Source organism: Lynx canadensis, chromosome A3 (assembly GCF_007474595.2).
Source record: "Lynx canadensis isolate LIC74 chromosome A3, mLynCan4.pri.v2, whole genome shotgun sequence".
Classification (NCBI taxonomy): Eukaryota; Metazoa; Chordata; class Mammalia; order Carnivora; family Felidae; genus Lynx; species Lynx canadensis.
Window position 1 is genome coordinate 4,040,902 of NC_044305.1, and position 140,739 is coordinate 4,181,640.

Consider the following 140,739-nt stretch of genomic DNA (forward strand, 5'->3'; position numbering starts at 1 on the left):
ATGCTCACCTCCCAAATAGGCTACTTATACCCAAATCCTCATCTTGGCCTCAACTCTGGGGGAACCCACACCGGCACAAGAAGCTGGAACATCACGGAGACAGTAGAGAAGTTGAATGTCTATTCAGAGAGAAAAGACGTGGCCATGTGGACAGCAAAACCTGCTGAGAACCACAAATTAAAAATTATGAAAACCTAGGACATTCCATGTATGAACACGGTTGACCAGGCCTCCCCACTGTTATATGTTTAAGCCACGCTCTGACCGATAGGTCACACTTAACGTCGGGGTATGTGTGTGTTTGTGTGTGTGTGTTTTCATAGCCACTGTTTATGGAACATTCTCATGCATATAACCTCATCAATCCTTATAGCAGCTCTGAGAAGCTTGCCCGCTGTTTATACCCAGACACTCCCCAAAAGATCTGAGTTGACTTACGATTAGAGGCACGGAGGGTGCCAACCCATACGCCAAAGAGCAACGTAAAAACACGAGAAGGGGAGGAGTGAGGCCGGCAGCAGATGTCAAAGTACAACTACGGCTCTGGAAAACTAGATCAGTGCAACACAAAGGACTTTCTCTAGTCTTCCTGGAAACCACGGCAAAAGGAGAAACACAATTCTAATTGCCATAGAGCTCTCATTGTCTACAGAAGAAAAAATATATATGTTTGCCAAGAAAAGCAGACTTCGTCCAATGCTTAACTTTAAAGAGACTTTTATCCCAAGGGCTCTGAATAAGGGGCAAAGAACAACCAAACGGATGGTTTTCCTGACAGCGGTTTCTCAGAAAATGGCCATTTCTTCTATCGACCGTGGATGAAAGTGCAGAGCATGATACTAAATCGTGGTCTCAGCCTGCACCTTTCTGGTGATCTGGCCCTGAGGAGGGCCGGGGCTCTCGGATCGGATTGGATAGAGGAGCAGCCAGTATGTCCCTGGAGATCGGCTTAGCTGGGCTCCAGGTGGGCGGTGGAGCCTCGGTGAGCTCCGTCTGTGCCCCCCTTGCCCCCGTCTGGGCTGCTTCTTCAGAGTATACCTCATGCTCCAGACCAGGGGTTCTCAGATGTGATGGGTCTATCCAACCTGTTCTTTGCTCAGAGGAAACGGGATAGAGTTTCCAACTTCTTTTGCCAAATACACATGCACACACACACACACACACACACACACACTCCAAATGCCCCATATGCTCTATTGTCACCGTTATTTCTTTAAAAGGGGGACAGTTTGATGACAAGAATTCAGATATCTCTTTAAATTGAATAAATCCAGTTTAATGGAAAACCCATGACCTTGAACTCTTGTTTTGCCTTGTTTCACCGTGGACGTGAGAACTTGGTCTTGGGCCAACATTTACAAGGCCGTGACCCCGTGCCTGGCTAAAGACGACAAGGCTGGCAATTGAGATCATGTCAAAGCCTGATGTGTTCCCGGGTCCACAGGGGGTATGGCCCCGGTGACCTCTCTCGGTAGCCCTGTCTTTGTGAAATCCTCTCCCCTTGAGACCTGTAATTTGCTTCTAACCCACAGCACACGGCCAAGATGGTGGGAGTTCACTCCCCTGCTTGGGTTACATTATGGAAGGCCCATCCTCACAGACCAGAGAGAAAGACCCCCTTGCCTCCTTGATAGAGCGAGCAACCATGTGGGGGAAGCCCGCGTGGCAGGTGGTTTCGTTTCTTAGGGCGACCATGACAAAATACCTCTACCAACAGAAATTTAGTGATGTCCAAATATCCCCTGCTCATAAGGACACGGTCATTTTGAATTAGGGCCCAGGCTATGTGGGACCTGGTCTTAACTTAATCGTCCGCAGTTGCCTATTTCCAGGTAAGGTCCCATTCATAGTTACTGGAGGACTGAGATTTGGGGGACACAATTCAACCCGTATCTGCAAGGGGGCATCTTCGAGGACCTGAGGGCACCCTCCAGCCGGCAGCCAACAAAAGGCTGGGGCCTCAGTTCTACCACCACGAGGAAATGGGTTCTGAATTCTGCCAAACACCATGCGAGCGTGCAAGGAGAGCCCAAACTCCAGAGGAAAACACAGCCCCACCAACTACTTGATACGCAGCCACGCAAGACCCCAGGCAGAGGGCCCGGTGAGCCATGCCCAGACCCCCGACCTGCAGCAACTGTGAGACTACAAATGCGGGTATGGTATTGAGCCCTTGGACACGCGGTAATTTGCTACACAGCAAGGACAGCTAACACAAGGGGAGTGTCTGGCATCCTTGGGAGGAGAGCCACCATGTCGGATGCCCATGGGGAGTCCATCTAAAGCCTTCCTTCTGGGATGTGGGTCGACGTGTCAGCAACCGTAACAAGTGGGTGGGCCACAACTGTCTCCGCTTCACCCCCTTCCCAAACCCTGGGGTGGAGAGAACGCAGATCTCACACTTACCCACGGTGCTTCTGACCTTAATGACAAGCAGAGAAACTTTCGGAGTAGAAGTTTGATCAGTGTCTGGTGGGCGGAGTTCAGTTCCGGTCCAGAAGGGGTTTGGGCAAACGAGGATCTAGAGTGTGCACGGCAGGAACAGCATTCTCCTCTTGAGAGTAAGGGGAGGCTTGTATCTCCAAAGACGTTGGCACATCGCTGGAGCATCTTCTGGACCAGTCGATGGAAAGAAGTTGAGTCTAATCAGGGACACCGAGGAAAGCAGACGAGGGCTGTGGCATTTCAGGTCACGGCCGATCCGCCCCAGACACGAGGTATGATTTCACTGCCTCTGAGGTTTCCAAACTGCTGCTTAGCACCGTGATCCCTTCACCCTAAGCCTCCAAAACCCCGGGGAAATAACAATAACCAAAGAGACAAAAAAGAAACTAAGCCGACAGTACATCAAATAAAACTATAACAGAAGGTTTGTGATAAGTCCCAGAGAGAAGCGGAGGCCAGGAGGAAGCCAAAACCCCTTGACTAATCGTAGCTGCCACATGCCCTCGGTAAGGCGGCTGTCCCAGAGCACGTGTCCACCCAGCAGTTTAGAACGCTCTGCCGTTCAGAACCAAATCTCCGCATCGCGCGTAGAGCCTGGCAGCCCAGGGTCTGGGCCAGGCAGCGTTTCACCTCTGCCCCGTTGGGACGGCGAGACGCCGGAGGCCTGCCAAGGAAGGGGCCGGCCAGGGCTGGGATGCTCTTGGGAAGGACACTGGGGGCTTCCATCGGGTTCCACATGAGGAAGCGCGCGGGGAGCGGCGGCAGGGGGTTGGGGAGAGGCACACCTTCCCGCCTCTGTAGTCTCCAGGGCCCCGAGGCCCGGCCTGCTGCTCTACCCAGGGGGCTTTGCAGCCTTGTTCCTTTACTATAATGGGCTCCTGAAGAAAACACATACAAGTATAATGCTCTCCGTTAGGACCAAGTTAGACATTATCCAGCAGAACGTTGTAATAAAGACAGGGATTATTTCCATGCTAAAGAAAACTTCAAAAGGTTACATTCACAGCCGCAGGTACTTCCTGTAGGGTGTGATTGGCAGGTCGGTTTTCACTTTTAATCAAGTTGGAATAGGAGATGCAGAGAAGAGGGGGCCGAAGAGAAGTTGCAGAGAAGTAACAGAGAGGCACGGGACTAGAGCGAAACGGAGCGGGCCGTTTCTCCGTGGCGCCGACATTGACGTCTGTTGCATGTGGCCATCCTGTGCCTTGTAGGATGTTGGGTGGCACCCCGGTCCTCTGTCTGCCAGCTGCCGGACGCCACCTCCCCAGAGCTGTGACGACCAAAAATGTCTCCAGATGCTGCCAGATGTCCCCTGGGGGGGGGGGCGGAATTGGGATTGGCTGAGAATCAACCGTCTCTGTTATTTACCAGCCGTCTGACCCCCAGCAAACCCTTCCCCTTCCCATCTCGCTTTTCTCGTTGGAAAGAGAGCCTCATCACGGCCCTGGGCTTTGGGCCTTCAAGAAGGTCAAACAAGATCACGATGGGAAATCACTTTCAAAGATGTGAAGTTCTATATCCACAGAGGTTGGGGGGCGGGGTCTGTCACCTGCCCCCTGGAAAGTTTTCCGTATCTAGACTTTTTCATTTTTTTTTTAAAGTTTATTTATTTTTGAGATAGAGAGAGACAGAGCATGAATGGGGGAGGGTCAGAAAGAGAAGGAGACACAGAATCCGAAACAGGCTCCAGGCTCCGAGCTGTCAGCACAGAGCCCAACGCGGGGCTCGAACTCATGGACCCCAAGATCATGACCTGAGCCGAAGTCGGACGCTCAACCGACTGAGCCACCCAGTCGCCCCTAGACTTTTTCATTTTTATCCTAGAAGCAAACATGAGTTTCTAGAGGAGATCACAGTCATTACTTAGAGCAATAAATGTCCAGATTCCCACGCCCAATGCCCCGAGGAACCCAAGGAGAACCAGATGTCCCTGTGTATGTCTGGGGGTCTGTACTGCAGGACAGGAGCCCCCAAATCGTAAATCTGGTAGGACTTTTTAGACAGAGGCATCACACTGACCCCCTCCCCTCTGAGAGAGAACCTCTGCTCCCTAACGTCTTATGATCCTTTGGAATATAAATAATTCCTTTAGAAATAGGAAGAAGGAAGTCCTTACCCCAAAATATAAGTACTTGGCCCTGGGGGTGAAAGGTTTTTTCCCAGCTTTTTAGAGATATCATTGATATAGAACGTTGTCTAAATTTAAGGTGTACAACACAATGTTTTGACACACATACGCATCATGAAACGGATGTCACAATAAGCTTGGTTAACACACTAATCACCTCACACAGCTGCATAAAAAAGGCGTGTACGGTGAGAACATTTAGGATGTCCTGTCTCAGCAACTTTCAAACACACAAGATGATACTGTTCACTACGGTCCCCACGCCACACGTCGGATCTCCAGGACTTCATCGTCTTATAACTAGAAGTTTGTCCTCCTTGACCAACATCACTCTGTTGTCCCCACCCCCCAGGCTCTGACAACCACCAACTGATTCTCTGTTTCTGTGAGTTTGACTTGTTCAGATCCCACATATAAATCACACAGTATTTGTCTTCCTCTGCCTGACTTCTTTCACTTAGCATGATGCCCTCAAGGCTCATCCATGTTGTCGCAAACGGTAAGATTTCTTCCTTTTTTACGGCTGAGTAATATTCTATTGTGTCTATATACCACACCTTCCTTACCCACTCATCCATCAGCAGACACCTAGATTGTTTCTGCGCCATAAATGTTGGAGTTACAAATGCACTTATCCCATTCCAGGGAAAAATCTCTTTTGCTGTCACGTTCAGTTTGCCACTGGTTTGTTGAGGATTTTTGTGTCTATATTTGTCCAGGGTACTAGCCTGTTGTTTTCTTTGCTTGCTGTGTCCTTCTCTGGTTTTGTTATCAGGGGAATGCTAGGCTCATCAAATGAGTTTAAAAGGGTTCCCTCCTCTTTTAAGTTTTGGGAGGGTTTGAGAAGAGTTAGTGTTAATTCTTCTTTAAACGTTTGGTAGAATTCGCCAGCAAAGCCATCTGGTCCTGGACTTTCTCTTATTGGGAGATGTCATTCTTGGCAGGCTTTAATGTTTCTAGGAACTTACCCATTTCTTTCTAGGTGGTCCCATTTGCTGTCATAGAATTGTCCCAAGTGTCTTCCAATCCTTTACGTTTCTGTGGCATCCATTGTAGTGTCTCCTCTCTCATTGATAATGTCATTTATTTACTCCTCTCCTTGTTTATTGTTGGCCTAGCTAACCATTTGTCAACCTCATTTCCATGCTCAAAAAACCAACTCATGGTTTCATTGTTTTTTTTTTCTATTGTCTCTCTAGTCACTATTTATTTCTGCTCAAATATTTACTATTTCTTTCCTTCTGCTAACTTTGAGCTTCCTTTGCTCTTCTTTTTCTCATTCCTTGAGGTATAAAGTTGCTTATTTGAGATCTTCCTTTTTTTCTTCATGTAGGCACGTACGGCCATAGACTGTCCCCTTAGAGGTGCTTTTTGGCATCCCATAGGTTTTGGTGTGTCGTGTTTCCATTTTCCTTCATCTCAAGATCTCCTCTCTGATCTCCCTCTTGGTTTCTTCTTTGACCCATTGGTTGTTCAAGTGTTAATTTCCATGTATTTGTGAATGTTCCAGTTTTCCTCCCATTATTGATTTCTAGTTTCATACCACCATGATCAGAAAAGACACTTGATATCTTGATATCTTGGTGGTACTCGATCACCCTTCTTAAGTTTGTTAAGACATGTTTTGTGGCCCAACATAGGATTTATCCTGGAGAATATGCCAGGTGTGCTTGAGAAGCATGTATATTCTGATGAGGATGGACAGGATGTCCTGTATGTGTCTGGTAGGGCCATCTGGTCTATGGTGTTGATTTCAATGCCTTTTTAATGGGGGACAGTGGCTCCAGGTTGAACACCCTTTCACTTCCAAAGCTTATTTGTCAGTCCAGATGCCAGTAATATTTGCTCAGATAGCTCTGTGTACAAACATGAAAATACTTCTTGATGATGACACCTACACCAAAAATATAGACATCTTCTTTGGTGCCTCCCTCTCCTTCATCCCTCCATTCAACTGGGTCCATGGTCTGTTCATCCAACCTCAAAGCATCTTTTGTATCTGCCTATCGTACCTTACCCCCGGACACTTCCTTAGTTGGGCTTCCGCCTTTTCCCCTGCACCAACCACCTACAATGACATCCTACCATCTTGTTGACCCCTCTCCCCTTGTTTAATCCATTAGCCACCAAGGATCACGTTCACCATTTTCTGAGACTCCCCACTGCCCTCATCGACGTTGACCTGCCATGCAGGAAACGTACCAACGGTACTACTCGAGGTGGTTTTACATGGCACGCAGATAAAGAATGTTTTTTCATGGTTGTGTTTTTCTTTAAACCGCTTGTCACTTCCATGACAGGTAATCCTGATCTTCCATTCGCGGCTGTGCTGTGACACTTCCTTTTGAAAATAAATGCCAAAAGGTGAGCTTGCTTAGATAGACATTCTAAACAAATAATCACATGGAAATTTTGTAATTTCTACAAATACGGCAAAATACGTAGACGACTGAAGTTTGGTGATCATCAACCTACAGTCAAGGGCAGAAACACTTGGAAAGTCCTTCATGATCTAGTGCTTTCCTTCTTCCCTGACCTCATCTCCTGCCACTCCCGGCTCATTGCCATTCATCAGCTTCCCACACACTCTTCACTTCACATAAGGGGCTACTTAGGGTGCTCTTCTATTCAAGAAGGTCTCTGCCTCCCTGCTTTATTATAATGGGCTCCTGAAAAGAATGGATGTGAATAGTATGTATCACTACCAAAAACTGTCTTGTAAATGTCTGCATTTATCTGTTTACCATCTTCCCCACTAGAATGTAAGTGCTATGTCAGCAGACACCAAGTCAGTCTTCTTCAGGGGTACTGAATCCCCAGTACCTGGAAACATGCCTGGCACAGAAGAGGTACTCATGACATGTGGAATCCTCTTGGACTTGTAGTTCACAAACTTGCCAAGCCACTTCCCATTGGTATGGCAGTTGCAAGTGTCATTTGCTCCGCCTAGCATGCCCCCACTTTACCCTTCTGGCAAATTCCTGCTCATTCTTCAAGATCTTTTTCCGACATCACCTCTCCTGTGAAACTTCACAGTTAGCTGAGGGACTTCCCTAACACCTTGAATATACCTAATGGTGATAAAAACAACGGCCAAGATTTGCCAAACAGGAATGATGCACACTAAGCGTTCAGTTAAGTGTTTTACGTGCAGTAACTCATTTAACCCTCACAGTTGAAATTGGAGCTGTAACTATCCCCACGTTACAGGTGAGAATACTGTGACTCCGAGAGGTGAAATCGCAGGCCCAGGACCACAAAGATATTAATGATACAACCAGGAACTGAAGCTTCAGGTCAGATCAGGCCTTGGTTTTCACAGTTACCCACAGAGGTAACTGTTTTTCCATACCACCAACCACCTTGGCCAATACAGTGCCATAGGGTAATCACTGGTTTACTTCTCTGGGTTCACTTTTCTGTTGTATACGGTTCCCTTTTCTGTTCCCTGTACAACAGAAATCCCCCCCGAGTCAGGAGCCTTGTGTTACTCCTATCCGCCACCTTACCGCTAAGGTAGGGGCTGGTGCACACGAGACAGTCAATTAATGCTTGTGGGGCAATTAATTTTTGGATGATGACATCTCCTTGAGATTTCTTTTCTCATTTCCAAAACCAATATCAGCTTACAACTGAACCAAAACCAAAAACGTTCAGCAAGTACATTTATAACCACATGAGCAGAGAGTTCTCAAAGTTGTTTGCCGTTCCTGATTTCATCCAAGGACGTCAAACGCTGAGAATGTAAATGGCGTCTGGGTCGAAGTCAGACAGGAGGATTCACTGGACTGAGGATGACAGACAAACAAGCAAAAACAACAACAAAATATCATCTGTCCCCGAGCACGGCATCCAAAATCAGACAGGAAAGGATTAAGTTTTACAGTTGACTTACCCGCCCAGAAATTCAGCCCCTAGCTGAACAGAAAGAAGAAACCAGGCTATTTACTCCTAAATATTTTTTAAAGACCAGATTTTCATCCTATAAAGTATGGCAAGAAAAGATAACAAGTTGATTTTCCACTCTGGTAACTGAATTTGGAAGGAGGGAAACATTTATTTTTATCGGTTTCCCATTCGCTCACAATCATGCTTTGGAAGCTGATGGTAGGAGCTTTATAGATACCCAGTCACGAGGCAACAGCGTGTCCCTGGTCACCATCAAAACGCCACGTGAAAATTACAGTTATTCCGTCTGCAGAATTGATATCACCTTGCCTCTAGAGAGCTCTAGGCAGTACTCAAATTACATTTAAACACCAAATTAAAATTTTCACTATAAAAAATAAGGGGATAAACAAGAGAGAATCATATTATAATATTATATTGGTAAAAATATGTCTGGGAGAGGGAAGTGGATTTTCCATGTCGCCATTACGCTCAATGCCATGTCCTTTCCATGGAGCTACAGGAAGCATAGTGTTCATTCAGCATCTATCTTCATCAGTGCCCTGGTCTCTCACTAACATTGATGAAGGACCCATGGGTACCAGCCACTCTCCAAGTCAAGTCACTAGGGACTAAGTTCCTGCACAAGTTTTTCTAATAGTGACTGATGCAGGCCTCCAATTTCCCATTTTCCAAAGGACATTCGAAATGGGAATAGAAAAAGGCATCTGGCCAAGTTGAGAATAGGCCAGCCACTGACTTCCCTTTTCATCCAGATGTTCTGGTTCGTGGGGCCAACGCCTTGCTGGACAGTCGTGCTGGAGAGGGGGTTCCCTCGTCCTTCTCAAGACCACCCTCCCCCTCCCTCCTTCTTGCAGCACCTCTTTCCTTCCCCAAAGGCAGAGGCTGCAGAACTCTCCCAAGCTATTGAGGTTTTTTAAGCAGTACCAGAAAAGATTGAAGGACACGTTTAAAAGAGAATTTGGTCTCAGGGCTGATTTATGTAAAATAATAAATGGTGCCACTTGGCTGTTTATAGAGTTAGAGATAAAATTAGATTCTCGATAATCCTTTCTTGTGCACATGGGGTAACTCTGATGGATTACTGCCTTCATATGACTTAGAATAACAGTGGCTCATGGAAATTTACAAGGGGCTCCTTGAGAACACATTTCACAGCCACATCCAATAATTCAGAAGGGTATCTTGGGTCCCCAAAATGACTCAAATTTAATTTGGGAATGATACTTGAAAAGAGTAAGCTGATTAAAAGTATGAAGTAGTTAACGATTTTAAAAAGTTACTTCACTCTCCACAGCCAGGCAGAAAGCATTTCTATCCAATTTTCCCCCGGTCTCACCTCCACTGACACATTCTTAGTCTGGCCACTCTTTGAAAAATGAGCAAAAGGGGAGCAAGGAATGATTCTGGGGATTGGACAGTTGAACATTTCCTCAACTGGCCAAGAAAAAAAGGTATTTGGATTTCAGAGCGTTCATGCCCTTGACCTTGACAGTTTTACTTTTTTTTATAAGAAGATGGAAATCAGGCAGGCCTGAGTGTCAATATCTACATAGGCCTTAAGGTCCTCTTGACGTGGATATTAGTTACCCTCTGGCAACAGCCACCGGTGTTGAGCCCATTCATGTGTGTGACAAATACTGATTAGGTACCTGCTCTTTCCTTGGTACTTTCCTAGTGCTAGAGGTATAAATGGAGATCAACAGCAGTCCATGCTCAAAATCAGCCCATAAAGGAGAATGCAAAGTGCTCTTATGGGGGACAAGTAGAGGGGATGAGTAAGTTTATAGCTACACTGAGATCCGAAGGGAGAATAAGCTTGCCAGACCAAATTCTTGGTGTAGAAGTGGTGGGAGGGTGTCGGTAGTACTAATGGAGGGTGAATTTCAGGCAGAAAACCAGGGAGATGTAGATGGCTGAACTGTAAAGTGGGAGGGGGGGAAGCATGGTCAGTGAGACTGAAGGGGCAAGGAGGAGCCAGTTGATAAAAATCCTGCCAGCCGGTCATATGAGGGAACTTGAACTTCGTGGAAACGATGCCAGGTGACTCTATCAGATGTACGCTTTAGAAAGAGCACCCTCTGGAATGCAGATTGGTTGCTGTCATGCGGCTCAGGCTGAAAAGTGAAGGCCGTTCCAATCGTCCAGGTAACCTAGACCAGGATGGGAGACAAGTGGGGAGGCTCCCGTGCTCCCTAAAAGGCACAGTCCACAGAACTGCTGATTGACTGGACAAAGAGATGGAAGGAAATGGAGAGCGAAGAAGATGCCCGGGGCTTGGCCCCAACGAGTGGAGGAGGGATTTACTGAGGCCAGCACACAAGAGAGGCAGGTGTCGGCGTCCGTCCCGAGACCAGATGTTCACAGGACAGAGCTAGGTGAAGTTGTTCCAGCAGGAGCCTACTGCAAGTGATGGGAGTCCCTGGCCCTCCCTCCAGCACTGGGAGAGGAGGCTAAACTATTAGACAGGTAACTTCTAAGGCAACTCTTTTTCAAAAACTACAAGTCTCCTGGAAATAACAAAGCTTCCAGAAAAAAATCCACGTAAGGCAGCAGCTGCCTGTGCGTGCGTGGTGAGAGTAAGGAGGCGGGGCCTCACGCTCGGGGGTGGGACTTCCGTTGAGACCGGAAAAAGCCTTCCTCTAACTGGAGATGGGCTACATGGCGCCTGCTGGCTCCCCTGAGTCTCTGATGGGGGACGGACGTGGCCTTGTCTGCTTCCCAGAATTTGGAGCGACTACAATGAACGTTAAGAGGTTCTACACAGCCTCCTTCCTCTGTGGCCCTGAATCTGAGGGAGGGGAGGCAGTGTGTGAATGTGTTGGCAGCTGTGCAGATCCCTGGAGTCTCATGCCAACGCCCCCTCCAACTCTTCTGCTCACCCTGGAGTTTATCAGCCCTCAAGGGCCCCCTGCTTCTTCCCCGGAAAGCTCCTGGCTTCGTGCTTGCTTTCCAGTCTCTAGGCCAACACTGAACACCAAAAACTCAATGTGAGCCATATAAGCAATTCTAGATCTTCTAATAAATACATCTTTTAGCGTGAAATTTTTAATGGGATATTCGTGTTACCAATGTATTTTTTTTTTATGTATGCCACTGGGTCCAAAAGTTTTTTTTAACTATCAAGATATTTACTTAGAGGTACACGTTATTGTCTGCCATCGTATGCTCTATGTACAATTTTTGCTATGACTCTTATCCTGGAGTATTTATTTGCATTTTATTTCTTGTGTGTGCATGTGAAATCTTCAAAACCAAATGTGCATATCACACCTAAGCACATCTCAGTTTGCACTAACCACACCCCAAGGGCTCAAAAGCCACATGGGGCTAGAGGATGCCGTGATGGACAGCCCAGTGCTAGACCATCCTGTGCAGTGGAAAGTGCTGGGTGAGTGTGCAGATTCCCAGGCTTTGCTCCTGGTACCAGCACCTACGACCTCAGGCTCCTTACTTAACGTCTCCTGCCTCAGTTTCTTGCTGTGAAATGGGAATCGTGATGCTAGACTCTGAATGTCTGTGTTCCCCCTAAATTCATATGTTGAAACCTAAGCCCCCAGGACCTTTAGGGAGTGATAGGGTCTTGAAGGTGGAGTCCTCAAGAAGGGGATTTGTGCCCCTAGAAAAGAGGCTCCAATCTGCAAAACGTGGATGGAACTAGAGGGCCTTATGCTAAGCGAAATTAGTCGGAGAAAGACAAATATCCTATGACTTCACTCATATGTGGAATTTAAGATATAAAACAAATGAACGTAGGGGAAGGGAAGCAAAAACAAGATAAAAACAGTGAGGGGGACAAAACATAAAAGACGCTTCAATATGGAGAAGAAGCTAGGTAAGGGTTGCTGGAGGGGTTGTGAGTGGGAGGACGGCTAAATGGGCAAGGGACACCGAGGAAGACACTTGTTGGGATGAGCACTATTGCACTAGATGCTAACCAACTTGCGTGTAAATTTAAAAATAAATTAATTGATTTTAAAGAAGGAAAAGAAAAGAAAAGAGGTTCCAGAGAGCTCCCTTGTCCCTCCCCAGCCGGTGAGGACACCGTGAGAAGCCTGAAGTCTGCAACCCAGAAGAGGGCTTTCACCAGAACGCAACCATGCTGACACCTTGATCTTGAACTTCCCAGCCTCTCGGACTGGGAGATAAATCTCTGCTGTTTATAAGCCATCCACTTTGTGGTGCTCTCAGTTTGTTACAGTGGCCCAAATGGACAGAGACAGAGGATAACCGGTAGGGCTGTTGAGAGAAATAAATTAGGAATTATATGTAAAGTGCTTGGAACAGAGTCTGCCGTAGTGTGCTCTATGTAAATTTCTGCCAGTACTCATATCCCAAGTCACACAGCTTCCAAAAAGGTTGATCTGACAAAGCTGGAAAACCATCCACTGGATTTCCACTTAGAAGTTCCTGGTGACCTACCAAGAGCACCTGATTTGAACGTGATGAAAACCAAAGCCCGTCTGCTCAGTAGGAGTGTGGGCGCGGTGAGGAAGTGAAGATCTCCCATTTCACTTCACGCCCACGGTTCCCTTCAAACCCAAATCGGAAGCACCCTGTGGGCACCTGCCGAATCTGCACCTACCCTGAATGGCACACTTGCAGCTCTCCCAAGTGCCCATCACCATAGGGTCCAAATGCAACTGGTGAATGCCAGAGAAGCCATGAGCAGACTTGAGAGCACCAAGAAAGAGAAAAGGCAAACAAAGGGACCTTCAGGCATGGCCACATTTACATAAGAGGAGGAAAAAGGGATGGGGGAGGAGAGGGGGGAGGAGAGAAAGAGGAAGTAGAGGGATGACTGAATAAGGAGGTATCATTCCCACTGCTAAGCCCTGGCTCTCCGTGGCCTATGGCTTCTGTGCCCAGTGCATCTAAGAAAAGATTTGATAATCTTAGAAATGACTACCTTGTCATTGTAAATAATTTTAAATTTACATAAACGTGCAAGAACAGTGCAAGGAGCTCCCAGTAGCCTTCACCCAATGTCACAAGTTGCTATCAGTTTGCTGTGTTCACTTTATCGTTCTCCATCCGCCTAAAACATTTGAGATTAAAGTGTGTACATCATATCCCTCTACCCCGAACACCTCCGTGTACGTTTTCTGAGAAAAAGGACATTCTCGGGGGCGCCTGGGTGGCGCAGTCGGTTAAGCGTCCGACTTCAGCCAGGTCACCATCTCGCGGTCCGGGAGTTCGAGCCCCACGTCGGGCTCTGGGCTGATGGCTCAGAGCCTGGAGCCTGTTTCCGATTCTGTGTCTCCCTCTCTCTCTGCCCCTCGCCCGTTCATGCTCTGTCTCTCTCTGTCCCAAAAATAAATAAACGTTGAAAAAAAAAATTTAAAAAAAAAAAAAAAAGAAAAAGGACATTCTCTAATATAATGACAATGCAGTGATTACATTCAGAAACTTTCACGTCGATAAAATACTCTCATCTAATCTACAGGTAGAAGGGGGGTGAAAGACACAGTGGAGGTCAAGGGCAAATGAGGAGTGACGTGTTGCTCCCTATTTCACAAGCAACTTTTTCTTGGCCTGGGATCCAATCCAAAGTCATGCCTTGCATGTAGTTGTCCATATATATTTTTTTAATAAATAAATAAATGAATAAATAACATTTCAACTTAATTTTAAAAAAAGAAAAAAGAAAGGAGACCAGATACCCTAACTCCTTACCATGTCTGTGAAACTCACAAGGCAAGGCGTTCTCCTTGAGCTTGGAAGGCTTCACGTTCCTCGGCACTGGCTGGACGTCCGGGTTGTGACTTCAGCTGTGGTTGTTGTGGTCCTAGACGGCACTCTTTGACTGCCCTCTGCCTTGACCCTTGTGAATGTGTTGCAAGTAACACGGTAAAGGGAACCAAAACAACTTTAAAAATAAAGACTGCGTCTACTGCCTCACAGTCAACACAGGTCTAGGAGTGTTCCAAAGCCAGGTCATCCGAGGTGGGTAGAGAGTAGTGCATTGACTGCCAGAGACAAAGCCAGTCCCCAACGCTGGGCGTGAAGCCTCAAGAGAGGCAGTGAGGATGAAAGCAAACAAGAGGTGAACACCACCTGTCTCCTCTCTGCATTGTCTGAAGCCGTGAGAACGCTACAGGAACGTCCCAGAACCAAGCCACCCAAAGCCTAACGGAGTGGGGAGACACCAAGGGCCACCAAAAGGCATGAGGTCCAACTGACAGTCAGCAGGAAAGCAACAAGAGTTGGAAACGGTGGACTCTAGGGGCAGGGACAAGTGAGAATATCCATCTTTGCCCATGAGCTTGGCTTACCCAAGCAAGGCTCTGGAGGTCACTCAAGACAAGTCTCCCCCCAAAAATGAGGGTTTTCACAGGTCAAAGATGGACCAAAATTAAGAAAAAATGAAACAAGAGTGACTGTAAAGAGATGGAAATTCTTTCTTTCTTCTTTCTTTCTTTCTTTCTTTCTTCTTTCTTCTTTTTTAATACAATTACAGGGTAACAGCGGCTTGGTAAGTGGTGTGCATCCAACGTTGGACAGACATGACCTCAGCACGTCTTTGTGACAGTCATGCAAAGGAGCAAAGAGCAAAACTGAAGCCCGTGGACATCAAGGAATTTCAAGGTCACAGAGTGTAAATATGAGACAAAGCTAATCTAGGTCCCCCAAGCTCCAAAACACACTCTTCCGTTTTCTACAAAGAGTTGCTCATGGAGTAAACCTGAACTGAAACACAACTCATGTCAAAAGGAGTTGGCGTTTCACTTGACTGTAGGCTTTTAAAGCCTATGTAGATTGACGGCTACATCAGTTAAAACACAGGGTCCCAAATTTAGGGGGCATAACCATCCCACCGTACTTCTAGGATCCGCTGGAGCGAGAAAGAACTCAGTTTAGTCAGTTTCAGGGTCTCTCTAAAGTTTCTGAGTTGAGGGGCACCTGGGTGGCTGAGTCGACTGGGCTTCCGGCTTCGGCTCAGGTCGTGAGTGATCTCGCGGTCCGTGAGTTCGAGCCCCGTGTCAGGCTCTGTGCTGACAGCTCAGAGCCTGAAGCCTACTTCGGATTCTGTGTCTCCCTCTCTCTCTGCCCCTTCCCCGTTCACACTCTGTCTCCCTCTCAAAACAAAATAAAAACATTAAAAAAATTAAATTAAAAAAAAAAACACACACAACACAAGTTTCTTAGTTGAATCCTGAAACCGGGAATCTTAACCAACTAGAACGGCCCCCGGGGAAATCTTAGAAACGAGGCGCCCCCTGGTGGTCCTCTTGACCAGGGACAATGGCCCGTTCCAGAGCATTCTACCCACCTACTGAATTGCCCCCAAGCAATTGATATTATCTCTTTTTATTAAATTACGTTTTGATCATTGAAATTATTTTCATCTTAACCCTGATGATCAGTATCTTTCATTTCAGAGAATCTTATTATATACTTATTACAAGTGCAACCCAAGTTCAGCAACTAGTAGTATGACCTGTGGAATTAAAATTTCAGTTCTTCACCATGAGTTTCTCATAAGAGAAAAAAAAAATTTTTTTAAGCAGGAGAATGCAATCCCACCTCCCACACAGTATAGGACTTCTCACATTTTATTTCCATTAACGTTGTCACGAAACCTTCGACGGGAACATCTCCTTCAGAGAAAAGAATACGTTCCTACGGAGGTTAATCACTTCCTATCACTCTCAGGCATTATCTTAGCAGCCTTAAGGTAGTCTTCAGCTCCAGATAGTATCTCATTATTTATCTTATCCATTGTATCTACTAATTATTCTCTGCCTCATTTACTTTTATGAAAATAACTTGCAGAGTATTTAGTTCTGATGAGTGATTTTGCTTATTTGCTTTTGAGCATTGATCAGCCACAAGGTCTAAAATAAACATGTAATCTATTTTGAATGTAGAAAAGTAAAGAGAAGCAAAATTAATTAATTTGCCAATTCACTACCATCAGTGAATCTTAAAGTACATATGGATTATCACGATTCTGAATGATTTCACGAGCTACGGGTCAGCAAACATTTGTGTAAAGGGCCAGAGAAGAAATATCCTAGATTTCACAGGCCAGATGGTCTCTGCCACAGCTTCTAGACCTGGCTGTTGTAACACAAAAGCTTCCCAAGACACAATGTAAACAAATACATGGGGCTGTATTCCAATAAAACTTTATTTACAAAACCAAGTGGTGGGCCAGATTTGGCTTGCAGGCCATAATTTGCTCACCCCTCCTGTAGCGAGCAGTTTCTTTTCCATCAGCGCCTTCCATTCCCAAAAACATTGTAGAATATACATGCTAAGAATGTCTAGTAGTAACATGGAATTCACTATTCTATTCCTACCCTAGTATTTACTTGGTGCTTTCTTGATTATTTACTAAAAATACTTGTAAAAAATGAATTAAGTCTTGAAATTATGGTTGCATCTGAATAAGTCACATCAGTCACATACCTTGTCATATGGTACGTAAGTCACCTTTATAACTGATTAACAAAAATTTACCCATTTCTGTGGTTGATATCTGGCTAGCCTCTGAACACACATTAAAATGATGAAAATATCATTCTCTTTTACTCAGGGGAATTCTTACTCTCCCAGGCGTAGCCTGGTCACTATTTCAAAGTTTTAGACAAGTACATGTTTTTTTGTATTTTCATCCTAATGTCTGTCTTGTTCTGTATAAAACCCTCTAAAGAATTGTACAGATTTTATTAGAAGGCTTATAAGCTTTCTGGCTAATAAATGCATACATTATTCACATTTAATGTAATTAGTGTTTTGAAGGAAGTGCTGTAAAATCAGATTGTGTTTTTATGCTATTTAAAATTTGTTTTTTATCCGTTTCATGACACCAGAAATCGAGGGTCTTATTTTTCAATGCAGCTTATGTAGCTGATGTTGTTTTAAAATTGGCTAGAGGATGAGACCCCCCCAAAAAAATCAAGATTTGTGTCTTTTGATTTCCCTTTTTTAGCATCAGGTTAATGGATTTTCACTGAATCTTCATTTATGTGGAATATTTTCGTTTTGAACCCTGCTTTTCCCTCCCAATAAATCGGAATGTCTCTATTTTGAACTCAGGCACTACAAAGTGACCCGCTTTCTTTTCGAATCTGGCAAGAGGAGCAGGGAAGTGATTTATGCATCGAGCAGATTCCTTTCTGATGCAACGGTGCAGTCACTCTGCCCCCAGGAAAGTTCCATCTTGCTGCTCTTGGACCAGACAGTGGTCAACTGTGGTACAACGACAGCCACTGGGGATCTAGAAGACACCAGCATAGAGTACCCTGTTCCAAGGGTTCTTGTTTTCAACATCAGTGATACCTCGCTGGAAGGACTTTGGAAATGAAGTGAATAGGAGAAAAAGGTAATTTGCCCCATCCGTTACAAGGCAGGCCCATACATCTGCTGTAGGTCAGAATTTTATTTTCAACATGTACCTGTAACTTATAAAGCTGATTGTGCACCCCATGAATGTCCTACAGCGGGAAAGGAGTTCTGGAACCTCCCATGTTTTCATCGCTACATAGCAACTAGTCTTTGACACGTAGAGTTAAAGGGGGGTGATTGGTGGGTCAATTCAGTATTCCGAGGACAACATAAAAGGGAGGTTAAAATCTAATAAGAAGCTGGCATTTGCCATAGGTCCCTTTACGTCTCGGTACCCAGAATCAGTTTCATAACCGGCAACAGCCACAGGTGCCACCAAGAGACACAATAATGTCTGCCACGGGAGGCACGGACCAAACTCTGCCATTTGGTTTATTCTGCTTCTCGGCCATCAGAGCAAAGATTTTTTCCACTTCCTTTTGAAATGCCTTACGAACGTGCAGTGAGATGAAATGATATATTGCCTGGAAAGGAACACTAAAAATTGTAGCTGTTTCATTTGGGTTTGTTTTTTTTTTTTAATAGTATGAGACCTGTTGGCCGCATGTTGTGTGGGTGCAAATGCACACGCTCCTGCTGGGCTGGGTGCTTCTTCAGGCCACCATCTCTGCCAACACTAGCCTGGAAAGCCTTCCGGGGCCTCGGCCCCTCTTCTCTCAAGACAGGCATTGGTTTGGGCTGAGATGTGGCACCCTCTAGCCAGTCTCCAGCATTGCAGGTGAAGCGATGAACGGTGCATTTTTTGAAAAACATTGAGTCTTAAGTTCTTGAAACAAGGAAATACGCTCCCAGCTTCGATATCGTCCTGTGTCCCCTGGTCTACACCCAACCTTCGTGAGGTTCGTCATGTCCTATATCATCTCTCCCATTATTTACTTCACGTTTCCCCGTAGTGGACTTCACTGATTTTACCGAAATGGACTTATTTTGAAAGGAAACTGCCATGGATGGAAAATCCAGTAGTATCCACCCGGGACAGAAAGTTGCCGTGGGAGATGCCTAAGTGACTGCGGGGTGCACGTGCCCATCGAGTCTACTCTGAAGTTTTCCTACCCATTTCATCTCCCGTCTTGCCCCAGATCACGTTGCCTGAGCTTTGACGAAGATGGACACATCCTACAGTGATGATTAGAAGCCACCATTTAAGCTGTGCTCTCTGGGGTCCTCATCACTTTCCTCTCCCTCCTCACCCTTGGCAAGCAGATGTAGCCTCCAGGTGTTACTATCTATGCCCTCAAGCAAGTTATTTAAAACTCTTGGACTTCAATTTTCTCATCTGTAAAGTGGGGACAGTAATGGTTGACAGATCCATGGACCATTCCAAGAAGCGAATCACTTGGTGCATATAGACTGCTCAGAACAGGGCCTGGAATTTGGTAGATGTTCGATGTTAGCTAGCATCCCCCTGCCGTCTTGTAATGTGCAAGCCTGTGTGGCCAGTGCTCGACCCTGGGGGAGGCTCTAACGTGCATTTCGGGATTCCTTCAGACTCCTCCTCCTAAAGCCAATATCCAACACATATTTACCAAGTGCCTGCTGGGTGCCATTACTGTTCCAGGCACTGGGCATCCCACTTATGACCCAAGAGTAAGACCAAAGCCTTCAGTCCGCCAGCCCCTGGGCACCTCCCTGGAATAGAGTAGATACTCCTCAAATCCTTGTTAAGTGAAGTGGCTGGATATCAGCCTCTGCTAATGGAAAAGAAAAGCAGACATGATCACAGGGGAATCTTCATGATAACAATTAGTAACATCTAGACCAATAAGTGTCGATACAGGCGGAAGCTCCGAGAGTTGTAGCAACTCTGTATGCGAGGAAAAATTGAAATTTTCAAAATGCACTGAAAGAGCTCTTTCTGTCACAGAATAGTTTAGTCTTTCTTTTTACAATGCAATTGCTAGTCGTGTGATTTCCCCGTTTCGCGTTTGCATTTTTATCAAATTTTCTTAAAGCATGAAAATGTAGATATTTTCATTTGGGTAGCTTTCTTTTAACCGCGATGCAAAACAGTGGTAGAAAAATGGTAAAGTGTCATATTTTATTTCACCCTGGTTAAATTGATCACAGTTTTATATGCTTTACGAATAACAGAACAAGCTCTCTTAATGATGTTAAGTCAATTACATTTTTATTAAAAGAATATTTAAATGCAGCACGTGGGTTTATTTTCTTGATGTGCTATTTCTTATAAGCATATTTCTTCTGAGTGCTTTCAAAAGGCATGTAACTCTATTGTGTTACTATAATTGCCTCAATATTATCTCAACTAAAAGGTTTAAGTCTTCGAGCAGAAGTACGGTGCAGCACTTTGGAGATCCTGACTTGTTTGTTCAGCAGGATATATCCCTCTTTTCACTGTGTTATTATGTGTCACGAGACATAATTTGCTCAGTAATACAAATGAGCTGATGGAAAAAATCATGCCCGTCATTACTGTGTTTTATGGAGGCGCTCTGTGAATCCTGGCCCTAATCCTAATGTTTGACTCCTATTTTTGTTATATTACCTGCATTTTTTTTTTAATTTTTTTTCAACGTTTATTTATTTTTGGGACAGCGAGAGACAGAGCATGAACGGGGGAGGGGCAGAGAGAGAGGGAGACACAGAATCGGAAACAGGCTCCAGGCTCTGAGCCATCAGCCCAGAGCCTGACGCGGGGTTCGAACTCACGGACCGCGAGATCGTGACATGGCTGAAGTCGGACGCTTAACCGACTGCGCCACCCAGGCGCCCCTGCATTTTTTTTAAGTAGGCTCCACTCCCAGCGTGGACCCCAATGAGGGGCTTGACCTGAACTCACGACCCTGAGATCAAGACCTGAGCTGAGATCAAGAGTCAGACGTTTAACCGACTGAGCCACTCAGTCGGTTTTAATGGTTTAAGTGGTCTTTTCTTTTTTTTAACTAAGAAGCTCTGTGCCCAACATGGAGCTCGAATTTATGACCCCCAGATCAAGAGTCTCATACTGTACTGCCTGAGCCAGCCAGGCGCCCCCACACATTTTTTTCTTAATCCAAAGTATTTCGTGGTAATTATGAGATATTTGGAAATACAGATAAGAATTAAATCAACCATAATCCCACCACATAATCCTCTAAATCCACCACCAAGAATCATCGCTGTCAGTGTTTTTGTGTATCATCATATATTATATATATAAATTATATATATATATATATTAGCAAGTACAGTTAATTCCTATACCCACTGTTTTCTTACCCACTTTTCATTTATTTTTTCTGACTAGATATATGGTGAACATTCTCACTTATCATGAGATACTCTTCTCCATCGCCTTTTTTTTGTTCTTACTGAGGAAAAATTCACATAACATAAAGTTAACGGTTAACCGTTTTAAAGTGAGCGATTTGATGGCATTCAGTGCAATCACGGTGTGGTGCAACCATCATTTCTGTCCAGTTCCAGACCATTTCCATCACCCCAGAGGAAACCTAAACCTTTGATCAATCACCCCCATTCCCTCTTTCTGTCAACCCCTGGTAACCATTAGTCTGTTCTCTGTCTCTATGGATTTACCTCTTCCGAATATTTCATGTCAATAGGATGGTTCAACATGTGACCTCTTGGGGTGCCTGGGGGGGCTCAGTCGGTTGAGCGTCCGACCTCGGCTCAAGTTACGATCTCGCAGTTCGTGGATTCAAGCCCCGTGTCGGGCTCCGTGCTGCTGACGGCTGGGAGCCTGGAGCCTACTTCGGGTTCTGTGTCTCCCTCTCTCTCTGCCTCTCCCCCACTCGTGCTCTGTCTCTCTCTCTCTCTCGAAAATAAAATAAACATTAAAATTTAAAAATATATATATGTGATCTTTTGTGCCTGGCTGCTTGCGCTGAGAATCATGTCTTTGAGGTTCGTGCACGTCATATTGAGGGTCGACCTTTCATTCCCCTTGACAGCTGAACAGTGCCCCACTGGAGGGCTAGACCACAACTCTGTGTGTCCATTCTTCTGACTGTGGACCCTTGGGTTGTTTCCCCCCTTCTGGCGATTGTGAGTCGTGCTGGACAGGCGTATTCTAGAACAGAATTACTGGGCTGTAGGTTAATTCTGTGTTTAACTTTTTAAAGAACCACCAAAATGTTCTTCACCGCAGCAGACGCATTTTACATTCCCCACCAGCAATATTTGAGGATTCCAATTTCTCCAGTCCTTCCCCAATCTCGCTCTTTTCTGACGATTTAGTGATGGCCCATCTCGTGAGTGTAAAGTGGTCTGTCACGTGACTCGGGTCTCTACAGGCCTCCCAGCTTCCCAGCCTGCATATCGTGTGTGTGATTTATTTTCCTAGGTCTCTGATGGTGGACACGTAATAATTTTCTGCTTTTATAAACTATGCTGGAATGAACATCCTCCTGGCATGATCTTCACACAAATTTATTTATTATTATGTGTTGAAGAGACATCCCTCCACGGGGATTCATTGGACAACACGACAGCTGAGGATTGGGACACGTATCGACAAATTGCCTTCAAGAAATTTTGATCCAGGAGTGCCCGGGTGGCTCAGTCGGTTAAGCGTCCGACTTCAGCTCAGATCGTGATCTCACGGTTCATGAGTTCAAGCCCCGTGTCGGGCTCTGTGCTGACGGCTCGGAGCCTGGAGCCTGCTTCGGATTCTGGGTCTCCCTCTCTCTTGCCCCCACCCCACCCCCCGCTTGCACTCTCTCTCTCTCTCTTTCAAAAATAAAAACAAACATTTTAAAAAAAGAAAGAAATCTTGATCCAAATTTACACTTCCTGTCATATCTGACCTTTTCTTTTATAAGTTACTCATTCTTGCCAAACTATGTAAAAGGCGTTTAAAAAAAAACAAAAAACAAAAAACAAAAAAAACTTGCTGCCTGCATTAAAACCTGCTGGCACTGAGCCTATATAAATCTTTGCCATTTATTTGCACTTGTGGGTTTCGCTCTACCGTTTGGCTAAAAAGGACAACCAACATTGTACTTTAAAAGCACCTGAGCTTAGGGCTGCCCGGCCGGCTCAGTCGGTTAAGCACCCAACTCTTGATTTCGGCTTAGGTCATGATCTCACAGCTGGTGAGATCGAGCCCCATGTCAGGCTCTGTGCTGACAGTAAGGAGCCTGCTTGGGATTCTCTCCCTCTCTCTCTGCCCCTCCCCTACCCTCTCTCTCTCTCCCTCTCTCAAAATAAATAATCTTTTAAATAAATAAATAAATAAATGTATCTGAGCTTAGGGGCGTTGGGCTGGCTCAGTTAGAAGAGGGTGCGACTCTTGATCTCAGGGGGTCATGAGTTCAAGCCCCACATTGGTGTAGAGATCAAAGAAACTTAAAAAAAAAAAAAAGTCTGAGCTTAAATGTACATGAAAAGCCCATTATCCAGGCAGCCCAACTGATAAATAGTCAAATGTAAGTATTGGGGTGTCCCAGTTTAACAACGTGGCTTGTGCAGCGGCTCATTGCTTTGATTACACGCTAAGTCCGGGCATTTCGTTCGTTCAATCAGATGCCCCTCCCCGAAAACGTATTGGTTGTTCCTCTTCTGAGACACCTGCTCTTCCCTCTTCTGTGTGACCATCAGCTGTCAGGTTGCTTTACTCTTTTGTTAAGGGGATGGTCCATGTTGCCATCTGGGCCGTAAAGTGCCTTTTGGGGGATGGTCTAACTTCCCTCTGTGGGACATAAAGTAAAATTTCTCATGGTGTTGATGACTCACTTCACTATGTGCCAAGGAAATACCATCCAGGCACCTTGAAAGTCCTAGATAGAATTAGAATTTGAAGAAAAATACAATTTTAATTTTTTAAGTATTTGCTTGGGTTATTTCTAGGATAGTATGAACAAATTACCCAGCGGGAATTTGCATGTACCCACCTCCAGAAAAACTTAACCGTGATTTCGTGATTTTTTTTCCCAGCCTGTTATTTTATCATAATAGTGTTCAATCTTTTGGGAACATGACTTAAAGTTGATGCAGCATAAATAAGGTAAGGCCCTAATTTTAAAGGAAAGGGACGTCGTACTTCCAGGAGCGTGCACAAATACAGGGTCAGGTGAGCAATTTAGAAACGTTAAAATAACTAATTCATGAAGACTGGGAGAAAGTGAAAGGTATCGAAGAGGGAATTTTTAGCCTAGATGCATGGCACAGACAATCATTACGGTCATAATGAACGAATCATTTCTGCCCCAGGGAGAGAATTTTTATTTAGTGTAAGAAAACAAAATGATTTATAACTCATGCTCCCAATATATGAACACGCTTTGGGACATATCTACTTAGCGTGTCACAGATGGTCTTTATCTCCGGATGTGAACCAGGCAGAGACATCATATACGAGAGCGTTTATTACACAGCTCATCAGTTTCAACTACTGGGACCTAATTAATAACTCTCTAGTTAATAACTAATTTTCTGATTTCTATTCTAAAACAGCTCTGTCTTTATTGGCTTGAAATAAGGAACAACTTTTACTCTTTAGAGTTTGGTTTTATTAAATGTTTAAAGTTCCTTGCATGTTGTGTCATTAAGTAGAATTTGTCACTTATACTGAAGACTTACTTCAGCTGTTTCTACTCGCACAAAACGTTTTGATTTTTTTAGATAAATTTATTCAGAAAACGCGCATGTGCTTTTTCTTTTCTTTCCAAATTTTATTTTTTTAACATTTATTTATTATTGAGAGACGGAGAGACACAGAGCATGAGCAGGGAAGGGGTAGAGAAAGGTAGAATCTGAAGCAGGCTCCAGGCTTCAAGCTGTCAGCACAGAGCCCAACGTGGGGCTCGAACCCACGAACCATGAGATCGTGACCTGAGCCGAAGTCGGTTGCCCAACCTACTGAGCCACCCAGGCGCCCCTCAAATTTTATTTTAAATCCTAGTTAACATAGAGTGCAATGCTGGCTTCAGGAGTAGAATTTCGTGATTCATCGCTTACATACGACACCCAGTGCTCATCGCCAGCGCCCTCCTTAATGCCCATCCCCCATCTAGCTCATCCCCCACCCATCTCCCCTCCATCAACCTTCGGTTTGTTCTATCTTTAAGAGTCTCTTGTGGTTTATAAGCACATATGTTTTTGAAGAGCTGATTACTCAGCTCGCTTTAAACAGCATCATTGACAAAATCAAAATTTCTTCCTTAACCTAGTGGGTATATATCTCCTCTTCCCCTCCCCCTCTTCCCCCCCTCCTCCTCCTCCTGCTCCTCCTCTGCCTCCACCTTCCTCCCTCTCTTCCTCCCTCTGCTCCCTCCACTCTGATAACACCCTTCATATTTCGGTGAAATTCTCCACGGTGAGGTCCCCGTCTTCCAGGAGGCAAGAAGGTAGATGTGCTCTCTCCCCACTTTCCAGCAGCCAGGATACAGGCACACACCTAGTCCCAGCCAACTGCTCACTCCTGTCCATGGCCTTGAATTTTGAGGGAGTGGCCCCAACCCACCAACGGATTATTAACCATGGAGGCGGCAGTTAGGAGCCAGGGGGTGGCAATGGCAGGTGCACAGACAGACAGGTGTTCGTGGGGGAGGCCCAGCCAGACGGTCCTTGCACTGGGATCTCGGGGTTCTTGGCTTCCTGCTCCTGCACGTCTCGTTAGCTTTCCAAGACGATTTTGCCAGCCTTCTCCTTGGCTCCGCGAACTCCCGATGTCCTTCCCAGAAATCCCTCTCCTTTCGAGTTAATCAGAATCGATTTCTGCAGTTGGTAATCAGAATTCTTGATTGATACAGTGAACGTCTCCGCTTCAACTTGAGATACAAATCCTGGGCTGATCACTGATTGAGTCTATTCATAGAGAACAAATTTGAAATTCAAATTCAACAAATATTTGTTGAGGAACCGTTCTGTTTAAGGTATTATTCTGAGGAACGAAGAAAGGGTAAAGACACTGTCCATTTTTTTTCTTTGAACCCCAAATCCAGGGGCAGGCAGATCACAGAGTCCCACAGTTGAGGTAGAAACCAGAACCTATCAGCCTGTAGGAAAGGGAACATCATTCTCACTTGACTCTACGGAGGAGATCAGGCTGGACCCCACTTCTGTAGGTACATCAGAAACTATCGCCACATTTTCTTGTCTGGGACGGGGATTTGCTGTGAGCTCGTGGGGCGTGTGAACAAGAAACACTCTCTTGAAATGATAGCGTGGTAAATCCGGAGACGCTTGAGCGGACACCCCAGTCTCACTTGGAAGTCGGTGGGAACACGATAACACCTGCCACGTGCTGGATACCGTGGTTCTGCGTTACCCCTTCTTCCCGGAAGTGCCCCTGGCCCCGGGTTCTCGGCCCCCCTGAGTGGAGACCAGAGGTGCTGAGACCGGCTGCCCAGCGTCATGGTACGAAGAGCCAAACCTTCCGCTGAAAGATAAGGTGAAGCCACGGAAGTCTCGGGGGGTCCATTCCAAACGCGCATGTGATCGGTTTCAACGTAGATCTTTCTCACGATGGGCTGACGGTCGCGTGGGCCGTTCTTGTGCCGTTAACTCTCATTCCCTGCTAGCATTGACGTTATTTTGAAAGTTCTCAGGATCTCCCAAAATCTAAGTACTCTCCCGCCAGGCTTTACTAGCTCCAGAACATAAGATAAAATAAAACTCAAAGGCATAAAGGAAAGAATAAGATACGTGAAACAGGCCAAGTTTGACTTAGTTATGACCGCCCTGTACGTTGGGACCGTGTACATGGATCCTTCCTGCTGACCACATTGTGTTTGAGCTCTGTGAAAAAGAAGCCATTTCTTTCCCTGACTCCCCCTGGCAAAGGCTAGAAACATTTTGGAATGATTTGTAAATTGTTGCCGCATGTTACATGGGCCAAGAGGAGATACGTGATATTCCCTTATTGAAAATTTTGATATTCTGTATTTAAAATTCACTTGCTCAGAAAAACTTAGGTTGCTTTTATATGAGTAAAAAAGCGAAATTTAAATGTTTGCTTTAAAGAAGTGCCCTTTCCCCCCCACCCAGCATGGCTTGCGAATCCGGACACGGGGCAGAACGACAGAGGGAGCGTACCTTGGGGTCACCAAGACCCCCCACTTTACAGATGGCAAGGCGAAGGCCCGGGTGAAGGGACCTGCTGGCTGGCAGACGGAGAGGCCCAGCAGGCAGCAAGGCAGCCTGACCCCAGATCCCAAAGCCGTCACCCTTGTGATAGTCACAAGGGTGCTGGAGCTGGCTTCCAGTTTGTGTCCCCCTACTGCGTTTAAAGGATAAAGGGACAAATTGAGACTGCCCATTGCCCCCGTGACATTTTACACGGTGTAAGTGGAAAAAACATAGGGGCGGGTATTCCTGCTCTTTTCTTCAACTTGGCCCCCTGGTTCTCCCTCGCTCTTTCATGGCACTGCCAGTAGCAGGAGCCAGAACCCTGCGTCATCCTGGCTGCTTCCCTCGCCCCCAGGGCGGCCGTGTACGGGTGTTCAAGCTGTGCACCGTACCACACCGAAAGGGGGTGCCGTTCCCACTGTTGACTGACTTGAGAGCAAACAGGTGGCTCGGAGATTCGGGGTCTCGCAGACAGGCTGGGGTACAGCTGCGGAGAGTCCCCTCCTGGGCAAGAATGCACCTGCGCCCGCTGAAGGGCAGGCGGAGGCACACACTCTCTCAAGGCTGCGCTCGTCCGTGCTTCACTCGGAGCCCCGCACCCTCAGCTGACTTGAGCGTGACTCGGCATCCTCCTAAGGAGCAGGGGGAGAAGGGAGGACGAGATGGAGGAGAGAGAACACTGCCCCTGCTTCCTCTGACCTCCTGCGTCCCCATACAGTCCAGCCCTGCAGACCTCAGGGCATCCAGCCTCCGTCCCATCTCCGGAGAACTCTCCCCCCTGCTGGCAGCGGCCACATCTCCATCCTTCGGAGCTCAGGTCAAGAGTCGCCTCCTCGGGGACCCAACCCAATCTGGCTCAGTGAGCACCCACCTCGCCCTCCGCCCCCGCTCCCCTCCCATGACCCATCACGCTCTGCGATGAATGAAGGGCTTGCTTGTTCGGAAGCTTTCTCTCCTGCTGGAGGGTAAACTCTGTGAAGTCGGGTGCCATTTCATTCTTGTTCTCCTCTCTGGTTGGCACACAGTAGGTCCTGGATAGTTACTGGCCAAGTGCATAGACGAGTCCATTAGGACACTAGAACACTCTGGAACAATCAGCTCTTAGGAGACGCTCACCGCTCCTCAGAACTTTGTAATTGCTCCTGAGAAGTTTCCTCTGGGAGGAAAGACAAAATTCCTGGGTGCCCTCTTCATACAGCAAAGGTGTTTTTATAAGGACAGCGAAGCTGAACGATACGAATACGGGACTTGAATAAGCACTAACCTGCTCACCTTCCTCGCTTAAATCCATTAGTCTCTCTCCTCTTTTAGAAAGGACGACAGAAGGCAGACACTACTCAGCTTGTTTCCAAAGTTCTCCCCTTTGAAGTTCTGCAGCTAAAGTAACATTTCCATCTTCCGTATCGGAAGAGGAAGCTGGAATGAAGGGGGTCTGACTTTTCACAAAAGCGTTATAAATTAGTAAGTAGAAGTGGTTGCGAACCGGTAAGTGTGAATCAGTCTCAATTATTCGGGGTTCTATTTTTCTGTTCCGATACTCTCTCCTTGAAAAGACACCAAAGTGAAAAATCCATTGTGTGATCTCTTCGGGCTCTGTGGGAGCGAGAGGAGATGAAACAAATAACACTGACATTTCTCACACCTTGTTTTTTAAGAAATACAATATTCTTAAATTATCCAAAGTGTCTTGAATGTACTTGGAGAATAAATGAGGCCATTTTCAAAATTATAGGCGAATAAAGAGCGCTCCTTTTTCATTAGAGCTTTACAATAGAGCCGGCATTTAAAAAGATTTTTAAATGTATCCCATAGCATGCTGTTCAAGTCCTCACGGTAGCTCTGGGGAGGCATCCAGATGGGGAGAGGTCACTGAGTGCATCGAACTGCTTGTTCAAATGATTGATAGCCTGATCACCACCGATTTGCTATGGTCAGGACAACTCTCTGCAATGCGTACATGTTGGGTCAATTTTTGTTATTATGGAAACTCTATTTGAAACTCTAGTGTCAGAGCTCTCATGAGTCAGCCAGGCTGGATACTTTGTTTCAACAAGTGCTATGAGTCATTTGAAATTATGTATCATTCATAAGCAGAAAACTTTTTAAATTCTGTTGTATCCCACCTACCTGTGACATTTTGATTCTCTATAGAGTGGGAAAAAAACAGTATACATTGTAATTTGGTGTCTATTTTTCAGGTAATTGACTTAATAAGTTGAAATGAAATCGTGTGCCTCTCAGTTTGCATAAGAGATGTGGAATTAAGCAGTAACTTTCTGAGAGTAGCATTAAAGTTCAGCGTGGTAATTCTGAAAGTTGTTTCTCCCCCCCCCCCCCCCACACCTTGGTGTGTTAAGAGCTGGGAAGATAGCTGGTAAGTTTCTCTATCACCGAAGTGCGACAGAGTGGATCAGAATAAAGCACATTTAGTAAATGCCTACTGCCTTTTAAGCATCAAAGTATGCACCCGGAGGGCTCCTGGTAGATAAGACACGTGCGGTGTGAGGTGCTCCTGCACATGGGCCGACGTAACAGGCGTTTTCTGGGTCCCCTCATCTCCGTGCGTGTCGAGCTCCCCAGCACGGTGCACTGATGTCCTGCCTCACCGACACCGGCTTGATTTTTATTCTTGTTCTCGAAGAATTCATGGGACCAAATAACGATGCCTTCCAGGCATCAGAAAAAGAAGCCCACTTTTTCAGCAGGGTACTTCTGAGCTGATGTGAGTTGCCCTTTGCTTGTTTCTGGGAGCTGGAAAGATGCCTTCAGCCTACGTGACCGAGTTTGTGTTTAGGGTGTGCGGATTTCATCATGGTCATCACCAACTCGCGAGGCCCTTTCCATTTGCTTCTCGCTGTTCGTCACGTGCGGAATTAATTACTGAACGCTGGTCTCTGCTCTTTGCGAACCTGACCAACAGAACTGTATTTCCCCAGCTCATCTTCCCCCGCCCTTACCTCTCCCCTTCACCTCCTCAAGAAAGAGATTTATGAACTCCTGATGGCAATCCCATGTACTCAGCAGATTGCTGTGAAATTCCATTTATGCCGTGTTTTTCTTAAAGGTGGCAATATCGAGCACTATAGAAGGTCAGGCCCTCTGTGACCAGGTAATAAGAAATGCCTCAAAGCCTGAAATCAGCCTGTTTGGGAGCAGCCAGTAAGTGAAATCAGAGAAAAAGACCTTATTCTTTCATTAATTAATGCATCCCCCCCCCCGCCCCCAGCTCCCCTGCCCGTGCCCCCCCCTCCCGCCACTGCCATCACCAGATCTTTATCCTCAGTATGCTGTGGTCTGTGCCCCAGACTGCTAACTGCCTCCCAGTTTGTCCTGAGCCCCCCTCCTCCAAGTTGTTCTTGGTCGTTACCACCCCTGGCTGCCAGGCCAGGGGAGCGGTTCTTTTTCTTACACAATCGAAGTGGGGGCCGGGGAGTTGTTTGGAGACACCGCACAAGAGACCTCCCATTGAGGGAGCCAACGTTTAAGCAGCGGACAAAGGGAGAGAAGATTGCAAAGAGGCCGAGAAGCCAGCGTGGGCTTCTAGGGTCTGGGTCTCAGGAGTTAAGCCGGAAGGAGGGGCCAAAGGCACAGGGACTGTCCATTTCCGAGGGCTGTGAGTGACAGAGTACAGGCGGCTGAAAACAACAGAAATGTGTGATCGCACATTCTGGGGACCCCCACGGCTCTGGGGGCCAGGAGTGTGCAGTCCAGAGTTGGCACTAACACGCCCCCTCCGAAACCTGTAGGGCAGAGCCCCTCCTTGCCTCTTGGAGCTTTGGGATTTGTTGAGAGTGCTTGGCCTTCCTTGGCTTGTGGGTGCAGCCCTCCAACATCCTCCTCCGTCCTCCCCTGGCTTCTTCTCCCCACACCTCTAGTTCACACAACGTCACCTGAATGACCTCGTCTTAACCTGAGGACATCTGCAAAGACCCTCTTTCCAAATAAGGTCACATTCCTAGGTACAGGGGGGCTAGGACTTTCCCCAACCTGTTGAGAAGACACATTTCAACCCATAACACGTACTTGGTGGGGGGAAGGATGGAACCGGGTTGAAGTGAGCCAGGCACTCACCCGGGCACAACATGTAAACATGTTTACCTTCAGTAAACGAAGTAAAGAATAGTCGAAGGCAGTATATTTTAAAATGAAAACTAATGCAAGAAATAATCCGTGATGAACAAAACATCACCCTTTGAAAGGCAGGGTCGGTATCACTGATTTGATTTTTTCATGCAGCCACAGGGCCCAGTGTAACCGCACGATTACCGACCAGCTGGGTCGCCGGAGCTGGTAGGATAAAGGCCAGGAGCTGCCAGTGGCCATTTTTTGCCACAACACGAGAGCACAGACTGAGGAAGTCTAACAGAGATCAGGAAGAACCGAGAGGTAAAGGGCAACAACTCTGGTGCCGTGTTGGAGCGCCTAGCGTCTCCTCTGTGATTATAGGGACGTACGCCCTTTACACTATACGATTAGATAAACTGTGAGGATCGGCTAATTGCAAGAAGCTGACCACTGATTATCATATGTTCTCTAAGAAATTAAAAACCCTCGTAAGGACCCTTTGGGGAAATAGCCCGTTTCTGCTTGGGGGACCACTCATACCTTCCAACTGTGCCATTTAATTTTACTTTGTCAGGCTTTGTACCATCGTGAACTTCCTTTCCCCACCCTCTTTTTCATGTCTATTCTTCCTTGAAGGTGCAGCTGCATGAACATCCACCCCCACCCCCCGCATGGCTTCACGACAGGTGCAAGGACCTTTTGTTTGCCCGGAAAATGGCTGCACATATAAATCTTTCCATCCATTTAGCCCTTAACTACGTAATTTTCTAATCTTTGCAAGCAGACTAAAAACGAATTCCATAAATTCACCGAGGTCAAAGTTTATGTCTTAGTATGTTTTTTTTTCCCCCAGAGCACCAGAATGAGAACTGGACGTCTAGCGGCTTCTCAGTAAAGCTTTTGTTTGATTAGTATTGGGGGCTTTGATTTTTTTGCAAGATATGTGCTCTAAACCAACGCACGCAAACGTTTATAAACCAAACCGTTTATAAAGGAATCCCAAAGCCTGTTGTTGAAGTGAATAACCACCCTTCAGCTTATATCTTATGCATATCTAAGTGTCCGTATTGTGTTACGTTAGGAGCTTTATACCTGTGTTGGAGTGACTTCCCCAAATGATTTAGACATTTTTAAAACTGTAAACAACTAATTGGAGAATGTAGATCAGAAGACTTTATTCTTTGTTCTCACTGGTAATCTGTTTTCGTCAAATATTTTAACCGAACATGTTTTTGAAAAGCAGGTCTGGGAGCACCTGGGTGGCTCAGTCGGTTAAGCGTCCGACTTCGGCTCAGGTCAGGATCTCGCGGTCCGTGGGTTCGAGCCCCGCGTCGGGCTCTGTGCTGACAGCTCGGAGCCTGGAGCCTGCTTCCGATTCTGTGTCTCCCTCTCTCTCTGCCCCTCCCCTGCTCATGCTCTGTCTCTCTCTGTCTCAAAAATAAATAAAAACATTTAAAAATTAAAAAAAAAAAAAAAGAAAAGCAGGTTTGGTTTCCTTAAAATGTTTTGGAAAGGAGCTCCCCAAACATTTATTTCCTCATTTTATTATCTGGGATATTAAAATGAAAAGCCGAAGGTTTCCCCCATATTCTGGGCTTCTTCTCGACGCTTCCCCTGGTGAATGCTCTTGAAAATATTGGTAGAAAAAGAAAATCACCTGCAACCATTCTCGTTTTATCTTTTAGGGGGAAAAAAAGCCTCTTTGGGAAAATTATAATTTTTGAATAGGAGGCTATGAGAAGTTGGTTCAGGTGGGAGTTTGACAGTTCTTGATTCATTTGTTATTTGGGAAAAATAAGCTATGTGTCACATGGGGGGAGCTGGAGAGCGCATGGAGGGTAGAAAGACATCACTGAGGGGGCCCATTACCAAGAGGGAGCCCAGGGCCCTCCACAGGTGCGGTGAAGGAAAGGGGAGAAAGGTCTGCGGCCTTTGATGACTTCGGATGCTCTTAAGAACCCAATGATCTGGAAAGGGCACGAGAACCTTCTAGGGGATGATGCTTATGGTATTTCACTTTAGATCAGGAGGGATGTTTCCATCTCCTGGGGCTGCCATCAGAAAATACACAAACGGGGTGGCTCAAATGACAGAAACTTATTGTCTCACAAATCCTAGAGGCAGGAAGACCAAAATGAAGATGTCAGCAGGACCACGCTTCCTTGAAGGCACTCGGAAGGGTCCTTTCCAGGCCTCCTCTTGATTATTTACAAAAGAAAAAAAAAAAAAAAAAACAATTTCCAAATCAGGTCACGTTCCTGGGAGGAAGGGGCATCATTGAATCCCGATCAGCGGGCGACCTTTTTCTCTAAAGGGCCAAATAGTAGATATGTTAGGTCCCGAAGTCCTAGAACTTCGCTGCTCCTTGGGCTATGGAGGTGGCCATGGGGTCTCGGCTACGACGACCCCACCGTGCTGTTGCAGCACGAACGTGGCCATGCTCGATACGTGTGCTACCATATGTTCCAATGATGTTTTGTTTACGGACGAGATGTGAGTTCCATGTAATTTTCACGTGTCACAAAGTATTCCTCCTGTTTTGATTTTTCCCAGCCATTTAATAATGTAGCAGCCCTCCTTAGCCCTTGGGCTGCACCAAAAAGGCAGCTGCCTGGATTTGGCCTTGGGGCCCTGGTTTGTCCACCCATGCCTCCGAGCGTCAGCGTGCCTTCTCCCCCCCCCACCCCACCCCACCCCCCGCCACCCCCCTACCCCCGCCAGGGGCTGTGACAGGGAAGTTTATTGATTCCAAAATATGCCTGTGGCAAACCAGGAAGCAAGAATCTAATCTCTGTCTGTCGTGTGCCAGCAAAAAAACACTCAGAGACAGTCCTGGGCTGGCAGCAGCCTTGACAACCTTTCAAGAAGGGAGAATCAGTAGAAGCCTCTGAATGCTCAGAAAATTGAAACGCTGGAGACAGCACGAAAACCAAGGAAATAAACACCCCACTCAGGTTAAAAGAATGGTTCATCATGTTTCCCGTCAGGTAGCAGAAAATGTTTGGGGGGAAACGCACGATATCTTCCACTTAAATGCTGCTCCCAGACAGGAGTGTCTGCAATGAACAGGAAATTGAAACTAGCGATGAAACGGCCATCAGAAATCTTTTATGTGGAAAGAATTCTTGCAAGTTTGATATCCTGTGTTGGCGCCTCTAATGAAAGCAATGAATGAACAGCTTCGTTGCTCTTGGGGTTACAGGGGTGAGAGATGAAGACGCCCCCCTGTCTGGGTTTGCTGGCACTTTGCCTCCTCTGGGTTCTAGGACACTGAGTCACCCGTCACTGCCTGACACCCCCGGGGCCGGCCCCTTCTCCCCTTTTCGGTCACGGCCATTACCAAGCTGGTTGCTGACATAAGTAACGGCCTGGTTGAGCAGCAGCAGAGATTTTTACAAGTTCGCATATTCCTTGATCCACCCGGATAGCTCACCGAGTATTTGACTCGCATCACATTTGGCATCATGGTGAGACCAGAAACCAACTGCCAGATTTCGAGACGATAACATTTCAATAAAAATATCTTGATCGGAATAATTTTCCATCAGTTTTGAGGTTTCCAAGCAATTACTTCCCGTTTCGTTTACAGCCGATGTCAGGAATAATTTAGGGACACCATCAGGATCCTAATGCCGCACTCCTCGGTGACTGAAAAGAGATTAGATTGAGCATTTTGGCTTTTTTTTTTTTTTTTTTAAGTACAAGATAGAGGTCAGACTCTTTGGGAACAATTTGACATCCAAATAAGAATAGCTCCTAAGAAATGTATCTTTTTATTGAGATGTAACTTACAGGCAGTACAGTGACTTTAAAGGCACAGCTACAAAAACCCTTTAGTCGACATCATTGCTAAGGCTCGGTAAGGCTAGGAGCATGATACCTTGACAACCAGGACCACACTGGTCAGCACTGTGCTGGGACCATAGCCAGTCCTATCGGCTTTTTGATCCAGGCTAATTCATTCTTTTCAATATTTGTTATTTACTTTTGAGAGAGAGAGAGAGAGAGAGAGAGAGGTGGGGGGAGCACAAGTTGGGAGGGGCAGAGAGAGAGGGAGACACAGAATCCGAGGCAGGCTCCAGGCTCCGAGCTGTCAGCACAGAGCCCGGCGCGGGGCTCGAACTCACGAACCGTGAGATCATGACCTGAGCCGAAGTCGGACGCTCAACGGACTGAGCCACCCAGGCGCCCCGATTTTAATTCATTTTTAAATACCTCATCTTTTCACCCATTTGGTCCACACTTGTCTCTGTGTTCTTTAAGCATATTAAGCATAGTGACTTTGAACTACTTTTTGTTCACTCCGATACCTGGATACCCTCTGTCCACTTGTCCTGTTTCTCTGATGTCCCTATTTTTCAGTCACGTTTCTTGTCTTTCCTTTCACGGGGTTATTTTTTAGCATATGTCAGATATTGCGGGCAATCCATTGCAGGGTCTCTGGGTTATGTTATTTTCTTCTAAAGGATGTCTCTTAAAATATCTCCAATTAACATTTTATAATGATGAAGGCAAAAGCGTTATTCTGTCATAGAGGTAGGATATTTAACTTGTTATTTATTCTGAATATCCTTGCTGTTTATCCTTTGGTGATATTAAAGGTTGAAATTTTTCATCTAATAGATAGAATCAATTGTTCAAAAGAGCTTGGGAAGAAAGAAGCCTGTTGTTTTTTTTTTAACATCTCCTTTTTAAATCATTCTAATTCATTGCAGACTCCAACTTGTTCCAATATAATAGCTGCCTATTTATCATAAATATGTTTTATGCTTCCGAATCCCTTTAAAAGAAAAGGGCAATGACTCCCTTCTACAGTGTGACACAGAATGTGACTTCCCTCTGAGAAGTCATGAGATCTCATTTGAAAAAACAATTATCTTTTTCATCCCCCTAGACCGTTATAAATGAGCGTGGCGGTAATTAGAAAATTAGAGTCATAATGTCCAGTTATATAGTCAGATTCTTCACCTCCCCCAATACCCAGATAATTGTCTTTAAAAAATGTAATGCAATCTCAAGTTTTTTATTTCATACTCATTTCATAATCCCAGCCAAGGTTTTCTTTATATATTTCGTGCCTCTATCTCTATAGATGGAGCTGGATTTTTTTTCCTGCAACCATTTGTTACCAGCCCTTATTGCTATAAATTATTCCAATGGTACCCAACAGCACAAATTGATACTTGTAGCTATATACCTCATGTGCAAGTCGCTGATAGCCCTAAGTGCAACGGGAGAAAATCAGAGGTAAAATAAAACACGTTTATTTTCTGTATCCCTTCGCCAGTATAATATTTAATTCTACACTGATGTTTCATCATGTGGATAAAATGTACCTGAAACGAAGGGGGGGGGGGCGGTGAGTAGAAACCCAGAGGGCCTCATTAAAACCTGCCCTCCACCTTGAGCTCACAATTTATGGCAACATCTTGATAATATGTAAAGACTAACAAGAGAAAGTGAAAGTAACTTTTTTGTTTTTGTTATAAAGTAGCTTCAGATTATTTTTTTATACGCCCTCTAGCCTCCTGTACTCATTTAAAAAAAAAAATAGAGCTAGCTAATTGTATCAAGAAACTAAAATTTGAAACTATCCTTTAAAACAATATGGTGTTTAATTATGGGCCTTGCTTTGTTTTTATAAATAGAACATTTTTTATCCAGTGGGTAAATCCTATTTTTTGCACTTATTCCCACAAGCTTGTGAATCACTAAAAAAAAGGCAAAAAAAAAAAAAAAAAAGCCCCACACTAATTCCCACAGGTGATTGTTTTTATTATTAACGTTACAGAATTGATTTTTGAATTTAGAGCCACTGATGCGGTCTGACTCGTTATTTGGAATTTATTAAATGCCAGCTGCGTGCCCGGCTTTAGTGGCGTTTAAATATTACTTTCGCGATTCTATGCTCGTACGGAAGCATCCGCTTAAGAACTTGGCGGCCTCGTCACGGAGAATGCACCGAGACTTTCCTTGGGGCGGGGAGGTTATTTGAAGTCGTTGACTAATATATTTCTATTCTCCATCCAAAGAAGAAAACCAATTAAATTAATGAAAGCTGGCAAAGCTCGGGGCCGACTGAATATCCAGCAGGGGAGGCACGTGCGAATGAACCACCGGGGCGGCCCAGCCTGGACACCTTACGTAGTCCCAAAACATAGGGGTCAACGCGGACGGCTTGAGCAGAGAAGGCTCTGTCGTCCGCACCCCCGGATCCCCATCCTACGAGCCGCATGTTTCACCCGTCCTAAGGCAGAAACCGGCCGCCCCACCTGCCCGGGGCACCGCGACGGGGAAGGGGGCCGGGCCTCCTCGCCCCGCCCCTCCCCCGAGCCCCTTCCTTGGCCCGCGACTGCACAGAACGAGGCCAGTGCACCCCGACTGCTTCTCCCGAGTTTCCGGACACCTAAGGCGCTTGGGTCTGTTTCCATCTGTAACTTCGGCGCGGCCCCAGGTCGAGGACAAATTACTTGCAGGAAAAAGCAGAAAGACCTTGCGCCGCCCGCCTGTTTTCTCCCCATCGGATCATCTTTGATTCACAGAGCATTTCACTATTTTTAAAGTCTGGCTCGCGTCCTGACGTCAGGGTCCCTGACCCGCGCCCCTCCCGCGCCGGTGACTCAGCCCCAGCGCCCGCCCCCGCCGGCGGAGGGGGGTCTGCGGAAGCGCCCGGAGAGGCCTGGAGAGACACGAGCCCCCCCCCCCAAGTCACCCACCGGAAGGGAAAGCGGGGACGCCCCGGGGCGGGCGGCAGTGTTTGTGGCTGGGGATCTGCGGGGGCTGCGGGGCATCCGCGCCTGGGGGAAACTGAGGCAGGGACGGACAGACACCCACCCACCCCCGCCCCCCACCCCCGCGCTTCCCGGGCGAGTCCGGTCTTTTCCCACCCAAACTGGGGAAGGGGGGGGCCACAATCCAGAGTCCTGGCTCCAGTGGGATTGTTCCGTGTCACTTTGTGTATCTTGCTGAAGAGACAAGGGAGGTTATATGCCTATTACCTGGGTGGTGTCAGATTTGCAGTTATGCATATTATATGGAATCATTCCAGAGCGATTTTCTTCCATTTGGGCCTTTTAGTGTAAAAGGGGAAGGGGGGGGGGGGAACCTGCTCACATTGTTTGCCTTGGGAAATCTGTCAACTTCCCAATTCCATCTGAAAATGCGAGCGCGATTCTCTGCAGATTTTACACAGTCTAACGTCGCATCTTCCCCGTTAGAGACACAGCGATAGCTTTCTGCAAAGTAGTATTGTCTGTTAGTTTTCCCTGCACCACTCACGGGTATACAGCAAAGCCCTTGTTCCTGCTTGGAACTAACCAGTTTTAATGTTCTAGGAGTTGATCCGGGTGGAGGTTACACAGATGTACAGGTGTCTAAAGATGCACGGAGGGTACGCCCCAGTGCACTTTGTACCTTATATTTCGGCACAAAAATGGAATACAGTCACCTATGCTTTCTCTCTGTACAACAACCATTTTCTTTCTCCTTATTTCATTGCACACCTAATGTTTCAAGCCGTCAAAGGAATTTTTTTTAGCTCACCCAGAATCCCCCCTACTGTGATAAAAGTGTTTGTTTTCCGCATTCCGCTTTTGTTCCCCATGTAGTATTATATCCAGTGCGTCTCTGTCTTTCGTGATCCTCATAATTCTCCATTTTAATGGCTGCAGACTCTTTTGCTGAATGATTGCAACACCGTTTGCTCAGCCACTCGTCTTCTGTTGGGCATTTAGGGGACTTCGGATTATTCATTAAAACAATCGCCTTCCTGTAAACGTGTATGCATGCATTTGCCCCTCCATCCAACTGGTGGAGCATTAATTTGAGCCCCCGTTCTACGCCGAGGACGCAAATAAGGATTGCAAATGCGAGATCTCCTTGGAGGAGCTCTGAGTGCACCGCGCTCCCAGAACGGCTGATGATAGCACGTTTGTGTTTGTTGAGACCCACAGCATGATCACCACCGGACAAGCTTGTCCCTGGACTCAAGTCCAGTTGGACCACCCCAGTGCGGCCAGCACCTAGGTCAGCACCCCCGTGACTACTGGATCCTGGCGGTTGAATGAAAGAATGCGTGCATTGTCCCAAGGAACTCGCGAAATAGGTATCATCGTCCCCATGTGGCAGATAAGGAAACTGAGGCTTGTGGACAAAGGTGCAAAGTGTCACGGAAATGCAGCACTTTTCGATTTCCATGCACACCATTGCATTTAACCCTCCCTGCAATCCTCTGAGATACATATGATAATTTCACCTTTGCAAATGAGGAAACTGAGGAGGAAAAAGTAAACAGCATTCCCAGGACCACGCAGCTTGAAAATACTACAATCCAGATTCAAACCTAAAATTCCCGACTCAACATTCCCTATCCTCTTCGCGAACTGTGATTTTTCTCAGATGTGAGATTATAAAGAGGCAGAAACATTTTTATTATTCTATTTTTCATACTGCAAATATATTCCTTTTATTTCTGTTTGAAAGAAAACTACTACATCTAACATACACAGTTGCCAGTGTAACTGCAGCTGTACCAGCAATAGGCATTATCTTTTTTTTAAGATCTTGTTTTTTTTTTTTAAGTAATCTCTACACCCAACCTGGGGCTGGAACTCACAACCCCAAGATCCAGAGTAGCACGCTCCACTTACCAAAACAGCCAGACGCCCCAAAGATTTTTATTTTTGAGTAATCTGTACACCCAATGTGAGACTGGAACTCACAACCCCAAGATCTAGAGTCGCACGCTCTACCGACTAAGCCAGCCAGGCACCCAATCTTTTAAAACGTTTTGCTGGGGCCCCTGAGTGGCTCAGTCGGTTAAGGGTCAGACTCTTGGTTTCAGCTCAGGTCACGATCTGAAGGTTTGTGGGTTTGAGCCCCGCAACAGGCTCTGTGCTGACAGTGCAGAACCTGCTTGGGATTCTCTGTCTCAATCTCTCTCTCCCCTCGCCCCCCATGTGCTCTCTATCTCTCTCTCAAAATAAATACTCTTAAAAAAAAAAAAACATTTTTGCTGATGTGAACTGTTTTAACAGCACCTATGGCTATCTTGCTTAGCATGTCTTTCATTCGTGTGGAAGACCAACACCTTTTCTTATGTTTGTTTCATCTCCACACTTGTGTATATTGCTCACTTATGAACTTGGTCTCTTTGGTTTGTTTTGTTTTTTACTTTTTTATGTTTATTTATTTTTGAGAGAGAGACAGACAGAGCACGAGCAAGGGAGGGGCAGAGAGAGAGGGAGACACAATCCACAAAGCAGGCTCTAAGATGTCAGCACAGAGCCCGACGTGGGCTCGAACCCATGAACCGTGAGACCATGACCTGAGCTCAAGTCAGACGCTCAACCGACTGAGCCACCCAGGCGCCCCCGAACTGTGTCTCTTTGTTTATTGGACTCTTCGTTGTATTGACGTATTTAAGTGGCTTCTTTCAACATTAACCCTTTGTTATATTTGACTCCCACATTTTTTCCCAGGTAATTGTTTCCTTTTTTATTTCGATAATTTTCATTTTATGAAAGTGGCATACAATCCAATAGTCACATGTTCAGTTTCCTGTTTTGCTCAGCCCTTAGAAAGTTGTATCCCTCTTCTAAATAACGAGTTAGAAGCCAAACCTCAGGGTGCCTGGGTGGCTCAGTCGGTTAAGCATCTGACTTCGGCTCAGGTCATGATCTCCACAGTTAGTGAGCTCAAGTCTGCGTTGGGCTCTCCGCTGTCAGCACAGAACCCACTTTGTATCCTGTCGCCCTCTTTCTCTGCCCCTCCCCCACTCTCTCTCAAAAATAAGTAAACATTTTTTAAAAAGGAAAAAAAAAAAGAACCCAAACCTTATGTTTAATGTGCTAATCCATCCAGAGTTCAACATAGTGTGGAATATGGGTCTAAAGTGTATTTTTCCCAATTTCCTAATTTAAGGCAGAGCTAAATCAAGTTCACACCCACCTGTAGAGTGACACCGGATGGGAACGGCCAACATGTGTTCCCGTGCACATCCCATACTGTTGCCAATATTTTGGACATCACCTGAGTTGTTACCCAACACCTTATATTAAATTATTCATCCGCTCATCACATTTTTGTGACACTTTCTCATATAGCTAAAATTTACATATCAGTGGACTTATTTCTAGCTTTTTCTTTTTCCCATTCTATTGATTTGTTTTTCTACTTGGGTAAACTTTTAATTATTGTAGATTTATAACATAATATTTTATCTGGCATGGTAGAATGAAATATTGTGGCATCTTCTACAATTTGAGGGAGCTTAACCAGTTTGGAGGATGGAGAAATATAATGGAAATACACTTAATTTTGTAAAATTTACAGAAACTGTAAGAACTTAACTTTCATATCTACTTCTGCCAGCCGGACTAGTTACCACTTATTTAAATTGTTTATATTTTTTGTGGTCTTTTTTTTTCCTTCTTTTCTTTTCTTTTATTTATTTGTTTGTTTATTTATTTTATTTATTTTATTTTATTTTAATATGAAATTTATTGTCAAATTGGTTTCCATACAACACCCAGTGCTCATCCCAACAGGTGCCCTCCTTAATACCCATCACCCACCCACCCCTCCCTCCTACCCCCCATCAACCCTCAGTTTATTCTCAGTTTTTAAGAGTCTCTTATGGTTTGGCTCCCTCCCTCTCAAACTTCTTTTTTTTTTCTTTCCCCTCCCCCATGGTCTTCTGTTAAGTTTCTCAGGATCCACATAAGAATGAAAACATATGGTATTGTGGTCTTTTTATCCTCATGAATTTTATAATTATTTTCTTTGGTGGTTTTTATTTGTTTGTTCTGCTTAACATTATCTAGGAATTTTTATTCAACTTGGGGAGAATTATCATCCTTGGAAAATTTCTTCTCTTCTAGAACACAGCGTTGGTCTACATCCCATTGTCTGTACTTACCAGGAAATTGTTCATTGCTTTCCATAGTCTGTTTTCCTAAGTAAGAAATGCATAATTTTCTTGTTGTAATTTCTTTCTTGTTATAATTAATGAGATGTCAATGCTGGAATATTAGAATACTATTGATTTTAGACATTTCGTGTATCTGACAACATGGCACAGCTTATTTGCACTTTTTATCACCTGAAATTGAATATTTTGTCTCTATGGGCCCAACATGAATTCTTCTTATGTCTTAATTTTGGTTCTTAATTTATTGAACAGACATTACAAAACAATGTTAAATTAAGGCAGCACCTTAATTTTATTCTGCTTTTAAAGAAATGGCTCTGGGGTTGTCCATTGACTAAATCATTGTCACTTAACATTATTTAAAAAAATAATTTCATAATATATTAATAAAATATATTTTTAGGGGTGCCTGGCTGGCTCAATCACTAGAGCTTGTGACTCCTGATCTCAGGGTTGTGAGTTCCATCCCCATGTTGGGTATAGAGATTATTTTAAAAATAAAATCTTTAAAAAAAATAGAAAGAAAGAAAGAAAGAAAGAAAGAAAGAAAGAAAGAAAGAAAGACTTTTAATCCTCTTGGAAAAAGTGTGTACTCGGACTATGTGTTGAATTTTTTTAATTACTTTTTAGCAGCTATGGAAATGCCTATATATATGGATTTTTATTTAATTCACCGATGTCTTATAAGATGTTGCAATTGAACCATCCTTGCATTTCAGGGATACATTTAACTTTATATTGCAATGCCCACTTTACAGGTTTTATTTAAGATTTTCCCCTCTATATTCATTGCATTTACTAGTTGTTTGGGGGTGTTTATACTTATCAGAAGTGTATTCTCTGCAGGAATACTCTTTGTAACATAGTATTATCTACTTCTTAAAATATTTTTTAAAATTGCCTCAGAATTCAGAGTTTTTTCCTTGACATTGTAATAATTTTTTATGACTTTCTGATTTTTCCCCTCTCATCAATCTATGAAGATTTTCTTTGTCTTGTATCAACTTTAGGAATTTTTATTTTGAATGAAATTACCCATTTCTTTTAGAGTTACAAGTACAATAGCATACTTATAGATAGTTATTTCTTACAGTTATTTCAATACATTTCTATTTCTGTTCTAATTTCTATTTTTATGTGTTGTTTAGTTTTTTCCTATTAGGCTTATCAGAAGCTTGTCCATATTAATAAAAGTTAAGGAATCATCTGTTGCTTTTGTTGACTTTATTTTTTACTTTCCAATTTATGACTTTATCTTTTTATTTCTTTTATTGTGTCTTTTATTCTCTGAGATACTTAGTTGAATAATTTATTTACTTTCTTTTTAATTTAACAATAAAACATTTAAAACTTTCACTAACATTTTCTCTAACTACTGATTTTGGTATGCAGTGTATTATTATTATTTTCTAAATCATTATTGAGTTCTTGACTTTCCCATTGTCCCAGTTGCTCTTCAGGAGATTATTTCAAAGTATCAGAATAACTTACAATTTTGTTTGTTTATTCTTAAGACTTCTAATTTCAATTTTTAATTGTATTTTGGTTAGAATGTAGCCTATAAAACCTCTGGTGAAGTTTATTCACTCAATTTTATACAAACTAGCAAGGGATAAGATTAATAAGTGTTCTTCAAGTAATTCTGAAGACACTTTACCTCATGTATAGACTACAGAATTTTGTCTACTTTACTTGTTCTGGTCTATTTTTTTTTTTTTATTTTTTTCAACGTTTATTTATTTTTTGGGACAGAAAGAGACAGAGCATGAGCAGGGGAGGGGCAGAGAGAGAGAGGGAGACACAGAATCGGAAACAGGCTCCAGGCTCTGAGCCATCAGCCCAGAGCCTGACGCGGGGCTCGAACTCACGGACCGCGAGATCGTGACCTGGCTGAAGTCGGACGCTTAACCGACTGCGCCACCCAGGCGCCCCTGTTCTGGTCGTGATTATAAGGAACTTAATGCTCCCCTGTAACTGAATTTTTCCTAGTTTCTACAGGAAGTTCTTACATTCTTTGCTTTGTGTGTTTTGTTGCTATGTTATTAGGTGCATATAAATTGACAATTATTATTTCCTAAGTATGTACTTAAGTGTTTATCTTTCTATAACTACCCATTTATTTCACTTAATAGTTTTTATCATAACTTATTTGATATGGTTATTGCAAGCTTTGCTTTCCTGTATTTATTATCATTGCCGTATCTTTATGAAAATTTTTGATTTTAGGTTGTCTGTACAACTTTTTATAAGTATGTCATTCTTGAACTGCACGATGTTGAAATACCTTTTAGAATCCCCTTTGAGCATCTTTGCCTTTTAGAGAAATTTCCACACAGTGTTTGTCTTCTTATTTTAGTTTTATTCTTTTTCCTTCTACAAAAGTTTTTTAACTTTTGGTTGAATTTGATGCATCTGAATAATCATTTCCACTGTGATTTTTTTCCTTTCTTCTAAACCACATTGTTAGCATTTTAAGAGAATTAAAGGGGAGAGGATCCCTGGTCCTCCATATAGCATCATTCCAAAAGATCACAGCATTGTCTAATGAAATGTAAGCATCTTTAAGTTTCCAAACTTCCCACCACTACAAATAGCTCTTTTTCTACTTGGGTTGTGTTTTCTTGAATTCTATACCTGTTCATTTGTCTCCCATCAAATGCTGATTTCTATTTCTTAGGTTTTGATATCAACACTAATTATTCTGGTACAGTATTTTTAGTTATCATCTTCCTATTATAAATTTACCATTCAAGTTCCTTTCTGTCCCCAAAAATGCCATATACAAAATCATCTTACTTTCCCCTCAATTCTTCTACACAACTCCACAGTTTTCTGTCCTTTTTTTTTAAATTTCAATAAACCATAGCATTTTATTAATTCTGTTTCATGAAGAACTTTAAGGGGAAAAAATGTTCCAAACGCCAAATCCTTCTTGTTAATGAACCCTTTGTAAAATATCCATTCTCTAAAGGTCACTATTATTCTTGCTCCAATTATAGTATTAGTGTTCCCATAAATCATCAAATTATCGCCTCCATTTTTTCTAGTCCTTTCTCACCTATTCTGATGGAAAATTTGTCCTGAGTAAATGACAAGCACAATTTAAGCCCTCCTCCTTTTACCACAATTTCTTAAAAATGTCACATTTACTTTTAACAACTGTAACAAGTAACAATATTAGATTAACTCTTTTTAAAACCAGTTTCATAACTGGTTGTTTTGAGGCATTACATATCCACTAGCAGTGTGCATGGCAGCGAGAAATAAAAAATTGTGGGGGATAGATAGCAAGGAGAAGGGTGCAAAGGAGGTAAATAGTACCCAGGATGAAAAACCATAAGATTAATAAACAAGCATTATTCTTTATTAGTATTGGAATTTCCGGCATTGGTGCACCCCCTACTGACTGAAGTCCAAATGAGTCTGTTTTAAAATATCATTTAAAGCATGTCATAAAAAAAATGAATCAACCCAGTTACTCAGGAAGAATCTTTATTACTTTTCTTCCTAAGAAACCCTGCTGGATCTTCATTGGCTCTAGAGTAACCCCAGAACTCAATAACATGTAACTCAAAGCCACTCAAGATCTGAAAGAAATCTATTTATTTATTAACTTACAGACATTTATTCAGCCCCTAGTAGAAACTGGGGAGGACGTATAAATGACCAACACAGAATCCCTGCACCTTAAATTCTCATGGGGGAGGTGGACAACTCCAGAGGAGCTTCTGAGCCTCACTTTCTCCCACTCTCCCTACACGCCCCACCTCAGCCATGTCCAAGCACGTTGCCATCTCCAAATTGGCCACACAGTGAATTTTCACACACCCATGTGAAAATTTCACACACACCTCACCCCTGCTCTTCTTTTTCCTGGAACTTTCTTTCACCTCCTCCCTCCCCTCGAAAGACTACTTCTTTTCCTTCATGACCCAACCGGTAAATCCTTCTCTGAGCACTCGAGTTTTTCCAGTTTTACATTACTGCAAATAATTCTGAGATATAGATCTTTGTCCAGATCCCTGGATATTTGGCTACAGTAGATTTCTGCCTTGGGAATCACCAGGGCAAAGAGGAATGCTTAAGGTTCGGGATAATATTGCTAAATTGCTCTCCAGAAAGATTGTACCAATTTGCACTTGCAACAGAAGTGTATAAAAGTGCCTTTCTCACTTCACACTCACCAACTCTGAATAAGAGCTATATTTTAGTTGTTGCTAATTTAATAGGCCAAACAGGGCATACCGTTTTGATTTACATATGTTGGATCACCAATACAGTTGAGCGTTTTTCAGACCTATTAACCATTTGCACCTCTTCTATGAAATGTCTGTGCATGGTATTCTTATTTTCTAAAGAGTTTTGAGTGACTTTTTAATAGTTCTATGGGTTTTTAATGCATAGGAAAATTAGCTCTTCATCATATTTGTGATAAATATTTTCCTACATTTTCTTCCTAATTTTGTTTTTGATGCTTTTCGGTGTTTGTGAATCAGTCCTACTTATTCAGTTGAATCTGTATGAATAATTAGATTTTTAACATTTATCTCTTTAGTTCACCTAGAATTGGTTTAGGTATATAGCCTGAGATGATACAACTTTCTGGTTTGTTTGTTTTTTTTTCACCCAAATACTTAAGGGACTATCCTACCACCATTTATTTGCTAATCTGTCCTGTCCCCTTGGATTTGAAGTGCTAATTTAAGTCAAATGACTAAGTATCATATATCCTAAGATTAATTTTAAGACTATCCATTTCCTTCTCTCCATTTTTGTCCAGTATCTACTTTTTAGGTACTTTTATACTTTTATATTCTATTTTCCCAGTATACTATTTTAGCTACCGTAGCTGGATAATATGTTGTAATATTTGGTAGATCAAATTTTCCTCTTTTCCTTTTCAAACCTTCTCGGATATTCTCACATATTTATTGTTGCAAGTGAACATTGGAATCACTCTATGAGGTGTGATTGTGGCAAAAAAAGCATCCTGGTGGGATTTTGATCGCAATTCCACTAAACTAATTTGAGGGAAATTGACATCAAAACATTCCGTCTTCCAACTCAAGAGCACGGTCTTCCTTTATTCAAGTTTCCTGTTATATTCCTCTAAATGTTTATGATTCTCTTCATATAGGTCCTATATACCTCTTGTTAAGGTTTCTTCCTAGGGGGGCACCTGGGTGGCTCAGTCAGTTAACCTTCTGACTCTTGACTTCAGCCCAGGTCATGATCTCACTGTTAGCAGCATGGAGCCTGCCCGGGATTCTCTCTCTCCCTCTCTCTGCCCCTTCTCTGCTCTCTCTCCCTTTCTCTGTCTCAAAATAAATAAACATTTTTTAAGAATTCTTCCTGGGTATCCCATATTTGGGGTAATTTTGAGTGAAAATTCTCCATTATTGCTTATAAATGATCTTTGCTGGTGTGAAGGAAAGCTGTTGATTTTTGTATTTTTCAATTAATTTTAGGTAAAACTTAAAAGGGTCTGTATTAGCTTTTCAGGGTGTTGCCCAAAGTAAAATTTGAGTGGATATACAACCACTGCTATGTGCTGATAAATCCTGTTAAAAATGTAAATATCTGAATGTGCTGAGACACCAGTTGGCTGATGTAAATAACTGAAACGATTTGAGGATTTTGTCTTATTCAGAGCTATAGTCGATGCCATTTGAAGAAACAGGAAACTTCTGAAATGACCTCTCACAGAAGGCTTGTTTGACACTATTACTCTCAGTGATGAGACAGCTCAGAAAAGGAAAAAGCCTGGATACACAGATAGGGTTTTCCTTCACCACATCCCCAAAATCGTCAACACGTGAGTTCTGGTGCCTCTGTTTCCCCATCTGCTAGGTGTCTGAAATGTTTGGAAGAAAGGCCAACATGAATTGCAGGGGCCGACTGGCCACCTTCTCATTGATCATTCGGGCACATCTTCTAATAGGGCCACACACTGATTTACTGAGGACATATGGCTCAGCGGTTTTTCCCCAGCCTTAGGTCCAGGCAAACAGCTGTTCTTTCAAATGAAGGCAGTTTCGGCTGTGGGCACATCCCTCCCTTCAGACCTGCTCTGAGCCACCAGCTGGGCCCCTGTCCCTGCTTCTCTCTGCTCTGGCCTCCAAGACCAGTCTCCGAGACTGACCCATAGCGCTGCTGGGGGTACTGCTCAGACTGAGGCACTCACTCAGTACCCTTTCGGTGTTCTTTCTGGCTTACGGACCTTCAGGTTGTGCCTTGCGAGTTCCCGATTCTGTTTTATAAGTCTGTCTATACTTGCGGTGGCCCCACTGATAAATAAGACATTGAATCATGGCTTCCTATCATCCCTTTATATTCACTCAGCAAATGCTTACTGAACAGCGAAGCGATGTCTGGCACTGTGCTTGGTCGTAGGCACTGGAGATTCAGCTGTGACTGACACAGGCCATCTCTTCACGATGCTCCTTCTGTCCGGTGCTCTCACCAGAACCAAGATCAAACCCCTGCATTCTTGCAAGCCTCTGGCCCCCTCCCATCCTAAGTACTGGGGTTTGGTCTGCTTCATCGTCTACGTTGGTATGCGTTCATCTCACACTTCATGGAAAACTCACTTGGCAAATTTCCAACATGATGCTGGAGCATCGAGATGTGAATAGACCTTCTGTTCTCTCAGCCGGTCAAGAAGCAGCCATAAAAATAGAAAGGACACACGCTTTTGTTTTGTCTGGTTTTGTTTGGTTTTGTCTGGGAGGCGGCAGAACATACGATAGGAATGGAAGTCGATATGTCATCTCTCCCTAAAGGTTTTCCAACATGGTACTCAGCTGCATAGAGGCTATGCCTACACATTGCCAGCAAGCCTGGCCCCCAGTGTTCTGGTTTCCATCTTGGATGCCAATAATCCAGTTTAGTCATCCTTTCATTAACTGCCTGAAGTAACCAGTCTGGGTATTGTGGCATCACAAAAGGCAACAGACTCACAGGTGAGTAGAGAAGGGGCCCCTGCTGGGCCCATAGGTACTTGCTGGTTGTATTGTTGACCCCCAAGGCTTTGTTAAAGTACCATCTGAATATTCCCGTTGGAGCCACATTCAAGAACCTTCTACCCGCGCGCTCTTAAGCTCTTCAGCGCACTCCACACCATTATGCTACCTTCCTGTACCAGGAACTGAGTCTTGATAATGAAATTAATGTATTCTTTTTTTTTTTTTTGAAAGGGTCAGATCAGCGCTTACGAGACGGTTCGTGGCAAACCACTGACTTCTCTTCCGCCTTTCCATCCTGTTGTGCTTGATTTTCATTACAATTTTTACAATATACACGAAACATCACATTGCTGCAGAACGGACCTCTTAAGACCATAATAAAGGAAAAGTTGCCTCTTCCCCCTTTGCTCTGAATAGAATCCACGGGGTATTTAGTGCACTTCCGCTCAGGTTTACAACATTCGAGCGCAGCCACCTTCTCACAGCGGGAATGAGGGTGACCTGGGCACGTCGTATTCTGACTGCAAACGTTTGTGCTCTCCCGTGGCCGGACCCAGACAATGAGGAAGTGCGGTACACAAGTTCTGTCCCCACACCGTAATGTAACGACGAGAGAGTTGGGCTGGGGAGAAGAAGGCACCTGTGACGGGACAGACGGGGCTGTGTCTCGGCTTCCATCTCCCAGCTGGAACAATGGCCCCCGTCTCCTCCCTGCGCAAGGTGTCACCCTGGCCAGTGAGAGAATACATGCGATGTGCCCTAAGCTCAGAGCTTGGAGGAAGACCTTGGAGAAAGACCAGATATTTCTTCAACCTCACAATACGGCCTGGCACTCATTATTGAATGGGACGGACCCCAGGGGGCTGGTCTTTTGAAACCGGAGGCAGCTGAACGGCTTTCAGGACTCTGGCTGTAATCGTTCTCTCCCTCGGTGTTCACGCTGCTGGCCACCGAAACGTTACATCTGAAAGGCCATCAGATGAGGTCAAGCCAGAATAGACCGCACAAAAAAAGGAGCTGTCTGAATCCGACCCCAGCCAATATGCAGCTGCATTTGTAATTCCTTGCTTCCCTGGTCCCCTGTGGATGGGGGTACTTGGCAGGGGAGCCCCCTACAGGGCCTCATCTGTCTCTGGATTGGTCCATTGGCCTCCAGCAAAGCTAGAGAACTAATTTGCCTCCAGCAAAACGCGGGAGATTGCCAAGCTCCGCAGACAACAGAAAGCCAGGCTGTCTCCCTTCGCAAACCTAATCATGCCTCTCGGAGAGACTGTGCCTCTCAGCACAGACCGTAGGCCCTCTCCCTTTCTGATACGACAGGCGAGGAATTGGTTTGCCATTTTTGTCGTGGTCATCAAACGACAGACCACCGTCTGGGTGACTTCAGATAAAAAAAGGTCCTTCACGAGGGTTTAAAAAAAAAAAAAAAAAAGGAAAAAGCTCATAAGTCTGCCCGTGAAGATGCTACTTTGGGGCTTCTTTGGTCTCCAGAACCTCGACTCGTGGCCAGCGCACCCCCTCCACCTTCCCGCCTCCCGGTGTGGTAACAGGGACCAAACAAAGTACATCTGGCGAATGCCAAAGGACTGCAGAAGCTGCTTGTGTCCGGGCACATGTGCGATGGTGACATTTCTGTTCTCCCGGGAAGGACCCCGGGCCAGGCTTTAGACCTTTGTGCGAGGGTCTGTGCAAGGAAGTCTCTCCAAGGCAGAGGTGCTGCGCACGGAGTTATGCTCATTTCGATAGGCACTGCCTGGTGAGGGGACGACCGCAAAGAGGACAAATCGATTCAGCTTGAAGAAATGACCTTTAATTTCTCAGGATGAGGAGTTACTGGAATAGTCAAAGTCCTCCTGGGAGAGATTCATTTCTTATGAGAGATTCATTTCTTGTGCTAGGAATGTAGGCAGAGCTCAGCGAGACACTGGGGTGAATAAGAGGCGGGGGTGAATCACGTGGGTAGGAAGTTCAGAGCAATTACCCGAAATCTTCGGTCGCTAATGGGAACGCAATTGAATTTGACTCGAGACACTTGTCCAATTACAAGTAACGTGAGATCCCTGAAGGGGAGGAGGGTGCTGGGCTCCTCCTGCTCTCTCTCCTCTCCCTTTCCAGCGCCAGGGGAACCATCAACCCCACCCCCCAACACCTAACCCTGCACCGGAGAGGCCGCGGGACATCGAAGTCTTCAGCTTGAGCTTGGCAGGCCACATGCAGACCCTGGCTCTCCATTTTGTGAGGGTTGTTCAGGTCACTACGTGGAAAGCTGAGAGTCTGTGCAAGGCCTCGGGCAACAGCGCTTCCCCAAAATGCCACCCGCCCCACCCCACCCCTGCCCCCGCTGCTTGTCACCCCGTGGACTTCTGCATCTTTCTCCTAGCCACACGCCTCTGTCAGACCCAGACCTGAGGGTTTGAGAAAGCTCTCCTTTTTAGTGTATAATTGGCGCCTAACAAGCCCACTGACTCCACTTAAAACCAACACCAAATTTCATAGTAACTGATGAAAAACGAAGTGTGTGGCTGAGACTTTATCCTGAAAAAGGAAATATAAAATGATGAAAGCAAGTTTTTCCACATACACACGTGCACATGCATATATGCAGTGATACATATACATATGATTATATACTCATATGATATATCTACATACATACACGCATGCTTGTATGTGGTGATACATACACATATGATTATATATTCATAAATGAGATATATATACACACATATACACATGCATATATGCGGTGATATATATATATATGATTATATATTCATATATGAGATACACACATATACACATGCATATATGTGGTGATACATATACATATAATTATATATTTATATATGAGATATATACACACAGATACACATGCATATATGTGGTGATACATATACATATGATTATATATTCACACATGAAATACATATACACACACACAACTTAGGCTAAAATTGTGAGTCTATGCAAATTCTTATTACACAGAATGAATCAAGTGCTGGTTTTTACCACAATCTTCCCCACCAAACGGTAAGAGCACTACCCAATCCATCCGGACTTCACAGCTCGATCACAGGAACGGGAGCTCTTTGCAGAAATAGTCAATGAGTTGATTAGCTTCCCCATGGGTGTCTCCCAGGCTCTAGCTATTTAAATTACTCCCTTAGGATGTGCTTTTGCTTTGAGTTCCATCCCTCGTCAGCTTTCTCTTCTCAGTTGTTAGCTGCCTTCATTCACATGAAGTCGTCCCTCGGCGGTTTCATGTACGACGGAGGAGGGAGGTCTCAAGCATCGCCCTCTGCTATCTGCTGAGACCATGCCTATTCTCCAAGAGTTTCCTTTTTACTTTCCAGTCATTTGTGGTACACTTTTAGCCATGGACAGCCAGTGAGAGACTGACCAGCAAACCCTGGGGCCCAACAGGTGAGGGTCCAGGCTAGCGTTTTCACACGGCATCACGTCTGTAAGTACTTGGTTTGGTAGTGAATATTTTCATGTTTTGATGACTCTTGCTTCCGTCTGCAGCCACATTACGGCAAGTACTCAAAAAATGGAAAGTTAAATAAGAGGGTCCCAGTCCCTCTAACACAGAAGTTACTATAGTTTGAATGGTTGTATCCCCCCAAACTTCGCGTGCTGAAATCTTTTTTTTTTTATGTTTTTTATTTATTTTTGAAAGAGACAGAGACAGAGCACAAGCCAGGGAGGGGCAGAGAGAGAGGGAGACCCAGAATCCGAAGCAGGCTCCGAGCTGTCAGCACAGAGCCTGACGCGGGGCTCGAACTCACGAACGGCGAGATCATGACTTAAGATCATGAGCGGGAGTTGGACGCTCAACCACCCAGGCGCCCCTCATGTGCTGAAATCTTAATGCCCAGTGTGATGGTGTGAGGAGGTGGGCCTTCGGGAGCTGCTTACATCACGAGTCCTCGGGAATGGGATTAGCGCTCTTACAAAAGAGACCCGAGAGACCTCCCTCGCCTCTTCCACCGCTGGAGGACACAGCAAGAAGTCAGTGACCGGAACCCGCTGACGTCTGGTCTCGAACTTCCGGAGAACTGTGAGAATAAACTGTTGTCTATAAGCCACCCACTCTGTGCTACTTTGTTCCAGCAGCCCGAACAAACTAAGTTGTAGACACACACACACACACACACACACACACACACACACTACAATCTGAGGTGCCTGTGCCAACAGGAACCCCAAAGCAGAAGCAAAGCGCTGTGCTGAGCCGGGGAAGAGGCATATCAGTGAGGCCCTCGGGGCAGTGGAGTATTTGCACAGTCTCAAGACGTGAGTAAGACTCTTCAGGACAGGCAGGGGGAAAGTGCATTCTGGACAGAGAACACCATGCACAAAGTTCAAGGGTGTGGAAATGCATGGCCTGCTGTGAACAGCAAGGAACGGACGCAGCCACAGAGTTCGGTGGAGTTGAGCATGGAAGGACAAAAGATAGAGTACAGACGGGAAGCCTGGGCCAGATTCTAAGAGCCTGTTAGGGAGGGCACAGGCTTTCCACACTGCAACACTGTGGACATTTGGGGCCAGCTACTTCTTTGTTGCAGGGCACGGTCTCCGTCCCGGGCACTGTAGGGTCTTAGCAGCATCCCTGGCCTCTACCCACTAGCTGCCAGCGGCAGCCCCTCCCTGTATGTGACAACCAATAAGGTCTCCAGACATTGTCACACATCTCCTGGAGGAAATCGCCCCTGGTCGAGAACCCGCTGATGTAGGATAAACTCCGCCTGGATAGGGATGGCCTCCAATGGGTGATCTGGGGCTATTTGTTAAATGAATAAAGGAAGGGAGCAAAGGCAAAACGATTAGAGAGAGAAAGAATACATTCGGAGTCCAGAAGACATACAGAAGAACACAAACCATTTTAAAGAGAAGTGGAGGAAAGCGACAGGAGCTCTCATTGAATTCGGAGATAAAGGTCATTGCTGAGAGGTTCAGAAGAAAAGGTGGGTTTGGAGTTTTCAGAGGATGGATGAGAGTCACAAAAGTATAGAGAAAGCTTTAAGGGAGACACACACACTCCTGGGATGTATGAAAGACAGCGGGAGCCCACAGGCTTACTGTTTTACATTAACAGTAAGGCGTTTAGTGTAGATGTTAAAAAATACCCATTTTCTGTTGACAGTAGTAGCCATTCAAGCTTTCGTTTAAATGTACTCTCAAAGAAGCTGGTATAAAACATTAAGTCATCATGGGACAGGTTAGGCAGGCAAACTGTGAAGATGGCACTGTGAAGGACTGAGGTTTGGAAGGACATAAAAGGAGCTGGGGCCCAGCTGAAGCTGAGATGTGTGACTTCATCCACCTGTCCTGCTGGCCCTGTCTCTGCGTGCCCACGCCACCAGTCCCCAGGAGCCTCGTGCTCTGCCCACCGTCCTCCACGACTCCTGCCCCCGGGACTGTGGTTCACGGCCATGATCTCTTCGCTCCAAACTCCTAACCTTCACTTTAGGTATCTTCTAGTCATCTCTTGACTTGTGTTTTGGATCCTCAGCCAGAAGTACCTTGACGGTTGGAATTACACTCACATTCCTCCCTCCCTGGGCCCACCCTCCAGGCCCAGACACAGGGAAGGGTGTGGAGACCTGGGGATTGGCTGTCACCCTGGGGCAACTGCCGTGAGGGCCAGTCACCTACTTAATTTCAAGTTAAAGTTATGACCTGCTAATAGTTTCCCTGTTTCTGTGACAGGCACAGTCAGTGATGCAATTTTTAGGTATCTAAAAACCAATCATTTGTTTCCTCTGGGGAGATAATACGTGTAAAGGTCTTGCTCTCCAAATCCAAGTGCAAGGTGATATTATTTCTACCTTGGGGAAGTGCACAGAAAAGACAATCGGGTCCTAAAGTCCCACTCTCCCATGCCCCTGTCCCCATAACTCACTCCAGAGGCAACAAGTAACATCAATAGACTGATACCGTGTGAGTGGGAGATCGGTGTCCATTAATTTTCCTAACTTTGAAGAACAGAAATCTCGAACGAGGGGGAAGAATGGTGTTCTTTCAAATAAACAGAATAGGAATCCTGGATGGCGAAGAGCTCCGTGGAGCTCCAGGAATAGCAGGGACAGGTTGTTCTGTGCTCTCGGGTCCTGAACCAGTGTTTTAAACACCCGGCAACATTAACTTCACATCTTAATCAAGGTTGAGCCACTCTGGGCCGCCTTCAAAGCATTACCTCCCCAAGAATTCACTCCAAGTACCACAGAGCTTTTTTTTTTACGTCCTAGGCACCGCAAATTGCACTTAGCAACTACCCAACCATATTATTTCCTTCCTGCCTAATGTAATTTTTCTGTTTTTCTATATAAAGGACTTGAGCTATTTTTAAAAAATTATCCTCCCTCCTAAATGAACCTGGCTTTTATTTGTTTTTAACAATCAAACGAGCTAAGAACAAGAATGAGGCACTGCTTCCAACCGGCTTCTAAGTAACCAGATGTAAAGATTTTGTCCACAGCCATCATTTAAAATGGCAAGCTGTACCTTTAGGGACAGGGGCAGGAAGGGCAGGGGGGAAGGGAGGGCTTAGCCTGAAACCTAGGCCTGGCACTTTGTTCACTGGGCAAGGCTCACCTGTGTATGACATCACAGGCCATTCCTGCCTGGCGCTCGCTTCTTAGTGACTCACTCGCTTAGGCAGCCGATAATTATTACGTAGGGATGAGGGAATCATGGAACGAGTCTGGCAAGAGCCTCACCCTCAAGGGCTTACAGTCTAGTGGAAGTTAAACAGATACACCCGATGATCTCAGTAATTCGTTCATTCCACAAATTATTATTTCATTTTTCAATAAATAATCATTGAACCTTTACTATATACGAGGTGCTGAGAATCATTTATTGGGCAAAACAGGCAAGATCCTTGCCTTCAAGGGCTTGCATTCAAGTGGGAGTTAAACAAATAAGACAGTCTCATAGAGTGATGCATGCTAAGAAAAATGTAGTGGCATGTTGTGATGGAGGAACTAAGGGTTGGAGGATGTCTAAGGAAGGGTGATGAGAGAAGGTGTCCCTCAGGGGTGACATCTGAGATAAGACCCATCTATAAACCCAGGGCCATGAAGTTTTCCCATCTGTTCCGACTAGGACCCATTCTTCCTAAATGCACCTTTCATTTGGGCATCAATCGCACTGTCTGATGTTAGTTTCTCCGTGTCTATATATCTTCTGCCCACCTGGGGTCCTAACCGCGTGGAGGGCAAGAAGCATAAGCACAGAGCTGATTGGCTGGTGGGTTGGTGGGATTACTTTGGGGCCCCCACAGTCCGGGTAGAGACAGGAGGCGGCTGGTTGTTTGGTTGGATGACTTTGGAGACCCACAGTCCGGGTTAAGAGAAGAGTTGGTTGGAACTTTGTAACGAGGTGCCGTGACAATTTGCTCACGCGCACACCACAGGACCGTCCGCGTGTGCGGGTTTACTGGACCCGTCTACAGGCCTGGCAGCATAAGGCGAACCAGGAGCCGGGCGGGAAACTGCAGGCGAGGCGGGCAGGGCCAGGGCGCCCAGGCACCCGCTGGGCCCGGCCCAACTCTGTCCAGAGGTCAGCGCTCCCGGCGACGCCCGCGAGGGGGCAGCCGGCCGGTCGCATGCCGCGCCTGCGCAGCACAGCGCCTACGCCGGCGGCCCCGGGCGCTGCCCCCGGAACTGCGCCGGCGCGTTGCGCCCGGCGCTAAGGGGCGGGGTTTCGTTGCGCCGCGCGCAAGGCTGGGGCAAAACCCGGGCCGGGATAGGGCGTGGGGCAGCGCGTCGGGACGTCCCTCGCGTCGGGCCCGACGGCGCGTGCGCGCTGCGCGGCCGGCGGGGAGGCCTGGGGGGCGGGGCGGGGGCAAGTGTGGCTTTTTTGCCTCATTGTCCCCTAGCGCCGCCCGGACATCGCGCGGGCTGCCGGCACCATGAAGATCTGGACTTCAGAGCACGTCTTTGAGTAAGTTTGAGGAAATTGGGCCGGTCGGCGGGGCGCACGGGGCAACTGCAGGGTGGGGAGGGCAGGTTGGGCCGGGAGTGGTGGCGAGGCCGGGGCGCCCCTCAGGAAGCTTCCAGGCGTCGGGCCTAGCTGGGGGAGCTGGGCCCGAGCCCCGAGGGGCCCCGGGGGCGGGGACTCTCGGTCTGCCGTCCCGGAGCGGGTCCCCCGAGGAGGGAGCCCTCGGACGCCCAGTCCCCGCGGCCGCCCGGGCTGTGGGGGAGGCCCGGGACGGGCACTAGCGGCCCGCCCCCCAGGGAGGCCCCCTCCCCCCCTCCCAGGCTGGTGGGGGCGTCGCCCGGCACGAAGTCCTCGACTGCACTCGGGTGGCAGAGGGCCCTGCTGGTCACATCGGCCTTGCCAAACCCGGTGGGACGGGTCCCCCCACCCCGGCGGAACCCAGCGGGAAGGCGTGGGCGAGTCTCCTCGCCGGGCCACCTCGCCCGGCCACCTCGCCCGGCCACCTTTCGGGAGGAGGATGGTACCGGGTGAGGTCGGACGACCAGGAGGCGAAACTTTTCCGGCAGCTCGAGACCTGAGGAACAGAGCCTGAAAATTGGAGTCCAAGGTCCAGCTCTGGTTCCAGCAAACTGCGTGACCTTGGGTTCCCGTTTGCACCGGAGACACGGAAGATGACGGTGCCGTCAGGGCCTGCCACCAAGAGATGTCTTTGAGGCCACGCTCAGGGACATCTCTTGGTTGGAAAAAGTTCTTAGTAACAAAATAGGCCTTGACCCCACGTGGATGTTGGGAATGAAATTCCCTTTTGGTCCCGCCGTTCCGTATACAAACGAAGCAGGCGTTTAAGCAGCTATTATCATTTTTTGGGAAAAGAAACAATCCTAGTAGTTAATCCAGGGAAGCACTCCTCAGCGGGCTAATGCGTCTTCTTGTCACTCTTCTGAAATGCCACCGTTGTCCTACACACTGTTGTGATTTTACATTTGAATCCACCGCTGAGCTCTCTGCCCTCTGTTCCTCTGATCTTGTTATTGCCGCCACACTGTTTTAATTTTCATAGCTTCGAAGTATGTTTTAGTTCAGCCATTTGATCGTTTAAACCATGATCCCGAGGGCAGTTTCAAAAGAAGTTGTAAACTTTTTGCGTCCTCGGTGACCCACACCCATCCAAGAGTCCACCGGGTCCTGGAATGTATAGAATGTTAGAATCAGAGGGGAGATTTCCTCTTTCCCCAGTGCTGGCTCTCCTTCTGGGTAAAAAGGACCCTAGATTTGTGGTCTTTCTGCTGCTCCCTACCTGGTAACAGCCTTTACTACTCTGTTTCAGCCCTTGGCATCACGGATGGTGTTCGTTTGACGGTCTGCTTCTGGATGTCAGTGCTTCAGAAGTTCTTTGAAATTTGGAGTCCCCGCATCTCCCTAGAACTTTCTTCTCTCTGTCTTCCCTTACACTCCTCTCTGCTGCCCTGTCTCTACTCTTTCTGCTCTCCTCGCCAGTGTTTCCCCCTGTTCCCCTAAATGTTCAAGGAGATTCTGTTATCGGCCTTCTCGCCTTGCCATTTCGGTCATTCCAATCTTTGTGCCGCAGACCTCTCTGAGATTTGATGAGAGTGCTGGGACTCTCCTCCCAGAAGGAGACGTGTGCAAATAAAGGCTGTACGTGTCCTGGGAGCAGCAGCCCTGTCCCCGATTCTCCCCAAATAATCCGGGCTTTTCGGTCAGGGTCCCAGCCGATACATCCATACTTAGGACGCCCAGATCTGTACCTTGGGCTCCAGCCTCTCTTGAACCTCAAATCCTCGTCTTCAGGTCTTCACCAGGCATCTCTGCTCACACGTCCTGTGGGCTCGCCAAACTCCGCCCTGAAATGGAAGTTACCATCTTCCCGCACAGATCTTACGTTGCCGTGTTTCCCATCTTGAGGGCTCTACTGTCTACAGTATCGAAAGTCCTCATTCCATGTCTTGCCCATATTTGTCCAGCACTTCCTTCTGAGACTTCACCTATAGTTGGCATCCAGGTGAAGCCATCCATTGACTCCTTCAACAGAGAGGAATGTCTACTATGTGCCTGGGCTGTTCTTTGGTTACATTTTGGTAGATGAATCAAGACATCGTTGCTGCCTGGCTGGAGTTTTGTGTGTCCTTAAGTGTCTGCCCACCTCATTTTATAGGTGAAGGAACTGGGCAGGCGGGTAAGGTTCTGCCTGCCCTCTGGTGCCATTCTGAGTGTCTTTTCACATAATTACATTGGTAGGGTTCAGATTAATTGCTGGAAGACTGCTAGCATGCATCCTTTGTAATGTTTGAGCTGATGATGTTCCATAAAGCAGTCTCAGTTCAAGTTAAGTCAACACCGATGTTTTCAGGTTGGCTCACGGAAGACAAGGACTCTATTACAAATAATACGTAACCACCCTGAAGCCATGCAATTATTAATTTTTTGGAGGGAATCGGGGGAAGAGATAAGTGCAAGGAAGCCAGCTAACCGTGGTATATGACTAGATGGAGACAGGGACAGGGTTCATCTGATTTTCATTTTAGATAGTTGCCTTGGTAACCATCTGAGTGCTCGGCCTGTATCACTTCTATGTGTGCGGACCGTTGAGATTTATGAAGTAGCTCCCCTTATATACCTGCACTGTTTGCCAAATACAGCTTGAGATTAAAAACAGAGTGGGGTTCGTTTATACAATGGCAAAGATGAAAACATTAGAAGTAATGTCACCGGTTGTCCAGGGTTCTGGGAAATGCATGGTGTTGACATTTCCCTGCTGTTGGCAAGGAGGCGGCATCAGGCTTGGTTCTCTGAAAAGCTGAACCAGATTAATGGCCTCCCTCCCTCTTCTGCTTTTAGAAAGAGAAAAAGTAACGCTGTGTGGTTTATGGGTAAATGTGGTGAAACATCATCTCCAGACCTCTTTTTCCTTTCAGCGAAGACAAGCGCACAGATAGGGTAGCATCAGACTGCCGGTGGGCCCGGTCACCTCTCACCCCCCCCTTGTCCTTAATAAGGGGCTCCTTGGAGGAGGATGGCTCCTGTAGCAGCATCACCTTCGTACAGGTTGTGAAGCGAACACGTACGTGCACATCACATTTTGAATCATCCAAGCACGTGTGCTTTTCAAGAAGACAATAACTGAGAGAGAATATTAGGAGAGAGTGTGTTAGGGGTACCTTAAAAACACTTTGTGGTAGTGTGTGACCTTTTCAAAACAAATCAGAATCACTCCTTTGACGAAGGCAATAAAGAAAGATTGACTGGAGGGGCCACTATTTTTTATTACCTTAATCTAGAGAAGAATACGTTTTTTTAATATTACGGTATTCAAATCCATAAAGCTCTGGATCTTCTTGTAATCCCTAAAAGAATTTATGGCGTCTATAAGTTCGTTAACTTTTGTTAACTTCTTTATAACTCTAGGGACTTGGGACCAGGCAAAAGAATAAATGGTATGATAACAATTTTTGCTGCTTGTTTTCATAGAACACATTTTGTAAATACATTGTTATGAATCAGTGGTTCTTAGCAACAGGATTCGCATGTGAAAGTGAACACGGGTAAATAGGAAAGATTGTGTGCGAAACTGTACTGTAATGCATCATCGGCTCTGTTTATCTTTATGGACATCACTTGTACCACGTAACAGCCCGTGTGCTCAAAAAATACTGATTTCCGTACATGTTTAAAATGTAGATTGAGCTTCCCAAATCATCTTTCGCTCGGTGTTTCAGAAAATAATTTTCCCTAGTTAAATTAATTAAACTTCAACTGTAAAGAATGGTTTGCTGGGTTATGAAAATGGTTTAGCTTATATGCGTATGTTTTCAAGCATTTGGTTTTCTTGGTTCCTGTCCACAGCCACCCTTGGGAAACCGTTACAACAGCTGCAATGCAGAAATACCCAAACCCTATGAACCCGAGTGTGGTTGGGGTGGACGTACTGGACAGACATATAGATCCCTCTGGAAAGTTGCACAGCCATAGACTTCTCAGCACAGAGTGGGGACTGCCTTCTATTGTGAAATCTGTAAGTGCGTCTTTATTCCTGTGGAAATGTGACTGCTGTAGAGAAGTTTTCTAAACCACATTATAATTTCAAATAGGTTGTGGGAGCCGATTCTGAGTGTCATTTTCGCATCAGTTCAAATTGTATTATAATAAACTTGAGTTATGAGTGTATAATGAATTGGAAATATTATTACAGTCTTCATGAAGGCACCCGATAAAACCTTCTGAAGGAAGCCGGCTAATGCTCTGTAATCTAAAAGGAGTTCTGCTCTGCTCCTCCTGCATTGGCCGGCAGCTCCAGGCCCGTAGTAAGGTCTGGAAGCGGTGGGCTGGTGGTGGTGGTTAGCTGTGCCCGCCGTGGTCAGTGGTGGCTCGTGCACATTGAGCGAAGAGCCTATCCTCAGACTTTGCTCTCGCCACCTTTCTTCCAAGGTCTGACACTCCTCCCCGTATGTTTAAAAACAGAATTCTATTCCTTTACATGTGAGCAGGCTTTCAGTAAGAAACCGGAATGCCAGATCATTACAGTGGGAAAGAGTTCTGGCATAATGAATGGACTCTGTTTCCTTTAGAGTTTCTCCTTATGGAAGATAGATCCACTCAGAAAACCGAAGGACCCATTTTTCAACAGGAATGTACTGATGGCTTCCTTGGTACGAACCACCGTGTTCAGTAGTGAGGACACAGAAATGAGCAAGGTCGGGGGGTGGTCTGGGGTCTCAGCCCAGCGGGTGATGTCGGATGTGATGCATTATCCTCCGTCATGAAATGGCCATTTTTCTCCCTGGAGAACCAAGCCACGGCACCGTCTCCCTCAGACTGCTCTAGCAAAGCCTCGACAGAGACTCTTGAGCTCTCGTTTTTCTAGACGCCGTGTTTACCCAGATATTCTGATTTCCATGTTTCGGGCTCAGTGCCCCGTTGTCACACCTTGGTGGTTTCAGGGTCTGCTTTATACTGTGTGCATTCTCCCTGGGCTGGTCGCTAATTGCCTCTGGGAAGGGTTTTGTGTGTCTGTTAGTCCCCTCTCATTCATGGCGCATGAACTCTCGTGACCCTCAAACGGGCCTCCTTTCTGACCTTTGATTCCTCCTGTTGTTTAGGAAGCAGATTTTTCAGTTCGAGATGTTAACAGGTCTCTGCCTTGAAATAAAACATTGGTTTACTTGTTAAGAAACCCTTCCTCCTCTGATTACTAATTGTGAATGTTCTTTTTAGCTTATTGGTGCAGCAAGAACAAAAACATACGTGCAAGAACATTCTGTAGTTGATCCCGTAGACAGAACAATGGAACTTAAATCTACTAATGTAAGTTTGAGCTCCCTTTTAATTTAAAACTATTCGGCTTAATGGGGGGGGGGGGGGGCGGTGGTCTCTGTTATAGTTGATACACAGGCGCATGTATACTCTTCAACAGGAAATCAGTGCTCATGTGCTGCATTGTCTTTCCTGTTTGCAGCCTCGAGCTTTCCTGCTCCCCTGAGCCCACTGATTATTTCTAGGGGTCAGCACTCAGTAAATTGAATTCGGGATCATGTGCATATTGTGACGATGATACTTTTGTTATATTATTTTTTTAATAAAAAGAAAGCAGTGAATGGTGAAATTTAAGTTCCGGATTTGCAGTATAGCAAAGTGATTTATTTGTGTATTTACCTAGCAGGATTTGGGCTTGTGAGTTAATTTGGGGAATGTTTTTAATCTTGGTTTCCAAAATGGTTTGATTTTTTTCTTTTTCATTCTGTAGATTTCATTTACAAATATGGTTTCAGTAGATGAGAGACTCATATACAAACCACATCCTCAGGACCCAGGAAAGTGAGTAAAAAAATGTTTTGACAAACTTATTTTACAGGGTGTTTGAATTTTTTATTCAAGTCATATATTTCTTTGAAAAATGCAAGGTCATCCTGAAGCTGTGTGGATGTGTTTTGTTCCAGAACTGTTTTGACTCAAGAAGCCATAATCACCGTGAAAGGAGTCAGTCTCAGCAGTTACCTTGAAGGACTAATGGCGAGTACGATATCTTCAAATGCTAATAAAGTAAGTCAGGCTGCTCCCTAGTTGCTGTTACTCCTGGGTTTGGGTTTCTTTTCTTGGAAGAGCTTGGTACCGAACGTGTGTCTGTCCTGGAAAATGGATTCTGAACCATGATGCGGTGAGCATCTGTAAAGGCCGTTTTTTGTACAGTAGGGTCTAGCCCCACTGGGTTTACATGCAGACTGTAACTCTTACCAGCCTTTCAACCTTGGACAATTAGGTTAACCTTCCCGTGCCTCGGTTTCCCATCTGTGAAGTGGAGGTCAGTTAGCCATCTTAACCGGGTTGGGCATGAAGAGTAAATGAGATGAGACAATGTATGGAAAGCGCATGTGGCCCAGGGCCCAGCATGTGGGAAGTGCTTGATGATGTGTCACTGTGTGCCTTTGTTTAAAACACCCAATTCTCAACCCTTTTCATTATTGTCTCCGCCCAACAACCCCCAGGTCCATCACAGACCTTTTTTTCTCTAACAGCCACCAGCTCATGAAAGTATTTAACACTAACACCATGGATAGATGGATATGCTTTGTATCAGAAAGAGTGAGATTTTTCCACCTCCCCCAACCCGCAACTGATTTTTGCCCCTTGGAGAATGCATGATTTAAAACAAAATAAGTTTAGAGAAAGAGGTACATAATGCACTCTTCTATAACACATGTTTACTATACTTACTTGGCAGTCAAAAGATATTTCTAGCTGCATTCTCCGTGCCAGGCAGAGGGCTAGGCTAGACTAGGGATACAGCAGGGGACAAAACAAGTATGGTCCCTGCCCTCATGGAACTAAGAAGAAGTCAACATTAATCACACGTCATTAGGAAAGGAAAGGTACAAAAAGACATGAGTATTTAATGAGTGTTGTGTTGAGTGCTGAAGGAGGGGCATGTTGGTTGTGAGGGGGATGCTAGGAAGCATTTCCAGCAGAGGAACTACATGTGCAAAGGGCCTGAGACAGAGGAAGCATGAAGTGCCCCCTCTTTTTCTCAAGGAACTGCATCAAGCACCAGGAGAGAATGGTTGAAGAAAAAGTCAGGGACCAGCTCTTTCAGGGCCTCTTGCAGGATTTTGGTTTAAAATAAGGACATAAAAAGAAAAACCAAGTTTGACCTTTTGGCCCCCAAGAAAGGGACCGCTCTAATCAGAAATAAGTAAACCATCACTATCATTTAATTGTAGGTTCTTTTGAGAACATCTTTTGCATGCAAAAGAAAAAGCAGTTTATAGATCAATCTAGCTGCCCAAAGCATTCGATAATTTGGTAAATAATATTAAAGAACAAAAAGTAAGGACAGGGGCGCCTGAGTGGCTCAGTCGCTTAAGCCTCCGGCTTCCGCTCAGGTCACGATGTCATGGTTCACGAGTTCGAGCTCCGCGTCAGGCTCTGCTGACAGCTCGGAGCCTGGAGCCTGCTTCGGATTCTGTGTGTCTCTCTCTCTGCCCCTCCCCTGCTCATGCTCTGTCTCTCTCTCTCTCTCTCCAGAATAAATAAACATTAAAAAAAAAAAAAAAGCAAGGACAAAAACGGTCCATCCTGGTGAGGTTTAGTTACATTTGTAATGCTCCTTGTTACTTCCTGATGTGCCATTTATGTGATACGTGCCTTCACTCTCACTTGGTGAGAACAGATGTATTGAATTTTTTTTTTAAGGGCCGAGAAGCGATGGAGTGGGTAATACATAAGTTAAATGCCGAGATTGAAGAATTGGCGGCTTCGGCGAGAGGGAGCATAAGGACACCGATGGCCGCGGCAGCATTTGTAGAGAAGTGAGGATCGAAGCCCCCACGCCCCCCCCCAGGTCTCTGCAAGCTGGCAATGTATTTATTTGTTATTTAAAAAAATAAAACTATATTTTAGGTAGGATTTTTTTTTTTTTTTAAGCTGAAGGAAAGCTATATGACTTTGGATCAAAACAAAGAGGTGCAGGGTTTCTAAATACCAGGGATCATCCAGGAGTAGTACGGTTTGAACTGACCATCTAATTGTGAGGATTCTAGTATTTATGTGAAAATTTAACAATTTTTGAAAAGTACTTGGAAAATCTCATTGGCGCGTTAAATCTCCCTTGAGGTAGTATTTTAAAGCTTTTCGTGCGTTGGAACTCTACCTAGCTTTGGACCAACCCCAGAACAAAGCAGAGCCGTCTAAGTTCACGCAGTTACCCCGCTGCGGTAAACTTCGCGAGCTGGCGTGAGAGGGTGCTCTTTAAAAGGAGAAATTACATAGTTTTAAAAGGACATGCTAATTTGTGTAAAATGACTTGCTCTGCTATAAACCATCATTAAAAAATCACAGTGTTTGGTTTTGGTACTTCAATGACATTTTCGGAGTGAAAATTATCACTAAAAGAATATATGACTCCCAACAGCAACAGAAAGGATTTCATCGTATTAAAGAGTACTGTGTTAATTTGCCAAAGTTTTGTAACTTAGGGAAAGGTATCACCTCCCTTGGATTTGTACTTTATGACTTGGCGTGCTCTCCCGTGGGCTGGTGATGTTCACTGAAAAAATAAAGTCATTACCGAAATCCTGCAGCACTCCAAACTGAAACAGAACAGCTGTACACATCTTCTAGCATTTCACATTTGCCTAACTTACAAATTGCCGTGTGTCAAAATCCTGGCTCCGTAATTGCTAAAGCATGATATGTCAGGTTATTTGAATATAATTACTTTTTGAAGTACTTGTGACCACAAAACATCTTTTTTACATGAAGAGCTGTACGTCATTTGAAATTACTCAAACCGATGTCTTCCTGAAGCATAAATCCTGGGTACTCAGTGTTTTTAGTAATATGGTGGGGGCGGAGGGGAAGAAAAAAAGAATAATAATGAGAAAAGAAGCATTGACCTAAACCAACCACTATGTGAATTGCTTTGCAGCTTTTATTTATGGGAAATCCTTACTTTGGATACCACAGGGCAGCTGCGGTCTGAAAATGTATTTCCCATTTTGTAGGCAGGCAGTTCCCAACCAGTAAATAATGTCTTTGATACGTGCAGTTGTTGCATACAGAGTATTTTTCGTAGAAGGTGATTAGCTCTTGTCTTTATTTTACAATGCTTAATGTAATAAACTCCTCAGGTTTCCTGGAAAAGAAACCAGTTAATATATGTACATAAACCACAGAAATACTATAGCAAACTATTTAAAAATTAGTGTTTTTCTACTCAAAGTATTGTTTAGCTTAAGACTTCTTAGGACTTTTGTAAAAGCAACTGAAATCCAATAAGGTTTTTGATTATTTTTTGTAACCGGAGATGATTTTTACAATTGAAATAACATTTCAGTTAAACAAAACATTGGAAAATATTGATATTCGATTTAAAAGTTGCCTTGTATAATTTCTGTAAATTATGCTTGTAAAAAAGGTGTAATGCCCTAATGATAAAACGATTTCTGAACAAATTTTTTTCCTGTTTGATTTTTTTTTTTAACTCTGACCTAATGATAAAATTCTAGAAATTTTCATTTTCCAGTGTAGTTACTTTCAGTGAAATAGCTGGTAGTTTGTGGCTTTTACCTTTTAAAATACAAATATACAGCAAGTAGAGGTGTTTGAGAGACTAAACTGGACGGTGTTCACAGATTAGACTCGGGGACCATGGAGCATCTTATCCTATTTAATATTAAAAATGGAAGTTACATTAAGAAAAACCTTTCTTCCTGAAAACTTTTAACTATGATGTGTTTCCTGATGATAATTTCTTTTTAATCACTGTGAAGCGCAAGAGAGATTTTGTTCCTCCTGCGAATGCACTGGGTCACCTGCCCCCACCCCCCCACCTCCGTCTCCGCGCGCCGCCAGCAAGGCCCTGGGCCGTCCTGTCGCATGTCGGGGGACCACCCCGAAAGCCAAGGCTGTGTCAGGGCCGAGGTTCGCTTTTGATCCCTGCCTCTCGGGGGTGGGGGCTTAAGGGTTCCGTGCCGACGTCCGGGCAGGGCCGTGACCCCGGCGGGGGGGGGGGATGTTGAGGTGGGGGCCGCGTCCCGCGCTGCCCCCAGCTGCCCTCTTCACGCGGCCGCGTCGGCCGGGGCACTACGGAAGCCTGCGGGGAACACGCTCGGGAATCCCGCGGAGCCAATCGGGGGGCGCTGCCGGCCGTCCCGCCCGGGGATTGGCACGCGAGGCCCCGGCCGCGCGTCCCCATTGGCTCCCGGCGTCGGGGGGATTCCGCGGCGGGGCAGCAGGGGCTGCTCGGGCCGGCGGGCGGGGCAAGAGGAGGCGGGATTGGCAGGTCCGGAGTCCCGCCTCTTCCGGTTCACAGGCTTGACCTTCCTGCAGCTGGGCCGCACACCGGGCCGACATTGAGGCGTCCTCGCGATTTGGCCCGACTCGCCCACTCTCGTGACATCATGGTGGCGTACTGGCGACAGGCTGGACTCAGGTAGGCCCGCGCCTGGGGGGCGGGGGCCGGCGGCGCGGCCGGGGGTCGGAGGTCGCGCCAGCGCGGCGGGGGTCGCGGCCGGAGGAGCGCGGCTCCAAGATGGCGGCCGGGGCGGCCTGGAGCGTGTGGGGCGCGTGGCCTGTGCCGCGGGCCGAGCACCTACGCTCGTCCCCTTGGGGGTGCGGCCGCGCCCCCACGAGCGCCCCGGGTGAACGCGAGGCGCGCCGACGCCGGGAGCCGCGTGCAGGGTCCTCGTGCCCCTACCCGGCGCTGCCAGCGCCCCGGCCCTCTGCCCAGCACGCACATGCCTGTGCTTCCTGCCCGGTGAAAAGGGGGAAGGCCCCTGTACACTGGAGAGCGCTGCACGCAGGGGGGCGGTACTGTACAGTCAGGCTCACGTACTGACGCGACTGAAGACACGACCTTTAGTGACATGGGGGCACCAGCGGTGCGGCCTTCGCACCCGAGCTCTTTGTGCCCTCGATGGACCTAGCGCTTGTGACTTGCCCAGAGGGACACCTTCTAGTGGGCCCATGACTGGGACAGCTGAGCAGCCCAGCAGGTGCCTGACCGGGGGGGGGGGGGGGTGAGCACGGATCTGTGGCCTTGGAAGGATGATAGTCCCAGTAACGGGTGCCATTGAATCAAGCACCTACTCTGTGACAGGTGTGCTGGGCCCTGCCCTTCACACTTGTGTCTCCTCCCATCCACCAGTGGGGCCAGCAATATTAGTCTTCTATTTTATTCTCGTTTCTACAGGTGGATAAAGTAGCCGGAAAGATTAAGCAGCCTGAAGGTCAACCCAATTAGTCACAGTGCAGACAGGCGTTGGAACGCCTGCTTCTGGCCCAGAAAACAAATCTGAAACATGAGAAAATAGACAGCAGCAGCCCCCCCCCCCCCCCCGCCTTCCTGTTTTCAAAAAGTATAAAGACTGAACTGACATCTTTTGGAAAATAAGATGTTGATGGGAGTCCATCTACCAAACAGGAAGCAGGCTGTTAGATCTTTTGTTAGAATTGATGATGTTCTCAAAGAGCTTTTAGGTTTAATTTAGAAACCTTGATTGGGAAGTATCTTCAATGGCAGACTTAGGAAACAAAATCCAGTATTCTCCAGAAAACCTTTAAATAATTACTCCGAGGAAGAACTGCTGAATTCAAAATAGTTTTTCTCTTTTAATTTTATGTATTTTACCTTGTAAGAATAACATGCGTAAAGAAAAAATCTCGAGTAGAGACATGGGGGGAAATGCCCCTTCTATCAGAGCCTCTCATAACATTTTAGTCTATTTCCTCTGCTATAGGATTTTTTAAAATACGTGTGAGTCTTTTATTTTAAATGAACAGGTATTAAATGGGTACAAAGAAGAGAAACCAAGATTACCCATGCAAACACCAAGATTAAGACTTTAGTACATTTCTTTCTAGTCTTTTACTCTGTATAGATTCCTTCTGGCACTAGTGAATTTTAAATCCAGTTCCACTATACTGTACAACCAAACCAAAAGTTAACGTATGGGAAGAAAAAAATCACAGTAACACAACCAGTCCGGCTGGATCATTGGTAATTAATTGTATGTTGTCTCTGATATCCTCCCAGCTACATCCGATACTCCCAGATTTGTGCAAAGGCAGTGAGAGATGCGCTGAAGACAGAATTCAAAGCAAATGCCGAGAAGACTTCTGGCAGCACCGTAAAAATTGTGAAAGTGAAGAAGGAGTAATCTGTAAGTTACTGATTTATTAGAAGACCTGCATCTTAAGTTCTTAGAGCACTTGAAACAAAAGTAATTTTAGTTTTTCAATTCTGCCCATTTTTCGTCCAACCAGTACATTTACGTGTTAGTTCTTGGGGTAGTAATTTAAAGCACAGAGGTGATACAAGCGCCTCGGCATCATAAAAGAATCTCGTTTCAGGCCCTGACAAGCAGAAGTAATTGGCACATTGATTTTCAGCTCATTTAGCAATGCTTAGGTAGAGAGCCATCTTATTTTAATTAAACCTGTTTCATTTGTCTGCACAACATCAAATAATTTGGAGGATAAACTCCCCGCTTTTGTAATTGCCGTCAGAGTTATGTAACAGTTCAGGGGCATGACAAATTACAGTGCTCTGCGTCTTTATTTCCCCCACGTCTGCCAGTGTTCTCACAAAGGACTGCTTCCTGAACATCAGGGCTGCAAGTACAGGCCAGGGTCCTGCTAAGTTATCGAGCAGCAGAATCCAAGACCCTGCAGTGAAAACTGCTTTTGCTAAATGTATTATTCTTTCTGAGTGCTTGGTTCGTTTTACTTTTCCAGAGATGTCGGTCATGTAGAGTTACATCCTGTGCAGTAAAAGACAGTTCCGTACACTTGATAAGTTCTGACTCTTCGCTCCAAACTGCTAAAGTGACGTGATCTCTCAACCTTTTTCTTGACGTTGTTATTTCAAAGATAAGCAAGGCAAATAACCAGAGAGCTGTTTTTCAGACTTAATTTTCTTGTTTTGCTTTAAAAAGGGCTTCAGACCTGCAGTAGCAGAGAAATGTGATAAATATTCATCCTTTGGCAGCTTGTGGTTATGAGCAATTTTACTTATTGGAACTGTCTCCCCTAAGCACTTTTCATTTTCATTTTGAATTAGTAAATATTTTATCATGAGTCTGGAGATGCGGTGTTTTAGCCCTTCTTCTAAGCCCTTCTTCTAGGGGCTCTTCTGTCTCCCCTCATAATTCTAAGTAATGAGACCTGGTCTTATGTTGGGTTGTTTTGTCTTAAAAGTGACCTGGCTGCCAAAGTCACTGAGCCTCTGCAGCATGGCCAAGCCACGCTGTGCATCGCGCTCCCTTGACCTTGTGGTGTCCTTGGGGTCAGAAAGTAGTATCCAGATCCAGTAGAACAAAACAGCTCTCCCGAGGTCCTGCAGGGGATGACCCCAGCCCATCAGCACAGGGGGCTTTTAGTGTCTTTTGAAAGGCCGAGTAGTTTCTTTATTGCTAGGAGAGAACTTGGTTCTACTTAGAAGGGAAGTTCCTGTGCAGCTGAGGCAGTGCACGTGAACCAGCACTTTCTACAGCCAAGAGCCAAGGGTCAGCATTAGCCACGTGAAGTGACGCCAGAGTTATCTTAGGTCATGACAAGGAAGTCACTGCCACGGTCGTGCCGGACAGTTAAAACACAAAGAACTCGCAACTGTTGCATTTTCTTTTTTCCTCCCAGACCCGCCCAGAGCTTGAAATGCTGCATTTTCAAGGTGAAGATGTGTGGGTATATGCTATGGCCGACTGGAAACCACCTCCCTTCGTCAAAAAACAAAACAAAAAAAACCCTGTCTTGTTCTAGATGGACGATGCCAATAAATTGAAGTATGGTCCACTCCTGCTGTTGGTGTTTGTTTTCCTTCAGGCTTTTTCTTCAGAGGGACTCTGCGTACCTGCAGCATATGACCTCACGAGCCAGAGTCTCTTAAGTTGGGGCAAGCAGCTGTGGTATCTAGTGAGCTGAGGGATGCCGGAACCATGTTTTAAATGTCTCGGGATAGAAAGTTCTCTTTTTTGTGATGTCACTTAACAAAAGGAGCCTCTTGGTGAGGCTTTCACCGTCCCTTATCTTTGAACTACGAAATCACGTCAGAGTGGCGGATGGGTTATAATGAAAATAATTGCTAAAAGCATAGATTAGAAGAGAAAACACTACAGTGTGGTCTTTTTTTTTTTTTTTTTTTATTGTACACTTAACACCTGTGGAGAAGAATTACTAATGTCGGGATTTAAGCAAGAAACGTGCTTCACATGGTCTTGTGGGTGAATCTGTGTCCTGGGAGCACTTCGCACGGGGAGTGGGGCAGAGCCTTTCAGTAACTCGCTCCTCAGAGCTGAAGTTAAATCTTGTAAGATTCTTGCCTGCAGGTCTCGGGGCGCGGGGATGACGACAGCTCGGTGGCGTTTGCGTGGTGACTGGCTTACTCATTAAATACTCAGGCATGAAGACTTGTTGCAAATGTTTTGTTTTTATCTTCCTTTGAAACTTGGAAGCACTTGGCTGAGTAAAACACCCACTGCAAAGTTCATTGCTTGATTTTCACTGTTTTTGGAGAACGGAGAAATCAAATGTGAACGGGAAATTTTGAAACACTGTTCAGCTTCTGTGCCAGGACCAGTTCTCACCACGGTACTTAAGCTGACAATAAGTTTTCGGGGCCACTGAGCAGGGCCGAGGAGGAGCCCAAGAAAATGTCTTTGTTCTCGGCCTTCTGGAGGCAGTTTCCTGCCCCCGCCCCGGGACACTTGACCTGTAGGTTTTATTTCATTCTTGGCCCAGGGCACTCAAGGAAGAGCTCCAGGATGAATGGGGGGGGGGGGGGGGGGGGCGGGGCAGTAGCCACTCCAAGCCCCCCCCCCCCATTCGTGAGCTTTTTCCCTCAGGGCTGTTGTGCTGTTCTAAAGTCAGGGCACCCCAGTTCCCGGCGCTGAGGTCCCCAAGGTCATGACACTAGGAAGCATCTCTCATTACAGGGACAGGAATAAATGAATCTCAAGGCCATCAGGCCTTTTTCATAGACGAAGCTGATGGTCAAAGGGCTGAATTCTTTGCAGCTGAGTAACTAGAGAGAAGTTCTCGGTCAGCTTGGGAGGTAATGAAGGTGACACTCGGGGCCAGGGCTGCTTCTAGGGAAAGGGGGAAAGTAAAAATAGCCAGGTTACCACCCAGCAAAGATTCTTTGAGCCTCTTTCTCTGTAGTTAAAAATCCTGAACTGATCACCGTGATAAAGTAAACTTCCTGCATCCAGACCTGGGGGCTGGGGGTCAGCCGGCAGGACTACTGTGTCCAGATGACCAGGGGACCCTGATCAGACCTAGTGGTGGGTATTTCACTAACCACGTGAGTGATTTCTGAGGGACTCATCAATCTCTGCTCGCGCAGCATTCTTGGGAGTGAAGTGAAGGAACCGGACAAGCTCCCAAATTCTGATCCCGGGTCTCTCGGCTCTGAGACCAGTGTTGCCATGGCAACTGTACCACTGAAGGACTAGGCTCCTCCAAATCTGAGGGGACAGATTTCTTTTGGTTTCTGGTGGGCTTGTGTGTGTGTGTGTGTGTGTTGTGTGTGTTTTAATCTATTCCTACCATAGAAAAGAGGATGGTGAGATACATTTTGAAATATTTTTAACTACTCAAATTAATCAGTCTGGGCGGTTAGGCTCCAAGAAAAGGAATTTATTTAGTCTGAAATAAAGCAATTTAGCCATTTAAAATTGAATTTCCTTGTATTTTAATGATTACTATTGAGCAACAAAAATCTTGACAGTAATATAAATCAGCAGGTTTTTGGGGTTTTGGTTTTTTTAATTTGGGTCTGTATCCTTCCTTGCATCTACTTGATTGCCTTTTCGGATTTGAGAAGGAAAGTGCTTGCTAGAGGAAGCATGTGTATAAATTCTTGTAAACTCAGAGGTCGTAAGTCTTTTCTGGCTTCTAAGAAGTTATGAACTTCTGAGAGTGGATAGGTAACAGCTTATTAAATCTGCTTTTGTTTTTAGTGCTTGAACCACAAGGAGAAAGTGTATACAACTTTTTTTTTTAAGTTTTGTAAATTGAAGGCTTGTCATGATACTGACAGCAAGACTTAATTTTCTCTCCGTACGTGTCTTCGTTACTTCCTTACAATGCATATGGGAAGGAGTGAAGTTTTTCTGAAGGAGGTACTGTCATCCGTCCACCTGCTGCTGTATTATTGCAGGTGACAAAAACGAATCGGGAGAGGAGAACCTGGTGGCCTGCAAGTAAATATTTCCTGCAGTGAAGGTCGGAGCATCTTCCCATTGCTGACTGACCACGGATCATATAGTATAGCTCAGTGGTCATTCCAGAAGGCCATTAAAGCCCTTATGGGCCCGGAAGGGATGGCTGTGCCGTATGTCAGAAATAGGTAAACCTTAATTAAAAAGTTATGGATGATTCGATTACACTCTTGTGTTGCGTCCTGTTGTAATGTGAGCAGATGAAAATCGTGTAACGGTGAAAGCTGTCTCGTCGTGCCGACGTTTATGGCGACTTCGGCAAATTAATTTGAACTGTGAAAGTTCCCTAATGAGACGGCGTCCTCCTGGAACCGAGAAGGACACCGGCCAGCCCGGTGCTGCCTCCTTCCTGCATGCGAACGGCTGCCCAGCGCACCATGCCGTGTGCCCTTTCTGAAAGAGCAGAGGCCACAGAGCATTTTCAGAAGGTGATTACTGACTGAAAGCGAAAAGGGCATTTTGAAATAGCCTTTACGGGGGAAACCGAAGACAGCGATTCATGAATTCCCAGAACCCAGCACTAAGAAGGAACCGACAGTGTGACCGTGTATGTCAAGAGCCAGCCGTGCAGCAGTAAAGAGCAGAGGTTTGGAGTTGGTGGGTCTTGCTTGCTTGGGGGTGTCTGTGGCCAGGTGTCTCAGTGGATCAGGCACTGCCACTCGTTCCGGGGTCCTTCCCTTTTCCCTTTGCCGCTAGTACTCTGACTGGCACGCTCGAGGTCTGCACTATTCGCGAGTGGATGCCGACTCACATTTTGCCTCGGCTGCAGAGCTCCCCACGCACCAATTAGTCACCTGGCTTTTCCGGAGGCCAGCAAGTACCAGGAGGTAGGGTGCTGGGCAGAGTGCATGGCAGAGAAGCCGAGGTAAGACACCTGGCAAGGATGCCGGGCAAGGGCTCCTGGGTGCCGATGGGCGGCCCGAGGGGGTCGAAGCGAGCGTGGGCTGCAGAGGCGGGGGGTCTCGATGCCTGGCACGGGGCCGTGCGCCCAGGAACGGCCCAAAGGGAGCGATTCCCCCACGAATTCGCTTTGCTATTTCAAACCAGCTAATAGAGGGTGGGTGCACTGAACGTCGGAGTCTGGAAGGTCAGCAGATGCCGGCGGAAGGCCCTGAGGTCCCTGCGGTCGCGCGGCCCCGGGGCGGCCCCCGGCGAGAGGGGGGGCTCCCTGCGGCCGCCGCTCACACGGCCCCGCCAGGTGCCCGGGGCCCGTCTTCCGGTTCCATCTCTGCCTCCCCCACGACGTCTCCGTCTTCCTCGGGAACCGCTCTGGCGTCTTGCAGCTGCTGGTACTCGGACACCAGGTCGTGGATGTCGCTCTCGGCCTCGGCAAACTCGCCGACGTCCATGCCCTCGCAGGTGTACCAGTGCACGAACGCCCTCCTCCGGAACATGGCCGAGAAGTGCTCGGACACGCGGCCGAACAGCTCCTGCACCGCCGTGCTGTTGCCCACGAAGGTGGCGGCCATGCCGAGCCCCGGCGGCGGGATGTCGCAGACGGCCACCTTGACGTTGTTGGGGATCCAGTCCACGAAGCAGGCGCTGTGGCGCGTCTGCACGGCGAGCATCTGCTCGTCCACTTCCTTGGTGGACATGCGCCCGCGGAAGAAGCAGGCCACCGTCAGGTAGCGGCCGCGGCGCGGGTCGCAGGCGGCCATGGCGTTGCGCGCGTCGAACACCTGCTGCGTGAGCTCGGCCACCGTGAGCGCGCGGTACTGGCGGCCGTCGCGGCTGGTGAGCGGCGCGAAGCCGGGCGTGAAAAAGTGCAGGCGCGGGAAGGGCACCATGTTCACGGCCAGCTTGCGCAGGTCGGCGTTGAGCTGGCCCGGGAAGCGCAGGGACGTGGTGACGCCGCTCATGGTCAGGGACACCAGGTGGTTGAGGTCGCCGTAGCTGGGCGCGGCCAGCTTGAGCGTGCGGAAGCAGATGTCGTACAGGGCCTCGTTGTCGATGCAGAAGCAGGCGTCGGCGTGCCGCGCCAGCTGCCGCAGGGACAGCACGGCGTTGTAGGGCTCCACCACCGTGTCCGACACCTTGGGCGACGGCAGGACGCTGAAGGCGTTCAGGATGCGGTCGGGGAAGTCCTCGCGGATCCGGCTCAGCAGCAGCGTGCCCATGCCCGCGCCCGTGCCGCCGCCCAGCGAGTGCACCAGCTGGAAGCCTTGCAGGCAGTCGCAGGCCTCGCTGGCGCTGCGCACGGCGTCCAGCACGCTCTCGGCCAGCTCGGCGCCCTCCGTGTAGTGGCCCTTGGCCCAGTTGTTGCCGGCCCCAGAGTTACCTGTGCGGGGGGGGGGGGGGGGGGGAGGGAGGAGGCCGGTTACCTGGCCCCCGGAGGGGGGTGGAGGGGGGCGGGGCGCCCGCCAGGGGGCACCCTCACGGGTCCCGGGGGCCTTGCAGGAAAACCTACCGTAGATGAAGCCGTCCGGGTGAAAGAGGGCTCCCAGCTGGCTGGAGCGGATGCTGTCCATCGTGCCCGGCTCTAGATCCACCAGCAGGGCCCGCGGCACGTACTTCCCGCCTGTGGAGGAAGGTCGGAAGAAGTGGGCAAACTGCCGCGTTTCCAGAAGTTAATGTTCCGTCAAAATGGAACCCTGTGACACCGGCCAAAGGAAATGGCATTCTTCTAGAAGGTGTCTCTGGCAGAAAGATATTTGAAATAACGTCCTTGATGCCTACGGCGAGGGCACAGACCTCTCAAATACCTCGGAACTGCTTTTCCCATCGTGCTCTCTTTTGCCGTGTCGCCAACCACAGAGATGCTGTCCCTCGTGGAAGGGACTCCGGTTTTTATTTAAAAACTAAAAAGGAAACTTGGTGCTTAACCTGCTGGTGTTGAGACGCGCCCTTCCCCCCTCCCCCGCTACCCCCCCACCCCCCACCTCCCCCCCAGTGACTTCTTCCCCGGTCCTTGCCCTGCACAAGGCCTGGGGACCTGTCACCCTCGGGATCCTGCCGCTCTGCCCAGACCTTGCTGCGACCGTGCACCTGGGGCTGGTGACCACGGCCACCCGTGCACAGCGTCCTACCGTGGGCCTCGTTGTAGTACACGCTGATCCTCTCCAGCTGCAAGGCACAGTCACCAAAGTAGCCCCCCGCCGCGTCGATCCCATGCTCCTTGCCAATCACCTCCCAGAACTGAAAACGGCAGGAAGGGAGGTCAGTGTACAGAGGGACCCCAAGAAAGGTCCAGAGAGGCACCCGTGAGCCAGCAGATCGGCCAGAGACGGACAGTGAGCGCCCTTGGGCCTGCTTGGTGGGGTCTGTCTGGCCGCCCTTTCTCTCCCCGGATGTTTTTGGGCCGTTTTATGCCCACTCCACCACTGTATAATTTCCTCTTGCCCCCACTAAGCAGGAGTATGAAGACTGTGTTTTCTCCCCACCCGAACCCCTTAAATAAAATGCCGACACATAAAATATTAAAATGGATTTTGCTCCTATTAAGTGGAGGCCATTGTATACATTAAAGCTGTTAATTTACAATTTCACATCCGACAGTGAGTGTATCTCTAATTTCACCGTATAGTGCTTCAAGCTAGTATAGATCTCATTAAATGAAAATAGACTGAATTCTTATCTGATTTCACAGTAATATCTCCTTTCACTTGGGGATTTATTTTCATGCAGTGTTCCCAAAAAGCCCATAACTAGGACATCTAGGCATGGTTTTTAGCAATGTGCATTTTTCATGATCAGGTACGCATACAATTCAAAATTACGTACAGCTCTTGTAACTGTTTGAAACATATGACAATTTCAATCACATATACAGTATTTATGAATATAGGAACGCGCACAGCTCTTAATATGGAAACAGTTACTGAAATGGCCCCTTTCATTGCCCTGGAGAAGCACATATGTGCAATGAAAATATATTCATTTATGTTAAAATCCTCAAGGGTGTTTTCCCAGCCATGTCTTATAAGCGATGGCTCTGCTCGGGCCTTGGTCTCATTAACCAGACTCTATTTCATAGTAAATTACCTGCACTGTTCTGGGTCTGAAAGAATAAATAAATTTAAGTCTCTTACAGTTCTTATGACCCCAAGTAATCAGTAGTCGGTGCGGCTGGAACTGCCAGACAACGTGATTGTGGAGTAAGTGCTCAGACCCTATCTGGACCCCGCAATTCCTCTCCCGAGCCTCCCTCCGGATTATCTCCCCATTTCAGAGCAGTGGCAGGGCTGGGCCTCCCACCTCTCTGCGTGCTTGACTCAGGAACAGCTCATCGCTGTGGCATGGGAAGGTGGCAACTCCTTTCCAAGCAGTGATATTCTTTGCCCCAGGTTTTAAACACCCACATTAGAAGACTTTCATTTCTCGTAGCTGCATTACTCGCCATAGCCAAAAGTTGGAAACGACCCGTGAGTCCGTCGACGGATAACGGGATGAACCAAACGTGGTGTATCCACGCAATGGACTGTTATTCGGCCTTAAAAAGGAAGGCGATTCTGACACCGGCTTCAACGTGGTTGAACCCTGAAGACGTTATGCTGAGACAAATAAGCCAGACACAGAAGGGCAGATACGGTGTGATGTCATTTTTGTGAGGTCCCGAGAAGAGTTCAAATTCTTAGAGACAGAAAGTGGAAGAGTGGGTGCCAGGGCCTGGGGAAGGGGGTGTGGGGGATTAGTATTTAATGGGGACCGAGTTTCAGTTTTGCAAAAGGAAAAGCACTTTGGAGATTAGATGCACAACACGGTGAATATACTTAACACTATTGAACTGTGCACTTAAAAATGGTTAAGATGGATGGGGCGCCTGGGTGGCTCAGTCGGTTAAGTGTCTGACTTAGCTCGAGTCATGATCTCACGGCTCATGAGTTGGAGCCCCGCATCGGGCTCTGTGCTGACAGCTCAGAGCATGGAACCTGCTTCCGATTCTGTGCCTCCCTCTCTCCCTGCCACTCACCCACTCGCACTCTGTCTCTCAAAAATAAATAAACATTAAAAAAAATGTTTTTGAATGGTTAAGATGGATGGGGCCCCTGGGTGGTTCAGTGGGTCAAGCATCTGACTTCAGTTCAAGTCATGATCTCACAGTTCGTGAGTTTGAGCCACTTTGAGTGAGCCCTGCTTCTCCCTCTCTGTCGCTCTACCCCTCATGCGATTTTCTCCCTCTCTCTGTTTCTCTCGCCCTCACTCACTTGTGCCCTCTCAGACAGACAGTGCCAGAAAAAAAAAAAAAAAAGTGGTTAAATGATAAAAAAGGTGGCTAGATGATAAACTGTACACTGTATTTTACCACAATTTTTAAATTTTTTTTAATGTTTTATTTATTTTTGAGAGACAGAGCATGAGCAGGGAAGGGGCAGAGAGAGAGGAAGACACAGAATCCGAAGCAGGCTCCAGGCTCCGAGCTGTCAGCACAGAGCCTGGCATGGGAGTCAAACTCACAAACAGTGAGATCGTGACCTGAGCCGAAGTCAGATGCTCAACTAACTGAACCACCCAGGCGCCCCAGTTTTACCACAATTTTTTAAGAACTTAACGCTTAATGCAATTACATTTTTATTTTAAAAAAAAATTTTTTTTTCAACGTTTATTTATTTTTGGGACAGAGAGAGACAGAGCATGAACGGGCGAGGGGCAGAGAGAGAGGGAGACACAGAATCGGAAACAGGCTCCAGGCTCTGAGCCGTCAGCCCAGAGCCCGATGCGGGGCTCGAACTCCCGGACCGAGAGATCGTGACCTGGCTGAAGTCGGACGCTTAACCTACTGCGCCACCCAGGCGCTCCTGCAATTACATTTTTAATGCGGTTCATACTAGTGAAAGTAATTTTGGAATGGCAAAGGGAACAATCAGCTGTTACACAGTACAGTTGTGTAAAATTAGAATTCAAATTCAGGTTAGAGACCTGTTAGGCTGTATCATCTGTTTTCATAGTGTCAGCCATTGAACCAGGCACTTTGTACAAAAATTTAGGTGGGGAGAACAAACACGCGTTCGTATTCATTCCAGAGACTGTATCTTAATTGTTTCTGCTACTACACCCCAAAACTTCTAGGTTTGCCTCCTTAGTTTTCTATTTCATACTAAATCAAACATGTTGATTTTTTTTTAAACTTTGTAGTATAAACATGAGAGAAGGAAGGCATCTTAGTAATATGCTGTAAAAAGTTGCCCAACAAACTGGAAAACTGTTTTGAGAAAATTACTCTTTTTTTTTTTTTTTTTTTTAATTCTGAGAGAGACAGATGTGAGCAGGGGAGAGGCAGAGAGACGGAGAGAGAATTCCAAGCAGGCTCTGCACCGTCAGCCCAGAGCCCGACGCGGGGCTCAGACTCGTGAGCTGTGAGATCATAACCTGAGCTGAAACCAAGAGTCGGACGCTTAACCAAGTGAGCCCAGCGTTTTCATATCCTTAGATATGAAAAATTCGTTGCTAAAGTCATAAAGGTAAACATGGGTGGCATGTAACCGATGACGAAATTAACGTGAATTAAATTGACGCTTTAAGCCTTTACTACTTCCTGTGTCTCTTTAACGAAGGGTGTGGTTCAAGGAGGCAAGTATTCAGCAAGTGCTTCCTTCCATCTGCTGACTTGTTGTCTCACCTGCTGACTTAAGATATTTCTTTGTCGGCTACACCTAGGGGCTCCTAGGAATAGCACTTTCCTTACCTTGGCTCCGATCTGGTTACCACACTGGCCGATCTGAATGTGTACGATTTCACGCATCCTCGCTTCCCGTCCAAGTGTAAGATCTTCGCAGAACCTTCCGTCTCTGGAGCCGCCCTTCACTGGTGTGACCCCCGCACACTCTGGGCACTGCGGTGATGGGACCAGCTGACCCAAGCCCGTCCCAGTGTGACTGCTCCAAGGGTGTGTCCAGCCCAGGGACCCAGCCCCCACTCTGCTATCATCCTGATGAGAGGGGTGTTTCTTCCTCTCCCAACACAGAATATTACCCAGTCACTTCCTAGAGTTTAAGACCAGAGGCTGTCTTTGTGCACAGCGCCCGGTGGTCTAACAGCAGGTGTGGGTCTTGCCATGGTGGACTCGGGGCACCAGCGCTGGCCCCGGGCTCACGCTATGACAAGCTCCCAGCTCCCAGATCGGGGGGTGACCGGACCACCTGTAGGGAGCTTTCCCTGACCAAGCCAGTTGTGTTGTTAAAAACCCTTTTGTCCAGGGGCTCCCAGGTGGCTCAGTTGGTGAAGCGCGCGACTTCGGCTCAGGTCATGATCTCGCGGCTCGTGGGTTCGAGCCCCGCGTCGGGCTCTGTGCTGACAGCTCGGAGCCTGGAGCCTGCTTCGGATTCTGTGTCTCCGTCTCTCTCTGCCCCTCCCCTGCTCACGCTCTGTCTCTCTCAAAAAATAAAACATTAAAAAAAAAGAAAAGAAAAGAAAGAAATCCTTTTGTCTAAGCCCGTCACATGACAGATGAGGCCACAACATCCCAGAGCGTGAAGTGACTTCACCGTAGCCACAGGACTGGTGAGACATGCCCCTACTTTGCCTTAGGAACTGGCCATGGCTCCCAGGCTCTTCAGCTGTGATTCCTAAGGACTGGTCTGACAGCCACTGGCAGCACAGAGGGGCCCTCGGGGGTGGACCATGAAGGGACAGTTTTTTATTCTTACTTTGTCTACTTTAATGTTAATAGAAAAAAATGACTAGAATTTATAATAGTAAAATGATAAGAAGAGAAAACGCAAAGTTGGCCAAAGTTGTAAAGGCAACATGTGATTCTTCGGAGTTGGGGAAACTATCAAGAGATGAAATCTGAGGGCGCCTGGGTGGCTCAGTCGGTTAAGCATCCGACTCTGGGTTTTGGCTCAGGTCATGATCTCACGGTTTGTGGGATCGAGCCCCACATTGGGCTCTGCACCCATAGTGCAGAGCCTGGTTGGGATTTTCTCTTTCTCTCTCTGTCTCTCTGCCCCTCTCCCGCTTGCAATCTTTGTCTCTCTCTGTCTCTCCAAATACATAAATAAACTTTTTAAAAGAGAGAGATTAAATCGAAACTCCATGGTTCTCCATCGAGGCCTTTCTCCACGTAGCCCCAAACTTCCTTTCCAGCCCCTTTCCTGGACTTCACTCCTTGGCAAGGATGCCGTCAGAGCCCTGGATGCCTCCACGTGGGGCCATCGGCTTTGTGGCCACCTCCCTCTCCCGCCACGCTGGTTCACGCCCTGCCTTACACGCCAATCCCTGCCCTTCTGAGGACTGTAGAACTTCTCCCAGGCCGGGGCCTCTCTCCTCAAGCCCCCGGGAAGCAGGTAACCACCGCAGGCGAGCACCTGCTTCTCCAGGCCTCTCTCCAGTGTTTGCCAGGCTCCCCAGGCCCCCATTCTCTGAACAGCTACAGACAGGGACCTGCCATATGCCGGGCACACATTGGGAACCGGGGATACGGAAATGACGGAGACAGATGTGGGCAGTCCCTGAACTGGTGGAGGAACTCTCCATGGAAGCCACAGGCCCCCGGACCTGAATTCAAAGGCAGAACTGAAAACCGGTCCCCGGGCCCTCCTGCCCCTGCCCCTGCCCCTGCCTCTGACAGGTGACCTTGACCAAGGGGTCTGCCTTGCCTCGGCCCAAGCCCCACCTTGACAGTCAGCTCCTAAACCCTGTGCACTTTCTACGAGCCAGGTGAGGCCCAAGAAAGGAGGTCAGTGATACGGACGGGAAAGTCATTAACTGCTTTTTCGTGGCCTTTTTGCTGGAAAATAGCTTCTCCTTCTCCCAAGGAATTCAGCCACAAAGTAAGAGCAGCTGAACAGCACCCTAGGAGAGAAAACCCACATGGGAAACAAGGACTTCGTCCTGTGGGTGCCGGCACCGCACTCCTGTCCTCCGCTGTCCAGTGACCTCACAGGCAACGTGCCAGCCAAGAGCACCCAGTGCCCCTGGGTCTGGTCTCGGGCCAGGAGAGAAGTTACCGTAAGGGATGGTCCCAGGACAACTGTGAGATTTGAATACAGACTGTGTGGCTTGGAGAATCAGTGTATCCGTGTTACAGGTCCTGAATTTGATCATGGCCAGGATTACACAAATGAAAATTCTTGCTTTCAAAAGGTACTATGTAATATTCAGGGTCCAGGGTCTTCTCACACAGTTGGGCAACAACAGTAACAATGTGGTAAATGGAGAGAGACAGGTTCAGCGCATGCGGCCAAATGTTAACAGTCGGTGAATCTTTGCAAACCGAGTGCAAGATGAATACTCTTGCAACATTTCTAAGTTTGAAATCTTTTTCTACTCAAATCCGAATGACCGCCTGATTACGGACGCTTCTGGTCCAAACCTCGCCAGCCGCAAACAGAAGAAGTGTGGTGCAGAGAAGTACAGAGAAGAAAGTGTAAATTCAAGAGGAGGAAATTTGCATGGAATTAGCAGTCTTTTTCCACAAGGTACAAAATGCAGGCAGAATGAGCCTTTCAGCTCCCATAGAAGTCACCCCCCACCCCCCGCCGGCCCCGAGTTTGCCTTTGCTCGACCCTTTGCTTTTCCTGGTGACCCCTCACCTGCCTTCCCCGCCCTCCCCCTGTTCATCAGAGCGCAAAAGCCCAAGGCAGCCCGTGGGCTGTGCCCCAGGAGCCCGTCGTCCCGCTCGCAGCTCCCTGGGTCAGGGACCCCGCGGCCTCGCCAGCACTGAGCGGACAGTGTCTGCACGTGGCTGTGTTTGCTAACTACTTATGCCCCTGCCTCATCTCCCCGCCGGCCCTGTCACCTCACCTCTGAGTCCCCAAAGTGCCCGATCCATGAGGGGGCCTCAGTAAATGTTAGAGCGCACACCGACAGCTGGGCAGGGCTGAGGCCATGCTCAGAATGGCAAGTTTCCTTTTTTCCTTTTTTTAATTTTTTTTTTTTTTTAACGTTTGTTCACTTCTGAGAGAGACAGAGACAGAGCACGTGCGGGGGAGGGGCAGAGAGAGGGAGACACGGAATCCGAAGCAGGCTCCAGGCTCGGAGCTGTCGGCACAGAGCCCGACGCGGGGCTCGAACTCAGAGTTGCAGGATCATGACCCGAGCCGAAGTCGGATGCTTCACCCACCGAGCCACCCAGGCGCCCCAGAATGGCAAATTTTCTTAAAGCCCATGATGTATTTATTCACCAGCATGTCCTGGTGGGCCCGGTGGGGGCGTGGTGCCTGAGGACCTCTCTCTCTGGCCCCTAAGAGGTGGTCTAGACTGAAAGTAGAAACTGTTCCAAGAAAACTGGGTGCCAGGAGCAGATCGTAGAAGGAGCGACCGCACGAGCTATTACGGGAAGCAGAGGCCGGCAGGGCTGCTGAAAGAGCCCGTGTTGGCTGCCGCAGGGACCGCCGGGCCGGGCCAGGGGGGCATTTTTGATCTTCCTGTGTTCATTCTTTGCTGTATGAGCAGGAGCCAGTGTGTTGGGGTCCCCCCCCGCCCCCCGCCGCCAAACCTACACCCTGGAGCACATTCCCCTTGGTCATCTCAGTTTGCTCAGGGAGGGAAAAGGCCAGCTTTCCAGATGGGCGCTTAAAAGGTTTTTCTGTTAATGGGGCAGTTGGCAAAAAGGGGAGGGGGGCAGAGGAGCCCTGTTTGCTTTGATTCTGGGCTCCACTGGCAGTGTTGACTCAGTCTGGGTGGCTGTCTGAGCTTCGGATGCTGTGAGGGGCAGGGCAGATCTGGGCAGCGACACGTTGCGGCCAGGGGTGGGGGGAGGGACCGGCCCTGCCGCCCGAAAGGGGGGCCCACCTCCTCCCCAGATCTGAATTTTCTCAGCTGTGAAACGGGATGATGGTCCTGAGTCCCGGGTTTGCAAGGAAGACAGAGGAGGCAGGGGCGGCCCCCCAACACCCTTTGCAGGCAGTGTTTTTCACACGGGCGTCACAGGCTGGAGGCAGATGCGCGGACGACGCCCTTCATTCGGCACCTAGGAACTGCGTGCCTACTGTGTGTCAGGGGCACAGACAGAGGGCTCCGCGCTGGGCTTGAACCGTGTGGAGGGAGCCCAGGGGAAAGCGGTAGGTCTGATGCACAGACCCCACCGCCTCCGCTCTGGTGTCCTTCTTTACCAAGGTACCTGTTCCCCCGAGGAAAGAGCTCTCCTCGGACTCCCGCTTGGCAAAAAGCCAGGGAAATGGCGGATGTGTGTGCCTTTCTCAGACTAACAGAAATGGTCCCTTCCCGGGACGCAGGTGAACAGTGGCCCTTGAGAGGCCACCATTCCCCGTGGTCCGTTCTCCAGCCCGGCTGAAGGCGCCCCCCCCACCCCCAGCCCTGAACAGCAGCAGGGATTCAGAGCGACGGTCTGTGATGAAGGAGAAAGTCATTTTCTGCCCACGAAGAAGGGCTGTGGCAGAGGCTGGTTAGAGCACCGCCCGAGAAGGCAGAGGGCAGGAGCAAAAGCCTCCCTGCGACTGCACGGTGGGTGATGCCACAGGACAGGGACGCCGAGAGGGCAAAGTACGACCAGGCCGGCCCTGAGCCGTGACACCTTCTCCCTGGCAGGCCGAGGCCATCAGTCCACGAGAAGGGGCGGTGGTAGCCGGCCTTTTCCTGGATGACACTTGACTCTATTATGGGAACAGCCCTAAGACGATAAGGAAAACCAAGTGTCACCCAGAAACCCCCAATCGGCCGCTTCCAGACTTCCCCCGGGACATGCCCCTCAGTGGTCAGATCCAGCCCCGCCCCCACCCCCGCCTCCATCTGGCGAACCAAGTTAAGAGAAAAGCACGGTACTCAGAGATTTCATCGATTTCATCCACCCCTGATCCTTCCACCTCTGAGCGCATTGAAGTTCCTTGAATAACTCAGAGAAGATTGTTGAATTATAGTGTTTGCTTGTGATTCAGAAGCAGAAATTTTTCCAAATGTCTTCGCAAGAAACTGACATCTGAGGGGCCATTATGAGTGAGTCAGCGGGTGTGGGCAGATCATCAGATGAACTGAGTTCTACTTTTCTTGTACTCCGCTTCTCTGCGTGTTCTCTTACTGTGAAAGAAAGTTCTGGGAGGATGAATAAGTCAGTGGAAGAGAAGAGAACCGGGAAGGCATCGCTGGTTTCCACCAAAGCCGGGCTGCCCCGCTGCCCGGAGGAGGGCAGCCCGTCGCCCCCACCGCCGCACCTCGTGGGACTCGCCGGGCTGCCCTCCACCCCCGTCCAGCCTCTGGGCCCGGGTAGAGTCAACGCTGTGCTGCGGGTTTGCAGGAGGAGACGCACACGCAGGTGCACGCACATCACGTCCCCTGGGCCGCGGTGACCCTGGAGGTGGGTGGCCACGCTAACCTCAGCCGAATGTCTCCTGTCTCCCAAGGCGTGCAGCTCCTGGTCAGGGTTATGCCGTGGCAGGAGCAGAGATAAGCACCGTGTGTATGGCCCAGTACCCGGAGCCGAAATCAAACAAGAACACGTACGGCTCAAGGCCCCATATTTGCCCAAGAAACCTCTGCTGTAAAGTCTCAGAAATCCATCCGTTTACCCAACAAATATTGGCCGAGCACCACGTGGGGGCTTGAGGGACCTCCGGGAAGAGGAAGGTTTGGGCCCCACACCCCAGAGACGGCTCAGCACCGCCCCCTTCCCGCTGGCCTTCGCCCAGCTCTCTGGCATCTTGGGCCCGCCTTGGAGCAAGGTGCTCTCCACATGCGGTAGAAACAGGCTTGGAGAGGGAGCCTCCCAGGAGAACATGGCAGAAACGGAGATGGGGCCCAGGTCTTTGGACCCTGACATCCAGGGATACGCTTCGAGGTCGGGAAGGAGGCCGGCTGGGGCGCCTGCGTGGCTCCGTCGGTTATGTGTCCGACTCTCGATTTCGGCTCAGGTCACGATCTCACAGTCGGTGGGTTCAAGCCCCACGTTGGGCTCTGTGCGAACAGTGCGCAGCCTGCTTGGGAACTCTCCCTCTCCCTCTCTGTCTGCTCCTCCCCTGCTTGTGCTCTCTCTTTCTCTCTCTCTCTCTCTCTCTCTCAAAATAAATAAACATTAAAAAAAAGAAGAAGAAGAAGAAGAAGGCTGGCCAGACGGCCTCCAGCTGGGCATCTGAGGCATCTGGACCGTTCAGCTCAGCTCACCTTCCTCCTCGCCTCTGGTCGGTAAGTGGGTCCGTCCACCTCCCAGGTGCGTGGTCCTATGCGTCCACTGTCACCACCTCTCCGGGAGCACCCACCCCCAATCGCCACCAGCTCCACCATCCACGACCACAGGACCCCTGGACCTCCCCAGCCCCCCCCCCCCCCGTTCCTGCCTCCTTCCTTTCACCTTCCCCATGGTCACAAGATCTCATAAAACAGAAATCAAACCTCGCCCACTGCCTTCCGGGAAACTAGCAGCAACCAACGTAAACCCAACCTCTTCACCCTCGTGCCACAGTTGATGTGTCGTCATTCTGATCCCTGATGGGAGACACCTGTCAGGGGCCTGTGGGGGGAGCCGGAGCAGAGCCAGGTGCAGGCCTGCCCTGAGAGGGGGGCAGAACCGGGCAGGCCCTTGTGGGAGCATCGCCTGGGGTGCAAGGTCGAAGCCGGGGTCCCTGTGGCTGTGAGGTCTGGGAGGTGCGCAGAGGGTCCCATTTGCTCTCCGGTGACTTCACCCCTGCCTACCTCCGGGCCACTCACGACCCCCACTGGATTCTTCCAGTTGGTCACGCTTACCAGTGTGTTTGTATTTCAAGGCCTTTGCATACATCCTTCTGTTTTAAGAGTCCAGCACTTTCCATGGCTATGTCCTCATCGTTCAATCCCAACAACCCCTTGGATTGCTAAAAGAACCGTCCCAGACCAAACTCCCCAGAGGACCCCTGTCTCCAGCATGCCCCAAGGACTTTACCTCTGCTGTATCCCCAGGGCTGGGACAGTGACCTGCCACAAACCGCTGACGGCCTGACTGTAGGGAGGCCGCAGGCTTGATCAGTCCTTGAGTGTCCAGGACCCCTCTGGTCACGGGCCAGCTCCCGAGTGGGCTGTATGCGGCCTGCCCAGCTGTGCCCCGTGCATTCTGAAGGTGATGCTGGGGGTCAGCCTGCCGGTGGGGCCCCAGGGAGCCGCGTTCCCTCCCGAGCGGACGGGTGCAGCCAGGAGAGGGTGTGGCGACGAAGGCACTTGGGGGCAGGGGCAGGATGGCCTGTGCACCTGGCCGCCCCTCGGAAAGGCCTTCGCTGCAAAGGTGCCTGGGAAGTGAGCGTGAGTGTGGATGTGCAAGGAGGCCGCGGTGCCCCGCAAAGCCAGGCTTGCCTACTGAGCACCGAGCACCGTCGGCACCCAGCAAAACAGACGCCGGGAGCCAGGATGTGGCCACACTCAGGAATGTGGAATGATGGGAAATGTCCACAGCTCGGCGGGCGGGAACCAGACAACGCGGCACAAAAGAAGGAGGAAAGAAAGGATTTTGAGGCAACCCCAGATTAAACGAAAGCTCATCCTGTGTCCTTCTTCAGGTTGCGAGGGCAGGCCAGCCCGGGCCTAACTGTAAGGTTGCGTGCTATTCCTCACAACGGTGGGGGGGGGGGGAAAGAAATCACCCTTATTTTTAGAAATGAGCAGGCTTTTGTGTTGGGGCCTTGGGTCACGTGTTTGCCAGGAGATTTTTTTTTTTTAATGGCGTTAAAAAAAAAACCAAAAAGGGTTCTCAAACCTGCCAGCGACAGGCCTCACGCTGACCGCGGGTCTCTCGACCTCCTGGAGCCCATCTTCCCACCTGTGAAATGGGACGATGGCCTCTGACCCCCACCTCCCAGAACTGTGCCAAGAATCAGGTGAGGACAGACACTTCCCAAACTGTAGAGTCTTCTAGAATGCCAGCACCTCTGCCTTTAAGCACCACCGGGGGAACAGGTATGACTCTGGTCTCATCCAGGAAGAAGGGCCTCGGGCGCCCAGTCAGTTCCCAGGAAGGCCACTTTGTAGCGGTTTCAGGGGAGGCTCTGAGCTCTCACATAGCTTCTAGATGCTGCCCCAGACTCCTTGCCGGTGGCTTAACCATAGCTGAGAGGGCAGCGGCCAGAGCCAAGCCCAGGCAGCGGGGGCCCCAGAGATGAGCTGGGCTTGGGGCCCTGCCCTGAGCCTCCTCCAGCCCAGGCGGGTAGAGTAGAGGAATCATTATCTCGATGATGCCCTCAGGCAAGCCGAGTGGAGTCGGGAACCAGCCGAGCGGAGTCGAAACCGAATGGAGTCCGGTTTGCCGAGTCCCCAAAGCTGCTGGTCCGGTGGCTCTGCTCTGAAGAGAGCAGATCCTGAGGGTAGATTCCACCGGGACCCAGGGCAGCCACTGGGGGAGGTGGCCAGTTCAGGCAGGTGCCTTCCTCTGGGTCCCAGGCACCGTCCGAGTTGATCTGCGTGCCCTTCCGAGGGCTCCGGGGCCAAACCCGCTTCACCAGCAGCAGTTCATCCCAACACTGCTCTCGGCACAGCCGCTGGGCCGAAATCGGGTTCGCCTGTGTCCACAGCCACCCCCTCAATGGAACGTGTTTTGGAAGCGTCGGCGGAAAGGAGTCCCCCACCCAGTGGCTGTAGGATTCAGTGGGCAGAGAGGGAAAGATTAGGGCCTGAGGTCCCTGGCGGGAGTGGGGGAGGGGGAAGACACCTATCTTGGAACTTAAGAATGGAACAGACCCCACTTCCTCCCCTCCCCCCAGGTTGCCCTCGAGTTTGACAAAAGACCTAAGTTTTTACGGCCACAGACCACCCTTTGTACAACGGAAACGAGCCAATCGGGAAGGACAATCCAGTGCCCAGAGCTGTCAAGCCAGTAAGGGTAGAACCTGAGAAGGAACCAGGAGGCAGGGAAGGGGGCGCTGACCAGAACGTTATAAAACGAGGACCCTGGGTGGCTCATTGGGTTGGGCGTCTGACCTCGGCTCGGGTCATGCTCTCACGGCTCATGAGTTCAAGCCCTGCATCAGGCTCTGTGCTGACTGCTCAGAGCCTGGAGCTGCTTCGGATTCTGTGTCTCCCTCTCTCTCTCTGCCCCTCCCCTGCTCACGCTCTGTCTCTGAAAAATGAATAAACCTTAAAAAAGTAAAATAATAAAAAAAAAAAAGCAAGGACCCTCGCCTATAGTCCTCAGGCATTCACTTTCGGAACGTCCCTTCTCTGTAGAGAGAGCTTTCCTACTATTCTGTTTCTGATCTTACAGTCTAAGAAACTTCTGGCTGCTGCTTATTTTGTGTTCACCTCTTCATTCTTCGAAGCACCAATGAATCCCGGGTATTGTGGTAAAAAATCCTGCCACACCAGTAACCCCCAAAGTGACACAGCCAGCCTGCTCTGATAGCGGTCAGCCAGGCACACAGGCGCCCACAGACCACAGCCAAGTTCAGAGGTGAGAGAGAGCCCCACGTCCGCTTGGCTCCCCGGGTTTGAGACATCACAGGGGCCGAGGCGACAGGGTGATCACATGAGACCTCACTTCCTTCTCCTTGCCTTGAAACTTGTGGTTTTAATTTTTTTTGAATGTTTTAGTTATTTTTGAGAGCGAGAGATAAAGAGAGAGAGACAGAGTGTGAGTGGGAGGGGCAGAGAGAGGGGGACACACAGAACCCAAAGCAGGCTCCAGGCTCCGAGCCGTCAGCACAGAGGCCCACGCGGGGCTCGAACCCACGAGTCTCGAGATCATAACCTGAGCCGAAGTCGGACGCTTAACCGACTGAGCCACCCAGGCGGCCTGAAGGTTGTGATTTGAAATGTCCGAACTCCCTACCCCTCCTCCTGTCCGGTTTTCCGTCATTTTCCGAGCGTGAGCTGCTTCTTTGTCAGGAAGATCCTGGGGTGTCCCAACCTGCCACCTCCAGAGGTCCTTTTCATTACCCCGCCCCTCCCTGCAACCTGCCTTCCACAGGGCTGATGCTTCCAGACCTTTCCACCTGACTTTCCACGGGCAATGTCGTGATTTATAGGAACTTCATATTTGGTCACTTGGATGACCAAAATCTGTTTCTCCCAGGTATTCGGTCTTTGTCCACAGTTTCTAGCTCACAGCAATCTAAAGCCTTGGAATTGTGAAAGCGTTCAGGGCGATAAAAGTCTTTTGTTATGTTAATGGACGGCGGGGCGGGGAGGGAGGCCTCCGGAGGGGACCTGGAAGCCCCGCCCCCTTCCTGGGTACCTCGCCCTCCGTATCTCTTCATCTGGCCATTGATTCTTATCCTTTAATAAGCTGGTAAATGTAAGTATTTCCCCGAGTGCTGTGAGCTGCTCTGGCAAATTAATCGAATGTAAGGTGGGGGGGGGGCGGTCTTTGGAACCTCCAATCTGTAGTCGATCGGCCAGAAGCACAGGTGACAGCCTGGGGCTCACAAGTGGCCTCTGATGGGGGCGGGGGGTGCGGTGGGGGCAGTCTTGTAGGACTGGAATCCGGCACCAGACCATGTCAGGATTTGAACTGAAAAATCAAGACACCCAACTGGTGTCTGAGAACTGCTTGGTGTTTGGGGGGGGTAGCGGGAAGGGGACCCACGTCTCAGGCTAGAATTGGGTCAGGGAACCTTAAAACACCACCCCTCTGTCTGACCCTGACCACCCCGAGAGGCCTAGTGAGCAGTCAGGCCCAGCAAAGAATTTGCAGGGCCTGGAGCAAAATAAAACCCGGGCCGGGTGCACAAGCCAGTGTCACACCGAGCGGGGCACCGGCTGAGCACGGGGTCACATGCTTGCGTCCGCAGTATCTACACCCAGCGCATCTTCAGAGCAGCCAGCTTGCCCACTGCGGTATGAGTGATGTTGGGGAGCAAGAACTCCCGTCCCCTTTGGGGCACCCGGGTGGCTCAGTCGGTTAAGCATCTGGCTTCGGCTCAGCTCATGATCTCGCGGTCCGTGAGTTCGAGCCCCGCGTCGGGCTCTGCGCTGACGGCTCGGAGCCTGGAGCCTGCTCCGGATTCTGTGTCTCCCTCTCTCTCTGCCCCTCCCCTGCTCACTCTCTGTCTCTCTTTCTCTCAAAAGTAAATAAACATTAAAAAAAAAAAAAAAAAGGATTCTGGTCCCCTTCAAAGGTTGTTCTAGTTGGAGTAAGAATCGAATTGACACGAGGCAGAGTAACAGGAGAAAATCACATTTAATGGCGTGTGTACCGGGAATCCACGCAGACAAACTCCAAAGACAGGCAAAATGAGGCATACGTGACCTGAACTAGGGGGACGGGGTCTGGGACTTGAGAGGGAAGGAGTGCCCTTCACACGGAGATAAGAGCAGAGCAGGGAACTAGACTTTGTCGTCGGTGCTGCCACACAGATGGGTCGCCCAGATAAAATGTATCTCTGCCAGTAACCTTTCTTCCGGGAAAGACCCGCAATTTAGATTCTTTGATGGAGTTAAGGGAGGGGCCGATGTTCCTTCTGAGCCCGCAGGGTCTCAGCTGCCTTCCGCTGAGAGTAACCTTCACGCCAAAGGGGCCACTTCGGGTGACCTGCCCTCAGCCCCTGCGGTGGAAAAACTTACAGGTCAGCACATTTTCACCCATTATTAGGGATGAGGCCTCAGACCTCACAGCCCAGCCATCAGAGGGGAAGCACTGAGTGAGCCTTCCCCATCCTGGACCTTCGGATCTGATGTTGTAAAACACGTGACTGGCCTTTGCGCCGTCTGGACCGTGACCGTCTGTCGCCATAAGGGTCTCCACGATATTTGTCACCCGCCATGTTGTGAGCACTCTGGCTGTCCCGAAGCAGTGATGAACTTCTAGCTTCCTCTTTAGAAGGTACCAGAAGTCCACCTTTCAGGAATACCCCACCCGGTGACATGACAGGGACAGCCACTGGCTTTCTTCCCCCACGTGGGTGACCTGATTCACCTCAGTGGATGTGACGCGGCACGGGAAGCCTGTGCGACACATTTCCTACCCAGAGTGGAGCAAAGGGCTCTGAGGCCGGGCCTCGGGACACGTGCTGGGGCAAACCAGCATCTGGAGGCCGGGTTTCAGCTGCCCCCTCCCCCCAGTGCGGCCTTGAGCATGATCTCGCAGAACCAGGAGGCAGCCCCATCCCACCCCCACCCCACCTCTCAACCAGGAGCCGACTTCGCAAGAAGCTAAAGGACACGTCAGTGGTTAGAGCCCAGGTCCGCACGGTGCCTCAGCGAACGGCTTTTCAGGAGCAGGGACTAAACTTCTGGACGGGTAAAGCGGGGCCGGACGTTGCCTCTGCGGCCCGCCGGGCTCCGACAGGCTCTGCCGGGATTCCCCGACCACCTCAGCGCTTCCGAGGGTGGTCTGGGAAGTTGCTGGAAGCCCACGAGGCGCGCATGTTCACGTCTGATGGCCAGCCTGGCGCGGGCAGAGGGAGGGGCCGCGGGGAGGCCACGGAATGCCCATTCGAGCCCCGCAAGAGCAGCGTGAGCTCGTCCGTGGCCCCCACGGCCCGTGAGGCCCCTGGCATGAAGCGCCTGGACCTCTTCTTCCCGGACGAAGGCGGCCGCCAGTGGGTCTGCTCGAGTGACTGCCACCCACGAGGAGCAGGAGGGAGGGAGGCACTGTTAGGTCGTAAAACCAGGGCCTCGGGGACCCACTTCTGCTTCCGGTTCCCCTTTGACCCATGACGCGTTTGGTTAGCAGGAAAGCTTTTCAAGCATCTTTGGAAGTTGGAATGTAGAGGTAATGATTTCTGGGCCGGGTGGAATTTCTCCTTGGGGCTGGGGGGGGGGGGGCGGGGATCTTCTAGACGGATCTCTCCTTCCTTCTCTGCATACGGGGAGCGCCTCTCCGGGGAGAGCCCGGGCCTCCGGGGAACGGGGCCGGGAAGGCCAGGCCCGGGGCGCAGACCTGGGGCCGCGCGCGGGCCTCGCGGTGGGATGCGCGCGCGGGATGCGGGGGCGGCTGCACCTGCCGGGCCGCGGGCCGGGCGGCGGGGCGGCGGGCGGGGTCGGGGCCAGCGGCCGGCCCCGCCCCGGGGGTGTGTCGCCGGGCGCGGCCGGCTTAAGGCCCGGGCGGGGCGGGGAGGGCTGGGAGAGGCCGGCGGGCCGGGAGCTATGGCGCCGTCCGGGCCGCCGCTGCTGCTGCTGCTGCTGCTGGCGGGCGCGCGGGCCGGGCCCTACTTCCGAGCGGGTCACAGCTGCCGCCTGCCCCTGCGGGGGGACCAGCTGTCCAAGCTGGGGCGCAGGTCGGCCGCGCGCGGGGCTGGGCCCCCCACCCCGGGCTCCCCCGGGTTCCAGGAACCTGGCGTGCTGCCTGCCTCCCGTGACCTTTGAGGGTCACATCCAGATCCTGTGTTTTTTGGGGGGGATCGCTCTTTTTCTTTACCTTTGGAAGGTGGGACGAGCCTCACCTGGGGGCCTGGGTGGGGGCGGGGGCTTGCCGGGGAAGCCATGTGGTTCCCGCATGTGGGGTTGCGCTGCCTCCTTCACGACCCCCGGGGGGGGGGGCTGGGGTGCCCCCTGGGAGAGGGGCTCCCCTGGGGGTTCGGGCGCTGACTCCCACAGCCTGTCATTCTGGGGAGGGGAGCGGGCGCTGAATCCGTTCGTGCTGGTCTCTTCCCAGGACATACCCCCGGCCTCACGAGTATCTGTCCCCGAGGGACCTGCCCAAGAGCTGGGACTGGCGGAACGTGAACGGCGTCAACTACGCCAGTGTCACCAGGAACCAGCACATCCCCCAGTACTGCGGCTCCTGCTGGGCCCACGGCAGCACCAGCGCCATGGCGGGTAGGTGGGCTTCCGCAGCCCCTCCGGACCGCGGGCTGCGAAGGCCTGTCCACACTGCCTCCTGGGCGGCACAGGCAGCCACCGGGATTCTGCGCCAGGGCTCAGCGTGGGGCGGGAGGTGGCCGAGCCTCTGCAGCCTAGGGGAGCTGACCTGTGACCTCTGCGGTTCCTCCCCGTGGAGGGAAGGCCAAAGTACTGCAGGCTGGACTGTGCGTCCGCCTGGGGCCCGTGGGTGGCAGACAGGACGAGGGCCAGCCACCCCGTGACATGCGGCTCCCAGGTGCCGTTTCTCCCCCAAAGCTTGTGACCCCGGCCCTTTGGGATCAGACCAGAGGTGAGACTCACCCAAAATCCCCTGCCAGTATTTGGGGACGAGGAAGTGAAACTGCTTTGCAGCAGCAGTTAATATTTGAGCTGACGCCCATCCTGGGCTTGGAATATTGAGCAAGGCTGGCCGGTTTTCTCATCTGGCCCCTGGCCCCGGTGAGGGGACGAAGGAGGGGAAGCTGAGGGCCACACCACCCACGAGGGCTGCCGGGCCTTGCCTTGGGAGAGCAGGGAGCAGAGACCTCCCCCAGCCTCGGGCCTCCATTCAGCCCCAGGCTGGCTTGGGAGGTGTGGGAGGGGCTCCGCCATCTCCAGTGGCGGCCCAGGGGCCTCCAGTGACGGGAGAGTTCCTCTGCAGAAGGGACTGTCTGGCTGGGGGGGGAGGGGACCACTGCCTCGTCCCCGCGGGGCAGCTCACTGGGCAGGCCTGGTGTACGCGTGGCCTTGTGTTAACTTGATTAAGAACAGGGAGGCTGCTGCCGCTTCTGAGGCTTGGTGGCTCCATTGAAGCCTCCGAGCTGCCCTGGGACTGTTCCCACTTTGCAGATGAGGAAGCTGAGGTCCCTGGCAAGGAGGTCAGGAGACTCGGGTGTGGTGTGAGTGGCAGCTGGGAGTAGAGCCCAGAAGCCTGGCCTTTGGGCCAGGACTTCTGCTGGGCGTCTTTGGGTCGAGGAGTGGAGGGGGGTGGTCTGGGGCATCCTTCTGGCCCTGCCGGAAGGAGGAGGAAAGGGGGGCAGATAGGCTGCGGCGCCATTGCAAGGTGTGGGAGGCTTGGGAGGCCCCCTGACTGGGATGTGGAGCCAGAGGCTTAACCCCTGCAGCCCCTGCAAGGCCTTGGGCCGGGCGGGCAGGGTGTGGGCAGGCCCCAGGCGGAGGGTCGGGGCAAAGGCCTCGGCGGGCATGGTGCTCACAGCGCGGAACTGAAAGAGGGCCTTTGTGGTGGCCCTCGGGGTGGGGGATGGACAGAAGAGCCACAAAGGTCACCAGGGCGAGCCCTCGACCTGGTTCCATTTTCAGAGGGTCAGCCCTGCCGCATCTCCGGAGCGGACTCTCCGGGGCAAGCGTCTCCTCCAATGACGCTCTCCCCCAGCAGCGGGACCCTTCTTCCTCTTTCACTGAGAAAACAGAAGCCCTCAAAAGGGGACTTCCAGGGGCGCCGGCCCGGCTGGCTGCCACCTAACACAGCCGGTCGTGGTCTGCCTCTCCTCCTGTCCCCGGGCCCTTTGCCCTGTGCTTGGACCCGGCCATCGCCAGGAGCACACGAGCAGGAGGCCTGGAGCCCATGCCGCCCCAGCCACTGCCCCACTTGCGGGCCCCTTCCTCCGTCCTCAGACCCCGTCCAGCCTCACTTCACCTCCCACTCGGCGCGAGGGGCCGCCACGCCGGCAGGTGCAGCCGCCGGGCCTCGCCCTCCGTGGTCGCGCTTGATCACCTGTCCCTGGCGCGCTGTCCCCGCCTTTCACCACACACTACGGCTCTTCCTACTTCCTGGCTGCGCCTCCATATCCTCTGCCAGCTCCTCCCCCTCCCCCTGAGCACTGGGTTCCCCGGGACTCAGCCTTCACCTGCGCCTCCGTGACACCAGCTGTCCGCTGCCCTCCCTCTGCCCGGACACCTCACGCCTCAGTCCCCCCACCCCCCACCCCACCTGGCTGAGCCACTCATCCTTCCCGTCGCTCCCGTGGAAGCCTAGCGCCGCCCCTCGTACGATCCTGGGACGGATCTTGTCCGTTTCACCTTCAGGGTATGTTCTGAACCCCTCTGCTTTTTGCAGCCCCCATCGCTGCACCCCTACTCGGAGCCCCGGGCGCTGGCACCGCCTGGTCTCTGCCCCCTCGCCCCCCTGCCGTCCACCTGTCTACTGAGCCCCAGGTCGGACTGTACTTCTGTCCCGCTGGAAGCCCTCCGCGATTGCACGCAGAGCGAGCACAGAATGCTTACTTGACCTACGAGAGCCTCTGTACGCGGGCTCCCTGTCCTGTGTGGGGACCCCACGGGTCGGGGCTTTGACTGTTTTTGTGTCCAGCGCTGGGTTCCCAGCGCGGAGAACAGCCGGGCGCACAGCAGGTGTGGCCAAGCACCTGTGGGTGATGGAGGAAGACGAGCAGGTGGAGAGGAACTTCCAGTTACGTTCGGGCCACGCGGGGAGGGTCTTTGACCCCCTCCCCCCCCCCGCCCCGGGGGTTGGGTCAGGGAGGGAGGGGACGCCTGATCCGGGTGCAGGGGAGGCCAGACCGGGCCGCGGATGGAGCGGCCTTGCTGCCCACCGCTGCCGGGCAGGGGCCGGAGGAGACGAGGCTGGGGAAGTAGGCCTCAGAGTTGGCAGCATGGAGGTCCTCGGCCTTCCAAGAGCAGCTTCCTCCGTGGGGAGGAGACCCCAGCCAGGTTGGCAAGGCGCCGAAGGGACAGCGGGGCTGGGAATGGAGACCCGGAGGGCTGCCGGGAGCCTCACGAGGCAGCAGAGAACTGCAGTGTGTGGGGAGGCGCGTGCGGGGCTCAGGGGCCCTTTGCCGATGTCGGGGGCACCCGGGTGGCTCTAAGCATCGGAGTCAGTTAAGCTCAGGTCATGACCTTTCAGCTCATGGGATCCAGCCCCACGTCAGGCTCTGCGCTGACAGCATGGAGCCTGCTTGGGATGTTCTCTGCCTCTCCTCCTCAGTCTCTCAAAATAAACATTAAAAAAAAGAAAGAGAAGGACGAGAGAGGAGGGAGGGAGGGAGGAAGGAGAGGCAGGTCCACATGTGTGTGCAGGTACTGATGGGGGAGAGAGGGCCCAGGGCCCACTTGGGCCTCGGGTGGGCGGGCAGGGATGTGCCACGGAAGGTGGGTGGGGGGTGCAGAAAGCCTGTACACCGGGTGGCAGGGAGTCGAGGGACCTGCCTGGGAGTTTTCCAGTGGAATCTGGAGAGCCCTCAGATGGGTGGGGGTTGGGGCTGAGCCTGAGGGCAAACCCTCCCGTGCACCAGCAGGCATCAGCCCAAGAACGGGGACACCCTTACCGCGGTGTGGAAGGAAACCGAGAGGCAAAATGACTTGGAGAGGGCAGTAGGGCGAAGGGGGCCCTCGCCTGGCCCGCAGGACCTGCACCGCGGGGTGTGAGGCTGGGGAACCTCCATCAGGAGCTGCCAGGGGCGTGACCTCCCGGGGTCAGCAGCCAGGGCCGGGCTCGGGTCAGGAAAAGAAAATTCGTTCCCTCATTTACGCGGCTGGTACTTCGTGAGCCCCTGCTGCGTGTCAGGCGGCGTGCTTGGGGTCTGGAGCTGAGCCCTGCGGGACACGGGCCCAGGGAAGTACGTGCAGTCGTCAGCAGGTGAGGTGGCGGCAGCTGCTTGGAGCCGGAGCGGCCGGGGAGGCCCGGGGGCTGCACAGGGGTGTCCCCAGGGACAGCTCTCTGGGCCAAGGAGCGGCCAGGGAGCACGGAGGAAGGGGCAGCGGGCGCAGATTGACGGCGGGTTTCTGAAGGCACGGGGCTGGTCAGATGAGTGGAGGTCTGTGCGGTGACACCAGGGAGGTGAGGGGGCCCTGGGGCTGCTGTGGGGGTGGCGCCTCAAGGGGCAGGACTGTCCTGTCCCGTGCTCTTGTCTTGGGGACCGGCGGGCCCACCAGCCCTTCAGCAGGCCCTTCCGAGGCGCGGGCAGCCGGGCAGATGGACCTGGCCCTGCCCGCGTGGCACCGGGTGGCCAGTGGTGTGGACAGACACCTCCGTGCCCGGAAGGGCTGGGGCGGGGGGCCCTGGAGTGTGGAGACCCCAAGGGGCGGGCGCTGACCAGGTGCACGTGCTGCCCTCGCAGACCGGATCAACATCAAGAGGAAGGGGGCCTGGCCCTCCACCCTGCTGTCCGTGCAGCACGTCATCGACTGCGGCGACGCGGGCTCCTGCGAGGGGGGCAACGACCTGCCGGTGTGGGGGTACGCCCACGAGCACGGCATCCCCGACGAGACCTGCAACAACTACCAGGCTAAGGACCAGGGTAGGTGCCCGCCCGCCCCCACCTTCCCCCCGGGGAGAGCGCGGCTGGGGCGCTGGGGGAGGGCGGGACGGAGCGGGGAGCCCCCCCGCCACCTTGAAATTGAACCCCGTGGGGCTGGGGGAGCGGGCAGCTGGAGTCCACGGTCCTTCCTGAGAAGACCCCCAGAAAAGACCTGGGGCGGGTGTCTCCAGCCTCGTGTCCCCTGTGGCCAGGACTGGCCACGGTGCTTGGGTTCTGCCATGTTGGCATTTTGGGGGTTTCCTGGACATCTGTAAGGTGAGCCCTGCAGAGAGAAGAGAAGGTTTTCCAGGAGTGGGTGAGGAAAGCAGGCCTGCAGGTAGGTTGTGGCCCCGAACTGGAGGCACGAGGGCCCAGCTGGAACACGGCATCAGCTCGTTCCCCGGCCTGGGCTGTGAGCACACGGGCAGGGGTGGGGCCGAGGGGTCCTGCAGGGACCAGCAGAGCCAGCCTGCCTGGAATCTCGGGAGCTGGCACAGCCCTAGGCTGCTTTCCTTGGAAGCCGAAGGAAAGAAGGTCCAGCCCGTAATTGGCCGTTAAGTCACCTGTCGCTGTCAGAGCTCCCTCTTGGCCAGGGCGGAGAACTGGGATGAACTTAATGGGACATTTGAGACCGCAGTGTTGGAGGAAGGGGGAGCCCGAGTGCGTTTCCGCCCCTGCCCTCTCCCTCCATAAAAGGGTGAGTTCCGGCAGCACCCAGTGCCCTCTCAGGGCCCGAGCATACTCTGGGCCACACCCACGGTGCCCTCACGTCGCCTCCGGAGCCGTAGTGCCCAGCCAGAACGAATTCCCCCAGACTGGTTGGGTGAGTCTTGTTGAAGTGGTAAATACAACAGGGGTCAGAGAACCAAGGAGAGGGCAGGTGAAGGGGAGAAGGCTCTGCAGAATGGGGGGATCAGGTGGTCCCTGGGGCCCTGCCTTCCCTCACCCTGCACTGGTCCGCTCTTTGTATTAGCAAATGTGGCCACGGATCTGTCCCTTGCCAGTGATACTGGGCTTGGGGCACTTGGTGTCCTGGGGACAAACGAAACCAGCAGGTTAGGCCTCAAGGAGTCTTTGGTCCTGGGGGAGGAATCTGGACGGCTGGGAAATTGTAACAAGTAGGTAACACGAGAGCCGTAACAAGGCAGGGTGGAGGGGTGCAAAGTGGGATGTTGAGGGCCCGGGGACAGCGCAGGGGATGGTGTCTTCTTACACAACTAAGAGCCACACTTGGTCTTTTTTTTTTTTTTTTTTTAGCCTACTTCTTGAAACCTCCTCAAACCAAAAAAAAAAAAATAAAATAAAATGCTTAATTTTTTCCAAATGTATTGGCCTGTTCACTAGCCAGCAATACAATTATCTTATTAAAAGCTAATAGGGGCGCCTGGGTGGCGCAGTCGGTTAAGCGTCCGACTTCAGCCAGGTCACGATCTCGCGGTCCGTGAGTTCGAGCCCCGCGTCAGGCTCTGGGCTGATGGCTCAGAGCCCGGAGCCTGTTTCCGATTCTGTGTCTCCCTCTCTCTCTGCCCCTCCCCCGTTCATGCTCTGTCTCTCTCTGTCCCAAAAATAAATAAAAAACGTTGAAAAAAAAAGCTAATAATTTAATTCCACTCCTTTCAGCTGTGTTGTGAAAAGACCCTGCTCTTGGCCTTTAAAGGAGAACAGGCTCGCTCTTGAGTGCCTACTATGAGCTGATTAACCTGTGTGCTCCTTCCCTGCCGAAGCCTGGGGAGGGGGTCCTCCCCGCTCCCTCGCAGCCGGATGAAGAGCCTAGTTCGGCAGCACCTGTCGGCAAGATGCTTCCCGGTTGTTAGTTAAGCGTGGAGAGGGCGTGTGCACGTGCTTCTTTGTTCGCGGGTCCCCGAGGAGCCCGTCTCACGCCGACTTCGCGTGCTGTCCCGCAGAGTGCGACAAGTTTAACCAGTGTGGAACCTGTACTGAATTCAAAGAGTGCCATGCCATCCAGAACTACACCCTCTGGAAAGTCGGCGACTATGGCTCCCTCTCCGGGCGGGAGAAGATGATGGCAGAAATCTACGCCAACGGCCCCATCAGGTGAGGAGCCGGAGCCCCCTGCCAGCTGGGCACAGGGGCCCCAGTCAGTGTCACCCCCCCGCCCCCTCCCTGGGGCCGACTTCCCTGTCTGGGCGTGTGAGGGATCGTACTGGGATCGTAGCGAGGGTGAAGCGGACGCACACGTGCACACACTCGAGTGAGGGACAGAAGTTCGGGCAGGGTCGTCCCGATGCACGACCCGGGTTGGGTCCACGGGACCGTCTGTAAGGGGGGTGAGTCCTTCCCACCCGAGTGCTGATTCAAGTGCTTGCGCTCAGCTGCGGTATCATGGCGACGGAGAAGATGGTCAACTACACGGGAGGCATCTATGCGGAGTACCACGACAAGGCCTACATAAACCACGTCATTTCTGTGGCCGGCTGGGGTGTCAGCGACGGCACGGAGTACTGGATCGTCCGCAACTCCTGGGGAGAACCGTGGGTAAGCGCCCTCCCCCCACCCTCCCCCAGGCTCCGCAGCCGGGAACTGCAGCGCTGAGCGGGGGCTGGGGGCTCCTTGCTCCGGCCCAGGAGCACTGGTGACATCTAGGGTCAGATCCTTCGTGGGGGGAGGGTTGTCATTCCCCCCTACCCCTTAGATGCCAGTGGCTCCTCCCCGCCCCACGTGGCCACCAACAATGTCTCTGGACTTTGCCAAGTGTCTCCTGGGGACCCCGCCCTGGTTGCAAAGCACTGTTTTGGAACTTTTGGTTCAGCCCGATTGTTCCTCTAGAACCATCTCATCCTTTCTGCCGGCACAGTTTCGGCTCTCTTAGGAGATACGCCCCAATACGGCGGCATTTTTTCAAAACTACTTTTGAGTTGGGTCAAAAATCCAGGGGAGATAAATTAACTGCCAGAATTTTCATTTCTAAGGCCTAGTATTAACCATTAACAGCTGAAGACACAAATTCATTACTATGAAGTGGGGGAGAGTGATTAATGTCGAAGTGATGAACTCAGTGTTTTTATTAAAAGACCATAAACCGGGGATATTAATAGGTAGTTAAGTCATCCGGCTTGAAGAGTCAACATTTTAGTTACATTAATTTTCTTTGGGCTCACAGGGCCATGTACCTCGCTTGTTAAATATTAACCAAGCCAAAGTATTTCACAGAAGGTATTTCTGAGTAGGGGTCCCGGGAAGGGCAGGCACGGTGCCTGAGACGGTGGCGGGGCGGCACACGGGCAGCGGGGGGCACAGGAAACGGGATGAGCGAACGTGTGGTGCCCCCACCCCCCCCCCCTACAGGGTGAGCGAGGCTGGATGCGGATAGTGACCAGCACCTACAAAGACGGGAAGGGTGCCGACTACAACCTCGCTATCGAGGAGAACTGCACGTTCGGGGACCCCATCGTCTAAGACCCAGGCCTCCGGAAGAGCGGGGGTTTAAGAGATGGTATCGTGAGCCCTCGTCGGGGGGATCCCGTCGCCGAGGGCGCTGGGCCGGGAGTGCCGCCGTCTGCAGGAACTCGGGGCTGACCCGAGCGGACGGCTGCTGGGCTGGCGGGGAAGCCATCCTTCAAGGGTCGGAAATGGGAGGGCGGAGACCCCAGGGCCGGCAGCACGGTGTGCCCGGCCAGAGTGTGGTCTCCATTCTCCTCAGTACGTGATTTGGTGTTTTCTATTTGGCAACGGTGGCCTATAATGTGGTAAACGAGGTCAGACTGATCACCAGTTGTTCTGTCACCTGGGAATCAGTGGTGGGGGTGGAGAAGGCCATCTCAGATCACCCGAGTGGTAATGAATAAAATACACGACTCCCCGCGGGAGTGGAGCCTGAGCGTGCCTTATTTACACACGAGAACACCACCAGGATCTACACCTGCCGATCCAGCAAAAAGACTTTTTAATTTGTTCTTGGAAAATTAACATGACAAAATGTCAACCAATCGGGTTCTTGTGAGAAAAGTCACCTCGGAAGGTAGTTCATCTCCGAGTCTCTGGTCCCGAGCTCGCCGCGACCCGCGGGAGGGACTCCGTTCCTTCGCCAGGGGGAGAACACGGGCAGCAGGGTCTGGGGGCAGCGCGAGCCCCTAGGAGAGGGGGCCGCCCGTAGTAGCGGCTCCACAGTCCCCACCTCCTCCCCCAGGGCCCGGTCCCAAGATGCCGACGGGGCCTCTTCGGCAACGGCTCCTGGGAGGGCTTTCCCTCAACTGGTCTCAGAACGTTCTGTGTCAGCTCCGGAGGGTGCACTGAATTAGTTCACCAGGATGAAGTTAGACTTGCAGTGAGCTTTAACACAGAAGGAAAACAGGCACGGGGTTAGAAGCAGGAGGTGAACGGTGACAAGGTCGCGGCGGAGGGACACGTACGTCCCAACCCTACCTATAAATTCCGTCACGGGGTCATGTTCGCCCTCTGTTTTAATGGTGCCTGCGATGCTGTCGTTTTCCAAGATGGGGAGGAAGAGCTGCACGAAGTCAGAGGTGTACGGGGGAGCGATAACGTCCAGCACCTAGGACGAGAGAGCACCAGGTCGTTCCCCACACAGCCCACGAGCGGCGTCCCACCATCATCCGATGAAATGGCAGACAGTTTGGGGACAGTCACCCTCCCCTCCCCGCTCTTTGCTCCCCGGTGACAATACGAGCCTCCAACGTTAAGACCCCAGGTGGTTCTACGGGCAAAACATAATATGGCTCCTGAAGGTGGGATGTGCTTGGTAAATGGTATGTAACCATTGTCACCACGATTAGCAGAGAGCACAGTTCTCAGAGCTGGGCACAAAATAAACTAATTAAGCCAAAAGGCGCCGCTAGCGTTAACAGTAGAAACGTGAAACAAACAAACGGTGTATTGCTGACCTCAGTTACAAAATAGCGAATGAGTGAAATGTCAGTGTCCAGCTTCTCCAGACACTTTCGGATGTAACTGACAACAGGAAGTACGTAACCTCGACTCAGCAGGTGAACCATCCTGTCCAACAGGGTCTTCTTCAACTCAAGCTACAAGGGCAGGGGCAGACAAATCCGTCACGACGGGTCCTCTCCCCAGCCTCCAGAAGCCCGTGGGCCACCTGCTCACCTGCTCCATCACGTCCAGCTGGGAGTGCTCCGTCTCAAAAAGCTTCACAAGCAGCTGCAGGACCTGGGGGTGCAGGAGCTGGTGGCAGGTGCTGATCTACAAACACGCCAAAGGGGGCCTCGCTGAGCACCGCGGCCGGGCCCCCGGGCTCACCATCGGTGCCCGGAACCGCCATCACCGTCGCGGCCGGCAGACAGCGGGCGGCTAATGACGGCAGCCCTCGCCCAAAGCCGGTCGGCTTCCGTGCCTTTGCTCGTCCTTTCGGAACACTTGCTAAAAACTGAGAGATCTATGGAGCCAATGAAACAAGTTCCTTCTTTAAATTTTCTTTTTATTTGGGGCCCTCGGGAAGCTCAGTGCTTAAGCGTCCAACTCTTGATTTCAGTTCAGGTCACGATTTCATGGTTCCCGAGTTCGAGCCCCTCACCGGGCTCTCTGATGGGAGCACAGAGCCTGCTTCAGATCCTCTGTCCCCTTAACTCTCTGTCCCTCCCCAGCTTGTGCTCCCTCTCTCAAAAATAGTGGCGCCTGGGTGGCTCAGTCGGTTGAGCATCCGACGTTGGCTCAGGTCATCTCGTGGCTCACAAGTTTGAGCCCCACATCGGGCTCTGTGCTGACAGCTCGGAGCCTGGAGCCTGCTTCCGATTCTGTGTCTCCCCCTCTGCCCCTCCCTCTCTCTGCCCCTCCCCTGCTCGTGCTGTCTCTCTAACTCAGGAATAAATAATAAACATTAAAAAAATTAAAATAGATCAGGAAACATTAAAAATTTTTTTCTGGGGGCAGGGGGAGGAGCAGAGAGGGAGAGAGAAAATCCCAAGCGGGCTGCATGCTGTCAGTGGAGAGAGCCTGGTGGGGGGCTCAATCTCATGAATGGTGAGATCACGACCTGAGCCAAAATCAAGAGTCAGACGCTTAACAGACTGAGCCATCTAGGCACCCCAAAACCAGTTCCTTAAAAGGAAAATCCTCCCTGAGGATAAAAAGTCACTAGCTCTGTACCGAGTAGCCTGTGGATTCAGTGACAGATGTACTGGCAGGACAGGCACGAGCACGATAAGGCACGGACACGGAGTGCCGCCCAAGGCCCCGCAGCCCCCGTACCTCGTCCAGCAAGGCCAGGTGTACCGGGGTGTGGTCGGTCTGTAGCTGGAAGTATCGCGGCTCTGACACGGTCCAGTCCACCCACTTGAGCACACCCATGGCCACCACTGGGAACCTACGGGAAAATGGGGCACAATGCTTCCTTTAAATGAAGTTAAAAAAAGAAACGCCACCACCCCATCTATCCCAGCAAGTGGCTCTCCCTCTGCTCTGCCAAGGAGATGCTGGTCAGAGACACGGTCTCAGGAGGCCAGGATCCTCTCAACGTGTGCTACAGGGACCCAAACTCAGTTACTGGCTTATTTTCAACCACTATTGGTTTAAAAGAAGATCGTTAATGCAGAACTCTCAGGGAGCCTGGACTGGGCTGAAGTTTTATTTGGCAAACCCTCTCTCTGTCCCTAGTAGAGACTACCAGGGGAAAGCCTCAAACACCTAAGAGGACCACCCTATCTGTAAGCCTGTCTGATCAACGCAGACGTCTGTATCCTTGCTGTGATCGTCACTTCTACACAAGCAACACTTCGTTGGCCTGATTTTTACGGTAAATAGACCCTTCCCTTCAAAGCAGCTTTTGTAATTCTGGTTGGTCTTCCATTTCCTTAGGCTGATTCATGAACAGACTTCTGGCAGATAAGCACCTGAGAAGTACTCGTGCTGCTGAAACAATTTAAAGTCCTCTATATACATTTTACAAAAAAACTGAAATCAGTAAGTGTCTCTGAAGCTTTTGTTAAATACATAAGCTTTTAATAAAATGAAAATTCAACCAACTTCCTCCAGAAGGATCAAGTTCAGAACTAAGGTTTAATTTGCTCACCTAATGCACTGATAAAGTGTACTGAGCTCGGCCACTAGCTCGGAGGCCCCTTTGTTTTCATTACAGCACAAGTTGTGAACAGTCTCCACGGCTTTTGACGTTGACTTCAGCTCATCTTTGTTGATGCCCACGCGCTTGTTCTGAACACACACACACACACACAGAGTTAGTGAGTCCCGGTGGCCTTGCAGTTGGGGTCATCTGCTACAGGCTACCCCTCTCTGCAAACCCCCTTCCCTGTCCCTGGAGTCGAGTCCATTCGGCTGCCACCCGTCAGAGTCGCCCAGCGTGCAGGAACAAGCCAGTGAGGCTGGGCCTGTGGCAGAGAGGGACCTGCTTATTTCTGTAGTCGCACTTCAAATTCCAGTGTGAAAAGTATTAACAGATGCTATGCACGTTCTCTTGAGACATTCAGCACTTTGACTATTTCATGCACGAACACTACAAACAGGTTTCTGACACTAGTTGGGCTCATGACTTCTTACAGCCCAAATTCCCAAATAACACCAAAGAGAGGAGGTCACTTGTCCCCCTAAAAGTGCATCGATCCTCAGAACTGATGGTACCTTTTTCCAGGTCTCAACCACGCTGGCAGCATACGCCAAGATGTGAATGTACTTGTGCTTGTGGTCCTGGTTGATCCGGGCCCCTGGTTTAAAGAGCGACTGCATGAACAGGTCCAGGAAGGCCGGCACCCGGATCTGAGGAGACACACACGGCTCGATGAAAAGGAATGCGCGGAGGAGACGTCAGGTCAGTCCACGCGCGCTTACGGCAGGAGTGAGGGCACGCAGAGGACGTGACGGGGGAGGGTGAGGAAAAGGACAGAAACGAATTTGTATTCAGGGACTTAGGAGAAACACAGGTTTTCCAAAATAACCCTTCTAATCGGCATGGAGGGGGTCCCACCTTATTATTAAAATGAAAGCAACTTACAAGTTCAACAGGAGGCGGGTCCATGCTTGTGAACATCTTGAAGAGGACCGTGATGTCGGCCGGATTGAGGGCTCCTTTGGACAACATGGCCCCAAGAGCCTGACAAGCCCTGGGGTAGGAGGCAGCTGTGCCCAGCGCAAGTGTGATCTGACTGGCATCATGACCTCTGGGTGAGGGAAAGCACAGATCCCACTGTTAGGAAGGTGGCTCCCTGCCCTCTCCTTCCTTCTCTGCCTCTTTCCTTCCTTTTTTTCCACACCTCATTCTTGGAATTGTTTGGGTCCCTTTTTTTTCATATGTCTGTCATCCACTGGTATCTTGACTGACCCACAAAAACAGCATTTAGAGCTAACTGGGAAAGAAGGGTTGGATACAGCTTGCAGACTTTCCAAGAGGAGCCACTCACTTTTCCTGTCTTATTAAGACTCTGTTAGGAGAGAATAAAGCCAGCAAGGGCTAATTTTATTCCGTAAGATATGGACCGCAACAGAACAATTAAACTACTGAACGACTATTTCAGGACCGCTATCATTTGCTATTGATGAATCCTAATATATGAAAACACAGGTTCACAGATCCAGTGAACTGCACAATAATCAAGTACCTTATAAAATACTCATCAAAGCCAAACTTCAGAAAGCAAGCTCTCTCCGTGTATCTAAAACTACCCTGACCTTTCTAGCTCTACTAGACAGAACGGAGTCAATCTGTCTGTCAAGAGGAGGGCCTAGAGTCTCTGCCGGTGGACACAGGGCGAAGGGGGAACTTTGCGGGGAGCACCTAGTCAGGACCAGGACGAGCACAAACACTGTCTCTCACTTCTCCTGGGCGAAGCGCTGCACCTCCTGTGCGATCCTGCGCACGGCAGAGCCTCCTTGCTCTTCCTGGGCCAGCACGGACATCATGGCCTGGGCAAACAGGTACGTGTGCTCCCCATGACACACCATCTTCTGGAACGTTGCAGGGGGAGAGAGTTTGGGGTTCCATAACTGCGGCAGTGACAGATGTCGACAAAAGAGCCAAACCCCCAACCACTCTGCATGCAAGTTATTATGCTGGAACTGGCCTTCTGACCTGGACATTCTCTCCAGGGAAGAAGCATTTCATGTTTGAAAACGCATGACCCCGATGCACGGCCGCCTTCTGAGACACACAAAGAACTTACGGCAAACTCAGGGAGGTTTTTTTCAAGGTTTTCCTCTCCTCCGTCCAAAATTGTAGCTAGAGAGGTACGGAGCACTCTAGAGAACACTTCCAGCTGCTGGCAGGCTGTGGACACGCTCGTTATCTCCCCTTGGTACCCTGCGTCAGAAATCAGCTACAATACAAAAACAAGAGGCCAGAGTGTCAACAGGTAGTGACCACACGTTTCACAGAAAGTTGGCTTGTCGTCAGTGTGCGTGGGAAGGTGGGACAAGCAAACACTGGTCTCAGGTCTCAAACGCTTATTCTGATCCCCGCCTCACCACTGACTAGGCTTGTGGCCCCGGCTAACCATCCCATCTCGGTTTCTTCGTGTGTAACATGAAGTGGACGAACGAGGCCTTCTTTTTTTTTTTAAACTAATATCCGTGTCCAACGTAGGGCTCGAACTCACGACCCCGAGATCAAGAGTCACATGCTCCGACTAAGCCAGCCAAGCGCCCCAAACCAGGCCTTCTTAAAGGGTCCTCTCAGCACACGATGGACTCTAAAAAATACGTTCCTGCCAAATCCTAAAACACAGTCCACGTTGATCCAAAAACACATATACATATTCTATGCTTTTCTTTCTCACTGTTCAGATTTACAGAGGCGAAGTGATGGAGACCTTTACCAAAAAGCAAATACGACCTTTCAAAAGAACAGACCACTTCCCAACTAACCTAACTCTCACCCATAAACGCCTTCGCCTTTTCTGTGACACTAGTCCCCTGCCTACCTTAACAGTGAAGTTCAGCATCAAGCAGTCTGGATGGGCTTCGGCCAGTTTGTAAAAAAGATCTCTCCACGTGGTATGTGCAATCATTTGTTCAAGCCAAGCTGGGGTCTGCCAACAAACAAATGGACGGCGAGATGAAAGGCCTCGCTTGAGCTTTAGTGAAGACGGTATCGTATAAACAACCACTGCACATTCCAGTTGGAAGAGCCCCCGTGAGCGTCGAGCTCCAGCCCTGTGGTCCCGGCACAGGAAGCAGGCCAGAGCTGGCGATGCCACACGGGCAGCTGAGCGGCAGCGCTGCAGCCCTGAAAGCCCACTCACGGCTTCTGGAAGACTCAACCGCACACCAGAGTCACTGAAAGGCGCTTCTTGGAGCCACTCGGGTCCAGGGAAGTACACGTAGCGTGGCCGCAGCACAGGCACAAGTAACGCATATGCCACATCTTGCCCTTGGCAAGAGGAAAAGGCCGTTTGATAGGGCAGAGGTTTTGGCCATCGCCATGTGTGGTGGCCGCGAACACGTGTCTCTCAGCTCCCCTACTGTGTGACTGACAGACCCTCTGAGTCTACCTCCCACCTGTGCCAAGGCCAGCTGCCCGCCGGATACTCCCAGCCACCAATCGAGTACGGCAGGGCTCCCGGCAGGCTGGTTCCCAGGAGACATGGGGCTCCAGTGACAGGGGACTGTGGCCTGAAGACACCCACTGACACTGCTGGAACTTTCTGAAAACTGCCCGGTCGCCTAAGGCTCTTCACCCCCAACCTTCCTTCCTCCCTTCTGCCTTCTGAGCCCAGACCTGCATCGTGGCTCCCCAGCCCCCCGCCCATCTTCTCTCACGGGCGTGTCGTTCGTATCTCCTGCACACAGAATCCCGTCCTGGCGTCTGCTTCCTGGAGGACCCGGACGAGTACCCCACACCACTCCCAGGACCGGTGCTCGAGAGTCGCCAGAAGTGGGAGGTGTGAGTCTGCCAGTCCTCCTCTCTAGTTCACCACCCGTGTGCCTCTCAGTGTGCAAGAGCTCACTACCCTGCAGAGAGCATTTTGAGGGCAATTCTGACTCTACACAATTTCTGTCTCACACCTTGATTTTAGGGCCCAACTTTTTGCATTACTTACCTAATACGCCACGTTCCACTGTACACGTGGAATGAGCAAAAGATCCTAGGAACTGGCATTAGAAAAAGAAGACAGACTCCTCACCTCTCCTTCTTCGGTAAAAATAGAATCTGCTTTGCGGGGGTCAAAATGTTTGATCAATAAACTCTTCAAGTGATTTTCCACAGTTTCCTGAACTTGCACTGGTTCAACACCTGAAAGAAAATGAAAACAGCCAGATGGAAAACGGCCATCTCTCAATTTGTTATACTACTTTGGAAAAAATAGACAGGTCAAAAGTCTGTATGTGAACCAAAGATCACAGAATTGCTTCTGATCACTTGGAATTCGGGACCTCTCATAAAAATTCAGATTTATCAGCCTTGGTCAACGGTAAGACCCAAAAAAGGAGCCCAAGGCAGAACACAGAAGGCCGTCTGCCTTCACGGAAAGGACAGCAGCATCTTGGACGCCTCGGTAAAGACAAGGACAAACTGCCAAAACAGACAGGCAGGAGGACAGAAAGACATACCCGACAGGGTGGACAGAGAGCAGATGCCAGCCGTGAGAGGTGCACCGTGTTCAGGAGCTGGGGCAGCAGGGAACCCACTGCCTTCCAGCAGCACCTACTCCGTGACGTCATCTGCACCCAGCTCAGTGGCCTTACAGTGAGGCTCCACCCTGATCAGATTACTAAAAGCCACAATCATACCCAGGCCTAAATTATCCATCATCCACCGCTTGCTATAACAGACCTCTTAGAAATGACGCAGTGAGGGTATCGGTCTGACCCCATAATTCTACAACATGGTAGGGAAAACAGCTCCATGAGAATCCCATTTGCAGGCTACCCGTAAACCTCAAATTAGTGAATCAAAGATAGGAATCAAGCAGATGAACACGGGTAAGAAGTTCAGTTCCCACTTACAGAAGTCTTAAAAACCAGGAAAACAAACAAGGCCTTTCCGGTTTATCAGCATCATAATGATCCAAAGGTCTATTAAAAAAAAGGTGGGGGGGCGGTGACCAGGCAGGACGGGGCCACCCACAAAGCACCTGTCTGAATGAGCCACTCGGCCAGCAGGTTGACGGTCTGGGCCACGGCAGTGTAGTTCTCAGACAGCAGCTGGATAACATTCTCCGGAGACCCTCCTGCCTGAAAGTACCTAGAAAAGGTAACAAAAAAGCTAGGACACTCACAGGAATGTAGGCGGGCATGGGGATCAATGACAAGATAGTCAGGATATTAAGGTTTTTAAAGCGGGGTGGGGTGGGGTGGGGTCTAGAAGCTTTCCATTCCCAAATCACATTATTCTGACTTTTGCAGATCACCCTCTGGGTCCATTACACACTGTCTCTAAGTTCCCCAGCTTCCTCCCCACACACATGACCTTTCTCACACACCTCTTCAGAGTGTTAAAGATGGAGGGCTCCATTATATAATCCCGGGTAGAAAATTTATGTAGGCATTCTTGCTGGACCTCCGCATCGTCTTCTCCTTCTCCATAATCATCCTCCTGCTGGTGATAAAAAGAGCCAGGCTACTTTTTCATCAACGCAAGTATCCTGCAATCTCACCTTAAATCTGCAGAACCCTGTCCATTTCAAAAGCGTTCCACACACGTTACTTCATTTGACTTCTGTGATCATCTCAGGAAGTGGGCTGGACAAGTAACGAGTGGCTAAGAAAATGGAATCCAGAACCACACCAAGGGGGTTTGCATCGCAACTACATGCTGGGGTCTCCGCTTCCTCCTCTGTTAAAGATCATACCAGTGGCTGCTCCCATTGGACTTTTGGAAGGATTCTGTAATCTAATTTCTGGACGAACCAAGCCTAGCGCCTGACGTTCAGTGAGAGTTCAACAGATGTCAGTTATTATTGTTTTCACTGTTATTATTTCACATGTGCCATTTAATGCTTTCCAACAAAGACCGATGGAGTGATTCTCGAAGGCACAAGCCATCAGTACGCTGTTAGGAAGCAGAGATCACAGACTTGCCTCCAATCAGCAGGACCGGCTAGATACTAGGCCCTGTTCTGTGTGGAAACAACCTTAGGCAAGTCACTGAATCTAAGAACAAAGCAGGATGATGTGTGACATCAAGGTCCATCCGGTGTTAACACGGTCATCCCAACTACTAGGCAGATGCTTTTTAGATGCTTACTCTGTACTGAGCACCGTACTTGCCTCTAGAAATCCCCGGAAATAGAAGACAGGATCTAGCTTTTTCTGCCAAAGGACTTTACAAACGAGGAGAGACCAACCTTCCATGCAAGTGACTAACATGATGGTGTAAGAGCTGGACCAGGGACCAGCAAACCACGGCTCAGGGCCAAATCCGGCCCTTCTGTTTCTCTAAGTAGAGTTTTGTTGGAACACAGCCACACCCATTTGAGAACGTTTTGGAATTTTACATATCGTCTATGGCTGCTTTCTCCCCGTCATGGCAGAGTCAAGTAGTCGTGACAGGGACCGGCAAAGCCTAAAATGTTTAGTATGTGGTCCTCTACCAAAAAGTCTGCCCACCCCTGGGCAATTCTGTAAGCAAAGCTTTGGGAGCAGATTCCTTCTGCGGGGACTGGGGAGTCTTTCAGACCTGCCTTGTGCAGGGAGCCTGGAGCAAGGCCGTGAAGGAAGGCTGGCCTTCACCCCGAGACTCGTCCTTGTGGGTCTGTTTTCTGGGGCCTCTGTCCTCAGCCCTACTCTCTCCTGCTACCTCTTCTCTTGGGTGATGCCACCTCCCTGCTCATAAATCTAGAATTTGGCCTGGATCTCTCTCTTTCTCTCGAGCTCCAGACTCAAGTGTCAGCAGTTTATTCTCACTGCCCCTCGGATGCCTGCTACTTCTCCAAACTCATTAGGTCCACAACTGACCTCTGAACAGATCTTTGTCCTACCACCTACGTTTTAGTAAAGGATTCCGTCATCCACCGGGTACCCCAAACTCACAAAGGTGTGAGTCACTCTCAGTTTCTGCTCCCTCATTCCACCGCGTGTCCCGTCGTGAGGACCCACCCATTCTGCTTCCCACAGGTCTCTCCCGTCGGCCCTTCCTCCCGCCTTTCCCATTCCTTATTTTGTGCGTGCCTGCAGGAGCAGTATGTCCCGGGCGGCTCAGCCTCACGCCTCCCTTTCGGTCACCTTCCACGTTGACGCCACCACGGTCTTCACAGGCCGCACGTCTGATGCTTCTCTCTTGCGTCAAGTTTCCAGTCTCCCTCAGAAAGGCTCTCCAACCTCTAGCGTGACTTTAACCCTTCACTTGTCACCTGGCCGGTCTCGTCTCCTGCCAGCCCCCACCGGCAACCCGAAGCCAGACTGCACTACCGGCATTCAGCAGCTCTTAATCGTCATCACCTGGACTTAACATCACCGTGGCCTCCGTGCGCGTCTTCAGCCTCTCAGGTCCAGTAACGTGGCGTCAAGTGAGCAGACCTGGCGTCACGAAAACTGACCCGCCCCCATCGTTCAAAATCCAGCTCATGTCACCCCTTCGGTCACCTTGCTGGACTTCCTCTTCCTCCTCTGAGCAGTCAGCATGTACGTGAAGGGAACATCTGGTCCACCCCTCTCATCACCGAGAGCCTCTGAGGGTCGGTGCACTGAATGGGGGTCACGACGAAAGTTCCCCAAACGCGAGACTCCCCAGCCTCCTGTGGGCGGGGTCTACGCTTGGCTCTGCCGTTCCTAGCGGCACACACTAGGGCACACAAGGTGGACTGTCGGGTTATAAAACGAGGGCCCTGGTCTAGACGGCCCCTGGATATGCGTCAGTGGTAAGGTCATGCCTGGAAGGCCCAGAGTGACCAGTGCTGTGACGTTGTGAACGGGACGCTCGGAACACGAAGCCACCACTAAGCTCATTCACGTCCCATTGGTTGTCCAGCGGTGTGATAAAGTGGCGGTGGAGACAAAGGACCTGGGCTGGGTCCCCATTCCTTCGCAGGCTCGCAATCCTGCGAGGGGAGTGAGACAGCGCGAGCACGGGCCGTCCGCTGAAGCTGCCTCCAAACACACGAACCTTGTGCTGTCACTCCCTGCCCCAAACTCCTGAACAAGTCACGTTCAGCAGCCGTCAAAGGCCCTTCAGACCTGGTTCCCTCGCAGACCTCGGGCCGCCGCATCCACCAGACGGCTCACCACCGAGGACTCCTTTCTGCTCCACAAACACAGCACCTGTCTTCGCATCTCCGATCCTCAGCTCCCAAGCCCTCCTTGCACCCCTGCCCCCTTCAACCACCTGCGCCCCACTGCGTCCTTCCTTCAAAGCGCTCGGTATTTCCCACACCTGATGTGCACTCTTGCTAAACGGCAAATCCCCAGGCTCCCCTCCAGGCCAACCTATCTGTCTCCAGGGGAGGGACCTGAGAAGCTGCAAGTTAAACAAGCACTTCGGGTGGGTTTTCAGATTAGAATAAACTTGGACTACACTGGCAGGGCTGGGGCTACCAGGTCGGAGTTCCCAACCCTCCTGGGGGGGGGGGAGGGGACAAGGGAAGACCCCTCCTCAGCCTCCATACCAAACCCCTCCAGGTCAACGATGGAAGGATTGACTGGATCAGACCAAAGCACCGAAAAGTAACGTTTTACAAACAGCAAAACACGTGTTACGAAAGCCCAAAGTTGCACTTTCCCCCTCATGATGCTGGTTTGGACTTTCTAAGCGACTTAGTTGTTCAAATTTGGCGCTCTGAGCCCGATCCGCCGTCGAGTTCGTGCCTTATATGCCTGGCGGGCCGGTAGGCCGAGGCCGGCCCCAAGGGAGTGGCCACTGGGACCCCGTCGTGACACGACGGGGTGGTCGGCCCCTCCGCGGCCCAGACCCCAGCGAGGCGGCCGCGGCGCCGGCGGACCTCACGCCCGGGTCTCCCGCCCCGTCCCCGCCCCCACTCGTTTGCAAGGGAGGAAACGGAGGCGCACAGAGGCCGCGTGCTCGCCCCTCGACGGGCAGCGGCGCTCTGGGCGGGCCCCGCTGGCCCGGGGACGCAGGCGGGTGGCGGGCGCTCTGGGGGCGCGGGGAGCGCGCCCCGGGCGGGGAGGGGGCGGGGCGGGCTGTGCTTGAACCACTCGGTGACCGCGGGGCCCGGCGCGGCGGGGGCGGGGCCGGCCCGCCGGCGACGGAGACCAACGGTCCTCGTCGGGGGCGCCCGGCGCCCCCCCTCACCTGGCCGCCGTCCGCTTCGTCGCCCCACTCGGCCGCGCTCCCGAAGTAGTCCTCCTCCATGATGGCGCCCGGCGCGGCCCCCGCCATCCTCTCCCGCGAGCGCGCGCGAATACGGCGCATGCGCACGGGCAGAGGCGGGCGAGCGCACGCGCGGTCCCGCGGCTCCGCCCCCCCGCGGCCGCGCGCCTTGGTCCGGGGAAGGGGCGGGGCACAGAGAGCTGCCCTTCAGTCGTGGCTCCAGGCGCCCGGACCCCGGCGGGAGCTGGCGGGAGGCGGGGCCTGAGCGAGGGGGCGGGGCACAAAGGCTGTCCTGGGCTGGTGGCTCTGGGCTCCCGGGGAGGAAAGAGCGCCCCGAAGGGATCCTGGAGCACAGCCTGGGTGGGTCCCAGGGGTTTTAACTCCGGATAGAAGTTAAAGACCAGACTCGCTCTTTTCCTGGGCTCGGGTCCCGGCTCCACTCCTTCTTCGCCGTGACTTTCGGTCCTGAGAGCATCAGTTTTCTCACCTGACAACGGGGCACAAGAGCAGGGCTGACCTATTGGGCCTAGTGTCCAGGGCCCACGAAAATGTTCCCATTTCCTTTAAAATCAGAATAACAATGCATATTGTAATAATGAATCCAGCCTGGATTGTATTTGTATAATTGGTATACGAATTCTACCAGTGGATGCAGTGTAATATATAACATTAAATACTTCTTTATGGAAGAAGGGCCCGCGAAGGCCAAACTGCTCTCAAATGCCCTGGAAACGAGAGTCTACCTCGTGGGGTAGTCGGTAAGGAGATGATGCTTTTTAAGCCCACATCATGGTTCCCTGCACGTAGTAGGAGATACCAAAGTGATAGGCTTGTGATCATCATAGAAAGATCTGAGCAGGGACGTCAACACCGTCAGATCTGGGTGCTTGGAGAGAAAGCCCGGGTCGGTGACGAAGAGCACTAGAGATGTGAGCTCGAGGATATTGATGATAGCGACCATTTCCAGAGTGCTTACCGGGAACTGTGATTCCGTTCATTCCTTCTCTTATTCATTCGACTCCTGTTTATGGAGCACCCCAATCATCTGGCCCCATGCTACTCCTCCAGCTCACTGGTGAACAAATCAGACCTGGGCTTTATCCTGGAGGAGCCTACCTTCTACTGAGGGAGCTGAACAGGGAACAAACAAAAGTAATGACAGAAGGTAACAAATGCTGGTGTTCTATGATAATAGGAGGGGCCAACTTTGGACCATCAGACAAGGCTTCTTTGTGAAACTTACATTTGAGCTGAGAGTCATAGGACGAAAGAAGTCAAGCGAGCTTGGACCAAGCAGAGAGCCTTTGAGGAGCCAAGGCTTGCCATGTTCCTGGCAACGCAAAGCCCACTGCCACTGGCACCTGGCAAGCCAGGGAGAAGCCTGGATGAAGTGGGCAGGACAGGGAGGCCAGATGTTGGTGAGGAGTTAGGATGTTAACTGAGGGCTATGTGGAAGGATTTCATGCAATAACATATGCAGGGCACTGAGCACGGAGCTTGCACACAGTGTTCAGTAAGGATGAGTTATTACGATGGGGATGAAATATTTTGGGGGTCTTTTGGTTTACTTGCTTTGCGGAAGTGACAGGACCATATCTGGGTTTTCAAAGCTGAGTTCCATACCTGAGGCAGGAGGCTTTATGGAGGGGGACATGGAGGTGGAAAAGGAATTTAAGAGGCCTCAGTGAGAGTTATCCAGGAGACTGAGAAGGGACCAGGGTGGCTGCTGTGAGATTGTCCCCAAGATGTGGTAACCTGACACTTTCGGGGGGCCAAGGAGTGCACCCAGGAAGATGTTGCTGAGACTGGTAGCCTACGTGTCTGGAGGTGGCACGCAGTGAAACGGGGAGCCCGGGAGGAGGGCGGGTTTCCGCAAAGAACCACAATGTGTTGGATAACGAGCTCAGATTGGGATGTGCTGAATTGGAGGTGCCATCAGAACATCCATGTGGAGAGGTCTTTCAGGTGGCTGGGGGTGGAAGTCTGCAGCTCCAGATTCCATGATTCAAGCTCTAGCTTCTATTCACAAGATTAAAGTGCATTAAGTTAATGAGTGCCCCTGCCGTTGGCTGGTTTCAGCGTTCATTTTCGTTTGCTTTCTGAAAACGTTGCAAAGAATGGATGGCTGTTAAACTCCTACTACCTCTCCCCTTGGATTTTTTTGTTTTAATAGTGCCTGAATTGAAAGCAGGCAAATTAATATATGGATAACTAATCACTCCTACAATCAGGGATTGTTTCACTCACCTCTCGTTCAACCTCAACAGGTGACTCATTATTAACTGGATTAACAAACAACCCTTTAATGAAAGCATTACATTCGATCTATAAGTCGCAGTGATGTAGAATAATTGAGTCTGTAGGTCTTGCCTCCTGAGATATTGTTGACCTGTTGATTTTTGAAAAGCCTCATCTAAAATGTCCACATTAGCTTACATTGCTGAAAGTAAATAAAGCCATTTAAGATATTTTCCCATTGAAGAAAGATTCTGGCGGAGCATTACCATGGAAATGAGAAGTTGGTTCCCCTTAATCCACTCAAGAAATATTTACTGAGCGCCTACTTTGTGTTAAGTACTTTGTGACACGGTCGTAAAGCACAGACACAGCCTGCCTGGTGCGAATGGCAGAGAAAGGAAAAGCCATCTCAGATGATAGTGTAGAGGAGAGGGGGTTCAAGGAGAGGTGAAGGAAGGTCTTTCTAGGGAAACTGTGTTTAAGCTAAGACTTCAGACTTGAACCTGGAGGACGACGACCGTGGGGCACAGTTGGAAAAATGAAAGTGACGGTGAAAGAAAAGGACTGGAGGGCAGATGTGGGAAAAGGGGGGAGAGAGAGGGAGGGAGGGAGGCCGGAGCCAGATGACCTAGAAACTCGCAAGTGGTTTGGACTTCATCCCCAGGGTAATGGGTGGCCATTGAACGCTTTGAAACACAGGAGTGATGCGATCAGATGTAGGGTTTTCCGAAGGTCGATCTGGCTGCCGTGGAGAAAGGATGTGAAGGAGCAAAGTAGAGGCGGGGATGCTGTTAGTGGACTTGACCAGGTGAGACCTGGTGGTAACTGAGAATGAGGCAGGCGTAAGGATGAAGCCAGGACACGTGGGAGAGTTTTAGGAGGCCACACAGTGCGGTTTGCAGGGTCTTACTGGGTGAGTGTAGACCAAATACCCAAGTGTTTAAATTCTCCATCCTCCCATCCCATTTCACCACACTGCTCTCATTCTTCTGTCTCCTTCCTGCTACTGAACTACACCTGCCAACGCCAAAAGTTTTCCATATCCAAAAACACTTCCCCGTTTTCATCTATTCAATGATGCAAGAGAAACGGGCACAGACAGCTGCAATCCTCTTTTTTTTTTTTTAATGTTTTTATTTATTTTTGAGACAGAGAGACAGAGCATGAGCAGGGGAGGGGCAGAGAGAGAGAGGGAGACACAGAATCCGAAGCAGGCTCCAGGCTCCGAGCTGTCAGCACAGAGCCCGACGCGGGGCTCGAACCCACAGACCGTGAGATCATGACCTGAGCTGAAGTCGTTCGCTCAACCGACCGAGCCACCCAGGCGCCCCTGCAACCTCCTTGGAATATTATCCTTTCTCTGCATCCAAGGCACACACTTTCCTGGCTCTCTCCCTACCCCTTCAGTTCTTCCTTCTCAGACTTCTCCCTCTGAGCTGTCCCTCTGCTTGTTCTCTAGATCCTGCAGGTCCCCAGGAACTAGGTGTGGACCCTCCTCTTCTTCCGCTCTCTTCCTGGGGGGCTCCCGCCCATGCCCCATCCTAAAACCATCTGTATGCTGAGCACTCTCAAGTGTGTCTTCTCTGATCTCCAGACCCATGTTTCTAATTGACCTAACTGTCCCTTGACCTTACCATAGGTTTCCCTGTGGGCATCTCCACATCGGCCTGAGCACCCCAAATGTGGTCCTCTCACAGGAAATAGGGCTACCAGCTCCACAATGAGCAATGCCAAACACCTGGAAGTCATCCCTGATTCCATGGTGCTGCACACCCACCCGGTGCTAAGGCAAATCCCGTATCAGTTCCACTGTAAGAGCATACATGCAATCTATCCACTTCTGTCTCCACTGCTCCCACTCGGTCCAGGTCTCCACTAGCCCTCACTCACATGTCTGCAATAGCCTTGAACAAACCCGACTACGTCTATCCTTGCTCTATTACAGTCCATTCTCCAAACATCCACAAAGCATTTTCTTTTTGAATTTTGCTAAGTCACTTTATCAGAAAGAAAGAAAGAAATCCAAAGATGGCAAGGCGGGTACTGAAAGGATTTGGGCAAGTTGAGATTGGAGGAAAGAACATTTTAGGGAGGAGGAACAAGAAGGAAAGGCGTGGGGAAGAAGAATGTCTCCGTTCGGTCGATCCACGGGAAAGGGAGAGGGGCAGCTGGGCCTTGAATTACACGCTACAAGTTTTAAGCTTCATCCTGTTGGGTGTAGGCAATGGAAAAGTATGAAGACTTTTGAGCAGGAAAATCACGTGGACAGACCTTCATATGATGAGAATAATCTGGCAGCTGTGTCTATAATGATTTAGAGGGTATGGTTTCCACCCCTTAATTTCCTTCTGTTTCTCTAAGGTGACTCATTTGCCATCATAAAGTTCTCGAGTACTTCTTTCTTCAAGAGATGGTGTTTAATTTTCCCGCTGAGTGGGGGCTGAACTTAGCTATTCACTTCTAATGAGCGCAGCGAAGCAGGGCCACCGTGAGGCTTCTCAGACTAGGTCATAAAAAGACCCTGTGACTTCCATCTCAGTTACACTGTCTTTTGCATTACTCACTTTGGAGGAAGACCGATGCCACATCATGGGCAACCCTCCAGAGAGACTCACATGGTGAGGAACTGAGGCCTCCTACGACAGCCAAGGAAGCGAACCTGGAAATGGATTTTGACCCCCAGTCAGGACCCAGGTGACAACTTGACTGCAACCCCATGAGAGAACGTGAATCAGAAGCATGAAGGTAAACTGCTTCTAAATTTCTGACCTATGGAAACTATGAGATAATAAATATGTGTTGTTTTAAGCCAATACATTTGGGGTATTTCTTACGAGCAATACTTAACTAATTGCTTTCTTATGAGCAATACTTAACTATACAAGTATCCAGGGTGTTTTTAAAAATGTAAGTTGGGGGCGCCTGGGTGGCGCAGTCGGTTAAGCATCCGACTTCAGCCAGGTCACGATCTCACGGTCCGTGGGTTCGAGCCCTGCGTCGGGCTCTGGGCTGATGGCCCAGAGCCTGGAGCCTGTTTCCGATTCTGTGTCTCCCTCTCTCTCTGCCCCTCCCCCGTTCATGCTCTGTCTCGCTCTGTCCCAAAAATAAATAAAAAACGTTTTAAAAATAAATAAATAAATAAAAATAAAAATAAAAAATGTAAGTTGGAGGGGGGCACCTGAGTGGCTCAGTCGGTTAAGCGTCCGACTTCACCTCAGGTCATGATCTCACAGTTTGTGAGTTCGAGCCCCGAGCCGGGCTCTGTGCTGACAGTTCAGAGCCTGGAGCCTGCTTCGGATTCTGTCTCCATCTCTCTGCCCCTCTCCTGCTTGCACACTGTCTCTCTCTCTCTCTCTCTCTCTCTCAAATATAAATAAACATTTAAAAAATATTCAAAAAGAAAGTAAGTTGGGTGCCTGGGCGGTTCAGTTGGTTGAGCATCTGACTTTGGCTTAAGTCATGATCTCACAGTTCGTGAGTTGGAGCCCCACATGGGGCTCTCTGCTGTCAGCACCGAACCTGCTTGGCATTCTCTCTCCCTCCCTCTCTCCCCTCCCCTGCACTCTCTCTCTCTCTCTCTCTCTCTCTCAATAAATATGCTTAAAAAATAAAAAAGCTACACAGGGGCGCCTGGGTGGCTTGGTTGGTTAAGTGTCGTGACTTCGGCTCAGGTCATGATCTCACGGTTCACGGGTTCGAGCCTCACATCAGGCTTTGTGCTGACAGCTCAGAGCCTGGAGCCTGCTTCAGATTCTGTTTCCTTCTCTCTCTGTCCCTCCCCCATTTTCCATGTTCTCTCTCTCTTTCTCTCCCTCTCTCTCTCTCTCTCTCTCCCCATCTCTCAAAAATAAATAAACATTAAAAATTTTTTTTAAAAAGCTGGATAGGGGCGCCTGGGTGGCGCAGTCGGTTAAGCGTCCGACTTCAGCCAGGTCACGATCTCGCGGTCCGTGAGTTCGAGCCCCGCGTCGGGCTCTGGGCTGATGGCTCAGAGCCTGGAGCCTGTTTCCGATTCTGTGTCTCCCTCTCTCTCTGCCCCTCCCCCGTTCATGCTCTGTCTCTCTCTGTCCCAAAAATAAATAAACGCTGAAAAAAAAAATTTAAAAAAAAAAAATAAAAAAAAAATAAAAAGCTGGATAAAACAGTCAAACATAGCCATCATAACCCGCTGGACATTGGTCAAAGTCATACAATACACTGAGATTTATTAATGAAAATTATAGAACTTCAGTTAAGTATGAAATCTGTGACGTTTTTGCCTGTGGATGTTCCTATTCTTTTTTCCTTTTTTAAGATTTTAAGTAATCTCTGAACCCAGTGGACTTGAACTCACAACCCGGAGATCAAGAGTTGTAACACTCCACCGACTGAGCCAGCTGGGCGCTCCTGGATGCCCTTACTCTTGAAAGCAATAACAGAAAGACCAAAAGTGACAAAGACAAGAAAAGAACAGAGAAAATCTCCAGAAACAACAAAAAAAAACAAGTAATAAAATGGCACTAAGTACATATTTATCAATAATGACTCTGAAAAAAAAAACGACTCTGAATGTAAATGGACTAAATGCTCCAATCCAAAGAAACAGGGTGTCCGAATGGATTTAAAACAAACAAACAAACAAACAAACAAGCAAACAAAAAACCAAGACCCATCCATATGCTGCCTACAAGAGACTCACTTCAGATCTAAAGACACTTGCTGGTTGAAAGCAAGGGGACGGAGTACTATTTATCGTACAGATGGATGTCAAATGAAAGCGACAAGGGAAATACGATTGGTGACTGACTTCTCATCAGAAATAATGGATCCAAGAGCAGTAGAATCACATACTCAACATGCTGAAATAAAACACACTGTCAAGCACGAATTCCATACCTAGCAAATATAAAAAGTGAAGATGAAACAAATACTTTTGCAGAAAAAGACTGAAAGAATTTGTTTTTTTTTTAATTTTTTTTTTTTTAACGTTTATTTATTTTTGAGACAGAGAGAGACAGAGCATGAACGGGGGAGGGGCAGAGAGAGAGGGAGACACAGAATCGGAAGCAGGCTCCAGGCTCTGAGCCATCAGCCCAGAGCCCGACGCGGGGCTCGAACTCACGGACCGTGAGATCTTGACCTGAGCTGAAGTCGGACGCTTAACCGACTGAGCCACCCAGGCGCCCCTGAAAGAATTTGTTGATAGGAGATCTGTCTTCCAAGAAATACTACAGGAAGCTCTTCAAGTTGAAATTAGCACCAGACGGTAACTTGAATTCATGAGAAGATATGAAGAGGAGCAGAAACGGTAAATGTAACAGATTCTGTAAGTAAATTCTGTCTCTTCTCTTGCCTTTTAACACAATATGAGATTGGGCAAAGCAATAATCCTAACACTGTGTGGTTGCGTTTATAATGACGCCAAGGACGGGGAGAAAAATGAGACATGCTGGAGAAAGTTCCTGTATGTAACTGAAATTTAGTATTCTGAAGCAGATTGTGCTAAATTAAAATGCATGTTGGAATCCTTAGAGCAACCACTAATAAAATAACTCAAAAGATAGTACAAAAAAAATAGACAAGTCAAAGTGATTCATGAAAACATATTTAACATAAAATAAGACAGCAAAGGAGAACAAAAGAGAGACATACGACAGATAGAAAATAAACAGTAAAATGACAGGCATAAATCTAATCATATCCAGTCTTGAATAGACTAAATATTTCAAAAGACAGAAACTGTCAGAACGGATGAAAAAGCAAGACCCAACTATGTGCTATCTATACACGGAAACACCATAGATTGAAAGACACAAATGGGTTGAAAGCAAAGGGATAGAAAAAAAGATATACCATGCAAATAGTAACATTAAAAAGCTGGAGTTTCTGGGGTGTCTGGGTGGCTCAGTCAGTTGAGCGTCCGACTTCTGTTCAGGTTATGATCTCATGGTTCCTGAGTTTGAGCCCCGCATCGGGCTCTGTGCTGATGTCTCGGAGCCTGGAGCCTGCTTCTGATTCTGTGTCTCCCTCTCTCTCTCTGCCCCTCCGCCGCTCATGCTCTCTCTCTCTCAAAAATAAATAAACATTAAAAAAAAAGCTGGAGTTTCTATATTAATATCAGATAGACTTTAAGACAGCTCATAATGATAAACAGTCAATATGTGAGTTACATATGACAATTATAAATGTATATGGATATTATCAACCTCCGTTGATTAACCCAAAGAAATAAAGGAAAGGTTGACTTAACCGAAAGGAAAAATAGACAATCCAATACCGGTAGGTAGAGATTTCAATACCTCACTCTCAACAGTTCGTGAACAACTGGACAAAAAAAGTCAGCAAGGGTAAGACTGTGAAACGGTACGCCAGCTATGGAAAACAATATGGCAGTTCTTCAGAAAATTAAAAATAGTATTACCGTATGGCCCAGCAATTCCATTTCTGAGTATATACCCCAAAGAACTGAAAGCTGGGTCTCAAAGAGGTATCTGTACACTCTTGTTCATAGCATCACTATTGACAATAGCCAAGAGGTGGAATTAACCCAAATGCCCACGGATGGATAACTGAGTAGACAGAATGTGGTGTATGCATACAGGGCAATAGTATTCAGGCTTCAAAAGGATGAACATACTACACGCTACCTGCTACAACATGGATGAGCCAGTGGCCATTATGTTAAGGGAAACAAGCCAGTCACAAAGAGATACATACTGTATGAGTCCACTTATATGAGGTGTCTAAAATACTTACATTCACGGAGGGGCCCCTGGGTGGCTCAGTCAGTTGGGCGTCCGACTTCAGCTCGGGCCACGATCTCTCAGTGTGTGAGTTCGAGCCCCGCGTCAGGCTCTGTGCCGACAGCTCGGAGCCTGGAGCCTGCTTTGGATTCTGTCTCGCTCTCTCTCTCTCTCTCTCTCTGCCCCTGCCCTGCTCACGCCTCTGTCTCTCTCTCTCTCTCTCTCTCTCTCTCAAAAGTAAATAAACATTAAAAAAAAATTAAAATACTTAAATTCACAGAAACAAAGTAGGACGGCGGTTATGAGGGGCTAAGGGTAGTTGCTTTTTAGAGGGTGTAGAGTTTCAGTTTTGCAAGATGAGAAAGTTCTGGAGATCCCTCTCTCAACAATGGGAACATATTTAGCATTACTAAACTGTACACTTAACCATGGTTAAGATGGTACATTTTATGTTTTTTTTTTTTTTGAGAGAGAGAGAGAGGAGGAGAGGGAGAGAGAATCTCAAGCGGGCGCCCCGTCATGTCATGTGTTTTTGTCACAGTTTCCAAAAATCAACAGGGATACGGAAGATTTGAATAACACTCTCAACCAACTTGACCTAACGTTTATAGAAAAGACCCAAAGGCTAAAGAATACACATTCTTTTCAAGAGCGCATGGAACATTCTCCAGGATAGACCATCAGCTGGACCACAAAACAAGGCTCAAATTCTTAAAGATTAAAACCATACAAAGTACATTCTCTGGTCACAGCAGAATTAAAATGGAAACCCCCACTTGAAAGACACCTAGGAAAACCTGAAGATTTTCAAAATTGAGCAACACTTCTAAATAACTTACAGAGCCAAAAAGAAATCACAAGAGAAGTTAAAAAAAAAAAAAACAACGTTGAGGAGAATTAAAACAAAAACACAACGTAAGGAAATGTACGGGATGTGACTAAGCAGTCACATATAAATTACGGTGGAATTTATAGCTGTAGGTGCCTATCTCGGAAAAGAAGGCAGGTCTCAAATCAATAATCTAATACAACACATTAATAAAAGAGAAGACAAACCTCCCACTCCTCCAGCTTTCCAGGGTTTCTCCCACTGATCTCTGGCCTCTCTCGCCAACCCCTCCTTCTCCTCCTCTTGGCCATTAAATGTTGAAGATTCATTTTTTTTTCCTCTTTTCCAGAAAATGTTTATGTATTTTGGGGGGGGGGGGGACAAAGAGAGAAAGAATCCCAGGCAGGCTCCACGGTTAGCGTAGAGCCTGACACGGGGTTTGAACTCACAAACCTTGAGGTCATGACCTGAGACGAAATCAGGCGTCAGACGCTCAACTGACAGAGCCCCCCAGGCGGCCCCTAAAGGTAGGTTCTTAGGGCTCGCTCTAGGCCTTCTCTCTCGCTCTGTATTTGCACCCCCACCCACAGATTCCGTCGCCCTTTTGCCCTGTGACTCCCAAATGTAGCTCCCCAGCCCTAAGTCCTTCTCTGTGTTCCAGGCCATTACACATCCACCTCTCTGTCAACAGCTCCTGGGATCTCTTAAGGCATTTATTTTTTATTAAAAAAAAAAAATCTTTTTTTAACATTTATTTATTTTTGAGACAGAGAGAGAGCATGAACAGGGGAGGGTCAGAGAAAGAGGGAGACACAGACTCTGAAACAGGCTCCAGGCTCTAGGCTGTCAGCACAGAGCCCGATGCAGGGCTCGAACCCACAGACCACGAGATCATGACCTGAGCCGAAGTTGAACGCTTAACCGACTGAGCCACCCAGGCGCCCCTCTTAGGGCATTTCAAATGCAACCTGGGCAAAGTTGACAGCATGGGCTCCCTCCACCCATACTAATCTTCGCCCCTGTCCTCTTTCAGCCCTTTGGCGAATGCTTATCGCCGCTTCTGGTCAGGTAAGAAACCTAAAAGGCATGCCTGAAACTTGTCCATTTCACCCCATTTGCAATTCATCACCTAATGCCCCTGACCTTGAATCCTTTTACTTTTCTCCGTCTTCAACGCCACCAACTGGCCTGGCCTGTCTCACCTAGAACGTGCCTCTTCTTGCTGGCTTTTGTTCTACCGCCCCGGGAGTTTTGTTCTTGTGGCTGCTTTGTTTCGTTTGTTTTAGTTATCTTACTGTCGCTGATTTGCTAAAATATCGCGTTGGCTTCGCACAGAGCCAAACTCCGCGTGGCTGGGTCTAGCCTTGCCATTCCCTTTTCGGTTCCTCAGCTTGCCGCCGCTGTCTCCAGCCACAGAGCCTTTGCATTTGCCGTCTTCTCTCAATTTGGGTTGTGACGCCCTCTTCCTGGTCCAGGTGACTTCTATTCATCCTTCATTTCCCCAGGGTAGCCTTTCTGACTCCCCAGCAGAGAGCAGGTTCCCCTAGTGTATTTTCTTGTAGACCAGTGGTCCTCAACCAGGCACATTTTTGCACCCCCTCCCCCCCGCCCCGCACCCAAGGGGACCTTTGGCAGAGTCTGGAGATCTTTTTAGTTGTCACAACTGAGAGGTACGTGGGGTTTGATACTTGCATCTAGTGGATAGAGTCCAAGTGTGCTACTAGACGTCCTACGGCGCACAGGACAGCCCCCACAACAAAGATTTATCCAGCCCCAAATGTCCGTGGTGCTGAGATTGAAGCACCCTGTGGTGGACCTATGTTCCTCTCCTCTGGAGTGTGCATCTCTGTCTATTACTCCACAATCACGTATGCTTTGGGCTTCGTGAGAGCTACAGTCATGATGCCTCGTGTTCATACAGGGCCCTCCGTGCCTGGCACGTCCCGCATTCTGCATTGGTCTAGATACTAGGATGCTGGCCGTACCTTTTTCTCCCTTTTGTTGGTAATAGCATCTCGGTTTTCCTGTGGGCAACAAACTCTTCAATTTCACTCGTTTTCGGTGGGTCCATCTATTGGCTGTTCCCCACCTTACCCTAAGTCCCAGCAATGATGTGGGCATGTGACCACCGTGCGCTAATGAGAGGCTCTCCTGCTTTTGAAAACCAAGTTGGAATTTTTTTTTAAGTTTATTTATTTTTGAGAGAGAGACCGAGAGAGCAGCAGGGGAGGGACTCAGAGAGAGAGACAGAGAGAGACAGAGAGAGACTTCCAAGCAGGCTCCGTGTTGACAACATGGATCCGACACAGGGCTCGAACCCATGAACCGTGAGATCACGACCTAAGCCGAAACCAAGCGTTGGACGCTTAACTAACTGTACCACCCAGGTGCCCCAAGTTGGAAAATTTCATAAATAAACAAGGAATAACGATTGGAAAACAGCCATGCTCATTCCTTTGTATCTGTCCGTGGCTGCTTTCGTGTACAATAGCAGAGTTGAGCAGTTCCAATAGAGACTGTACGGTCTGCGAAGCTGAAAATATTTACAATCTGGTCATTTGCACAAAATGTTTGCCAACCCCTGATCTAAAGTAGTAACTCGTGATTTTTTTACTGCTGGGGCTGCCCTGGACCTTTCTAAAGCCAGCTAGTTCACTTTTCCTTCAATTTTGTCACCTTCCCAGTGATATTCCAGTAACCCCCATGTGTCCCCTCCCCTGCCTTTTTGGCTTACCGTGGCCAGAGTAGGTTGCAAATGTCACCTAAAGAGGCTTAACTAATGCAGCAACCCAATAGATGTGTGTTAAGTAGCTTAACATTGTAGCAGGTTGAAGGGTGGTCCCCCAAAAGAGATGTTCATGTCCTAACCCCCAGAATCTGTGAATGTGACCTTATTTGGGAAAAGGGTCTTTGTAGTTGTAACTCAGTTAAGGATCTCAAAATGAGATCATCCTGGATTATCTGGGTGAGCCCTAAATCCAATGATAAGTGTCTTTGTAAGAGACACAGAGGAGAAGGCCATGTGAAAATAGGGGCAGATATTAGAGTGATTCTTCGGTGGACACAGCCAGGGAATATCAGAGCCAGGTGAGCGTAGAAGAGGAAGGAGTGAGAAAGAAAGGGAGGGAGAGAGGGAAGGAGGGAGGGAGGGAGGGAGGAAGGACAGATTCCCTTGAAGTCTTCAAGAGAAGCATGGGGACCACTGGCACGCTGATTTTGGACTTTTGGCCTCCAGAACCGTGAGAAAATAAATTTCTCTTCTTTTAAATCCCTGATTTGTGATTATTTGTTACAGAAGCCATGGAAAATGAATACAACAGCCATCCCATTTCCTAACGCTCTTGGGATAAGCTGCAGTCTCCTTAAATGTTTACAAGGCTTTTCACGGACTGTCTTTTTCTCCCCTCCCCTCCTCTGCCCTCTCCAGCCCTTCCCCTTCCCTCCTTCCTTCCAACCATTTCCTTTCATTTTTAAATAAATTAATTGTTTTAGGTTCCCAGCAGCATTGGAGATACAGAGATTTCTCATAGACCTCCTGCCTCTACTCATGCACAGAGCCCCCGAACATCAACATGCCCCCTCACGTGGTGCATTTATTAGAATGGATGATCCTATGTGAACACATCATTATCCCAAGTCTGTATTACCTTAGGGTTGACTCTTGGTGTTATATATTCTAAAGGTTTGAACAAATTTATAATTACATATCCATCTTTACGGTGTAATAAAGAGTGGTTTCTCTGCCCCGAAGATCATCTGTACTCTGCCTCTCCATCTCCCCTGGCCCTTGGCAACCACTGATCTTTATACTGTCTCCATAGTTTTGCCTTTCCCAGAATGCCATATATTTGGAATCACACACTATGTAACTTCTTATACTTAGTAATATGCATTGTGGTTTTATTTTTTTTTTTAACCCGTTGGTATGATGGATCACATTAACTGATTTTTGAATGTTGAACCGGCTTTGCATATCTGGGATCAATCTCACTTGGTCGTGATGTTACTTCACATTATTAGATTTAATGTGCTAATATAATATATAGTGCACTTATGTTCATGAGAGATGTAGGTCTGTAGTTTTCTCTTGTACTGTCTTTGTCTGGTTTTGGTGTTAGGGTAATAACACTGGCCTCAGAGGCATGAGTTAGAGTATTCCTTCAGCTTCTCTCCACTGAAAGAGATGGTTGAGAATCGGTATGATTTCTTTCTTAAAAGTTTAGTAGAATCGATCAGTGAACCAAACTGGGCCTGTTGCTTTCTGTTTTGGAAGGTGTTTAATTATTGATTAAATTTCTTTAATAGATATAGGCCCACTCAGTTGTCTGTTTCTTTTTGTGTGAGTTTTGGCTGATTGTATCTTTCCAGGAACTGACCCATCCACTTCTTCTATGTTATTGAATTTGTTGGCATGGAGTTGTTGATAATATTCCCTGAGTATAATTTTAATATCCATGGGATCTGTAGTGACATCCTCTTTTTCTTTTCTGATATTAGTAGTAATTTATGGCTTCTCTTTTCTTCTTCTTTTTCTTTTCTATTTTTTAATGTTTTATTTTTGAGAGAGAGAGAGAGAGAGAGAGAGAGAGAGCGAGCACAGGGGAGGGGAAGTGAGAGAGGGGGACACGGAATCTGAAGCAGGCTTCGGGCTCCGAGCTGTCAGCACAGAGCCCAACGTGGGGCTCGAACCCACGAACCATGAGACCATGACCTGAGCCAAAATTGGGACACTGAACTGACTGAGCCACCCAGGCACCCCTGTGTCTTCTCTTTTTTTCTTAGCTATCCTGGCTAAAGCTTATTGATTTTATTGGTCTTTGCAAAGAATCAGTTTTTGGTTTTGTTGATTTTCTCTACTGGTTTCCTGTTTTCAATTTCTTTGATTTCTGCACTAATTTTTATATATTTCTTCATCTTACTTTGGATTTAATTTTGCTCTTCTTTTTCTAGTTCCTCAAGTGGAATCCTAGATGATTGAGTGTAGATCTTTCTTCTCTTCAATATGTGTACTCAGTGCTATAAATTTCCCTGTAAGCTCTGCTTTCAGTACATCCCACAAAATTTGAAAAGTTGTATTTTAATTTAGTTCAGCATATTTTATTTATTTTACATTTTAATTAAATTTTAGAGAGAGAGAGCAAGTGAGCACAAGCGGGGGAGAGGGGCAGAGGAAGAGAGAGAGAATCTCAAGTAGGCTCTACACCCAGTGGACCCAGACATGGGGCTCAATCCCATGACCCTGGGTCATAACCTGAGCCAAAATCAAGAGTCGTTCACTCAACCAACTAAGCCACACAGGCGCCCCTCATTTAATTCAAAATATTTTAAAATTTCTCTTGTGATTTCTTCTTTGACCTACGTGTTATTTAATCTGCATATATTTGGAGCTTTCCAACGGTTTCTCTGTTAATGCTTTCTGCTTTAATTCCATTGTGGTCTGACAGAAGATACTGTATGCTTCTATCTTTTATATTCTGGTTTATGGCCCAGAGTGTGGTCTATTTTGGTAAATGTTCCATGTGAGCTTGAGAAGAGTCTGCTCTTGTTGGATGAAGCATTCTACGGACATCAATGATATCCAGTTGATGGGCAGGATTATTAACTCTAATGACATTCTTACTGGTTTTCTGCCTGCTGAATCTACCCATTTGTGAGAGAGGGGGTTTGAAGTCTCCTACTTGGACAGTGGGTTCATCATTTCTTTTTGCAGTTCCTCCAGTGTTTGCCTCAAGCATTTTGATCCTCTGTTGTTAGATGCACACACATTAAGGGCTGTTGTGTCTTCCTGGAGAACTGACCCCTTTCTCATGATGTAAGGGCCGTCTTTATCCCTGACAATTTTCTTTGCTCTGAAGTCTGCTCTGAGATCAATGTAGCTACTCCCATTTTTTAAATGAGCGTTAGCATTATCTTTATTTACTTTTTAAAATTTTATTTTAGAGAGAGAGAGTGAGTGAGAGTGGGGGAGAGGGGCATAGGGAGAGAGAGAATCTTAAGCAGACTCATGCTTGGTGCAGAGCCCAATGCAGGGCTCAATCCCAGGACCCTAGGATCATGACCTGAGCAGAAATCAGAGTCAGAGCCAGATGCTCATCTGACTGAGCCACTCAGGGGCACCTCTATCCATTTACTTTTACTCTGTATGTGTCCAAGTGTAAATGGGTTTCTTATAGACAACATATGGATGAGTCTTTTTTTTTTTTTTATCCACAGTGACAATTTCTGTCTTTTAATTGATGTGCTTACATTTACATTTAAAGTGATCATTAAGGGGCATCTGGGGGGCTCAGTCAGTTGAGCATCCGACTCTTGATTTTGGCCCAGGTCACCATCTCGTGGTTCCTGAGTTCAAGCTCACATCGGGCTCTGGACTGACACCGCAGAATCTGCTTGAGAATCTCTCTCCCTCTCTCTGCCCTGCCCCTGCTCGTGCTCTATCTCTCATTCAAAATAAATAAATAAACTTAAAAAACTAAAGGGATCATTAGTATTACTGGATTAATACCTATCATATTTGTTCCTGTTTTCTATTTGTTGCCTTTATTCTTCGTTCCTATTTTTCCACTGCCATTCTTTCTGCTCTTTGTCAATTTAATTGAGCTTTTTATGTGATTCCATTTTTTTTCTCCTGTCTCAGCATATACGTTGTATTCCTTTAAAAGATTTTTGTTTTCAGCGGTTGCCCTAGAGTTTGCCATACATTTACTACTAATCCAAGTCCACTTTCCAATAACACTAGACTGCTTTGTGGGTACAGTTATAGATCTTTTTTTTAAAATTTTTTTTAACATTTATTTATTTTTGAGACAGAGAGAGACAGAGCATGAACGGGGGAGGGTCAGAGAGAGGGAGACACAGAATCTGAAACAGGCTCCAGGCTTTGAGCTGTCAGCACAGAGCCCGACGTGGGGCTCGAACTCACAGACCGAGAGATCATGCATGACCTGAGCTGAAGTCGGCCGCTTAACCGACTGAGCCACACAGGCGCCCCTGGTTATAGATCTTATAATAAGAAACTATTCCTCATCCCTCCCTCCCATTTCTTGTGCCACTGCTGTCATTCATGTTACCATATAGAAGCACACATAAGATATGTACATGTATCAATACGTAATTGAGCACATTGTTGATATTATTTTGAACAAACTCACATCTGTTAGATCAATTAAGAATAAGGAAAGTGGGGCGCCTGGGTGGCGCAGTCGGTTGAGCGTCAACTTCAGCCAGGTCACGATCTCGCGGTCCGTGAGTTCGAGTCCCGCGTCAGGCTCTGGGCTGATGGCTCAGAGCCTGGAGCCTGTTTCCGATTCTGTGTCTCCCTCTCTCTCTGCCCCTCCCCCGTTCATGCTCTGTCTCTCTCTGTCCCAAAAATAAATAAACATTGAAAAAAAATTAAAAAAAAAAAAAAAAAAGAATAAGGAAAGTAAGTTTGGATTTTACCTTCACTTATTCTCCAGTGCTCTTCCTTCCTCTCTGCAGGTCTGAGTTTCTGACCTACATTATTTTCCTTCTCTCTAAAGAACCTCTTTTAACATTTCTTGCAATGCAGGCAACAAATTCCTTCAGTTTTTGAGGTTTGTTTGTTTGTTTTCTGAGAACGGCTTTATTTCTCTTTCCCTTTTGAAGGATAATTTCCCAAGATACAGAATTCTAGACTGGTGGGGTTTTTTCTCCAAATGCTTTAAATATTTCTTTCTATTCTCTTCTTGCTTGCACGGTTTCTAAGGAGGAGCTGGAGAGAAATCTTATCTTTGCTTTTCTGTAGGTGAGGTGGATCATTCTTCTGGTTTCTCTCTTTTTTTTTTCACTTCCCATCCCCAAGCTAGTCCTGGGTCGCCGTTCTTCTGGTTTCTTTCATTTTTTCTTAATCTTTGATTTTCTTAAGTTTGAATATGACATGCATAGGTGTTTGTTTTGTTGTTGTTGTTGTTTGTTTTTTGGCATTTATCCTGTTTGGGGTTCTGTGAGCTGCCTGGACCTGTGCTTTGGTGTCTGACATTAATTTGGGTAAATTCGCCACCATTATTATTTCAGACTTTTCTACCCCTTTCTCCTGTCTCCTCTGCTCTTCCTATTATGGGTATGTTACACTTTTTTTTGGTTGTCCCACAGTTCATGAATATTCTGTTCCATTTTCTTCTCAGGGTTTTTTATTTGTTTTTTTGTCTTTGGTTTTTCAGTTTTGGAACTTTCTATTGTCATATTCCCAAGCTCAGAGACTCTTTCTTCAGCCGCATCCAGCGTACCAATAAGCCCAACAAAGGCATTCTTCTTTTCTGTCACAGAGCGTTGCCTGTCCAGCATTTTACTTTTTCCTAGAATTTTCATCTCTCTGCCTACATTCTCCATGTGTTCTTGCATGCTGTCTACTTTTCCCATTAAAACGATGAGCATGTTGGGGCGCCTGGGTGGCTCAGGCGGTTAACCGTGGGGCTTTGGCTCAGGTCACGATCTCACTGGCTTGTGAGTTCAAGCCCCGTGTGGGGCTCTGAGCTGACAGCTCAGGGCCTGGAGCCTGCTTCAGATTCTCTCTCTCTCTCTCTGTGTCAAAATAAATAAATATAAATAAACATTATAGTAAAAATGATGAGCATGTTACTCTTAATTTTTAAAAACTGCTGTCATCTCCGAGTCTGGTTCTGATGCTTGCTCTGTCTCTTAACAGTACCTTTCATTTGGCCTTTTAATTACCTGCCGAGAGCTGGGCATGATGCGCGGGGTAGAAGGCACCGCAGCGAACAGGCCTTGAGAAAGGCCGCGGCCAGGTGCGGGGGGACCGAAGCGTCTGTGGCCCGCGGGGTGGTCCCAGTCCCTCGGTGAGGCTGCGCCCACTTCCCCCCTGCTTCTGCTCCTGCTTTCCCTCCTCAGGCGGGACGGGAGCGCTGGAGCGGCCCCGGGTCGGGGGTTCGCTGCCCCCAGGCCGGCCATGCCCCCTAGCACCCGGCTGGAACGACCTCCCTGGCGAGCACCCACCCGGGAGCAGAGGCACGGAAGGCGCCTGCGTGCGTGGAAACGCTTCCGGCCGCCCTTCCCCCACCGGAAGCAGCACGGAACTTTCTCTGATACCCACAGCCGAGGCCCCGGCAGGCTCCGGGACGCGAACGGCAGAAGTGGAGGTCTTCCTACCTCTGCCCGCCCCCCCCCCCCCCCCCCCGCCGGAGTTGTGACCCCTCAGAACAGTGCACACGGAGCCTCCGGCAACTGGTCGACGACAGTTCGGGTGTCCCCGCCAGGCGCTGCCCCCCGCGCCCCAGTTGCTGGGCTCTCCCCACCTGCGGGCGCCGCCGATTTGGGGGACGGCGGTCGGCCCCGTGGCCTTGTTACCGCCTCGGGGGACTCGCCACGCAGCGCGAGTCGAGGAGGGACGCGGCACAAAGGGAAGGGCCCCGCAGCCTGGCCCCGGAACAAAGGCCCGGGTAGGTTTTCCCCGAAGGCGGAGGCGGGAAAGGGGCGGCTTCCGGGCGCCGACGGGGCGGGAGGGACACCCGGAAGCTGGGCGCACGGGTGCGGTGGACAGAGCCAGGCCCCTCGTGCGGCCACGGCCCTCCAGCATGTTCGATCTCCGGCCCCTGCTCTGTCTCCATCTCACCCCTCTGGAGGATCCCAGAGCCCTTGTCGATTTCTCAGTTTGTTCAGGTTTTTGTGCGGTCTTTTGCTTTAGGATGGAGCGGTGACTTCAAATCTCCTTACACGCCAGGCCACCGGGCAGGAGCCCCCCCCCCCCCTTTTTTTCTTCTTTTAAAAACCGTGTCGGCATTTCTACTTTCTTTGCCTTTCCCTATACATGTTAGAATCAGCTTGTCTATTTCTACAAAAATCTTCCTAGGATTTTTGATCGGTGTTGTACTGAACTTATAGATCCATTTTTTGGGGGGTGGAACTCACACCTTGATAAAATCTAGTCTTCCAACCCCAAATACAAAGATACAAAATATCTCTGCATTTCCCAAGGCCTTCTTTGATTTCTTTCATCAGTTTTTGGTATTTTTCTGCATGCAGATTTTGCACGTTTTGTTAGATTTTAGCCTACACATGTCATGATTTTTAATGCCTTTGTAACTGGTATTTCAAACTTTTTCATTTTCTAATCGTTCGTTGCTAGTGTGTAGACATGTAATTGATTGAATCGACATTGCGTACTGTGACCTTGCTAAATTCATTTATTAGCTCTAGAAGTTTTAAAAATTATAATTTTGTATGAATTCTACATAGACAATCATGTCATCCGTGAATTGAGAGTTTTATTCTTTATCACCAATTTATGTGACTTTTTTTTCTTATTCTATCCTTATTCCACCAGTTAGGGCCTCAAGTATGATGTTGAATGGAAGTGGTGACAGTGGGCACTCTTGCATCGTTCTGATTTTAGGAGAAAGCTAAAACTGTGTTTCACGGTTCAGTACGGTGTTAGCTGTGGATTTTTTTGTAATTGCATTTTTTTTTTAATTTTTTTTTCAACGTTTATTTATTTTTGGGACAGAGAGAGACAGAGCGTGAACGGGGGAGGGGCAGAGAGAGAGGGAGACACAGAATCGGAAACAGGCTCCAGGCTCTGAGCCATCAGCCCAGAGCCCGACGCGGGGCTCGAACTCCCGGACCGCGAGATCGTGACCTGGCTGAAGTCGGACGCTTAACCGACTGCGCCACCCAGGCGCCCCTGTAATTGCATTTTTATCAGGGCGAGGAAGTTCCTCCTACTCCTGGTTTGTGGCAAGTTTTCATCATTAATTGATGTTGAGGTTTGTCAAATGCTTTTTGAATTTTTCTTCTCTTTTTTGTATTGAGGTGTTCATACGGGTTTTCTCCTCTGGTCTATTGGTTACAATTAATTGGTTTTTGGATATTGAACCAATTTGGCCTTTCCAGGAGCACCTCCTCTACTTTGTCATGATGTATGTATTACTGCTTTTATGTATTGTTGGGTTCGACTTGCTAAGAGTTTTTGACAATTTGATGTTCGTGAGGGATAAGGACCTGAAGGTTATTTTTTCTTGGAATATTTAATTCAGGTATGGGTGTTGGATAATGGCCTAAACAAGTGAGTTGGGAAGCAATTTCTTTCCTTCCATTTTCCAGAAGATTTTGTGAGAGTTCGTATTATTTCTTCCTTAAATGTTTGGTGGAATCCACCTCTGAAGCCATCTAGGCCTGGAGTTTTGTTTCGAAGATTTAAAACTACAAATGCAATTTCGAGGAATCAGGTTTTGGTTTGACTAATTTTTCTCTATAATTTTTCTGTTTTCATTCATTGATTTCTGCTTTTATCTTTATTATTTGTTTCTTTCTGCTTTGGGTTCAAGTTACTCTTCTCGTTTCTCAAGTTTCTCAGATCACTGATTTGATCTCTTCTTTTCAAGTATTTAATGCCATTATTTTTTCTCTAAGTATTTTTTCTGCTTTAGCTTCACCCTTCAACTTTTGTGTTCATTTCATTTAATTCAAAATATTTTTAAATGTTTGTTTATTTATTTTGAGAGAGAGAGAGAGAGAGAGCAAGCGAGCATGAGCCGGGAGGGGCAGAGAGAGAGTGAGAGAGAGAATACCAAGCAGGTGCTGTCAGTGCAGAACCCAATGTGGGGCTCAATCCCACAAACGATGAGATTATGACCTGAGCCGAAATCAAGAGCCAGATGCTTAACCCACTGAGTCACTCAGGTGCCCCACAAATTTTTGCTTACTTCAAAATATTTTTTATATAAAAAAATTTTAAAGTTAATTTATTTATTTTGAGAGAGACAGAGACAGCACAAGTCGGGGAGGGGCAGAGAGAGAGAGGGAGATGGAGAATCCCAAGCAGGCTCTGCACTGTCGGCTTGGAGCCCAATATGGGGCTCAAACTCACAAAACCGTGAGATCAAGACCTGAGCTGGAACCAAGAGTTGGAAACTTAACCGACTGAGCCACCCAGGCATCCCATAGTTCAAAAAAAATTTTTTTTTAATTTTTTTAATGTTTGTTTATTTTTGAAGGAGAGAGAAACAGAGTGTGAGTGGGGGAGGGGCAGAGAGCAAGGGAGACACAGAATCCAGAGCAGGCTCCAGGCTCCCAGCTGTCAGCACAGAGCCCGACGCGGGACTTGAACCCACGAGCCTCGAGATCATGACCTGAGCCGAAGTCGGACGCTTAACTGGCTGAGCCACCCAGGTGCCCCTCAAAATATTTTTAACTGCCCTTATGACTTTTCCTTGACTCATGCATGGATTGTTTAGAAGTATGTAAGTTTCCAGAGTTGAGACTATTTCATGTATCTTTTGTTCTTGGTTTCTAGTTTAATTCCTTTGTGGGCAGAAAATATACTTTGTGTGAGATTTGCTTTATTTCCCAGAATATGGTCTAGCTTGGTCAGTGTTCCTTGTGTTCTTGAAAAAGAAAAAGTACGTCCCATGTGTAGTGTTCTATCCGTGCACTTGGGTGTTCTTCATGCAAAAGCCATTTTAATTGAGTTTTCTGTGTCTTGCCACTTGAAATGTTCCCCTCCGCCCCGCCCCCCCCGCAAGGAATTATGATTGGCATGAGATTGGCATGAGCCTTTTGCCCAGTCCTGTGACCTCAGGAGCATGGTTCTCTGTTTGGCTCCTCCTCCGGTACCACGTGACTGGCGTTGAGGGTCATTATTCCCCCACAGGCACTGGGGGTACCGGCCTGGCAAAACCAGTGAGCGTTCACTGCCATCCACCCCTTGGCTTTCCCGTGTGCATGCGCACATGTATATGTGGACAGGCACGTGCTCATAATGCCAGCATGTACAACGTTAAATATCCCCCCCATATGCCTCTCCCACGTAACTCAAACATCTCACTTTTTCTCCCCAGTGGAGGGAATGGGAAGTCGCGTCCAATTAAAACCTGGCTCCCGGTCCAGTTCTCTACTGAGATCCACATGCCTTTTGATAATGTCTGAGTATCACTCCTGCGTCGGTAACCAGTGTGCAGGATGATGAATGAGCACGCTCGTACCCCTCCAAGGGTCTCTTGGTGCAGAAAAGCCATTAAACAGATCCGCAGCGCAGCTGTTCCTTCCTGCCTTCCTGGTCTATCAACATGATGCTTTCAGTGAGCTGTCGCGTGAGGTGTCCAAGGGGACCGATTTCTGTCCCAGCGTGAGACAACTTTGAGGAAGGATTGGAAAGGAATAAAAAAGAACATCTGATGCGTGCGCTGAGTCAGAAGTGCACACCGGTTTCCGGGCACTGTGTTGGTTTCCTCCAGCAGGGAGAGACGGGACTTTCTCTACCAGTGGAGAAGCCGCCTGGGGAAATTTGTGCTCCCTCACCGACCTTGTGTTCAGTGGCGGACCGTGGGCTCTGTCGGGGTGTCACAGGGATCGGCGAGCACACCCCTCCCCAGTATTTGGTGGTGATGACCGTCGATAGTTTCCTCAGAGACACAATACTGCTTTTGATTCTGATTTTGGAGGCAAGGGGGAATTGCGTTGTTTTCCTCTTGGCCTGCCTACCGTGGTGGGACTTGGTCCACGCCCTCCTTAGTAAGCCCGAGAGGGGATTCTGATGCTGCACAGGAGGTCCCTGCCAGTTGCTTACATCAGAATAGAAAATAGCCCTAGGATGGGCCTGGCTTGGGTGGCCCTGATCACAACCCCGTCGATCTCTGGAGCACATACCCCTTCCTGGGAATGGCAGATAATGGTAGAGTTCAGGGTACTTGGTATCCAAATAATTAGCACCCACTGAGAATAAATCTCTGGCAGACCAAAGACTTGGGGGGGGGTGTGTTTTCTTCAAGCACACGTCTCTTTGGGGAATGCGAAGAAGAAAACTTAAAACTTGCCCGGGTGATCGTGTAGATCTCAAGGCCACCTGACATCTATTCGAGTCTGGAGCCTCGGAGTGGATGAAGTGATCTGGAGTTGAGAATTAGATAAAAGGCCTTGACTTTCTCGTGTCTTGAGTTTGTTGACGTTCTGACGTTGGGCCTGCTGTCATTGGATCTGGACTTACTTTATGAAGGGAAAAAGGGTCATCTGTCACTTTAATTCCTGAGAACCCTGTCATTAATTAACAGCAGCTAAAGATCCCGAGGGTATCATACTGTCTTGCCAAATGGAGTAGCCATGCCTGCCCTGGTGCCTGTCAGGATAACTGTAGCCAGTCTGCTTCTGGCCGGTAACAGTGGCCGCCTGTACAAGCCGCCTTCCGCTCTCCCCCGTCTCTACTGCAGTCGATCAGTAACCGATTGGAGCGCCTACCACCAGCATGTCCAGGCTAGGAGAACAGTCAATAAAAGCTCATTTTAAAAGACTGACGTCTTCCCCACCCGTCCATTCCTCAAGGCACAGGTAAACGGAGTCTTTCCCGGCCTAACGGGAGACCTGATGGTTGGGGGTGGGGGGCGGGGGGAGTCCTGGTGAGTGGGAAGCATCGGCCAGTTCCAATTCAGCATTCCTGTCTCCTGAAGTCTTTGAATTCTTTCCTCTATCTTATGCCAAAGTGTTTCTGGCCTTTCCATTTCGTTTTGTACAGAGCAGCGTTCAGAACATTAGTCAAAACAGCGAACTGCTGAAGCAGCCGTCCGTGCCTCCTAAAAGAATGCCCTCAAATCAATAACCTTATCCCGGGGAAAGAGTGAACTTCCTTCCGTGCCCAGGTGCCCGCAGGTCCGTCCCCCCGAGTGCAGGCGAGCCGTGTGCCGATCCAGGTGGGCAAACCCGTGCTGTGCTTTCAGGCTGTAATTCTTTTCCTGCTCGGGTTCTGCCTTTCACTCCCGGAGCCCATTGAGTTTGGATTCTGGTTAGCGGTCAAGCGAGCCTTTGAGGTGGGAGGGCACGAGAGAAATGGTTATCTGTCCCCGAAGGGAGGGATCTTCCCTCAGGGAGGGGAGGCACCCCAGGAACAGCTCCGAATGGCCCCGGGGCTGGGGAATCGCAGACTGTCCCTGGGTGTCTTTGCCCCGTGCCCGGGCTGCCAGCTCTTCGTTTTCACCTGTCCCGGTAACTTTCAGTCAAAAGCAGTGTAGACGCGCCCGCGTTCGACTGTGCTAACTCAGCACGTGGGAGGGGTGGTCTCAGATGGGTTTCGTTTTCAGGGCTCTCGAGCCCACTTACAGGACCGCTCACAGAATCTTTGAGCACAATCGTAGAAAGCCTCTCTGATTCTATTCCCTTCCTTGAGGCAAGCATTTTGAGATTGAACCTACCGGTGTGTTAGCTGTAAGTTGGCTGACCCGTCGATTTCAGTGTCTCTGCATTTCTTATCTCCCTCAAATTGGCCCCGGGGTTAGTGGTGAGGGGAAAAGGCGAGGGGTGCGTGTAGTATATGGAGACATACTTCCTTTCTTATGGACACACACTTCTCGCGCCACGTGACTTCTCTCTTTAAAGTGTACAGGTCAGTGGTTTTTAGTGTATTCACGAGATTGTAGCAGTCATCACCATGATTTAGTTCCAGAACATTCTCATCACCCCAAGAAGGAACCCCGCTCCCGTCAGTTGTCACTGCCCATTCCCTTCCCCCAGCCCCTGACAACCACTAACTTATTTTCTGTCTCTATGGATTTACCTGCTCTGGGTATTTCATGTAAATGCAGTCATAGGATATGTTGCCTTTTGTGACTGTTTTTTTTTTTTTTTCCCTTAGCCTAATGTGTTTGAGGTTCAGCCTTGCTGTGGCATTCATCAGTTCTATTTTATTTTGTTTTATGTTTGTTTTATGTTTTTGAGAGAGAGGAAGAGAGAGAGAGAGAGAGAGAAAGAGAGAGAGAGAGAGCGAGCACGCGCGCGCTGGGGAGGGGCAGAGAGAGGGAGACACACAGGATCCGAAGCAAGCACGTTCCAGACTCTGCGCTTGTCAGCACAGAGCCTGACGCAGGGCTTGAACCCACAAACCGTGAGCTCATGACCTGAGTCGAAGTCGGACGCTTAACCAGCTGACCCACCCAGGCACCCCTAAGTCATTGCATTTTGGATTTGTGGAAGTGTTAGCTATAGAACTTCCTAAATTACTATGAACTTTAAAGATATGAAAACATTTATTAACTTACGGCAGGGGTTGACCGCTTTGACCCGCAGGCCAAATCTGACCTGCCGCCTGTTTCTATGTGCCCATGAGCTAATTACTTTTTTGCATTTTCAAATGGTTGAAAACAATAAAAGGAGACTCTTTTGTAGCACATGAGAATTACTTGAAATTCAAATGTCAGTGTCCATAAATACGCTTTTATTGGAACACAGCCGTGCTCATTTGTGTACATGTTTTCTGTGGGTGTTTTCCTGCCGCTGTGGGGGGGGCACTGCATGCGGCGCTCTCACCACTCTCCCCTGCTGCTTGGAACATGCACGCTGCAGTCACACAGCTATAACCCAGCGGCATCTGAGTGTCACCGGTACCGCACACGGGGGCTTCTTTGTTTTTTACTTCTTTATTTCTTAAAGTAAACTCTCCGCCCAACGCGGGGCTCGAACCCATGACCCCGGGATCAAGAGTCGCACGCCCTACCGACTTAGCCGGCCAGGCGCCCCTCCTGTGACTTGTTTACAACAAAAAATGACCCGTGCGTGTCTTTCATGTCAGCACAAGAAAGGAAGACGAAAGCAGACTGTGAATGTCATGCTTGCAGGGCATGACGGAGAGTGGGGCCTGTCGTTCTCAAATTGCATAGCATCCATCACAGCGGCGGCACGGTGGTGCCACAGCCGCTCTGAAAGGTCCGATACGCATTGCCATCGCCAGAGCAGGCGTTCCTGAGCATTCGCGCATCGCAGGAAAGTAACAGGCGGGAAAGAACCCGGAAGATTTAAACCGCTACCTTGTCGTGGCAGAATGTCTTCACGCGTGTAAAAAGTAAAAAAAGGATCTGCCGCCAAAATAAGTTACAAAGTGGCTCGTTTGTTAGCCAAGAGAAATAGCCGTTTATAACCGGTGGGTCCATCAAATGGTGTCTGATGGCAACAGCTGAATACATGTGTGTCCAGGGGCCAAAAACAAAAACAAGAACCGAACTTCAGAAAATT

General features: G+C 49.0%; 5 protein-coding genes and 2 long non-coding RNA genes across 10 annotated transcripts; 5 read left to right on the plus strand and 2 right to left on the minus strand.

Annotated features, from left to right (window-relative positions):
* The first annotated feature begins 56,651 nt into the window (after positions 1–56,651).
* On the plus strand, positions 56,652–66,234 carry PRELID3B (PRELI domain containing 3B). The gene is made up of 6 exons (XM_030309285.2): positions 56,652–56,776; positions 60,635–60,803; positions 62,003–62,092; positions 62,532–62,602; positions 62,725–62,827; positions 64,475–66,234. The coding sequence occupies exons 1-6, from the start codon at positions 56,745–56,747 to the stop codon at positions 64,592–64,594; spliced, it is 585 nt and encodes a 194-aa protein (XP_030165145.1). The 5' UTR covers positions 56,652–56,744; the 3' UTR covers positions 64,595–66,234.
* Positions 66,235–67,078: 844 nt separating this feature from the next.
* ATP5F1E (ATP synthase F1 subunit epsilon) lies at positions 67,079–70,573 on the plus strand. Its single transcript, XM_030309293.1, has 3 exons — positions 67,079–67,214; positions 68,817–68,943; positions 70,418–70,573. The coding sequence occupies exons 1-2, from the start codon at positions 67,183–67,185 to the stop codon at positions 68,938–68,940; spliced, it is 156 nt and encodes a 51-aa protein (XP_030165153.1). The 5' UTR covers positions 67,079–67,182; the 3' UTR covers positions 68,941–68,943; positions 70,418–70,573.
* A 1,821-nt stretch (positions 70,574–72,394) lies between these two features.
* On the minus strand, positions 72,395–79,809 carry TUBB1 (tubulin beta 1 class VI). Its single transcript, XM_030309291.1, has 4 exons — positions 79,622–79,809; positions 76,026–76,134; positions 75,407–75,517; positions 72,395–75,277 (listed from the first exon to the last, which is right to left on the minus strand). The coding sequence occupies exons 1-4, from the start codon at positions 79,676–79,678 to the stop codon at positions 74,181–74,183; spliced, it is 1,374 nt and encodes a 457-aa protein (XP_030165151.1). The 5' UTR covers positions 79,679–79,809; the 3' UTR covers positions 72,395–74,180.
* LOC115509919 lies at positions 79,330–79,733 on the plus strand. The gene is made up of 2 exons (XR_003967522.1): positions 79,330–79,397; positions 79,594–79,733. It is a non-coding gene; the product is annotated as an uncharacterized LOC115509919 (long non-coding RNA).
* A 7,069-nt stretch (positions 79,810–86,878) lies between the features above and the next one.
* Positions 86,879–88,772, plus strand: LOC115509918. The gene is made up of 3 exons (XR_003967521.1): positions 86,879–87,750; positions 88,036–88,154; positions 88,551–88,772. It is a non-coding gene; the product is annotated as an uncharacterized LOC115509918 (long non-coding RNA).
* A 4,084-nt stretch (positions 88,773–92,856) lies between these two features.
* Positions 92,857–101,668, plus strand: CTSZ (cathepsin Z). The gene is made up of 6 exons (XM_030309292.1): positions 92,857–93,002; positions 93,380–93,543; positions 97,662–97,841; positions 99,746–99,896; positions 100,175–100,337; positions 101,148–101,668. The coding sequence occupies exons 1-6, from the start codon at positions 92,872–92,874 to the stop codon at positions 101,256–101,258; spliced, it is 900 nt and encodes a 299-aa protein (XP_030165152.1). The 5' UTR covers positions 92,857–92,871; the 3' UTR covers positions 101,259–101,668.
* Positions 101,669–101,716: 48 nt separating this feature from the next.
* Positions 101,717–114,074, minus strand: NELFCD (negative elongation factor complex member C/D). 4 transcript variants are annotated; one of them, XM_030309286.1, is made up of 15 exons: positions 113,968–114,074; positions 110,204–110,319; positions 109,856–109,965; positions 108,905–109,014; positions 107,702–107,809; positions 106,946–107,098; positions 106,600–106,730; positions 105,781–105,946; positions 105,411–105,545; positions 104,845–104,984; positions 104,025–104,139; positions 102,924–103,019; positions 102,704–102,844; positions 102,225–102,354; positions 101,717–102,131 (listed from the first exon to the last, which is right to left on the minus strand). In XM_030309286.1, the coding sequence occupies exons 1-15, from the start codon at positions 114,052–114,054 to the stop codon at positions 102,097–102,099; spliced, it is 1,773 nt and encodes a 590-aa protein (XP_030165146.1). In that variant the 5' UTR covers positions 114,055–114,074; the 3' UTR covers positions 101,717–102,096. The 4 variants fall into 4 exon arrangements, with proteins under 4 accessions (XP_030165146.1, XP_030165147.1, XP_030165148.1 ...); XM_030309287.1 differs by having other exon boundaries at positions 110,204–110,316; positions 113,968–114,068; XM_030309288.1 differs by having other exon boundaries at positions 106,600–106,727; positions 113,968–114,068.
* Between the last annotated feature and the right edge of the window lie 26,665 nt (positions 114,075–140,739).

Excerpts from the sequence above, each read along its gene's own strand:
- TUBB1 (XM_030309291.1), bottom strand. The coding sequence starts at position 79,678 with ATGCGTGAAATCGTACACATTCAGATCGGCCAGTGTGGTAACCAGATC. Across the intron at positions 75,518-76,025 it reads GTACTACAACGAGGCCCACG|GCGGGAAGTACGTGCCGCGG; the intron begins GTAGGACGCTGT and ends CTTCCTCCACAG. Across the intron at positions 75,278-75,406 it reads CCCGGACGGCTTCATCTACG|GTAACTCTGGGGCCGGCAAC; the intron begins GTAGGTTTTCCT and ends CCCCCCGCACAG.
- ATP5F1E (XM_030309293.1), top strand. The coding sequence starts at position 67,183 with ATGGTGGCGTACTGGCGACAGGCTGGACTCAG. Across the intron at positions 67,215-68,816 it reads TGGCGACAGGCTGGACTCAG|CTACATCCGATACTCCCAGA; the intron begins GTAGGCCCGCGC and ends ATATCCTCCCAG.
- CTSZ (XM_030309292.1), top strand. The coding sequence starts at position 92,872 with ATGGCGCCGTCCGGGCCGCCGCTGCTGCTGCTGCTGCTGCTGGCGGGC. Across the intron at positions 93,544-97,661 it reads CAGCACCAGCGCCATGGCGG|ACCGGATCAACATCAAGAGG; the intron begins GTAGGTGGGCTT and ends CTGCCCTCGCAG. Across the intron at positions 99,897-100,174 it reads TACGCCAACGGCCCCATCAG|CTGCGGTATCATGGCGACGG; the intron begins GTGAGGAGCCGG and ends GCTTGCGCTCAG.
- NELFCD (XM_030309286.1), bottom strand. The coding sequence starts at position 114,054 with ATGGCGGGGGCCGCGCCGGGCGCCATCATGGAGGAGGACTACTTCGGG. Across the intron at positions 109,015-109,855 it reads CGAGTGGCTCATTCAGACAG|GTGTTGAACCAGTGCAAGTT; the intron begins GTGCTTTGTGGG and ends ATTTTCTTTCAG. Across the intron at positions 102,845-102,923 it reads AGCTGGACGTGATGGAGCAG|CTTGAGTTGAAGAAGACCCT; the intron begins GTGAGCAGGTGG and ends CTGCCCTTGTAG.
- PRELID3B (XM_030309285.2), top strand. The coding sequence starts at position 56,745 with ATGAAGATCTGGACTTCAGAGCACGTCTTTGA. Across the intron at positions 56,777-60,634 it reads ACTTCAGAGCACGTCTTTGA|CCACCCTTGGGAAACCGTTA; the intron begins GTAAGTTTGAGG and ends TCCTGTCCACAG. Across the intron at positions 62,603-62,724 it reads CATCCTCAGGACCCAGGAAA|AACTGTTTTGACTCAAGAAG; the intron begins GTGAGTAAAAAA and ends GTTTTGTTCCAG.